The sequence below is a fragment of the Echiichthys vipera genome, assembly GCF_963691815.1.
Source record: "Echiichthys vipera genome assembly, chromosome: 3".
NCBI classification, from domain to species: domain Eukaryota; kingdom Metazoa; phylum Chordata; class Actinopteri; order Perciformes; family Trachinidae; genus Echiichthys; species Echiichthys vipera.
The window spans coordinates 35,583,792-35,727,970 of record NC_139828.1 but is presented as its reverse complement, the minus strand read 5'-3'; the positions used below and the strand labels follow the sequence as shown (position 1 = coordinate 35,727,970).

The window sequence follows — 144,179 nt, the reverse complement described above, 5'->3', positions numbered from 1 at the left end:
CTAAACCTCAAGGTGGACTAGCACTCCCTAGTTTCCGCCACTACTTTTGGGCTTGCAACATTAATAAACTTTTATATTGGCTCTGCAGTGAAGTGGCAGACGCCTGCCCGCAATGGGCTCATACTGAGATGGCATCTTCCTCCTGCTCTTTGCACTCTACGATTAGCTCACAGCTCCCCATGACTGCCCACAAGGTCTCAATCCAATCCGGTTGTCGTTAATGCCATCAAAATTTGGATCCAGTTCAGGAATCAGTATGGCTTGCAAAGGGCTTCGGTCCTTGCCCCAGTTTTGAATAATCATTTTTTCTCCCTTCCTACACCGATCCGACGATGGTCAGATAAGGGTCTCAAAACTCTTAAGGACCTATATGACAAACGGGTTTTTGCGTCCTTCGCTTCTATTTCGGACAAATACAGCCTGGCTAATAGGCTGGCTTTTTTTCAGTACCTTCAAATGAGACATTTTATCCAAAAGCAATTCCCTCATTTTCCGAACCGCCCCCCTGAAGCTGAGATTGACCAATTCCTGTCTATCAACGTACAACACAAACAACTGATATCTGTCATTTATGATAAGATTCCTCCTCTGAGCCAAGTCCCCACTGCCTCACCTAAAATGGCATGGGAAAAGGATTTGGGGGTAGACATAACTGATGACCTGAGGGACATTCTGAAACTGGTCCACTCATCTTCGATTTGTGCCAGACACTATTACAGTGGAAGGTGCTCCATAGAGCCCATTTCACCAACGCTAAATTGGCTAAGATGTACCCTAGCCACAGTAACGCTTGTAACCGCTGTAAGCAGTCCCAAGCCGACCATGCACACATGTTCTGGATGTGCCCGAAGCTTGCTGAATTTTGGTCCGATATATTTCAAACCCTCAAACACGCTCTTAACACAAATTTCGAGCCACCGTCTAAAAATATGCCCATTACTACACATCAAGTCGTTGCCTTTACCACCCTGCTCGCCAAACATAACATTTTCTTAAATGTAAACGTGTTTCTCCACCGACTGGATCCGTGAAATTTTACACTGTCTTCGGGTGGAGAGGTTGAGGTTTTCACAGACGGGATCTTTGGAGGCCGGCTTTATTAGTAATAGAATCACTTTTATTCCTGATGATGCTGAGGACACTTCCTAGTGCTGGAGGGAGAGGGAGAGAGAGACCCCCCCCCGTGATGGCCTGTCACTGAAGCAGTTGCCTATGTTCTTATAGTTTTTATACATGCACTTTTTAAAAAACACAAAAAAGTGTGTTTTATTTTTAATCATGATCCATGTGGTTGCTGATATTTTATATGTATGTATATATATATTTAGAATTTTTTGTATTCATCAAGTATTTCTCTCATCTCATCTCATCTTCAACCGCTTATCCAGGGTTCGGGTCGCTGGAGCGGCAGCTCTAGCAGGGGACCCCAAACTTCCCTTTCCCGGGCCACATTAATCCCAAGGCGTTCCCAGGCCAGTGTGGAGATCTCTCCACCTAGTCCTGGGTCTTCCCCGAGGCTTGTGGGGGCATCCTTACTAGATGCCCGAACCACCTCAACTGGCTCCTTTTAACGCAAAGGAGCAGCGGCTCTACTCAGAGTTCCTCACGGATGGCTGAACTTCTCACCTTATCTCTAAGAGAGACTCCAGCCACCCATTTCGGCCGCTTGTACCTGCGACCTCATTCTTTCAGTCATGACCCAGCTTTCATGACCATAGGTGAGGGTACAAACGAAGATTGAACGGTAGATCGAGAGCTTTGCCTTCCGGCTCAGCTCTCTTTTCCTCACATTGGTGCGGTAGAGCAACTGCTACGATTCTCCGGCCAAACTCATGCTCCATCGTCCCCTCATGCACCCTCGTGAACATGATCCCGAGGTACTTGAACTCCTTCACTTGAGGTAAGGACTCATTCCCCACCTGGAGTAAGCAATCCACCGGTTTCCTGCTGAGAGCCATGGCATCAGATTTAGAGGTGCTGATCCTCATCCCAGCCGTTTCACACTCGGCTGTGAACCGATCCAGTGAGTTCTGAAGGTCACTGAACGACGATGCCATCAGGACCACATCAGCTTAAAAAAGCAGAGACCAGAGATCCTCAGCCCACCGAACTGCAACCCCTCCCCACCACAACTCCGCCTAAATATCCTGTCCATGAAAATCACGAACAGGATTGGTGACAAAGCACACAAATCCGAATTACTGCCGAGGATCTGGACACAGCTCTTGCTTTGAGTGTACAGAGATTGGATTGCCCACAGAAGTGACCCCCTCACCCCATACTCCCGCAGCATCTCCCAAAGTATCTCCCAAGGGACCCAGTCATATGCCTTCTCCAGATCCACAAAGCACATGTAGACTGGATGGGCATACTCCCAGGCCCCCTCCTGGATCCTTGCAAGAGTGAAGAGCTGGTCCATTGTTCCACGTCCAGGACGGAATTCGCATTGTTCCTCTTCAGTCTGACGTTCGACTATAGGACGAACCCTCCTTCCCAAGCTTTGAGCATTTCTGGATGAATCTCATCAATCCCTGGGGCTTTGCCACTGTGGAGTTGTTTGACTACCTCAGTGACTTCCGCCAGAGATATTGACAATGATTCCCCATCAGCCTCTACATCTACAATTATCATCTTAGTGGGATTAAGGAGTTCCTCAAAGTGCTCCTTCCACCGCCAGATTACCTCATCAGCTGAGGTCACCAGCGTCCCGTCCTTACTGTAAACAGCTTGGACGTTTTCCCGTTTCCCCCTCCTGAGGTGTCAAATGGTTTTCCACAAGCACCTTGGTGCCGCCAGAAAGTCCTTCTCCATGACTTCTCCGAACTCCTCCCACACCCGCTGCTTTGCCTCTGACACAGCAGAGGCTGCAGCCCTTCTGGCCCATCGGTACCTTGCAACTGCCTCCGGAGTCTTCTGGGATAACAAACCCCGGAAGGCTTCCTTCTTCAGTTTGTAGGTGCAAATGGCACCCCAAAGATGATTGTTAATTTCTTGATTAACTCAAACTTTCAGTTTGATTAAAAGTAGGCCCAAAGCCTGCTGAAACAAAGGCCAACCATGCAACCTTCCCCCACAACAGGTCACACCCAGGTGTGAATCCCCCAAAGGACCTCCAAACTGTTCATTGGCTGATCTGACCTCTGGCGGTGACATCACCAGTGTCTATAAAGCTGTAGGACACGTCCTGCACTTTCTCTCTCTCCCGGATCTCTCTCCCGGATCTCTCTCTCTTGGTCTCTCTTCCTTGGAACTCAACTCGACGCTCTCTGCGGATCCAGGAGACCAGCTGCCCGCTGTCCCCTCCGCCCTGGACCTGGCCTATGGCGTAGGATCACCAGTAAAGGTTACCAACTCAACTGAGCAGAACAAAGAGCGATCTGAGTCCTCTTTTGTCTAAGAGCAACAATCAAGACAAGAACCTTTCTTCAACCAGCTTCCTTTCTTCAACCAGCCACTGGCATCAAGCAAAGCATCTTTCCGAACTCATGGACTGGTAACTAATCACCAACTGGGCATTACTACATGTTATAGGACTTTATGAACGGCTATATAGAATTGTAACTTTGTCATAACCTGAGGAGGAACTGAGATCTCCAGGCTGCAGGCCTTTGTGTAACTTAAATGTTCACACCTTCTATGCAGGGGTCCAAGCCACCACCTCTCCTCTTTGACACACACACACACACACACACACACACACACACACACACACACACACACACACACACACACACACACACACACACACACACACACACACACACACACACACACACACACACACACACACACACACACACACACACACACACACACACACACACACACACACACACACACACACACACACACACACACACAGTTAGCTTTAGTTAGTTTATTGTGTGTTTTATTTGTGCGTTTATTCATTTGTTAATAAATGTTTGTGTTTACCATATGTCTGTTTATTTAATATTACACAAAGATGAATGAGCCAGCCTCTACTAAGAAAATAACTTTTAAATCCTTCAACTAATTAAACTATTACATTTATCGGTGTTCAACCCTTAATTAGTAGTTTAATATATTTAATGAGACTTTAATATTAGTTGTCACTCCGTCTATGACGGTGGTGCCCAGAGGAACTCTGGTTTACCTAGAGTAATTTTTATTATTATTTTGGATAATTATTGGTGATAACTAATATTTACTTGATTAACGATAAGTTTATTGAGAAAACTCAATCTCATAATCTGAACGTGAGTCAAGGCCCTACATTTAATAGGTTCTCTGTGTGAAGTTTTTAATAAATTAAAGTTATTTTTTCGGAATTTTATTTTATTAATTTTCCTTATCAAATATTTCATTTGATAGTCACACTATTGATCCAATTAAACCTAAAGTACCTACATGTTACTAGTTTCCCTGTTGAGGTTATCATGCCTCTGTTCTTCCAATATTATGCAAAAGTATGAACTGTAGCGTATGCATATTGACTGGTATCGGCATAGATAGATACTTCTTTGTTTTTCATTAATTTACATGCTTCAGTTAGTGCTATTCATTCAGCAGCCTGTGCTGAATAATGTGATGGCAGTTGTTCTGCTTTTAGCACCGCCGTGTGAGTTACAACTGCATATCCTGTCAGGGTTTTACCTAGTTCATTCTTTTTAAAGGAACCATCTACAAATATCACTTCTCCTTTTTGTAATGGTTGGTCTCTCAGATCGGCTCTGCTTTTAGCTGCCTGTTCTGCTAGTTCCTGGCAATCATGTTGTATACCATCCTCTGGGAGGGGTAACAACGTAGCATATTCAGAGTTGTACATCTTTCAATGGTCAAATGGGGTTGCGACAGCAAAGTAGACATGCATGACAGATGTCTAGCTGGTGACAGGAATGTCATTTGTTATAGTAGTAGCACAGACACAGCATGTGGTACTTTCAAAACCAGTGGATGAAACAAAACTATTGTAGAGCTTGTTTCTACAGCCGTGGAGGCTGCTATGACTGCTCTTACACAGTGAGGCAGTGCACATGCTACACTGTCTAGTTTAGATGAAAAATATGCTATGGGTTTCAATTTGTCTCCATGTTGTTGTGCTAATACAGAGGTCATAAAATATTCTTTTCAATCTACCATTTTAACAAAAAGTTTACTATAATCTGGTAAGGCTAGTGCTGTGCTGGATACTAGACCTTGTTTTATTTTACAGAATGCTTCTTCAGCATCTGCATTCCAGCACAATGGGGATGTCATTTTTAGGTTTTCTTCATACATTAATTTGCTCTATGGTGCCATTATTTCTACATAATTAGGCACCCAAGTTTTATAATAATTTGCCAGTCCCAAAAATGACATCTGTTTTTTAGTCACAGGTTTGGCCGCTTGGAGGATTGCAGTTTTCCTATCCTCCACTATTGTTTGTCCGGCACCAAGACTTTGTCCCAAGTATTTTATCTGTTCTTTGCACATCTGAAGCTTGTTTTTGCTTGCTTTATGACCTTCCTCAGCTAAATATTTTAGGAGTGCTAACGTGTCTTTTTTACATGTCTCCATATCAGGGGAAGCTAGTAAAATATCATCTACATACAGGAGCACTTGGCTTCCACCTGGAGGTTGGAATTTAGCCATACTTGCACTCATCACTAGAGAGTAAATAGTTGGACTCTCACAATAGCCTTGGGGCAGTCTGGCATATGTGTATCTTTTCCCCCCAAAGGTGAAGGCGAACCAGAACTGACATTTTTTGTCTACTGGCACTGAAAAGAATGTGTGACTGATAGCTACTACAGTAAACACTTTTGCATCTGGTCTTAAAGTATTTAGCAGTGTATGAGGGTCAGGAACACAAAGAGCTCTTTGAACTACAGCATTATTTACTGCTTGTAAATCTTGCACTATGCCCCATCCTTCAGATGGTGCTTGCTTTTTTACTGGCAAAATAGGAGTGTTGCAGGGGGAGTCTTCACATTAAATTATTACTCCTGCAGCAATTAAATCCTCAATTACAGGTTTTATTCCCTCTTGTGCATCCTGTTTTAATGGATATTGTCTCACACAAAGTCTGTACTCAGTTTTAGGTGTCATTTGCACTGGTAATGCTCCTTTTACTAATCCCACATCAGTTGGTCCTTTAGACCATAATTTATCTGGAACATTTTTCAGCAGTTCTTCCTCATTTTCCGTTAACATAATGTTTCACTGAGCTCTTTGGTCCAAATGAGTACCTCCCTGCACTTGGACTGGACAAAACAGTGCTTTTCTGGTCAGAACTTTTTTTCGAGCTGTACCACGTGTTCACTGATGTGGCAACCCAGTCTGTTGCACTCTCCCCCATTTGCACTATTTTACCCATATCTTTCCATTGTTGCTTTTTACTTTTATACAGGGAGATGTGAGGTGGGGTCACACCTTGGACGTTTCATCAGACAAGGTTACACCCGCTACTGCTGTACTTTCTGTATCTCCATACAAATAAGTTACAGGGATTTTAGCAGGAGTGGCTTTCTCTAGCTTAGCTTCGTATTCTCTATCTGGTCCAGGTGTGGATTTGTACAAGAGAGTAATGTGTAGACCACTTTCTGTCATTTGATCTTCTGGTTTTGGAATTGTATTTCTGCCTTCAGCCATCAAGGCGGATGCTGTTTGGTGGGGAGGTTTGCTAGGCACGTCGAGGGTGTAATAGTAGTGCGGCTGTCCTGTCCCTTGGAGAACAAAAAGTCTCCATTCTTTAGTTCTGCTTTTCTTTTTACCACAATCTGTCCCTCAGGTGTAGGTATTAGTGCTAGTCATAACAACAACAAGCCGTCTCTGCCCAAAAGGTTGACTGGACATTCTGGAAACATTAAGATGGACAGCTGACAAGACAGTCCAGATTGATCTGGGTCTATTATCCACACCGGTTCTGTCTCTGGCACCTGAGTCAGCTTTCCACTGGCAGATCTCACAGTGACACTTGTTTTATTTGGTTTAAACCCTGGTATTGGTTCTCTGCAGGTAGTCCTGCAGGCACCTGTGTCACATAAAAAGGTAATGGGTTTAGCGTTCACATACAAAATGACATCTGGTTTTATACTATTCATAGAGAGCAGGTCCTGATAATTTAACAGGACTTCCCCTGTGTACCGGTCTGTTTTGCTCTCTGGTTCTGCTTTGTGGGGAGCTGCCTCAGCTGGTGTCTGTGTTAGTCATGCTGAAAAATGTTTCTTTTCTCGGCCATCTCTGGCTATGTGCCCCTCCTTTCCACATGACCAACAGCCCGAGGAATTTTGTCTGAAACCTCCTCCTCTCTGTCCTCTACGGTTTTGACCACGCCCTCTTGAACTCTTCTCTACCCCTACCCCTACCTTCTTGGTAGTAAATTTCCTCTTCCTTCACTTTCCTCATCCCTATGTCTCTCCTGCCTTCTTGTCACTGGCCCTGTCTCATCATCCTCCTTCCTATGAAACAGCACCTCTTTGGCTTTAGCTTTCTCTACACTTTCACGTATCTCTCTTTTACTTTTTTCTGTCTCCCTCTTCTCTTTTTTACGCCGCCTTCGTCCGATACTCTGTATCCTCGTACCCTTCTTGTTTCACCTTTTTTAGATTCTTTTTGGTCTTTGTTTTTATTGCATCTAGTAGTGCAGTTATTTTTTGTGTGTTGCTGGCCTTCAAATTTGTACTTTTTTATCCATTCATTGAGATGTTTAATTTTATCAGGTCCTGTTTTTCTATAAACTTCCAATCTTTACTTAACAGTTCGTCTTTTGGTTCGATTTTGCTTCCCCCTTTTTCCATTTTTTGAGATTTTGGCCCAGTCCTGTTTACACCTAGGGTGTTCTAAAAACTGGTTTTAATCAATAGGTCCGCTACTTGTAGTCCCACTGTTTTGCATGAGGTAAAATACCTAGTGGTATTTTGATCTCGGATCACACTCACAATCACACTTTTATTTACACAATTTTACCGGTTTTTACTTCTGAACTTTTACGACGTCTTTTACCGGACCCCACTTTTCCTTTTACACAGAGCTTTCGGGTCTCTGTCTCCCTGTGGGTTTTACGTCACAGGACCCCGCCGTCCTTTAAACTGAGTTTTTCAGACCTCTGTTGCCTCCGCAGGTTTTAAGTGATCGCTTTTACCTGATAGTGTCTAGAATTGTCAGGGTTTTCTACGCTCAATGACCCTAAGTCATTCGTCATCTTTTTAGGTGAAACTTCACTCACCACTGTTGTCTTTCCCCTTTACGGAATACCGTCAGCCGACTCACTCTGTGGAGTCTGCCGTGGCCACGGTCTTTCCTGGAGTCCTCCACACCCGCCGGAATCCTTCAGGCGTGTTGGTACCAAGTAAATGTCAGGTTCAAGCAACCTAAAACATCCAATACATGATACAAAGGGGAGCAAGACAAGAGGTTAGATTTTTTACTTGCAAGGAGAATGGACAGAGATGCGTTCAGTTACAATCTCCTACAGCTCTGAAGTGCACTCTGCCGAGCCCTCTCCTTTTATTTCCTTATGGTGGTCCCTAGTTACAATATTTAAGAGTTACAGCTCTAAGGGCGAGGGAGCACACAGCTGCAACTCTTCACACTTACACAACTTATTATCTTCAAGGGCACATGTTGCTCGTCCTTGAAACAGCATGTTCTGTCTTTAAACGGATGAGCAGTTTCTGTTTTTGCACAGATAGCTCTTTGTTGACTCATCAGCAGTTACGCTCTCTGATTTCTCCTTCCTACAAAACAACTCTGCACAAATAAGCTGTACACACACACCAAATAAGGTTAGTTTATATGTAAAGGCAATTGGAGTAAATATGAGATTACTTTATGTACAATTATTCTAACAATTTATGATTTTTTTTTTTTTTCTTTGATCAATTATAAAGTTTATTTCACATGTTATTTACTTACAATTTTATGCCAATTTTATTTATTTTTTTAACTTCTTATTTGGCAATATTTTGACCGTTACTTGTGGGCTAACAAGGTGGCTTCTCATCAGTTCCAGATACTGTGTACAGTCGGTGTATTTGTTGAATATGTGTTTTTCTTGTATGACAATAAAGCTACTATCAGTACCTCAAGACAGATGTCTACTGGAAAAAGTACTGACATAGAAAATATAAAAACACAATAAAAACATTAATACAATTATAATTGCTGTGTGTACCACTTATATTTGCTCATAATGTGTTTTATCCCAAACCAATATTGAATAATTATAATCAATTCACACAGTACTAGGCCTGAGACTAACAATAAGCACCTGTGTGTCCCATTTAACTATAATAAAAAACATACATTCATAAGGCATATGTCTAAAAATAGACACTTTTGCCACTCATGCTAGGCTTAGGTGAACGGGGCAAATATGGTGCATTTAGTATTCAGTCAAACATTAAGCCAATTTTTAGAAATGTTGTGCAAATAACAAGAATCTCAATCTTTAACTAAACTATTCAACCAAATATGTGAGTAACATCAACTTACCATGTTTAGTTATGCTGTTATTACTATATCTGTGGGAGGAACCAGGTTCAAAAAAGCAATATTTATGATTTCTGCAAGATGGCTGTGTTTGGAGTGCTCCAGGCCACTGCTGATTGGTCAGCAATGACCATCTGTCAGTTAGCTTGATCTCCCCTGATTGTCTGAGAGAAACAACATCCACAACTCCAAATGGAAGGGTGGGGAGGGTATTTTGAACGTGTGTGGAAGTGACTGAATATGGTTACTTGCCCCCTGTGGTGGATATTAGAGCAAAAACAGCTGAATTTAGCTAGGGCAGCAAACAGTGAAACGACTGACCAACAAGCACACACAAGCACCGGAAATTACACAATACGCTCAGTACGTCCTCCTCAACACCAACACATCAGTGAGCAGCGGTTTCATGTTATGTTTTACCATCTTATTACTTACTGTCAACATAAACAGTATTTACAGTAACTGTGGCTAAATATTTGATTCAAGAAAAATTGTCTCCATCTGGTAACCCAAGCGACCGAACAAATCAACCTTATATGCAGGTTTAAAACATAAACCTGCATATAAGAATGAGCCTAAACATCAACAGTGACATGATACAATGAGTTACTGAAAACATAAAATCAGATTTAAGGTGAGAAATCAAATTATTTTTAAACCCATAAAATGAAGAAAGCCAACGGATGTGAATGGGTAACTGATTCCAGTTCGAGGGAGCCCTAAACATAAAAGCTTTTTTACCAGATAGTTTATTAGTGTATGGAACTGCAAAAAGTGATTGAGCAGAGGTTCAGAGTAAATACAAAGTAGATGTATAGGGAACAAAAAAATGTTTGAGGCAATAGGAATAGTCAAAATGAACATATTTAAACAAAAAAAAGTGTAAAAGTTATGTTGACGTCTTTTGTCCAAGCAAAGCCATCAGAGTCTGTAACAGAGTGCAGTGATGGGTAAAAAATGAACAACCCAAGATAAATTTACATAGCTTATTATGAATACTATTAAGCGGCTGGAGATCAATTTTGTAAGCAGTTTGATAAACAATGTCTGCATAGTCAATGATATGAAACAAGTCGATTTTTTACATTGGAGGTAAAGCAGTGGCTGGAACGAAACAAAATACCAAAACCAAAGTTAACTTTTTTAATAATGTAATATATGCGAGTCCAGAATCATTCAATACACCAAGATATTTATAAGTATCGATTTTCTGAAGGATTTTACCGTTACTGTAACTTAAAACCAAAGAGTTGGATTGGAATTTAGTATTTTGTCGTATACTTTTGTGTTTTTGATAGATTTAGGAGTAATTTGTTAGTTGATAACCAAGATTAGAAAATGTAAAAATCAGATTGCAATGATTGTTGAATTTGTTATATGGACAATTTGGAAACATAAATAATAGCATCATCTGTGTAAAGCTGAACAGAACATTCAGAAAAAATAAAGAGGGAGATCATTGATAAAAATGAAATCAAGAAGTGGTCCTAATGTAGACCCTTGCAGCACACCTCTCTGCTGAGTAAGTAGGTCGGATTTCAGCCTTATCAGCCTCTATAAGCAACACACTGTTTTCTATTGTGGAGAGAGGCATTAAATCAAAGTAAGGCATGATGGGAAATACAATTTAGCTTATCCAAAAGTAAATAAGGATCTACTGGATCAAAGACTTTGGTGAGATCAATAAAGATTGCACCTGTGCAGGAACAATAATCAGAAGCAGAGAAAACATTGCTGGTGAATTTTAGAAGAGCGGCAGAGGTGGAAGATTTTGATCTGAAGCCAAACTGATAGAGAAAGAATATTGGATTTCACAAGTAAATAGAGATAAATTGAACAGATCAACCAGTGGATAAACAAGAATATGTGATGCTAACTTGATAAACTTTGTTTCGGTTCTATCTAATCCAGGGCTACTGCTCTCTTTCAGATCATGAATGCCATTGGAAACATCAACAGGTGTTATTTTCTGAAAGCAGAAAGCACTTGGACAGGATGGAATTACATTTGAAATGTGTGTACTGTTCGAAATTAAATTAAAGTAGACAAAGGAAAAATGTTGATTGAATGCAGTAATGGATCATTCAAGATTTTACCAAAAACTCTTAATTGTGTCTGTGGCAAATCTGGGTCTGTGGCAGGATTGGCAGAAAAAAGGTTAATTTCTTTAACATTTTCCCCCTCGTTAGTATTAAAACACACGGTTCTTGGTACAATCCTTTCCCCATTCTCTGAGCTTTCCCATTTTCCAGTCAACATGAGGGTTATGTTGACACAGCCACAGATGTCCCAGGACCAGAGAATGAGAGGATTAGATAGACAAATTTTTTCCTGGTAGCAGTCAATTTTCATTTGGACTGGTTTGCTGATGTGTGTGATAGTGAAGAGCTCCTTATCATTCAGTGCCCTGGCTTTAATGGGTCTAGCTAGCGGTTCTGAAGGTCGTCGGGTAGGTCCAGGGGAACAAGGAGGTCCTGTATGGAAGCAGAGAGCCCCTTCAGAAACACGTCATAAAGCGCCATGTGATCATGCGGCGTAGTCGTACACGGAGCTGCTGTCCTGCTTTAAACTGGTCAGTTCTTGTGCCTTTTTTTTGCCTGCTGGAGGACACAGGGTCAAAAGTCTTAGTTAAGGCAGCTTGATAGTCTGTGAAAGTGGCGAGCCCCGCCTCCACTCAGCGGAAGCCCATGCCATAGCTCTATCAGCAAGGTAAGAAATTATGAATGCAATCTTGGACCGTTCAGCGGGGAATGCATGAGGCATGATGTCATAGGGAAAAAAACAGTCAATTAAAAATGCCTTGCACAAACCAGGAACTCCAGTGAATGGAGTCAGAGGTGCCCACTTGCATCCGGCTCCTGAGAGAGGTGAAGATGGGGCGGCAGCGGCAGTTGCAGTGGGAGGTTGGCCCGCCGAAACTGGTCGAGTAATCTGCCCGAGTTGGTCATGCAGCTGGGAAGAGAGGTGGCCCATGTTAGCTGCAATCACCGTCTGAAACTCCTCCTGTCGGGCAAGACACGATTCCTGGGCGCGCAGGATCCCGGTCAGTTGTATGCCTCTGCTGAGTCAATACTGGCCAGAGTATACTGTTAGGCCTAGGCAAAAGAGGACTCAAATGCAGTCAGGGTAAAATAAATGCAGGCTTTAATTCCTCGACAAGACTGTGGTAATGGCTAGAGGTATACGAACAGACAATATACTCTGGTACTGAGACAGGGGAAGAGGAGGACTATATACACATGAGGGAGGGTGACACAGGTGGAAACAATCAGGTAATCAGGGAACACAGCAGACCGGTGACACAGGAGGCAGGGCAAGTGACCTGAAACGAGAGGAAGATTACTTTTCAAAATAAAACGGGAATTTCACAAAAAACAAAACCCCAAGACAGGATACCTCTCAACGCGGTGTGACAATGACATATTTATGATTTACAGAGACCCAACAATTCCTCCATGAGCAGCAACATATTGCAATATAAGTAGTACATAATACTAATAATATTTATGTAGTGTTTACATTTTAGATTCTAAAAATACAACCTATAATAGTATATTATATTACAGCAATGAAAAACCTTTAACTTCTATTCACAATGATGGCTGTAGGGGAGGTCTTTATACGAAGAAATGTACACACAAATGTTCTATGACACAGACAGAGGTGAATGAGTAACTGAATGAGCAGGTAAACAGCTACAACACATAATAAACAGAACATTAGACACCATGTGGTCTTAAGCTACTCTATATGTAAAGTGTTTTGAGATAACTTTTGTTATGATTTGGCACTATAAATAAAATTGAATTGTGTTTTTGGGGATGGGGATGATGGTAGTGGATTTGATATATGTCTATATATGATATTATGTCTCTATGTTGTTCTGAGGATATGTGGGAAGAGGGTCTATTTGTTATCCGTGGGGAGAGGGTGTGTTATCTGTATATGATGGTCATGTATTGTGCCTTTTTAAATGTATGCTGCCATGAAATGAACCGACTTGTGTGAAAACGATTATCTCCTTGGGGGACATTGAAGAACCTAACCTATCTAAAGTGTTCTTCTCTCTGGTCAGACATTTAATTAGTCGCTGGAATTTGGGGAGTTCATGGCTGAGATTGCCTCTGTAAAAGTCACTAAGGACAATAACAAAAGGAGTCCAGATCAGTCAGCTTCACACAGCGTATCTGTCCAGCCAGCTGGTGTTGTGCGTGCTGCATATTGTGGTGGAATGTAAATACAAACCAGAATGAATGAAGCAAACTCACTGGGGAATAAAGGGGTTCACAGTTGATGATGTAGGTTTCCAGAGCAGGAGAACAATATTGTAGCATCATTGTTAGATCTTTTACCAGCCACCTTTTAGCAGGTGAGCAGACATTTGACAACAATTTCCAGAATGGGATGAGTATGGAGTATTGTCTGTTGGAATGTGGACTGCAGGAAGTCTAACGAACTGCTATGGCATAAGCTAATGGGGATCCTTTATTAAAACATAAAACATTTATGTAGAGAAAAACACAGGTGACAGTTTAAAATAAATACATATAATGATATAAGCAATCTATTCAATTATGACTTCATTCTCAAAATCTGTTGTTTTGTTATTAGGGCCGGAGCGCCGACTAAGTCGATGAGGACCCTATTGTAATTGGAATGATTATTATTATTATTATTATTGTGTTTCCTCCTCGTAACTCTCATTTTTGAGGGCCTAAACATGTATAACTTTTTGTGAAACTTTGCACACTGATCAGAAGTTGAGAAAAATGTGATGTTTTATAGTTCTCAGTCTTGGGAGTGGCAATTAGCTCGATAGTGCCCCCTTGAAAATTGAAAAAGCCCAGCCCCTCAATACGCTTTCACCAATACGCTTTTAAAAAAAAAACTTTGCTCTGTTCTTTAACCAATTCGTCCTAGAGTTAGAACTTCAAAGTTGGTCTGTACTCCTTCAGCATGGCTGAGGCTAAATTGAGGAGCATACGCGCTTTCACCAATCAGCCTGGCCGGCCACGCCATGAATCAGAAAGTGGTCTTTAACTGATTGTATGGTCTTGAAAATCATGACCATTCATTGTCCAATCTGTCCCAGGCATGATGAACTCTCGGCCTTAACACATCTATGTGACAATATTTATGTATTGTCATAGCGCCCCCTGCTAGTAACAGGAAATTGCATGTTTTATACTTTGATGTCCTCTGCCTGACTGGTTCATCGAGTAGCATCTAGCTGCAGCCCCGGAGCACAAGCCCCTCACTTGACACAAGCCCCTCACTTGACACAAGCCCCTGGCTTGACGGAAGTGACGTATACCAGAAATTACGCGGGAATTTCAGGATACTCACTTTCACTGCTTGGAAAATGATGGCGATAATGGAGACGTTTAAAAACAACGTAAGCTTTGCTAGGTTGATAATGTTGCTAACTACGCGCTAACTAGCAATCTTTGATAGGGAATTTGAATGTGGTGCTCCACCTCATCACATCCAGCAATACTAAATCAAGGTTGTCATGTTTTTTCTCCATGAGTATACGGAGAAAGTGGAGGGAGTTAAATATTAGTAACATCAGCTCAGACTTTTGTAACTCTGCTGCAGGAGAACCTTCTCCAAAAATGTAGAAAGTTTATTTTGACTTGCTGGAGAAACAGGGCTTTTATATTTCAGCAGGGTTATGTTAAACCACCTCATCTCCAATTCAACAAAACATTAAAAGTAGCTTTAGTTGCAAAGCCACTGCCTTAATAAATGACACGCAAACGGTTGTTTTGAAGATCAGATGTTTTATGTATTCAGTTATATTTGACCTTTCTAGAGGATGCATCTTTATTGGCAGTCAGGACTGTTGTGCTCTTGGACTGACTTTAAGTATTGTCTACAGCCAACTACTTTTATTTTGAAATTTCACGTCACCCTGTTATAAAGGGCTTTTTTTTTTTTTTTTAATAAAGTTGCATGTCATTTTTGTTTCCATTAAAAGTTTGCAGATGTTTGTCTTCACTATTTTTGTAATGTCACAATATTAAGGACTGTAAATTACCTGTAAGATACACTAACTGATGAATATACAGTAACTGTGTGTATGTGTGAAGGACTGAGACCTGACAGAGGGGAAATGTATGTACTTTTTCAATAAAGTAAAAAAACAACTTATTTTTTAAAAAAGGCCATCGATAAAATTATTTCAATAAAGTTAAGAAAAACTATTGCGTCACTTCCGTCGAGCCAGGGGCTTGTGTCAAGTCAGGGACTTGTGCTCCGGGGCTGCAGCTGGATAGTAAAACAACTTATTTTTGAAAAAAGGCCATCGATAAAATGATTTCAATAAAGTTAAAAAAAACAACTATTGCGTCACTTCCGTCGAGCCAGGGGCTTGTGTCAAGTCAGGGACTTGTGTCAAGTGAGGGGCTTGTGCTCCGGGGCTGCAGCTGGATAGTATTGGGTTCATCACATCCTCCTCAAAAGTGGTGATGAGAGCCTTAAGACCTGAATGATGCTTCATTGTGAACATGGGATGATGTCGTGTCACGGCACAGCTGTGGCGGCACGGCGAATTCCGATGGAATGCCATGACAGAAGACACTGCTGAAACTGCACACCAGGTGTTCAGATATTTTCCAAACTTCACATGTTTGATAAGACATCCGCCCTATACACGTATGTAGGACAATTTTGAATCATTGTCATATCACCCTCTACTGGCTACAGGAAGTTAAATTTTATATATTTTGATGTTCTTTTCCTAGCTGGTTGAAAACATCCACCTAAAATCCTGTCAGCACATACAGCTAGCACCTTCATGATGCTAGATAATGATGTTTTGTCCTTTTCATCAAATTCTGTTGTCGTGGCGACGATCCTTCCCCTTGAAAAAAGAAATGGTTGTAACTTCAACATACATTGTCCAATATTCCCCAAATTTCTCATGATTCATAACAGTCCAGGTCTTAGCACATCTGCATCTCAATATTTAGTCATAAGCATAGCACCCCCTACTGGCAACAGGAAAAATTACAAATATCAACCGATTTACATGAAACCTATTTTGTGGGTTCTACACTTGATGTAGGGAAACACAATGTATGTTTCGTCTATGTTGGGTAATAGCATGGCATCCATTTTGTCCCACCCGCCATAAACAGGAAGTCGCTGTAACTCTAGCATGAATTGCCCCAACTGCATCACATTTCAAGAGATGATTAGAGTCGAGACCTGAGGACAACTACATGCCAATAAGGAGTTTGACTTTTGCCCAAAAATCTTTATTTATTCATTAATATTAATATTTAAATATATTTGAATATTTATTAATATTATTTTGACCATTACATATCTTCAGTAATAACTATTGGTATCACAATTAGGTTGTATATGTTCTTCTGTCCACCAAAGGGCAATGTATCAATGCCATATTGTATTTCTCACACGGAAAAACAGTGTACAATATGCTGCAACTCCCAAAAAGTCTCTGGCCGTGGCACAGCAGCACCACTCTCTTTGCTCTTGTGGCATACAGATACATCAGTGGGTTGATATACCTATGATATGCCTTCGTATGCCTTAATGTGATTTGCATTTAGTACAGCTCATGTTCAGAGTGTGGTGGAAATTGTCTGTGTGTTTTATGATAAGAAAGGTTGGTTTATTGTTTGAAAAATGTAGTTATCTAGCAGCATGCATTGTCTAAATCCGACCAGCAGAGGGCGCACTCGCAACACTGTGTGTTCAGGGACAAGGGAAGTCTCGCGTGAATACGTTCAAAGAACAGCACTGGTTGCGTAGTTAACACTGGTTGCCTAGTTACCAGCGAGGAGAGTAAAACTTTGGGCCAGCCTGAAGAGCCCGGACTGCTCGTGCATAGTTCATAAAAAAAAATAAACACTTAGGTTAATTAGTCATAGATAAATAAACAAATTAATAACTAATTGAAATAGATACATAATTGATTTTGGTTATGTGACAATGTTGCATAGACCTGATTGCCTGACTGTGTACTGGAGAAACAAGTTGTTATTGAATGTACATGTTGAAACTGGTCTGAAATGCAACAGACAGTGTTTTTTCAGTGTTTTTCAACGCGCTTTTGAAATATTGTTCCGTTTATTCATCTCGGCAAAGCACTCTTTCTCCCTGTCATCCTCGTACACACACACACCTCACTGCAGCAAGCGTGCTGACGGTGACGGCGAGCGCAGCAGGTCCCTCCGGTCTGTTTTATCAGAGGTTCTAACTCAGTTTTGTCTTTTGGCAGTGAAATAAGTTGTGTATCTTCATCCACTGATTTTCTGTCCTATGCGCTGTTAGTGACACAGGCTGGCAACGGTACGGACACAAGTTATTACATAAATCATTTCAAGAATAGCTCAGTATGCTACGGAGGCTAGTCTGTGTGTGTGCGGTGAAGAGAGACGGAGGATGAACTCAGAACAGACAGCTGTAGCTGCTGATGGTGGGAGCAGAGAAGAAATTAGCAGTTTCATATTTCCTGACGCTGGTTTGTTTCTGTAAACAGCGCCTCTGCTAATAGAATGGTTTTAATCATAGACATATAAAGAGTAGATGCCGCATCGAACGTTGGGCCGCGAGAAATGCGGCCGCCATCTTGGATCGGTCCTTCTCCCAGATCAGTTCTATGAGTGACTCGTTGAGCCTCTGAGTTGAGCAGCAGAAGGAACAAGATACCAGAGCACTGTGCAGCGTATTCCTGCTCTAATCTAATATTACAATATTACAATTCATAATCAGTACGGTACAGTACAACTTTAAACAATTATACATAAATCCATGCATTTTTGAATGTTATAGTGAGTCCCTCAGGCTGTGGCAGGTAGATACATATTTAGCTGCCAGAGGAGCTGCTGTCCCTTATTATATTATTATTATCTCGTCACAGTAGAGGCGTGGAGATTAGCCTCTGTGGGAATCTTAGTTAATTTACCCCCCGGCCAGATGTGTGTGTGCAAGCCTGTGTGTGTGTGTGTGTGTGTGTGTGTGTGTGTGTGTGTGTGCCTGTGTAGATATGAAAGGAGAAGCAGGGAGGAGAGGGGTTGTCGTACATGTGGTCTAGTGTAAATGGTTGCACATTTCCAGCAGTAGGTCAGCGGAGGATGTGCTGTGGTTTCATGAGAGGAAGACACTTCAGAGACAGTTAATCTCAGGTCACCTCAGATATTCTCAGTTTTGTTTTTTTAAATATTGAACATGACATTGAGATGAATTATGAGATCATTTTTCATGTCATGTCACTTTTTTTTTAAAGTTTAGACTATCAAAGGAGAAGTGACAGAATCTGACCAACATCCTTTGCTGTGAAACTGTTTCATCAAACAGGAGCAACATGATGTGGGGTTTATTATAAAGAATGAATTAGAGATTTACGAGGCAAGCGTGACATGTATTTCCACTCTGTGCCCGATATTCTCACAGCTGAACTAAATGTTCCATACATTTTTACTTGGTTCTCCACATCTCCACTTAAAGCAGGACGAACGTCACATGTTTGTAAACCAGAACTGATGAGTCCAGGCTTTTTTAGTTCAGTTGTACCAGAGAAGTTGAAACAGTCTGAAAAGAAAAAATCATACATTTATTTAACTAAGGAAAAATCTTAAATCGTTTGTATAATTTAAAATGGATATTACTGAACTATGCCCCGTGTTTTTGTTTGCACATTAAATACAATTACTACATAATTAAAATATGTAATAAAGAAGACATTCACATAATTAGACCTTGCCTAAAAACAAAGGACAGAGTCATTTTAGATACTATACAAAGTACTCCTACAACATCACTTTCTTTACCAATTAGAGCTACACTCAAATTGGTAATTGTGCAAGAACAAAACAGTGTGAAAATGATCGATTTAACAAAATTTTATATATATTTTTATACCACACACACTCACTCAAATGTGGACCCTCCCTCTCCTCTCCACTACCACGACTATGCGACTGGCAGAGCATGGATCATTTCTGAATATTTATAAACATATAGGGTTCAGCTCTTGTTTTTTTTAGTGCTTTAAATGAAAGTGTGTCTGTTTGACTTGTATTTAGATGTGTCCAAAATGTCATCTCTCTCTCTGACCTAATTGTATTGATACTCTTGATTTATATGTATTTTAATTTTCTCTGAGTGTGTGTGTGTGTGTGTGTGTGTGCTTGCGTGTGTGTGTGTGTGTGTGTGTGTGTGAGAGAGAGAAAGAGAGAGAGAGAGTGAGTGAGAGAGAGATTTATGTATTCATGTATGAAATATAGCCTATTAATACTCTATAAATGATTTCTCTTGTTGTGTTTATATTTATAGTGTTTGCAAACACCTATCATACATCACATATATCATATATCAGAATATTCTGTTACTGTTAATCCCACTGTGAATATTAAAATACGCTGAACCGTGTCCTGTCCTTACACTGAGTGGAGCGGGCGACCGGGCCAAGATGGCGGCTCCACCGCTCGTCAGCGCCAATAGGCCCAACGTTCGATGAGGCGTCTACTCTTTATGTCTATGGTTTTAATCATGTGTACGGGAGAGCACAGGCCAAGTCTTAGTTTCTTTGTATTTTTATTAAATTATTGCTTTTGTTATTTAAAAAAAAAAAATAGGGTTTAAAATATAAAAAAAATATATATACTGCTTATCTGGGGTCGGGTCGCGGGGGCAGCAGCTCTAACAGGGGACCCCAAACTTCCCTTCCCTGTCCCTTTCCTTTGTAAGAGAATGTTGCCCAGATAATAAGCATCAGTTTTTTAATGCTGTGTTAAACCATGGACATAGAAAACATAATGAATGAATGAATGTAAACATTCCTGACCATTCCTGACTGATGCTAATGTCAACTACAGGAGCCCAGATGGACAATAATAGCCTGGCTAATGAGCTTGCGATTCACAACTTCACCAGGCGTGAAAAAAAGCCTCTGCATCTGAATTGAAAACAACGTCTACTAGCAAACACATTTACAAAAAAATATGTCCATAACAAGTTCAAATATTAAGGGCTGCCTAATATTTGTTCAAATATTATTGTTTTTTAATATTCCAATTAAATTTGAATGTCGAAGTTCGGAGTCAAAGCCCTTATGCCAATATCAACTAATAGACACATCACTACATACTGGTAACAGGAAATCAGACATATGACAAAATCAGATTAATCAGATTTACATGAAATTCTCAATATCGAAAGCACACTGCTGCATGTGCCAGTGACCAGCCACCTCCCCGACATGCACCGGGCGTGAGAGCCAGTTCATTGCTGCTTGCAGCTTTAATTATTATTATTATTATTTTTCCTCCTCTTATTCTGCATTTTTGAGGGCCTAAACATGTATAACTTTTTTTTTTAACTTTGCACACTGATCAGAAGTGGTGAAAAATTTGATATTTTATGGGTCTCATTCTTGGGCATGGCAAATTAGCTTGATAGCGCCCCCTTGAATATTGCCAAAGTCGAGCCCCTCAATGTGCTTTCACCTACATGTATTAAAATGGGAATGTGAAGAATGCAGAGGCACACAAAACATCCTTTTAGAGGTATACCCTAAGCACAATAGGAAGTCATGTCAAATTTTCTTTTTTTTCAAATCTGAAAATGAATCACATTTACATGAAATTCTCAATATCTTAAGCACACTGCCGTGAGTGCCGGCAACCAGCCACCTCCCCGACATACACCGGCTGCAGCTTTAATGTTGTAGGTACTTTAGGTTAATTGGATCAAAAGTGTGACTATCAAATGAAATATTTGAAAAAGAAAATTAATAAAGAAAATTACTAAAAATTAATAACTTTAATTAATTAAAAACTTCACACGGAGAACCAATTAAATGTAGGGCCTTGACTCACGTTCAGATTATGAGATTGAGTATTTTCAATAAACTTATCGTTAATCAAGTAGATATTAGCTATCACCAATAATTATCAAAGATAATAATAAAAATTACTCTAGTTAAACCAGAGTTCCTCGGGGCACCACCGTCATAGAGGGAGTGACAACTAATATAAAAGTCTCATTAAATATATTAAACTACTAATTAAGGGTTGACCACCGATAAATGTAATAGTTTAATCAGTTGAAGGATTTAAAAGTCATTTTCTTAGTAGAGGCTGGCTCATTCATCTTTGTGTAATATTAAATAAACAGACATATGGTAAACAAATATTTTTTAACAAATTAATAAATGCAACAAACTAAACACAATAAACTAACTAAAGCAAGTGTGTGTGTGTGTGTGTGTGTGTGTGTGTGTGTGTGCGTGCGTGCGTGCATGCGTGCGTGCGCGTGTGTGTGTGAATAAGACAAAGGGAGAGGGAGGAGAGGTGTTGGCTTGGACCCCTGCAGAAAAGATGTGAACATTAAAGTCACACAAAAGCCAGCAGGCTAAAGATCTCAGGAGTTCTTATTCAGGTTATAACAAAGTTACAGTTTTATGCTTAGCCGTTCATACAGTCTTATAACATGTAGTAATGCCCAGTTGGTGATTAGTTACCAGTCCATGAGATGGGAAAGATAAGTTGTGTTACTTCGAGTGGCTGGTCCTTGTGAAGGGAGCTGGTTGAAGAAAAGATTCTTGTTCTGGTTGTTTGCTCTTAGACAAAAGAGGAATCAGATCGCTCTTTGTTCTGCTCAGTTGAGTTGGTAACCGGTTGGTTAACCTGGTTGATGATCCTACTCCATACAGGCCATGTTCAGGGACTAGGGACAGCGGACAGCTGGTCCCTGGATCCAGCAGGAGAGCGTCGAGTTGAGTCCAAGAAAGAGTCCAAGAGAAAGAGACGGAGCAGGAGGTGTCCCACAGTTTTATAGATTCGCTGGTGATGTCATCACCAAAGGTCAGGTCAGCCAATGGACTGACAGTCTGGGGGTCCCTTGGAGAGTTCACACCTGGGTGTGACCTGTTGGGAGAGAGTTGCATTGCAGGCCTTTGTCTGTGACCATGCGCTCAGGGACTACCAGGCTTTTGGGTCTAGTCTTTTCCTTTGTCTGATCAGGCTGAGGCCTTCTTATAATCAAAATTAAAGTTCACCTTAATCCAGAAATGAACAATCCTCTTTGGGATGCCGGTTGCACCTACAATGTTATAAATGTTTTTCTTACAGTGGTCCTAAGACTTTGTTGTAGTTGACAGACCAGAAAATGGCCTTTTGGTTATTATTCTCGCTCTTTGCAGCAGTTTGCAGTTTTTCCTGTTTATTTCATCAAGCCTTAACATCGCTTCTTCTTTTTATTTATTTTCTATGGCAAAGTTAAGTTGTTGCTGTTAAGGTTGCATACTGCCCGTGCTGACAAGCCACGTAGTCTTCATTAGGACTGAATTTGTTCCTTCAAATGATCAATTTGTTAATAATTACTAAGCAAATTAAGTCAGTTCTTCATAAAAGTGCCAAATGTATCTCTGTTTGACAAATTATTCGAGGTAGAATATGAGGATGTGGACCCTTTCACATTTGCTGAAAGGGGTTCTCCATCACTGTATTAAAGTACCTATGATAGATAGGTACTTTATTGTCATTGTACAAAAACATACAAGGAAATTCAGGTGCACTCAATGACCGGGCTCAAATATATAAAATAAATAAATGCTTCCATTCCATGCACTCACTAGCATACACTCATGCACTCATTGCATGCAGTTAAAATGGGATAATTATTGCTTAGTTTATGTAGATTAATGCCCTGCATATGCCTTTTGATATTTGTTTGTTTATGTGTGAGCCTGTCTTCATGTATACTGTGTGTGTTAACAGGAATACTCCCTGCTGTATGAAGAGGCCAGTTTCTTCCAGCTGACTCCTTTGCAGGCTGAGCTTGAGCGCTGGAGGACTGAGCAGGAACGCAGGGGTGTGTGTCAGGGGTGTGAGTTTGTCGCCATTCATGTGGCTCCAGAGCTTGGTGAGAGGATCAGTGTGAGCGCCAACTGGGTCGTGATCGAGGAGGTTTTTCCTGAGGTCAGAGACAACATGTCCAATTCCCTAAACACCAGCTGGAACCAGGAATCCACACACATCATTCGCTTCCCGCTTAGCGGCTACTGCCACCTCAACTCTGTCCAGGTACAAAACACACTCTGGGTTCAAATTTTAAACACTTCAACACTAGTGTTTGTCAAGGATCAATAAGTAGTGTTTTCTCAGAATCAGGTTGACTGTCTGCATATTTTCGCAGCACAGCAGCCGTTTTGGTGGAAATTCTTGATATTGTTATCCCAAGGTTTATTATTGGTGCATGCTTATTCAGCATTTCCAACCTAAGTTATCCCTAGGTTTATTCCTCAGAATTCTTTGGTACATTTTTCAGTCGCCCATAGATGCTGCATACTTATAGCTACAAAAACCATTCAGCTATCAAAATGTTAAGCTTTTTCAGCTTATTTATGCTCATCTTAAACTTTTTTCTGCCTTATATCTCAGCAAACTGCCACAAACCACAAAGTTAACATGTTTTGCTGGAATAAATCCTCAATTGGCTTCTTCCTTTTGGATTGCATTTGGTTATAAACTTGAATGGACTTTGCTATGAGAGCAGCTGATACTGGGGCCAGTAGGTAAGTCTTTCAAAACACTCTTTTAATAAACTCCGGGTACACTAACTATGTTGTTGGTGCTTCACTTTATGCGTAGGGCCTCTTTTCATGCTGCTGTAGAGCTTTGGTGTTATTTTGAGCTGTTTTAATGCCTTTATCGTACTGCCCCGTTCAGTGCTAGCCACGTCCGGTTGTTAGCAACTCTAGCGGATTTCTCCTTTAATAGTTACTACACAAAAAAAACTGTCTCGATGGCTTATTTGATGTATATAAGTGCAGAAAAAGACCATGAGATGATTTTGCGCCGGAATGACACTTTAAGTCATGTATATAGGTCCTAGTACTACTACTACTGATACTACGTCCACTACTTGTAACAGTACGCCATCTCCTGTGAGGGCCAGGAGAAACCCTTTAAACCCTAAATACTTTAATTTGTGTGTTGTGTGACCAACTCTGATTTCCCTGAACAGGGATAATTAGCTAGGGGCGGCTGTGGATCAGTGGGTCAACCTCTATTCGTGAGATCGGCAGTTCGATCCCCAGCTCCACCGGTCCACATGTCGAAGTGACCTTGGGCAAGACACTGAACCCTGCATGGGTGTGTAAATGTGTTGTGAATGGTTAGATTAGATGATATGTAAATGTCCACTGCCATATGGGTGAATGTCAAAAGTAGTGTGAAAGCTTCTTGAGTAGACAGAAGACTAGAAAGTCTAAGACCATTTGTATTGTAAAAAAATAAGTTGAATTTTAATACAAAATGTGTGTCACTGAGTGGAGAAGACTTGTTTGAAACGTGAACGGGTGGATGGTTAACCATGGGCTTTGATTTAGAACTATGCTTTCCTCTGACAGTCACACAGGAGGCCCGGGCTGCTCAGGGATTGCCGGGGGAGGGCTAGCAGAAGCTAACGCTACACTATGTGGCTTCGCACTGGCTAAAGTTATAGGTGACCGGGGGAGCGTACCTATGTGCCCCGGTTCTTTGTTCCCCGTTTTGTATGTGACCGGGGAACATAAGATCCTTTTTTAAAAAAGCTTGTCTTTTCACAAAAAGGGTCCTATGTTCTCCGGTCTGTTATTTTTTCCACAATCCATGCCGAATTCCACGGCAAATAGGCTTATGTGGACTCTAACCCTACCCCATAACCTTGACCGTAACCATAACCTCTAACCCTAACAAAATGCTAAATCAAATCAGCAGAGGCAGAGCCTTATGCGACCTAGGACCATTTTGGGGGGAAAAAAGAGTCTGAAGAGTCTGGTAATTTCTAACTCACCACTGTGTGTGTGTGTATTTGTCTAGTTTAGTTTTTAATTTAGACTAGATGCTTTAGCCTAATCATCTTTTATAAATGTAAACATTTATGATTATAACATGAATAAATAAATCATTGGAGAATCTTATTCTTATTTTCATAAAGTAAATTTCTTTTTCATCATAATTATTTCACAGAAAAAAACAAGGTAGCATTTGTTATCAGCAAAAATATTCTTAAATTGTTGGTACACGCTATTTAAGATTAAATCTGTGCGTACGCACATTTCATGCATGAGGTCCATTGTGTTGCTTTTAGCCCATTCAGTCCCATGTGTAACTAATGCAGTGAGTAACAATGGAGGGCACCGAGGTGGGAGCATTTTTAAACTTCAAAGTGCTCTACGAAATGTTGAACAAGCTCTACCTTATTTTCCAGGCCTTTCCTCCTCCACTGGACTAAATGTCAAAATGTCTTGCTCAAAGGCCCCTTTGGTTTGTGTGTGACTGCAGGTGTTGGAGCGGTTACAGCAGAGAGGATTCTGGATCACAGCTTCATGTGGGGGTGGAGTGGACTCTTCCCAGTTTAGTGAATACGTTCTACGCAGGGACGGTCGAGGCAGCAGACACCCCCCCACCATCATCCGAATAAAACAGGAACTCATGAACTGAACTCACGGAAGTCTCCCTTTTTGCACTCATATCAGCAAAAGATCTCTAACTGAGAAAGGATTCACTTCAGCATGAAAGAAGTAAACAAGCTTGGTAGACATGCACACAGATCTACTGTATTATACCGCAGTATGTTTTTAGGTGTCTTCTTGGATTCTTCACTTACAGTTGCCACATACATTTCAGATGGTATCATTACAGTAAATAAACAAATTCATGGGTGCAGGGATCGCTAGAATGATTTGCGAAGGAGATTTGAGCTTCACTAGCATTATCATTTCTATTGATAAGAAATGTAGGCCACTTAGGGATGTGCAGTATAGATACAATCTTTTATCACTGCATATGCCATTTTATATTGTGATCCATTTCCTGGAAATTAAATTAAGAGAGAGCATAACCAGATGCTAATGTATGTTTGTGGCTTATCCATCAAAATAAGTCGATGAAAAAATCAAGGTACAGATTGTTTGAATTTATTTGAATTGATTCTACCATAGAACAGTCCTGTACACACTGTCCTAATACCCAGCATATATTAGGGATATAAGGGAGAGATGTTTAAACTATATGGCACAATCTTTAACAGTTGACACATTTCTGCTGTTTAATGATATACTGTCATATTGCCCAACCCTACCATGCTGTCAGACCACATGCTTTGGCTGGAACATGTGCCATGTCCACATGGAATCAACCTTCACATCATGCTGAATGATACAAAAACCCAAATGGACTACTAAAACTAGTCACAGGATGTGGTTGGTGGCTACAGCTCATAATCTGACTACACAGTTTTCACAAACTTTATTGCTTCTAACAGTTTAAGGTATGGTGTTTTAAAATGTCAAAGAGCGTGTATGGCTATGTGAATTATGACTAACCATGATGTTACTGTCCCACTGATTGGGAGGGTTTTAGTTTTGGAAGACAATGACATAGTTTAGGGGGAATATGTACATTTTACAAGAATGTTTGACTGTTGTGTTCCCACAGAGCAAATCTGCTCAGCACCACCTTTAACTAATCATGGGCATCATGAAGCATTTTCTTTATTTTCTTTCTACTACTTCTTAGTTTAAAGAAAAGGGCTCAATGAATGGCAATTCAGTGTGTTTTCAACCCTTTGTTGAACAGAGAACTATAGCGTCATGTTAGTGGTCAAACAATTTGCATAAATTGATCGATGCAAAATCTCTGCCTCGATCATTCGTTTAACGTTGAAAACACACTTTTTGTTGATAACCTACTTTGTATGATCCTGATGTGGCTCTTTTTTTTACAGCAAGGAGATGAGTACATACATCTCCAGAATGAGTGATGTCACTGTAGCTGGTTTCTGATTGCAGCAATCTAAGGTGTTACAACCGTCCCCTGTTACAATTGTACCTGGTCACCCCTACTACCAAATTATTTTTCAAAGGTGGCAGTAATGTAGTACGCACTTATACAATCATATCCACCACAGTAGATATATCATCGTTAAGATGTTTGTGAATGTGACAAGAGAGGCTGAGCATAAATGCTGCTGTAATAGAAACACAACAGAAACCACAGGAGGGGTAACACTGGCTCACATTGATGACAGTACCTGGGGCAGATGCGAGTCTGAGGCTGATGTTGTTCCAGTGCTCTACTCATACGCTCGGACCGGAGAAGCAGATCTGTTCCTGTCGGAAGCAGTTAGCCGCTACGGGGATCGGCTACAGTTTCACGGTCCCACCTGTTTGGTCCAGTAGCGTAATCTTTTTTAACACTCAAGTGTGAAGTATTGTAAACAAACCCACATATTAGGATCCTCTTGTTGGCCAGGAATCAGCCAAACAAACACTTTTTTGGAGACATTTCTACCGACGTCCTAACTGAAGTGAACAGAGCAAACTGCAGAGCGTGCTGGCAGGTGAGAACACGGCATGGACGGACCTGAGGTGTAGAAGTATGACCATGTAGGGAAGTCCGGCATCATCTATGTAGATCAATTCACAAAATTTGAAGACATCAATCTGAGCACAGCTGACCAAGACGGTATATATATATATATATATTAGCTGATTACTCGATGGAATAAAGGTAGAATACTCGATTACAAAAAGATAGCTGCAGCCCTACCTCATATAGCTTAATGAGGCTTCATGTGCACATCACTTCCTTTAACGTGCAGGCTCCACATCAGCAGAATAAACTTTGCTTCTACAAACACATGTACTTTATTTGTGGTATAAATACTGTATATTTTCATGCAATGGTGTATAAGTTACAGTTACAAATAATGATGCATGAGCCTTTTTTGCATGTATAATGTATTATGTGATATTTACAGAGACCATCCTTTTCTTTAAGGTGGAGCAAACCTGACATGTTTGCATATGGTAAATAATACATTTAGAGCACAAGCAAAGTTCCCCATGGAAAAAAACTTGTTTCAGCCTTTATTTGATTTGTGGCATGCAATGTCTTTATTGTACAATTTCTTGCTGTTGAAAATAGATGCAAATCTGTACAGGAACAAATCCATTCAAAATTATATCTTTCTCAAATATGTTTTATAAGATGAGCAGGGGGCAGACCCGGCTGCAGAAAAACATTTGAGGGGGCATTACATTTTTTCAGGAGTTTGCATGTTCTCTCCGTGTCTGCCCGGTTTTCTCCGGGTACTCCGGTTTCCTCCCACAATCCAAAGACATGCACGTGTTAGGTTAAATGATTATTCTAAATTGCCCTTAGGAGTGAATGGCTGTCTGTCTCTGTTCGTCTCTATGTGCCCTGTGATAGACTGGTGTCCTGTCCAGGGTGTACCCCGCCTCACGCCCGATGTCAGCTGGGATCGGCTCCAGCCCCCCGCAACCCCGACCCCGGGATAAGCAGTTGAAGTTGAATGAATGAATTACATTTTTTCAGGGGGGCAAACTTTTTCAACCTACAATTGATTTGCTTCATGCTGAACAATGGCTCTGTGATCACTCCTACAATGCGGATAAATACTTTTCCTCATACTAAAAAGCAGCAGTTCATCCTAAAATGTAAAAAACAAACGAACAAAATAGTGCCGAGGTGTGTCCATTTATTCAACTCAAGCAGGTATTCAAGAAGACCAGCAACAACGATTGGTTGAATTGTATGATCGACAAACCAAGATAGGAATAATAGAGCGTCTGCGACTCCAATGTAAAAAACAAAACCCAAATAAAATAAACAGCTTCCAGTCCAGGGCTGACTCTGTGGGTGGACACGGCCCGCCCATGCCGCTGGGACTGGGGGGGTTAGCCCGTAAAGAAACATGGGACAGCAACTCCAGCCAGCATTGTTTAATATTGATATATGCTTTCTCTGTCTTGCACAATTATTGTGGGATTATTTCATGATAAATGAACAAGAACTCATGAATAAGGATTTTCATAGAAAAGGCATTACTTCCTCATGCTGTTGTGGGTCTGTGCAGTCTGGACAGTGAAACCATAACACAATAAGTGAACATTTTGGGATTTATGCTCATTTGTTTTCTTGCTACAGTGCCTATAGAAAGTCATAATACCCTTTTGAAGTCACTTTTTTTGTTTTACAGCCTGAAATGAAAATGCATAAAAAACTTTTTTTTCCAGCGTGATTTATACATTTTGCCTTTCAACATTCAACTGAAATAGTTTTTTTCAAGATTTCTGAAAATGAATATAAAAATGAAAAACTAGAATAGCAGGGTTGGAAAAGTGTCCCCAGATTTAATACTTTGTGGAGGCACCTTTTGCTTTAATTACAGCCATCAGTCTGTTTGGATCTGTCTCTACCAGCTTTATGCACCTAGATTGGGAAATATTTCCCCCTTCTTCCTGCAGAACTGTTGGAGTTCAGTCAAGTTCTGAGCGCTGATGGACTGCACTCTTCAAGTCCATCCACAGATGTTCTGTAGGATTCAGGTCAGGGCTCTGACTAGGCCACTCTAGGACATTCACCTTCCTGTCCTTTAGCCACTGTGTTGTTTTTATGGAGGTGTGTTTTGGGTTGTTGTCATGCTGGAAGGTGAACCACCTGCCCATTTTCAAGTGTCTAGCAGAGGGCCATACGTTTTCCTCAAGAATTGGCGGCATCCATTTTCCCTCATCTGACCATATCTAATCAAATCAATTATATGGCAAGTGCCTTACAGAAAATAATAGCAAAACAAAAAAAATTAAACAAAACATGAACAACAAAGAAACACAAACATCCCACCCCCAAAAATATACACACAGAGATACACAAAGACATACACATCTGAGTTGAGGAAGAATCTACCTTTGGGGGCCGCGCACAACAGGGACCACCCCAGCCCAGGCAGACAGGAGGCTCCACACCACGGTGTAGAGCTCTCAAGCCACCCAGGCCAGGGCTGTCCACGGGTCTTGAGAATCTTTTTGAAAAAATCAACACTCTCTGCGGCCCTGAGGTTCTCCAGCAGGCTGTTCCACAATCGGGGGCCATAATAACCGAATGCTGCCTCCTCATGTGTTTTGGTTCTTACTTGTGGTATGGTTAAAAGGCCAGCACCGGAGGACCTCAGGGTCCGCGAGGGTTGATAGGGTAAAAGTAATTTAAGACATTTAAAAACTAGTCAAATAACCTTAAAATCGATCTTGAAGCGCACAGGGAGCCAATGCAGCGATTTTAAAACTGGTGTAATGGGCTCCTCTCATCCTCGTCAGCACACGTGTGGCTGAGTTCTGTAGTAATTGTAAGTTGTACATGTAATAGGTCTGAGTCATCAGAAGCTGCAACGCCTCCTCCTCGGCCACTGCCTCAAAGAATATGAGTATTAATATGACTGGGAGTGAATTCATTTAGGCTAACATATTCTTCATGACACAGCCAGGTTTCAGTCAGACAGAGTAAATCAATATAGTTATCTGATATATGATCATTTACTAATATAGCTTTAGATGGCAGAGATCTGATGTTTAAAAGTCAAAATTTTATTTTCTAACTTTGTTGCATTATCGCGGATTTGGTGTTGATTTGTATCAAGTTTTGCTGTATAGCTCCTCTTCAGTTAATTTTTGATTTAGTTAATTTAGATGACCATGAGGCACACAGCGTTTGTATATGATACTGAGCTGGAAAGTGCTCCACAGGGAGCGCGGAGAGTTGTGTGACACTGCAACTCTGCTTCCTGTGCGTCTGTGGTAAGGGCAGCGCAAAGAGGTGTTTTAAACTGTGACTGCATCCTGATACCAACACTGGGTTATTGTCAGGAGGTGGTGGTGATGCAGGACTCGACAGTCAGGTCAATGTTGGCAGATAAAAGTAACTTGACCCCTCCTGGTTAGGGTGCAGGCCGTCATGTTTAAAAATCCGTAAAGTTGTCCACAAATGGAATACTTTTCCCCAGGCAGTATCCCTTAAGCCACAGGTGCAGCTGGCGGTGGGGGCTGGTCATGACGTCACCAAAACACAGCGGGGGAAGCGGGCTGGAAATAGTCAGTCGCTTCCCTGTATCTAGCAGGCGGTCCATCATGGACCTGAAGTCCTGCTTGAGGACCTAGGACTGGCGGTTCTTTAAATTGTTGGTTCCGGCCTTCAGGATCAGCATGGAGGCGATGCTGTGCTGTGACCACAGCTGGAGGACGGAGGACTCAACCTCCCTGACGTGACATGGAGGGGAGGGATCAGGTTGGACGAGAGGACCCCGGCTCCTGGGCTGCCGAGAGCCACGACCAGCTGGATGGACGGATCCCGGGGACTAGCTGGAACACACACCCAGTGGAGGGAAATCGTGCAGGCTTATAACGTCATACCTGTTATCCAGTGGTAGATCCAGAGGCAGAGGAGGGAGAGATCGGCATGCCCCAGTGCCCCTGTTCACCACTGACCAGGGTTCACTCGGCTTGAAAGGAGTTGAGCTCATCAGAACAGGAGCCACCCCGTCCTCCCTGATGGAGCACTGCCACTCCACGGGGCGAAGGCAGGAGGTGGAGGGTGCCAACGACTTGGGCTTGGCTTCCTGGTGGTGCCAGCAGGACTCGGCGAGTGCTGGTGCCGGAGATCTGGTGGTGATGGAGTCAGTCCACAGCAGGGTGGTGTTGTCCACGACCGTCATGGTCCGGTCACCAACGCCGGAAGCCCTAAGATGGGCGATGAGCGTCGCCTGGGTCGTGGCGACGGTGGAGAGATCCAGGAGGATTTTGTCCCTCTCCTTGAGGTCAGCCCTCAGGCCAGAGAAGCTCTCCTTGAGTTTTGAGAGGGTAGGGAGACAGGACTTGCACACCGCCATCATCTCTGCAGCCTGTGCTGGGGATTCGTCACCCCGGGACAGAGAACCACCACAGGGAGGTGAGTATAATTCCTTCTTCCCTCCTGGGCAGGCAGCCCACTTCAGTAGTCGCTTTTAGATCCCACGACAGAGTAAAAAAAGAAAAAAAAGGTTTGGGTTTTTTTAAATAAAAAGTGGCGCCTCGCTAGTGCGATTCGACGTCACGACGTTACAACTTCCGTGCTCTGCTTCTCTGAGGCAACCAAAGGCCCGATGGTTAAGAGCTTTGGGCCATGTTTTATAAAAAATAAATACAATAAAAGCTGGGCATGAGTGATCCCAAATATAAAAGGAGAAACTGTGTTAAAACCAATATTTTCTGGAGCCAAAGTGACAGGGAATCCAGTGACGCCGCACATGCGTTATGATGATCCTTTAATAGTCATACAACCTTTTGCCACATGGTATATGTTTTTTTACGATACAGTGTAACATTTTTTCAGAAAAGGCTTCTTTCTTGCCACCCTGACATACATGTAGAAGTTGTGAAATTGTTGACACATGCACAGATCAACCAACCTCTGCCATTAAGACTAGTAACTCCTTCAAGGTCACCATGGGCCTCTTGGTAGCTTCCCTGATCAATCTTTTCCTGGCTTGGTCATCCAGTTTGGAGGGGCGGCACGATCTAGGCAAGGTCTGGGTTGTGCCATATGCCTTCCACTTCTGGACAATACTCTTAACGGTACTCAGAGGGATAGTTAAAGCCTTTGAAATCGTTTTATATACTTAAGCCTGTGAATGTTCTCATTTGTCCAGGTCGTTATCTCCAAAGTAATTTCAGTCAAAACCAACTGGATTTGGTTATTTGTCTAGGAAGACGTTTCATCAGGTCATGTATGCAACTGACCAGGTTGGGACTGGTCTAACTATCTGGTGTGGAGATCCAGGTATTTAACCTTTAACAAGGCTGATGATGTCACTAGAACCCTTTGTGCTCCAAGTGCCAACGAACGTCGTTGGAGTGACAGTCGTTGGTAGGAAGTAGGTTTTGATTTCGTTAGTGTTCTTTGAGGTTAGATTGTTGAATCTCCCGGGAAGGGATGAAAGGGTAGTATTGTAAATTGGAGATAAGTGGTGTCTCAGACCTCCTCCGCTGTTTAGCGAGGGTTTCTCTACTTTTGCATAGATGGCTTCTTTCAAACCATCCGTCCTCTCTGTCCAGGAGGTGGACATTGTTGTCATCAAATGAGTGGGCTTCTTCCTTAAGATGTAAGTGGACAGCAGAGTCCAGGCCCCTAGGAGTTAGCTCGCCTGTGTTGGGCCATGTGTTTATGCAGTGGTTGTTTTGTTTCTCCAATGTAGAGAAAAGTAGAAAAAGAAGGTTATAGAGAGTCTACATGTCTAATCTCAACTCATCTTCAACTGCTTATCCGGGGTCAGGTTGCTGGGGCAGCAGCTCTAGCAGGGGACCCCAAACTTCCCTTTCCACATTAACCGGGGGGGTCCTGAGGCGTTCCCAGGCCAGTGTGGAGATCTCCACCTAGTCCTGGGTCTTCCCCGAGGCCTCCTCCCAGCTAGACATGCCTGGAACACCTCCCTAGGGAGGCACCCAGGGGGCAGCCTTACTAATTGCCCGAACCACCTCACTGGTTCCTTTCAACGCAAAGGAGCAGCGGCTCTACTCTGAGTTCCTCACGGATGGCTGAACTTCCCAACTTTCGTCCGCTTGTACCCGCGACCTCGTTCTTACGGTCATGACCCAGCTTTTCATGACCATAGGTGAGGGTAGGAACAAAGATTGACTGGCAGATCGAGAGCTTTGCCTCCTGGCTCAGCTCTCTTTTCGTCACAACGGTGCAGTAGAATGACTGCAACACCGCCCCCGCTGCTCCGATTCTCCAGTCAAACTCACGCTCCATAGTCCCCTCACTCGTGAACATGATCCCGAGGTACTTGAACTCCTTCACTTGGGGTAAGGACAACTACAAAAAGAAGGGGTCATTGACAAAATCACAATATTAATGGCTCTATCACAAGGACTCAAGTCCCTGCTTATTTGGACTCCCAAAATCCATATAGAAGGGGCCCTGCTCAGGCCCATTGTCAGCAGCATAAATTCGGTCGCCTACAACATCACCAAGCACATAGCCAACTTCCTTGTTCATCTGTATTCCAACCATGGAGGCTCTGGCCACAGTAAGAGAGTGGCTCACACAGTACAACTCCTTACACAACCGAACAAATCTCAAACCAGACCACATTTGCCAACTTCTGGATTTTTGCCTGAACACCACATATTTCAAGTTCAATAGCACTTTTTACAGACAAAAACATGGCTGTGCCATGGGTGCACCAGTATCCCCATCATCGGCCTTGTGAACGGTTAAATACCTGGATCTCCACACCAGATAGTTGGACCAGTCCCAGCCTGTTCCGATGCGTACATGAACTGATGAAGCCTCTTAGATGAGAGGTGAAACGTCTTCCTAGACAAATAACCAAGTCCAGTTGCTTTTGACTGAAAATGCTTTGGGGATAACAATGATGACTTGGACAAATGAGAACATTCACAGGCGTATTTGCATGTTGCTCTTATTCATTTTAACTTTCAATAATAAGCCCTCTCACTCAGTGTTACTCATATGCCCTCTCAAAAACAGCGTACATCCCAGTAGCATTAAGAAACATGAACAGACCACAGTAGAGCGCAGTTGAGTTGTTCGACTAAAGCTGCTAAAGCTTTTTTTTTTTTTACTCGTGCCCACCACGAGTCTCACTGAGGAGTACAAGTGCTCTAAAGTGAGACTCTTGATGTCATGCAGGGTGCATCTGTGGCTGGACGAAAGTAACATCACTCAGGGGGTTGAAGATCCCCCAGGGAAAGAGAGGGTGCTTGAGAGAGCAGAGACAAGGGCCTCGCATTGGCCAGTACTTCCTATGAAGTAACCAACGGAGAGCTTCAGCACCAACGTCACTGAGGCTGAGTGTACAAGCACAGAATGCCGGAAGAACCCTTCTAGTCACAGAGACCTCCCAAAGAAGAAAGATCAAATGGCACAGATCAGGCGTGAAGTGGCCCAAAGCTGTTGAGAAAAGAGAGTGACAAAAATCCTGGAGCAACAAGGGGCCACAGCAGAGAAAAAGCTGGAGAGGATGGGCCATATCATCTACCACTATGGAGAGGAATGATTTGGAGTGAACAGAAGGAGAAGTAATAAAACAACATCTGCACCAGCCAAAACTAGGAGGCAGCAAGAGATTGAACAACTGGTCAGAGAAAGAAGACAGCTGAGAAAGCAGTGGAAGAAGGTCTCTGATGCAGATAGAGAGGGTCTCATGCTACTGCAGGGAGACATCAACCCGGTTGGCAACCTTAAGAAGTGCAGAGAACTTGAGGAAACTTTGCAAGAAGAAGGAGCACGATTCTATAAAAACTCCTTCAAGTTTGTCAAAGACCTCTTTGCTTAGGAAAAATGTTTAAAAAAAGTGTTCTTTTCATGCATATAATCAAGAGTGTTTTGCTCCAAAGAGTTTGGTCCAAAGTATGTGCCTGCATGTCTGCACCAATTATATTAGACCCGTCCGGGGAAAGACTGATAAGACGTCACCTCCCTAGAAAAACTGTTTGAAGCTTGTTGAGCAAGACCACCTGTGGCATTGTGGAAATCTTGAGTGGAAGATAAAACATGTATATAACTGGTTAATGATTATTCATGTACTCTAATAAAAAGACACGGAGGGGGAGCGGACGGCAGAAGAGAATCTGCAGAGGGACAAGCCAGGCAGACCTCTCTTCTCCGTGTCGACACGTAAAAAGTCTCTGGTCTCTGACTTGGGTTGAAAGGGGTTACTTTTGTCTCCGAGTGTTGTTTTGTCAAGACAACAGAAAATATTATTGACATTTTGGTCCTTCGAGCCGGATCTCAACACTGCAGAAAAAAGGGTGACTGACGGGACGGCTGCAAAGACTGTGTACAGCGAAGTCTGGCGGAAAAACCTGCCGCTGGACAAAGACCACCTTTCAACGTGGCCAGACAGACCCCTCATCCATCCTTTAAACGCAGCAAACGAGGTCCGAGCCAGGAAAGGGGAGACATTCATCACGAAAAGGTCAGAGACTAAAGAGAACAGGGAGCAAGGGTCTCCACAGTTAGATATCTAAAAAAGTGTGCATGGTTGTAGATCTACAAAGTGTGTGTGTAAATGATTGTTGTATGAAAAGGAATTTGGTCTATTCAGCAGTATTTGGGCCTGAAACCTAACGGTGTAAACAGAAAGCCTATTTGCTAGCTGTAATAGATTAAATTGCATTAAGGACATTAGGTGAAGGGACTAGGGATCTAAAACGCAGATCTATTCCTGGGATAGAACCCCCAGACTGGGTCCGCAAGGAACAATAAGTTCTTTGTAGAAGCTTGACACAGTGGGAATTATCTGCGGTCCTTGAGAAATTTCCCTGAGTCCTGGATCACGCAGTAATGTGATGCAATGGGATAAACAGTTCATGTTGTAGTAAGCCAGCAATGCTGGAAGGAGACGCTAAGTTTATGGATGACCACTGTCCAGGGTCTGCAAAATATCTGAATAAATGGAAACAAAAATATGACTTTACAGGAGAATTACATCCCATGGACTGTCTCAAAGTAGTTCAAAGATTAGAAATAAAAGCAAGACAGAAAAACAAAAAGCAAAATGCAAACCCTACAAATGAATTGCATTTTGCTCGATATAGCAAGAAATTGCAAAAACAGAAAGCGGAAAGGATCAGAAAGTGAAGAAGAAGCATGACTAGAGAAAAAAGAAGAAGAAGAGCTCTTAAAGGAGTTAGATCTGAGAGAAGCAATTGGTAAGTATGATGAAAAAAAGATAACAGCAGAAACGCATGACCTATTAGAAGAGGCAGTAAAAGAATGGAATGAAACAGACCCAGACCCAGCTCGGCTAAAAATAGCCGACCTGTACCTCTGGAAGATGTAGACCCCGCAATACGACCCGAAATAACATTACTAATGAATGGTTTTCCTACTGTTTTTCTCTGCGATACTGGTGCAGAGAGGACAGTAGTAAAAAGTGCAAAGCATTTGAAAATTTCGTCCCAAACAATTAGAGTAAAATCAGCTAATGGAACGATCAAAAAAAACGCCGTCAGCCAGCCTGTACATCTGTGCCATGAGGACTTACCTGAAGATGCCGTAGATTTACAACTGGTTATCGCCCCTGACTGCCCACATAAATTACTGGGGAGAGATGCTTTGGTATGTTTGGAACTAGGGGTAATTCCTACATCTTCAGGACGACTTAAAGTGGCAAAAATGCCCTTAGTGGATACTATAATGGTGTATGAATCGATCTCTGCCCCACAATATTACTGGACATTGGACCTCCCAGAGGAGGGGCCAACAGCTGTTTCTAAGCAGCTCTTAAAAATGACAGAAGCTCGAGTAGAACCAAGGCATACAACTATGCCCCCTGGGGATCTACATGTGACATTACGTTACAAGTACTCCCCAGGGCCAGACCCACTATATGACAAAGCTGTGCAGAAATTAGGACCTCAAAAGTGTATATAACAAATGATGCATTATATTTAATGCAGGGAGCAAGCACACCACATGTGTCTTTGACTAAATCCTCAAAGCAAACATGGAAAAATTTGGATAATGAAGCAAGACGAGTAAAAGCAGCTCACATCTGGACAAATACAACCGATCCTAAAGTTCAATATAATAAGGATACGCAGTATTATCGTCAAAAACTACAGTGGGTGGTCACAACCACTCCAAACGTCCATTTGGACGAGCCAAACACATGAGAAGTAAAAGTGTTCTCTCTCACCACGGAAGAAGAACAAAGTCTAGCTTCATTACCAAAAGAATTATGGTCAGAAGGTCCATCTGATGTAGGATTAATAAAAGGTGTCCCACCAGTAGTAATTAAAGGGATAACAGAATATAGGCCAAAAGTTAAACAATATCCCCTAAAACCTGATGCAGAAGAAGGCATTGAGCCAGTAATTGAAGATCTAAAGAAAGCAGGAATTATAATTCCGTGCCCAGATTCACCCTGTAATACACCTATTTTTCCTGTCCAAAAGGCCGCACCATCAATTTCTTGGCGAATGATACAGGACCTAAGAGCAATTAATGCTGCAGTACAACAAAGGGCACCAAACGTCCCCAATCCACACACATTGCTTAATTCTATGGATCCAAATGCAAAGTATTTTTCGGTCATAGACCTAAGCAATGCGTTCTGGTCAATTCGCATTTACGTTTAAAAACAAAAGATATACGTTCACAAGGCTAGCACAAGGCTATTGTGAAAGTCCCACAATTTTTGCTGAAGCAATTGCCAATTGTCTAGCAGACTTCAATCCCCCTAGAGGGAGCCAAATCCTCTCATATGTAGATGATATCATAATAAACTCCACAACAAAAGAGGATTGTAAAGAAGACACGTAATCTTTACTCAAGTTTCTTGCAGAAACTGGCAACAAAGTGAGTAAAAGTAAATTACAATTGTGGAAACAAGAAGTGAAATACCTAGGTCACACGTTGACCCAAAATGGCAAAACAGTAAATCAAGAAAGAAAAACAGCCATTTTGTCTGCACCAAGACCAATAACAAAAAGGCACATGATGTCCTTCTTAGGACTTTGCAACTACTGCCGAACGTGGGTAATGGATTACGCAGAAGTAACAAGACCTCTGCTTGATCTCATTTACTCTACACCTATGGCACTAACAGATAAAATAATTTGGACAGAAACGGCAGAAAAAGCATTTTGTAACATAAAACAAATGCTGGCAGGAACAACAGTACTTGCCTTACCAAACTATGATTAACATTTTATCCAAACTGTGAACTGTAAAAATGGATTCATGACGTCAGTGTTATTACAATTACATGGGCAAAAGCACAAACCATTAGCCTACTATTCAACGCAACTGGACCCAGTGGCTAGAGCATCCCCGCCTTGTGTTCAGGCTGTGATCGCAGCAGCAATGGCTGTACAGGCCTCTGCGGAAGTAGTACTATTTCACCCAATAACACTACAAGTGCCACATGCAGTAGCAGCCCTGTTATTACAAACAAAAATGACCTTTCTATCACCTGCCAGACATCTGTCATGCATGACTACACTTCTGTCGCAACCACATCTCAATATAGAAAGGAGCACGACATTAAATCCAGCTACGCTGATACCAGTATCAATAGATGGCACTAAACATGATTGTCTGCATGAAACACAGTTAGTGTATAAACCACGTCCTGATTTATTAGACACACCCTTGACACATGGCCATATAGTATTTGTTGATGGTTCTGCATGTAAAAAAGCACAACAACTATAGATAAATGCCTAAAAACAGGGAAGTTACCATCTAATTTATCGGCACAGGCCGCTGAAATAGTAGCATTAACTGAAGCATGCAAATTATTTCAAAATAAGGATGTAACAATTTACACAGATAGCCAATTTGCATATGGAGCAGTACATCTATTTTGCCAACAGTGGAAACTTAGAGGTTTTAAAACGTCAACAGGGAAACCAATAACACATAAGTTATTACAAGAACTTTTAAAAGCTATAATGTTACCAAAATCTATTGCAGTGTGCAAGTGTGATGCCCACACAAGAGGAAAAGATATGGTTTCAATCGGCAATGCAATGGCAGACAAAGAAGCTAAATTAGCCGCACATCCTGTTTTGCATGTTTCAACTTCTCAAAATACACCAGTGACGTGTGACATATTACGAGAAAGACAACAACAAGCACCACAAATGGAGAAATCAATGTGGCAGAAAAAAGGAGCTACAAAAATAAATGATATTTATATTGGAACGATGGTAAACCCTGGTTACCTCGATCGCTGTTCAAATGGGCTTCAATAATGAGCCATGGGCGTTGCCATGCCTCAAATGGGGGGATGACAGACTTAGTGAACAGCTACTATACTACTTATGGGTTTAATACATATTCAAAAAAAATTTGTAATCACTGTTTAACATGCATTAAACATAACTCACAAGGACAACAACGTCCAAAACGAGGTGCATTTCCAAAACCAGAATATCCTTTTGAAGAAATACATATGGATTTCATAAAACTAAACAAAAGCAAAGGTGTAGAATACTGTTTGGTTATAATAGATGCCTTTTCCAAATGGGTGGAAATGTTTCCATGTGCTAACCCTGATGCCATCACAGTAGCGAAAGCTATATGTATATATGTATATTTGGGGCGGCAGTAGCTCAGTCCATAGGTGACTTGGCTGGGAACCGTAGGGTTGCTGGTTCAAGTCCCTGTGTGGACCATGTATGGAGCGTGGACTGGTGGCTGGAGATGTGACAGTTCATCTCCTGGGCACTGCCGAGGTGCTGTTGAGCAAGGCACCGAACCCCCAACTGCTCAGGGCGCTGGTCACTGGCAGCCCCCTCGCTCTAACATCTCTCCTTAATTGCATGCATAGGTCCTGTTTGTGCATGTGTGTATTTCGGGCCTGTGTGTGTAACATGTATAATAATAAGTGAAAAAATTCAATTTCCCCGTGCGGGATAAATAAAGTAATTCTTCTTCTTCTTCTAAAAGAATAGTCCCAACCTTTGGGATACCAAAAAGAATACGATCAGATAATGGCTCACATTTTGTAAACGAAATAATAAATAAAATAGGAAAAAAACTAAAAATAGACTTGAAATACCATAGTGCTTATCACCCGGCCTCAGCTGGACTTGTTGAGAGATTCAATGGCACAATTAAAAATAAGCTAACCAAATGCATGAACGAAAACTGGAAGACAATGGCCTGAATGTGTTGATTTAGTACAACTAAGTTTACACATTATGCCAACAGGCGGATGTAAATTGACTCCTTTTGAAACGCTGTATGGTAGACCATATTATTTACCTGACTTACATTTAAAAATAAAAGATGAGCCTGACTCTGAGAAGACATTGGCAGACTATATGAAACAAACGCTGAACCATAGAAAGTGTAAAGGAACCAATAATCTGCCTGATTTTCCTATATGCCCCCAGGAGGACAAAACTGTGACGCCTGGTGACCACGTGTTTGTGAAAGTGATAAAGAGGAAGTGCTGGTCCAGTCCAAGGTGGGAGGGGCCATTCCAAGTTATTCTCTCCACACCCACCGCTGTAAAGATCGCTGAGAGGTCCAGCTGGATACATCTCTCACATTGCAAAGTGAGGACACGTAGTGATCTCGTTCCAACCGCTGAGTAGGGGAAGTCTGATTACAAAGGGGTTTGGAAACGCCTAGGTCCATTCGTCTCAATGTCAGTGAAGAAATCAACGATCCTCTCAGTTTAGTGGAACGAGAGCATAAGTGTGAAACCATGCCAAAATACGATGGAAGATGGCTAGCCTCCAGGACTGCAGGTGGAACGATGGTCGCACTAATGATCTTTGCTGCTTTCGCCCCGTGGATGTGGACAACACTTCAAGACTCAAAGGATGAAGAAATGGTTCCAATGGTAAAAACTGTAATTGAAAACTGTGATGATTCATTTCTTCTCCGTAACAGTACTGGTATGATGAGGTCTGTAAATCTCAGATTACGTAGGAAATGTTATATCAACAGGAGAGCTTGGCCCTGTTAACTACACATGCACATAACGAAGGATCCACCACAGTAGACACACAGTTATACTGTGATAGCTTTGAGGAGTGTGCACTGGCTGACATAAAATACATTGTTTAAACTGATTACCTCTGAGTGAAAAGAAGTGTTATTTCCGAACCTGACGACTGTACTGAAAGCTCTACCAAGAGAATGGTATGTGTCTGATATGAGAATGAAATATAACTCTTCTGATAAACAGCAGGGAAATGTATGAAATATTATCATAAGTGTTCTTTTCATGCATATAATCAAGAGTGTTTTGCTCCAAAGAGTTTGGTCCAAAGTATGTGCCTGCATGTCTGCACCAATTATATTTGACCCGTCCGGGGAAAGACTGATAAGACGTCACCTCCCAGCTCCTGGGCCGAGTGCCGTATAAGCTCTGCAGGAAGGCACCGGATGTTCTCCACTAACTATGGAGACTCATGAAAGTATTCTGGCAGAAGGAAATATTACCTAAAGCGTGGCGAAGAGCTGGAGGTGTACTAATTATCAAGGAGAAGGATGCAGTAGACATCAGTCAATTCCGGCCAATCTACCTTCTTAATGTTAAAGGGAAAATCTTCTTCAGTGTGATCTCTGAGGCTTGCCACCTACCTGGAGAAGAATAAATATGTGACTGCATCCACACAGAAGGCTGGCATCCCTGAGTTCTCTGGTTGCCTGGAGCATACCAGTATGATCTGGTACCAGATCCAAGCGGCAAAGAAGGACAAAAGAGACCTTCATGTCACCTTCCTTGACCTGGCCAATGCCTTCGGATCAATTCCCCACAACCTGCTTTGGGAATCCTTCAACTTCTTCCACGTCCCATCATCCATCACTGTTCTAGTGAAAGCCTACTTCAAAGACCTGCAACTGTGCTTCAAAACAGCTGACTTCACACCATCATGGCAAGGCCTAGAGGTAGGCATAATGGCAGGCTGTACAGTGTCACACCTGGCCTTCACAATGGCCATGGAGGTCATAATCAGGGCCTCAAGATGGGTTGTGGGGGGTGAGTGAACTGAGAACGGGATCCGCCTCCCCCCTATCCGAGCATATATGGACGACATGACCACTCCGACCACTACTGCAGAAGGCACCAGGTGGCTACTTGGGAAACGGCAGGAGAACATAAAGTGGGCTCGGATGAAAATCAAGCCAAGCAAGTCACGTAGCATCTCTATAGTCAATGGAGAGCTTAAGGATGTGAAGTTTTGCATCAGTGACGACCCAATACCAACTGTGTCTGAGCAACTTGTCAAGAGCCTAGGTAGATGGCACAACGCAAGCCTTACAGACAAAGACCAAGTGCAGCAAATAAAGCAGGACCTCACCAACGGTCTGGAAAACATTAACAAGACCCTAAGGCCAGGAAAGCTCAAGCTCTGGTGCTTGCAACATTCGAGATAATTGGCAAGCTAACTAAAGTACAAACAAACTTTAAGAAGAAGAATTACTTTATTTATCCCGCAAGGGGAAATTGAATTTTTAATTCATTCATTCATTCATCTTCAACCGCTTATCCCGGGGTCGGGGTCGCGGGGGTGCTGGAGCCGATCCCAGCTAACATCGGGCGTAAGGCGGGGTACACCCTGGACAGGACGCCAGTCTATCACAGGGCACATAGAGACGTAAAGGGACAAACAACCATTCACACCTACGGGCAATTTTAGACTCATCAATTAACCTAACACCTTAATTTTTTAAATAAAAGGTTCATAAATATTATATATAACCAAAGCAATACATACTACTTACATGTGGCTGTGATGAGACATTTTTGTGTTGCTGTTAAAACGACATCGTCCAGTTATGTAGGCCTGGACTGCTAGACACGAGAGGGGTGAGTTAAACTAACATCACACAACAGCTGATGTCTCAAGATACATGGAGATATAACGTTAATCCAAACAACATGACACAACAGCACTATAATACTTAATAGTCTTATCTAGTTTCCTCGTCAGTGCTTTTGTTTTGAAAGGGACGGAGTGGAAGTGTCAGCAAATGTGTGTGAAGAAATAAAGTACACCATCCCGCTCAGTGAATCGAATTTTCTCTTATCTCTTATTTCTTATTCTACCCAAGTATAGGCGACTATAACCCTCGGTCACAATAGTGAATAACAAAAAATAATAATCCAGCTTTGGTCGAACAACTCCACTGCGGTCTGTTGATGTTTCTTAATGCTTTCAGGATGTACGCTGTAATACTTCTACTAGTGATCTGATTGGAGATGAAGCAGCCAATCTGAATTGAGCTTTTCTAGGTCTCTGATTGGTTGAAATTGTGGCACATTTGTAACGCTGTGCCAAGCTGACCGAGTGTACAGGCAAAGATGAACGTGCACAGAAGGGAGAGATTGAAGGAGCGCATGCAGCGGTCTGCACCACAGCAAGCAAGAGTTTTGAGAGGGCATATGAGTAAAACTGACTTATTATTGCACGTTAAAATTAATAAGAGCAAACATGCAAATACATTTATTTTATTTCTCTGTTCTCACATTGCTCCTTCCCAAATGTAGCACAAATATAACGCCATATTCTTATTGATTTTGTCTGTATTGTTCTAATCTTTATTGTAAAAACTCTGCCTTCATTTTCTTGTGTAATTTTCTTCCAGTGGTATTGAAAATGGCATTGAGTATTTTCCTGGGTATCTGTATCAACTTTGAAATTCGGGTATTGTGACAACCCTACTAGGCGAGTGATTACCTGTGGCCCTGCAGCAACAGGACCTGTCTAAAATTGTAGCAATGACTACACGCAACTCACACTTTCTAGTCTCTTAGATTCAGTTGCATTTCCTACCAACATACTATCCCAAGAGCCATGCTGCTTTTGTTGCTGAAAAATTACACAGTCATTGTCAGGATGTGACATCTTCTACTTCTTTTAATGGTCAAACAATAAACAAGCAGGATAGTGAACAACTCAACATTCAACTGAGAGCACGTATCTTCTATTCTCATGTGTTTAAACCCACTCAGGTTCATCAGCATCAAAACCCAAACTGATTGCTTTAGAGAGCAGCTGATTACCATCACTGTTCAGAACATACTCAAATTAAATAGTAGGTAATAAACACAAAGGATAGATAGAACCGAAACAAAGTACAAAACACAAAGATCTACTGCAGATTATTATTAGATTGACTAATCATTAACAGTGGAAGTTAGGGGAGTAAAAGCATGGCTTTGTACAGAGTGAGAGAGTGGCAAAGGAAGTGGTCCTGCTCCATACACACCAGCAGATCCCTCAGCGTGACTCGAGTCACTCTCGGAACACCCTGTCTGGGCAGCAGAGTCACCTGGCACACACAGCAAGTAAACTGAATATTCTGTATGAATATAAGAATGTTTTCATATATATTTGTATGTAATAATCTTCAGTGAGCAGGTCATGATCACAAAACACACTCCAACTGCTGAGAGGAGATCCTGACATGAACCTGCTGATCTTCTGGCCGGTGTTGCTTTATGACAGGAAATGTAGGAAATGGAAGAATTTGATAAATTTCTACACTTTTCAACTAGCCTGGCATCACCAGCACATACATATTAATCCAGGCCCTCTCACCTCATTTTTTATTTCGAAAGGGTGTTGTGAACTGTGCAGATGCCTCGACACAATTTCGACATTTTAGGAGCGAGACAGACAATAGAATAACAGAAGAATGATTCTTATTTGATCTAAGTTTTCTGAGCCTACTAAGCTGCTCTGCTCTGAGAACACCGGTTACCTTACAATGCTCCTCTGTCAGTCATCGCCAGGAGATAAATGATTGTTACTGGCTTCCCCAGGATCTGGCCGTCTGGAAATCTCTTTGATTTTAGGTGGCATGGGAGAGAGACCAGACATACCTCCCAGAGCAAATGAAACGTGAACTCAGATTTGTGTGGTTTCCAGGCAACATTTCAACATTAAATAATCCAATTCTGAACCACTGTTACAAGCCTGAATTTCACTTCTATCCTAACAAACCAAAGTTATTGCGACTGTGAATACATTAGACATTTTGAGTGTTCACTTAATCGTGGGAACAAAGTACTGTAGGTCAAACAAAGTCCACCCAGTCCTTGAAGTGAAATAATGTAAATACTACAATAAATCTGAAATGTAAAAACAGTAGGCCAATCCCCTGTTTCACTAGTTCTCTGCCTGAGCTACAAGAGTGATAAACGTTCCACAGATTTTCTGCTCCAAACACATTTGCCATCACTCTTCCATAGTTCCTGTCATGTTTCCCTTTTGGTATTAACATGTGGTCTGAGTGATCCGATCACAAGTGGACAGCTCTAACTACAGGTAAAAACACTCTCAGGACACTGAGGACGCATTGAGATCAGACGTCAAAAATCACATTTGGAGATGGTTCAGGCCATATGTGTCCACATTTTGATAGTAGTGAGAAAAGGTATGTGACCACATTAAGGACTACTCCTACCCAACTGAGGCCGTCTGTGTGAGAGGAAGTATATCCTCATTCACAGCTTTCTCCACAACTTCTGAGCCTGTAGCTCTGTGTATTTTGTCTGTTATTTTGTAAGTATTTCTCAAAATTTGTCAGTTGTGAGTTGCTGTTTAGCGACTGTCAAATCAAATCCAAAGAGGTTCAAACTTTTACTGAACATATAAACTCTGTGGACAGAAACATCAGGTTCACCAGAGAAGAAGTCAAGGACAATAGTTTGCCTTTTAAGACTGTGACATCCATATGGAGAATGACAGGAGCCTCCATATTTTGGTATACAGAAAACCCACTCACACAGATCAATATCTACTGTTTTACTCTCACCACCCCCTGGAACACAAGCTTGGAGTTATCAGAACACTGCAGCATAGAGCTGATAACGTACCCACCAGCTCACAGGCCCAAGGGGAAGAACGCAAGTACCTGAGAGGCACCCTCACAACTTGTGGATACCCCAGCTGGACCTTTGTGAAAACGGCGGCTGCTTCCAGAAAGAAAACCAAAGTGGTTGAGAAAGAAAACAAAAGAAACAACATAGTCATTCCGTATGTGGCTGGGGTATCAGAGAAACTCAGGAGGATCTTTAACAAACAGTGCATCCCTGTGTATTTCAAACCCAGTAACACACTCAGACAGAGACTTGTACATCCCAAGGACAGAACACCACACACCCACAAGAGCAATCTGGTTTATGCTGTCCAATGCAACGAGGAATGCAAAGATCTCTACATTGGAGAAACAAAACAACCACTGCATAAACGCATGGCCCAACACAGGAGAGCTAACTCCTCCGGCCTGGACTCCGCTGTCACCTTACATCTCAAGGAGAAAGCCCACTCCTTTGATGACAACAATGTCCACATCTTGGGGAGAGAGGAGAGATGGTTTGAAAGAGGAGTGAAAGAAGCCAGAGGAGGTCTGAAACCGCATTTATCTCCAATTCTCAATGCGGCCCTTTCATCCCTTCCCAGGAGATTTAACAATCTAACCTCAAAGAACAACTGTTCACAAATGGCCTCCTGTGACTCCAACGACTGTCGTTTAGGCTCAATAGAGCACTAATGAAGTCGAACCAACTTCCCACCAACGACTGCCACTCTAACGCCGGTCGTTGGCACTTGGAGCACAAAGGGCCCCAGTGACATCATCGGCTTTGTGAGAGGTTAAATACCTGGATCACCACACCAGTTAGTTGGACCAGTCCCAGCCTGGTCAGATGCGTACATGAACTGATGAAGCCTCTTGGATGAGAGGTGAAAGGTCTTCCTAGACAAATAACAAAGTCCAGTTGCTTTGAGGATTGTCTGTCACTCTTTGTCTCTATGTGCCCTGCGATAGACGGCCGTCCTGTCCAGGGTGTACCCCACCTCACGCCCAATGTCAGCTGGGATCGGCTCCAGCCCCCCCGTGACCCCAATAGGGACAAGCGGTCGAAGATGAATGAATGAAAGATGAATGTAACCGCATTGAATGTAAACAGGTGCTTTTCTGCTTTTGTCTTCAATAGAAGAAGAAGCGAGATGTCACACAGACCCACCTGGCTATAAGTCTGCTCCAAAGGTCTCTTTTTGCGTGGCCCGATGGCAGCCAGAGCTGTGAGGTTGGCCTCTCTTTGCTGCAGCTGAGCTTGTTCTATTTCTTGTAACTGAAAAGTGAATAGAGACAAAGGATTAATGAAATGTGGCGAATAAAGAGTCAAATTAACAAGCACTTCCAAAGATCACCAAGGACGCACTCACACTGTCTATCTTTACCGTGCCCCGTGCTTTAAGGTACTTGTCTCCCCCGCTCGTTTTTACTCACAATACATGGACCCCGGCGGAATGCTTCTTGCCTGTCTATACGCCATCACGCCGTTACACGTCACATGCATAGATTGACCTCATTGCAATGCGTCGCTTTGTTTACAAATCTTTCCATAGACCTTGGAGTTCTTGTGCGTCTTGTCCAAATGATTTTGTATATTTTTATCTGACCAAATCTGCAGAAAACACTCCACCTCCGCATCACACCAACGTGAACCCTTTGCCGCCATTGTTTAAAATGTCCGTGCATGGTCCCTCCTTCTTTTTTCTATGTCCGAACAGGCGCACATAAAAAGACGTCAGAACAGCATGGCACGGATGGACAGTGTGAGTGCGTGCTAAGGGTGTAGTCACAGTTGGCCCAGTTGATCCATCATCATCCTGGCCGGCCTGCACTCACACATAAACAGCATTAGAAACAAGGTTCATGAAATAGCAAAAATATTATTTTCTGATAACTTACACACACTAGTCATTTTAGAGATACATCTAGATTCGACTTTTGAGGAGGAGAACAAAATCCATCTGGAATTTTCCAACGTCACCTCAACTCAGGCGAAGTTCCTCACCCATCTTAAGGCTTCCGCTGGTGACCGTACCATGACGGCTGCCGACAACACCACAATGCCATGGAGTGGCTCCATCACCACCGGATCTCCGGCACAAGCACTCACTGAGTCCCGCTGGCACCACCACGGAGCCAAGCCCAAGTCATCGGCACCCTCCCCCTCCTGCCTTCTCCCCGCAGAGTCGCAGTGCTCCACCAGGGATAACGGAGCGGTGGCTCCGGGTCTGGTGAGCTTAACTCTACTCAAGCCGAGTGAACCCTGGTCAGTGGAGAACAGGGGCAGTGGGGCTCGCCGATCTCTCCCTCCTCCGCCTCCGGATCTACCACTGGATAACAGGTTTGACCTGCAGGATTTCCCCCCACTCGCTGCGCGCTCCAGCTCATCCCCGGGATCCGTCCATACAGCCATTCGTGGCTCTTGACGACCCAGGACCCGAGGTCCACTCGCCCAAACCAACCCCCCCCCCCCCCCCCCTAGGAGAAGCCGCAAGGCGGCGCATTCCCTTGCCTGACCATCGAGGTTGTTGGAACCTCGATGGTCAGGCACGTGAGGGTGCGCTGCTGCCAGACTTTCGGCCACCCTGGAGCCCGCGTCAGCGATGTTGAGTGCTCCGCCCTCCAGCTGTGTTCACAACACAGGTCGGCCTCTAGCTGGTGCTTTAAGCCAGCACCAACGACTTAAAGAAACACCAGTCCGAGGTCCTCAAGTAGGACTTCAGGTCCATGGTGGACCGCCTGCTAAACAAAGGGAAACGTCTGATTATCTCCAGCCTGCTTCCCCCGCCCCGTTTTGGTGACGTCATGTAAAGCCGCCTCCGCACCTGTGGCTTAAAGGATACTGCCTGGGTAAAAGTATTCCATTTGTGGACAACTTCACGGCCTTTTTTAAAAGACCCAGGCTTTTTAGACACGACGGCCTGCATCCTAACAAGGAGGGGTCAAGACTTTTATCTGCAAACATTGACCTGACTATGGAGTCTTGCACCACCACCACCTCCTGACACAAACCCAGTGTTGGGATCAGGATGCAGAGTCACAGTTTAACGCACCTCTCTGCGCTGCCCTTACCACAGACTCACAGCAAGCATAGCTGCAGTCTTACACACGTCTCCGCGCTCCCTGCGGATATCTTTATAGCTCAGTATCCTATACAAACGCTGTGTGCCTCATGATCATCTACATTAATTAAATCAAAAATGAACAGAAGAGGAGCTACACAGAAAAACTTAATACAAATCAACACCAAATCTGCGATAATGCAACAAAAACAGAAAATAACTAGAACTATACTACTGTAACTAGATTTAAGGAATCGATTCCATCTGCATTTAATTTAATGCCTTATCCTAATATTCCAGATTCCTGCACTAACGTTTGTCTCTCTGAAATTAATCACCTTGTTGACAGTGTTGCAGGCTCACTACGAACAACACTTGACTCTGTTGCTCCGTTAAAAAAGAAGATAATGAAACAGAGGAAGTTAGCTCCGTGGTATAACTCACAAACCTTTGAACTAAAACAAATATCGCGAAAATTGGAAAGTAAGTGGCATTCTACTAAATTGGTGGGATCTCGTTTAGTTTGGCAAGATAGTCTTAAAACATATAGAAAGGCCCTCCGAGATGCCAGAGCAGCCTATTCCTCATCTTTATTAGAGGAGAATAAGAACAATCCTAGATTTCTTTTTAGCACTGTAGCCAGGCTGACAGAGAGCCACAACTCTATTGAGCCATGTATTCCTGTAACCCTCAGTAATAACGACTTCATGACCTACGTAAAGGCAAAATTATAACTATTAGAGACAAAATCAACTCGCTTGGCACCAATTTTTCTTCAAACCCAGGAAAAGATTGTACGACCTGATATATTCTTGGACTGCTTTTCTACCGTTGACCATAGCAAATTAACCTCTACTATTTACACATCAAAGCCTCCTAGCCTCCTTGTCTCCTAGACTCTAGGTAACTTAAAGAAGTGTTACCTTAAGTTAGCCCTCCTGTATTAGATATGATTAACATGTCTTTATCAGCAGGTTATGTACCACAGTCTTTTAAAATAGCTGTAATTAAACCTCTTGGACCCGGTCTTGATCATGAGGTACTAGCCAACTATAGACCTATATCTAACCTTCCTTTTCTCTCTAAGATCCTCGAGAAATTAGTCGCCAATCAGCTGTGTCACTTTTTACAGAATAATGATTTATTTGGGGACTTCCAGTCAGGATTTAGAGCGAATCAAAGCACTGAGGGCGCACTCACACTGTCCTTCCGTACCGTGCCCAAACAGGTTTTACGGGTAAAGCCTAGTTCGTTTGACCAGTGTGAGTGCAACCGCTCCGCACCCAGCTGGCCGTCCACGGACTGTTTGAGAGAGGTGGGCATCATGATGACGTCAATCAATGCGTGTGACGTGTTACGGCGTGATGACGTATGGACAGGCAAGAAGCATTTGCGGGAGGCCCAGGCAGTGTGAGTACAAATTGGCTGGCCAGCTGGGGGAGAGGGAGGGGGGGACAAGTACCCTTAAGCCCAGGGCACAGTACGGGCGAACAATTTGTGTTCGCCCCGAGACAGCACTGGTAAAAATGACTAACGACCTTCTAATAGCTTCAGACAAAGGACTTGTCTCTGTACTTGTTCCACTAGATCTTAGTGCTGCATTTGACACTATTGACCACCGCACCCTGCTAAAGAGACTGGAGCATCTAATTGGCATTAAAGGAGCTGCACTGAGCTGGTTTAAGTCTTATTTATCAGATAGATCTCAGTTTGTACATGTTAACGACAAATCCTCAATACACACTAAAGTCAATCACGGAGTTCCTCAGGGTTTTTTCCTTGGACCGATTCTATTCACCTTATATATGCTTCCCTTAGGAACGCACTCCATAAATTTTCATTGTTATGCTGATGATACACAATTATATTTATCGATCAAACCAGAAGAAACAGATCAGTTAGATAAACTTCAAATGTGCATTAAGGAAATAAAAGGCTGGATGACCTGCAATTTTCTGATGTTAAACTCAGAAAAAACTGAAGTTATTGTACTTGGCCCCAAAGGCCTCCGAAACTCAAGAGCTAAAGATATTGTTACTCTGGCTGATGTTGTGTTGTCCTCCAGCACCACAGTAAGGAATCTGGGTGTTATTTTTGACCAGGATATGTCCTTCGATTCTCACATAAAATTAAAAAGGACTGCATATTTTATTATATATATATATATATATATATATATATATATATATATATAATATTGCCAAAATTAGGAACATTGTGTCTCAGAAAGATGCAGAAAAACTAGTCCATGCATTTGTTACTCCTAGGCTGGACTACGGCAACTCCTTATTATCAGGCTGCTCCAATAAGTCTGTTAAGAGTCGTCCAAAATCCTGCAGCTCGTGTACTGACTAAAACAAACCGAAGAGAACATATTTCTCCTGAAATAGCCTCTTTGCACTGGCTACCTGTAAAATCTAGAATAGAATTTAAAATCCTTCTCCTTACCTATAAAGCTCTTATTGGTCAGGCTCCGTCATATCCTAAAGAGCTCATAGTACCGTATTACCCGACGAGATCGCTGCGCTCTGAGAATGCAGGGCTACTTGTCGTTCCTAGAGTCTCCAAAAATAGAATGGGAGGCAGAGCCTTCAGCTACCAAGCTCCTCTCTTGTGGAACCAACTCCCAAGTGTTATTCAGGAGGCAGACACTGTCCCCATATTTAAGAGTAAACTTAAAACTTTCCTTTTTGATAAAGCTCACAGCTAGGGCTTACTAGCCCTCAGCTATGTTGTTATTTTTAAAGCTGAGTTTGTTCAACTTAATGATTCTGCTATAAGCCTAGTCTGCGGGGGGATAATACTTTTCCGAATACTCTGACCTTCTCTCCTCTCTGTCTGTGTCATTCATGTCTCATCAATGCATGTTACTAATTCAACTTCTTCCCCGGAGTTGTTTGTGCTTTGTCGTCTCGCAGGTCTCTGCTGATCGTGGTGGTGCCTGCTGCCGTGGTCCTGCATGACGCTTCCTGCTACTTCTATAACTATTAGTCATTTATACTGTCACTAGTCTTATAAATTATAATATTTGTAGCCATAAAAACACCATCAGTGGTATGTCTCGCTGTATCGTAGCTTCTATTGCCCCTACTCATCATTGATCATGTTCGTCAAAATTATTATCATTTTCATATTCTATCACCTTAGATGTGCTTGTTCCTACTATTCTGCTGTATTAACTGCCATAACATGAGTCATATTCACATTACTATAGATATTGTTGTAGTTACTGTTACTCTTTGGCTGCTTGCATCTCTGGAAGTGTGTCTGTCTCTCTGTCTTTTGTCGGTCTTTGTCTTTCTATCTTACTCTCTCCTTTTCTTCCTCCCCAACCGGTCAAGACAGATTGCCGTCCTCCACAGAGCTAGGTTTGTCCGACGTTCCTCCCTGTTATAGGGAAGGTTTTCGTTGCCACCGTACTCTACGGGGGAATTGTTGGGTCTATGCCTACTCTGTAAAGTGTCCTGAGATAACTTTTGTTATGATTTGGTACTATAAAGAAAATTGAATTTAATTGAATACATTCAATGATCTATTAGGTAGAAACACTAAATTTCTACAGAGGATGAGTGGATTAACAGAAATTGCTTATTATTCTAATAGCTATTTTATAGATAAAGTAGAAAAATTTAAAAAATAACATGCCAAATATAGATAACATATCTTACCTTTCATAAAAAAATGAAATTATGAGAGGAAAAAAAAAGTAAAATGAACTTTAGCAGAGTAAATATAAGTGAGGTATAGAAAAGGATAAGGACGTATAGAAATGAACCACCAGGTTTAAATAATTTTCCCCTGGGATATTAAAATATTTCTGATTCTGATTCAGGTGTTGACGGACTTGACGGGAAACTTCTTTAATTGGCTGCAGACTTGGTTGCCCCAGCTATTCGTCATAAACTTAAGTTTCAAAAATGTTCTTTCACATGAATGGAAAAGAGCCAAGATAATACCACTGCCAAACATTTTCTGGATCAAACAGGCATCCGATCAGTCTATTGCCCGTGTTTGGCTGAGATGGAATAGACACGGGTCGAGTCTCGCAACTTCTGATAATTTCACGCTTCAGGACCCCAAAAGTCACAACAAATAATAATATTTGATACTATACGTCTCGTTTGACGGATACACCACCCAAATATGTCGTTGTATGCGACCAGACAGACTGTAAAGAAGAAGAAGAAGAAGAATTCCTTTATTAGTCCCGCAACGGGGAAATTCAATTAAAGACCAGGGGTGGGTAAGTGGCGAAATTAGCATGCCGGCTATGCTAACCAGCTAACCAGTAAAGCCCAATCCGTGGAGTTCAAAGCCCTCTCTGTCGATCTCAAACGCTTTTCCACGCCACAGTGTCCGACCACACTCAGAAGATAGATATCACAATCAGAATCAGAAATACTTTAATAATCCCAGGGGGAAATTATTTTCGTTACAATACTCCAGATATAAAAACAGCAAATATTAGAAAAACAGAATATATACTATCAAGTTTAAATTAACAGAAATTAATATTTACACTAGTGAAATATATACAAGATCAAAATACCAGACTAATGTGCAAAAGAACAGACTGTCTGTGGTTGAGTCTAAATCACGGAGAAGGGGTAACAGGCTCTCCAAGGGATGCGTTCTATAGTTTAATGATCACAGGCAAAAAGATTTCCGGTGGCACTCTGTGGTGCATCTGGGTGCGAGGAGTCTTCTGCTGAAGGTACTCCTCTGCTGGGCCAGTGTGTCATTGAGAGGGTGGGAGACATTGACCCTTTACAATGCAGCCGTATATTGCTGAGTCATCAAAAAACTTATGAAGGTGGCAGGACTCAGTGTAATAGTTGAAGACAACAACAGTGTTGCTGTTTTTCCCCCAATATTTTTTATTTAATTATGCTATTTAATTATGCTATCCCTCCCAACAACCCATGTCAGACGTGGTCACAGTAGCCAACTAAGTAACTGAATAAAATACAACATGAGTAGATAGGTAAGGTACAATGAAACCAAATAAGGTAAAAATAAAATAATTCAAGAAACAGAAAAAAAAGGGGGGGGGGTCTCTTCTAAGCACTAGGAAGTGTCCTCAGCATCATCAGGAGAAACAGTAAGATTAAGTTAAGATTTCTCTAACCGTAGAAATATCAGCTATCCAACTATTATGAGTGGGCAGAGAAACATGGTTCAGATTTTTAGATTGAGGAATCCCAAAAAGAGGGGATTGGGTTCTGAAATTGTGTTAAGAGCCTGTTTAAGGGTTTGAAATATATCAGACCAAAATTCAGCAAGCTTCGGGCACGTCCAGAACATGTGTGCGTGGTCGGCTGGGGACTGCTTATAATGGTTACAAGCATCACTGTGACTAGGGTATATCTTGGGCTCTATGAAGTACCTTCCACTGTAATAGGCAGTCTGTGTCCTGCCAGTTTAAAAATGTCCCTCCACTGGACCTCAGTAAAGTCTACCCCCAAATCCTATTGTTCGTCCGACATAAAAACACCTTCGTCATATAAGTCATTAAGCGTTTTGAAGCCTTTATCTGATCGAAGCACTTTGCAAGCCACGTATACCACGCTAGTAGAGAGCCACGCTAAGCTGCTAGCTAAAGTAAGCAACCTGGAGTCCAGGAATAATATCCGGGTCAGTGGCCTACCTGAAGTAGTGAAGGGGCTGCGGCTGACAGCCTTCTTGCCAGAGCTCACCACACGCTATCCCGAGAAGCCGAAGCCAGGGCAGAAAGCACAGCCAGTCATTATCAGGCTGCACAGGTACCAGGTGAAGGAGAAAATCATAAGTGAAGCCCGCGCCAGGAGAGGCAAGCTACAGTACAGAGGCTCCCCCATTGCCATGTATGAGGACTACACACCAGAGGGGTTGGAACAACGCCAGAAATACCGAGAGGGGCTGTCGGAGCTTAACAATCTGGGCTTCAAACCTACGTTGCTATACACTGTCAGGCTTGTCATCGCAATGAAGGACGGAGGAAGGAAGAGGCTCTCTTCAGTCACTGAGGCTAAAGGCTTTAAAACATCCACTGGTACAGAGACCTGATGAACGCGGGAGGCTATTGATTTTACCACGGACCAGCCACTGTCATGCTATTTGGATAACCGTGAGTTGATGTGTTGCCAGCTGTATAGCTGTGCTTTAACCAGCCCCGGAGAGGTTGGAGTTTATTTTTGGACTGCTGCATTAGTAGTTACAGTCCTGACTAACTGCTGATATTCTAATTGTTCAATGACTCCTTTACTGAAGGCAGACTGCCAGCGATCTTGTTTGAAGCATCTATTTCATTGCTCCTGAAGAAAGACAGGGATCCTACCTCATGTGGCAGCTACAGACCAGTCTCACTTTTAAACATAGATTATAAGATCCTTGCTAAGGTCCTCACCCTCCGCCTCGAAAATGTAATGTCATCAATAATTTCACTAGACATGACAGACTTCACATTAGGGAGACATCTATAATTCAATACAAGAAGGCTGCTCAACATCATATTCTCACCTGGGTCTGACACTCCTGAGGTCATAGTGGCGCTAGATGCAGAGAAAGCCTTCGACCGGGTAGAGTGGGGCTTTCTATTTTTAATTTTGGAGAAATTTGGCTTTGACTCAAATTTTATTTCTTGGGTTAAGCTTCTGTATGTAACCCCCTCTGCTTCTGTAAACACAGGGTTTGTTCAGTATATTTCCCTCTCAAATGTGGGACCCATCAGGGCTGTCCGCTCTCCCCCTTGTTGTTCAACATAGCCATCGAGAAACCAGAATGAGTTTGAAGGCATCACTTGTTTTGGTCTAGTCCACAAACTTTCCTTATATGCTGATGACCTTCTCTTATTTATTTCAAACCCCAAAACATTTTATCCAAAAGGAATTTCCACATTTTCCGAACCGCCCCCCTGAAGCTGAGATGGACCAATTCCTGTCCCTCAAAGTACAACACAAACAACTGATGTCTGTCATTTATAATAAGATTGCTCCTCTGAGCCCAGTCCCCACTGTATTGCCTAAAAATGCATAGGAAAAGGATTTGGGGGTAGACATTACTAAGGTCCAGTGGAGGGACATTTTAAAACTGGTCCACTCATACTCGATTTGTGCCAGGAACAGCCTTTTTCAGTGGAGTTGCTTCATAGAGCCCATTTCACCAATGCTGAATTGGCTAAGATATACCCTAGTCACAGTGATATTTGTAACAAGCAAAGATGTTCTAGACGTGCCCGAAGCTTGCTGAGTATTGGTCCGATATATTTCAAACCCTCAAACAGGCTCTTAACACAAATTTGGAACCTAATCCCCTGACTGCTCTTTTTGGGCTCCCTCCGTCTAAATTCTGCCCATTACTACGCAACGTGTCGTGGCCTTTACCACCCTGCTCGCCAGGCATCACTTTCTCCTTAATCTCTTTTTCTTGAATAACTTTATTTATTTTTAGTTTTTACTCAATTTGATCTCATTGTACCTTAGTTAAATACTTATGTTATATGTGATGTAATTACTTAGTTGATTACTGTGACCATGTCTGACATGGGTTGTTAGGAGGGATGGTGGGATTTGTGGTGGGGTTTTTTGTTTTTGTTCCTTTTTTTTAAATTTAAGGCAGACGCATCAATACACTGTATAACTGTTAAACTTGCTCTTGTTTAATTGTCTACAAAATTCAATAAAAAAGTGTGTGTGTGTTTGGGGGGGGGGCTAAAATTGCAAAGTTTGCAGATGATTCAACAATAAACACATCTGCTCTTACAACCAATACGTTGGATACGGTTCTAAATATCGAGTTATGATCAGTATTTAATGGGTATAAAGAAATAAACTGGTTCTGGATATATCAAAGACTAATAGCATGGTACTTGGCTTAGTACCAGTTAAACCTTATAAATGACCAAGGCACTTCAACAAAAACCTTTATTTGGTGCAAAAACAATTCAACATTTCTTAGGGCTATAGGATAAAAAAATTAATAGGAAGTGTAGAGGCCCTAGCTTTGAATGACTTCAGCACATCTGCGCCCACAGTACATCACTAGTTTCTCACACTGATCCGTTTGATCTTGGTCCATTGTTCTTGAGTCTCTTCCACAGTTCAGTAACTGTAGTGGGTTTCTCAGACATTACTTTGTTGCCAAAGATTTTCCAGAGATTGTCTATGGGGTATAGATCTGGACCCTGGGCTGGCCATTTCATTGTTTCAATATCCTTTCAATCCTTTCAATATCCTGCAATAGACAATTGCAGTAAAAGTATTGCATGTTGCTAAAGGAGGTTCACATAAACATTTGCATTCACCCTGTCACAAGAGGCCCAACTCTGCTGCAAAAAACATCCCCCAAACCATGATACTACTGACACCACCTACTCCAAATTTAAGTGACTTCTTTACACACTTTGGGTTTAGTGTTTCCACAGTCCTACACCCGACATAATGTTTCCATCAGACCCAAATAAATTGAAAGCAGTCTCATCACTGAAGTGCACTCTGCACCAGTTCTCCTCTGTCCACACAACATGGAGAGGTTTGGTCACGATAGAGTGGGTTGTAGTCAAGATTGTCTTGAACGGCGAGACACTGCGTGCAGAGACATATCCTTGCCCTGTTCAGCACTGAACTGGCGAGCATATCCAGTTGCAGTGTTGAACCAATACCCCATTGAGAGTCTTTTCATATTCCTTTGCTCTCGTGCACTTGTTTTACATGGACGATTGGCCTTTTTCAGGGACTTAAATTAATCTGTGTCCTTGTAAAGTTTCAATATTCTTGAAATCACAGACTTGGAATGCCCAACCTCTCTCTGATGGCTGAGAGGGTCATCCCTTTGGCCTTCATCTGGACATCCTGCTGTCTCAGGGTTTTAGTCACCTTAGAACAGCTTGCCATCTTGCAAAGTAACCAGCTCCGCGCACAACTGCGGCCAGCGGGCCGTCCACGGCCCGCTTGAAAGAGGTGGGCTTTAGCGGAGCCGTTTGCACATGTACGAGCACGAGCGTGCGCACGTGTACGAGCACGAGCCCTACGGCAGTAGCGTTATGTCCGCCTGTTCGGACATGTAAATAGAAGGACGGACCATGCGCGGACATTTAACAACAACAACAATGGCGGTGAAAGGTTCATGTTGGTGTGATGCGGAGGTGGAGTGTCTACTGCAGATTTGGTCGGATGAAAATATTCAAAAACAGTCGACAAGACGCACAAAAACTCTGAGGTCTGTGGAAAGATTTGTAAACAAAGCCACACACACGCGATGCGTGTGACGTGTTATGGCGTGATGGCGTATGGACAGCAAGAAGCATTGGCCGGCCCTGGCAGTGTGAGTACAAACGGGGCTGGGGCGCGGGGGGGAGAGGGAGGGGGGACAAGTACCCTAAAGTCCGGGTCGCGGTACGGAAGGAAAGTGTGAGTATGCCCTAAATTGTCACCAGGTGCCAGATTAACACCAATACCTAGGAGGGATCAGAAAATGTTCTCCCTTATTTAGCTCACTGTCCTTATCCCAAAATAGAAGTTTTTGTTGAAGTGCCTTGATTATTTTAAACCACATGCTAATATAGCAGTGGTATAGCCACAGCTGATATCCTGTCAAATTATGAACGATTAAAAATAACAGTATTTCAGAATAAATCAAGAATCACTTTGTTTTTCTAATTTTGATCTCCACTGTATACACATATTTAATGGTGTAAATATATGATAATGTAAAGTGGGGGAAGTATTCTATAATTCTCATTCTCATCTTTATCAAGATGGCACCCTGCTAGTGGCAGCCTATCGTAGCAGCTCCCGGTACTTTGTAGTTTTCATTAGGTTTTTATCGTGTTTTTAGCGTATTTCTTTATTTATTATCTGTACCCTGCGCTGTGGATACACACTGTCCACACATCAAGATGTTTATCCAATGGTTTGGATATCTCTTAGTTAGTTTTTTCATGCTTTGGTCTCTCCTGGTGACTGGAAGCTGTGCCTGCCATACAGCCGGCATTGTTTACAGTCGCGACCAGCTGATCGCCCTGGGGCCCCAAACCCCCTTCGTCGGGGAGAGACCTACAGTACCGAAGGAGCTAAGGAGGAGACGGCGAGGCTGCAGAGCAGGAGCTAAACGGAGGAGGAGGTTTAAACCCTGCATCCCGGCAGTTATTACTGGAAACGTAAGGTCCCTGGCAAATAAGATGGACGAACTGGAAGCGCTCGTCAGGACGCAGCGGGAATACAGAGAGTCCAGTATCATGTGTTTCACGGAAATGTGACATACCGGACTCAAACGCCACCATCTCGCGGTGGTGTCTCTGTCGGCTTCCATATTATTTGCCACAGAAGTTTACCAGCGCCATCGCCATTACTGTTTACATTCCGCTGTCTGGAAATGCCGACACAGCGTGTGACGTCATCAGCGCTGCGACTGTGGCACTACAGACGAAACACCCAGGAGCATTCGTCATCATCACAGGTGACTTCAACCACGTCTCTTTCTCATCCACACTCCCAACGTTTCACCAGTTTATCAAATGCACAACAAGGGACAATAAAACCATAGATCTGCTGTATGCAAACGTTAAAGAGGCATACAGCTCCACTGCCCTCCCTCCCCTGGGAAGGTCAGACCACAACCTCGTCCTGCTCTCCCCATCATACATTCAGCAGCAACCAGTGACAGTAAGAACTGTGAGGAAATGGTCTCCTGAGGCCATGGAGTCACCGCAGGGTGCCCTAGAAGCCACTGACTGGGATGCACTTTACAAACCACACGGCGAGGACATTGATGGCATCACTGATTGCGTCTCTGATTACATTGGTCTCTGCATAGACAACACCATCCCCAGTAAAGAGGTCCGCTGTTACCCAAATAACAAACCATGGGGTTACCAGCGACCTGAAGGCCCTAATCAACGAGAAAAAGAGGGCTGTCAGGTCAGGGGACCGTGCAGAGCTCAAGCGTGTTCAGAGAGAACTCAAACACAGCATCAGGGAGAGTAAGGAAAACTACAGGAGAAAACTGGAATCCAAACTGGAAAACAATAACACCAGGGATGTATGAGAGGGGGATGAGTGAGATCACTGGCTTCCAGAGGAGGGGAGGAACAGCTGAGGGAAATGAACAACGTGCGAACGAGTTGAACCTGTTTTTCATCAGGTTTGACCCCAGCTCCCCCTGCAGCCCCCCTGCTGCTCCTCCGAGCAACTACCTCTTGTCACAACCCCTCCACAGCTCCACACCAGCCCCACAACCCCACCCCAACCACCGCAGCAGACACCAGGTTCCACCACCTCCCTTGGTGGGACGGACATAAACATTGTGGACTCCTACAAGTACCTGGGTGTGGTGCTGGACAATAAACTGGAGTGGACCACAAACACACAGGCAGTCTACAATAAGGGCCTGAGCCGGCTTTACTTCCTGGGGAGGCTCAGGTCCTTCAATGTCTGCAACCGGATGCTTCAGATGTTTTATCAGTCTGTTGTCGCGAGCACCATCTTCTTCGCTGTGGTGTCCTGGGGTGCGGGCATCAAAGCAAAAGATGCGAAAACACTGAACAAACTCATAAAGAAGGCAGGGTCTGTTGTTGGCTCTAAGCTTGTCACCCTGGAGGAGGTTGTGGAGCACAGGATGCTGGCAAAACTGCTGGTGATCATGGACAATGTCTCCCCTCCATGAATCCCTGGACAAGCTTCAGAGCAGCTTCAGCAGCAGACTTATCCAACCTCGCTGCCTTAAAGAACGGCACAGGAAATCATTCCAACCTGCTGCCATCAGACTGTACAACGCTGCACAGCAACGCTGAGCGACGCTCATGGAATAAACTCACCGAAGTGACCTATCACTGAAATGCACCTTTCTCTCTCTTGCACATTAAGATCCACATAGCATATTGTAATATAGTGTATCTGCAATACTGTACTTTTTATTTTATTGTTGTTCATATTTTGTATTTTATATTTTATCTTATTTTTAGTACTTCTGATTGCTTTGTACCGCTGCTTAGATGACCTAATTTCCCCTCAGTGATAAATAAAGTTATCTATCAATCTATCGATCTATCTATCTAAGCACTATGCTTCCGCCTGTCCCTACTCGAATGCATACTTTTTGTTTTTGTTTGACAAAATCAATCAGAAATTATTTCATCTGGGAGTCACGTGACGTAGTTGACGTGAATGGCTGCTTGAAGTATAGCTGCACCCATCCCCGAATGATATTAACTTTGAAACTTGGCAAAGAGTCCAACTTTATTTGACTCATCATGTGAAGCGTTGACGTTATATTGCAACAATGCCCAACACTTCCAGAAACACCACTCATCCCCCGAGATTTGGCTCCATTGGAGCGAAGGCTAACGAAGTGGCTAATGCTAAGCAAGCTAATCTGAAGAAACCGCAGTCTTATGACGAGCCTGGCGGCGATGAACCATCCCTGGTAATGTAACCAAAGAGTTTGCTAAGCTCCCTACACTAGTCCTCTAAAAGTCAGATGACGACAAGAGGCTGGAGGCTATCTGGGTGACAACATGTGCTACAGATAGCAAACTAGCTAAAAAATTACAAGCCCCATTTCTCAAGTCGAGAGCCGTCAGGCCTTCCACTAGAAGGCTAATAGGAGTCAGCAGGCTAACCCTCCAGCCTCAGTTACAGAGGTGGAGGCTCTCCATCAAAAAACTGGACGACATTGAGAATGAGGGAGCCAAGGAATAATTTACAGTTCATCGGGTTTCCAGAGGGCAGCGAGGACGGAGACACCATATCATTCCTTATCAAAGTTTTACCGGGGATCCTGAACATCGCCTTCTCCATGGGAATGGAAATCGGCAGAGCGCAAAGGATTGGAGGATCACGTAAGAGCTCATGATGGGTAAAGTTACCTGGAAGGAGCATTGTTTAATGGTTTTCGCCAACTATTCCAAATTGGTTAATGAGAAGCTCATAAAGTTCAACGAGTGTAAGAAGATGCTCCATGCGAAACATGCAAGATTTTTTCTTGACTACCCGGCAGTGCTCACAGCGAGATCCGCACAAGGCCCCCACTGATTTGACAACCACAAAAAGACCCTGGCTTAAATTCATTCCCTTGAATAACTAGACGTTACTGCGAATGGATTAAGTGTATTCAGCACCACTGTATCACTGCCTTAAATTGCGAGGAACTGAACCCCTTTCTGATTCTTTTTCTGTTTATCTGACCCCCGGAGTGTGTGAGGGTAAAGAGGAACGCACAAAATGGTCCAGTTTGAATCAGTTTGTTTGAATATAAGTGGATAATATTACTGAAGGTTTACACACTATATGGACTAGTGGCAGGTTGTCCGATCTTTTTTATTTTTAATAAAACTTAACTGACTTAAATGACTTGATTCACAAAGAGGTTTTCTTTGTTTCTCCTCAAGAGAGGACTGAGCCTTTCAGTTCATCATCATTATCATTCGCTCGGACACACATGACCACAGGTGCATGCATGCACTTGACTATATATTTATTTTTTTCAGTTTTCCTGACAAACGGACAATTTTATTTGGACATTAACAATATCAACGAACATTTGCGGGCTATAGGGACGAGTTCACCACATAGCTCGTTTTCCTGAATAGATTTATTTCTGGTGTCTCATTCGCTGGTATCAGCCGTGGGAGCAAGTTACATTGGTAATATAATTATTTCAGATCATAGCCCAATATTTCTCAAGATTCTGTCCTTCAAGATGCCTGCTAGGTCTACCAGGTGATTAAATTCTAGCCTTGTATTAGATGATACCTTTAAGGAATACCTTAGATCACAAATTAACCTCTATAGAGACCAATACACCAATGGCTCCATCAGCAGGGGTAGCATGAGAGGCTTTGAAAGCCTTTTTGAGAGGCCACATAATTCAACACTTGTCATTCAGGAAGAAGGAAAACAATGCAAAGCTTCAGGAGCTGGAAAAACAGATCATAACTGCAGAATCAAACTTAAAAAAAATATGTCCTCTGAAAATCTTGCCAGGCTGACTAGACTAGTATTCAATTATGACCCAGTGGGCGGAATTCTCTCTCTTCCGGGCAAGGCAGAAATATTTTGAGGAAGGTGACAAGGCTTGTACATTACTTGCCAGGAACATGAAACAAAAAATAAAAGTGATGAGTACGATTCCCGCTATTAAGGAGGGACCATGGATGTGTCCTGACTGATCCCAACATGATTTTCAGGCAGAGAAAGGTGTGAACTATATTAAAATCCTTTACTATGTCAATAACAGGGGTCAGACAGTGGAATGAACTAAACGGAGAGGTAAAAAAAACTGCAAAGGGTTGGCAGACACTGTGTTGAGACGGTATGGGAGACAAAACAAAAACCACTTGTACCCAAACAATAGCTGACACTGAAAAGCACAGTACCAGGCAAAGGTAGTAAGTGCATAAGTAGGGTTGTTATCTTTTTTTTTAGTTTTGTTTTGGCCTTCTTCTGTTTTACCATTTTACTCTTTTCTTTTTTCCTTTTTTTATATATAACATGTAACAAGAATGTGCAGCTGAAAGACGGTACTATGGAAAGCTGGTACATTGTAAGAGATCACAGAGACACTACTGAAGAACTAAGCTGGGTCCTGTAAATTGAGACACCAAGGAGAATCAATTGGTCCACGATGGAGCTACTAAGATGGTCATTGAATGTGATTGACAGAATGTTCTCAACAAGGCGCCGAGGTTCTGGTGAACCTGCATGCCCGGACGGGACCTTTCTGGCCGGATACATCCTGGATGGATGGGAAAAGTGGAGAGTCGTGTGCCCTGCCACACTGGATGTGAAGAATGTTGAGGTTGTGTACATATTCACGTTCATGACAAGTGGAACGCTTGCCTTGGAATGGGGAATGTTCATGCAACACCGGAAGCTAAGAAAGATCGCCGCGGAACAGACCAGTGTGAGGGAAGACAATGCCACAGCTCAGAGTGCTGTGGTCGAGATGCGCTCTGACAACTCAGCAATCCTCGAGTATGTGGCCAGGATGCAAGCGGATCTAGCCACAACTCGGAAGGATATGGCGAAGCTAAGCGAAGACGAAGCTGCAGAAGAAAGGGATGGCTAAAAGAAAATACATGAAAGGCAACAAGACAGGACTGTTGCTCACTCACGATGGACTAATATGGACACTGTGTCTGTTTATCTGCCTAGAGCTAGACAGCAGCTCTTACTACTACCTGCTGTTGAAAAATGTTTTGTCAAAGGACATAACTATTTTTTATTTATATATATAGTTATATATAAACTCACTGGCCACTTTATTAGATACAGCTTGCTGGTACCGGGTTGGACCCCCTTTTGTCTGAGATGATTCAGGCTTTATGACATGGCGCGTTATCCTGCTGGAAGTAGCCATCAGAAGATGGGTACACTGTGGTCATAAAGGGATGGACATGGTTAGCAACAATACTCAGGTAGGCTGTGGCATTGACACGATGCTCAATTTGGTACTAATGGACCCAAAGTGTGCCAAGAAAATATCCCCCACAACATTACACCACCAGCCTGAACCGTTGATACAAGGCAGGATGGATCCATGCTTTCATGTTGTTGACGCCAAATTCTGAGACTCATCAGACTAGGCAACGTTTTTTCAATCTTCTATTGTCCAGTTTTGGTGAGCCTGTGCGAATTGTAGCCTCAGTTTCCTGTTTGCTGACAGGAGTGGCACCCGGTGCGGACTTCTGCTGCTGTAGCCCATCCGCCTCAAGGTTCGACGTATTGTGTGTTCAGAGTTGCTCTTCTGCATACCTCAGTTGTAACGAGTGGTTATTTGAGTTACCTTCCTGTCAGCTCGAACCAGTCCGGCCATTCTCCTCTGACCTCTGGCATCAACAAGGCCTTTTTTCCTATTTTTTTTTATCATTTTATAAAATGTGTATATAGTTTAGTTTTTGTTTAAGGTCGCACGATGTCTTCCTTTCATTTGTGTACTTTTTATGATATGTGTGTATGTTCAAATTTTCTGAAAAAACAATAAACTGTTAATCATAAAAAAGAAATGATTTAATCTGTTTTATCTTTGTGTTTTTATCTTTTTTTCTGTCACAGTATGTTGAGTGTTTAAGATAAGAATAAGAGAATAAAAAATCAATCAATCAAAGTCCTCTCTACTGGCATGCGTCAATGTATAAAGTTGGCAGTTTGTGGGTCGGTCGGTCGGGTTCAGTGTTACGGACTTTGTTAATCCCTAGGCTTCCCTCTGAGCTCTTATCCATGCTGTTATTTTGTATTTTATTTTTCTTACCATGATTAACATGTTAGATTTAGTAGTGTAAAAATTAAAGCCCAAAATCAAAATTTCCTTCATTATGGTTTTGTGAAACTTAATTCTTAGAAAATCCTTTCTTTGTGAAGATTATAAGACTTTGAGATGATGTTGATTCAACTGTATGATGCTTTTTGAGGCTGCCGTTTGTGTTGTTGCTTTATAAAGTACATACACACAGGTGTTTAGAATATTTTGTCCACCCTATTTACACCAACAACGGTAGGCTATATAGCAATAGGATAACATACGGCATCAGTTAGGCAAATGTGTCTACAGCTATAGCATTTATACTGTGATAGCTCACCCTTTAACATCTTAGTGTGGACAGTGTTGGAAACCACTAGGCAGTTCTGCTTTATGGCAATACAATAGATGTATATGATTGCTGCATCAATGTGATGAAGTATTCTTATTATTATTATTATACACAGACTGTATGGTTGAGTTGAATCACACACACACCTCTTTGGCTCTTTGCTTGAGTTGCTGACACTGTGGATCATCAGTGTGTGAGCGACTCTGTGATCACAGACGTGTTGAGTTAGTAGGCAGAACTGACTTAAATAATATAATAGGCAATACAATAGTCATAGTGGTCTCATATAAAATGCTTGTGTGAACTATTACCTTCTTAAAAACAAACTTCACATCATGAAAACATACTAATCTTGGTTTTTATACATCAAAGAGTACAGAAAATGTCCGAAAAGGGTGACCTCACTTACTCTGGCCAAACGTAGCATTCCCTCTCTCTCGTCGTCATCTTTCCTCTTCTTCTTCAAACTCTCTACTTCCTCCAGGAAGCGAAACTGGGAGCGCACATCACTCACTTTGGCATGCCACAGGTCCCCCTGTGCCACACAAACACACATTTTAAAGGCGGTGCAATGACCTGGTGTAAACAGCACGCTGAACTTCTGGAATTTTCTATTCTATTAGCCTTAGTCTGTGTGGTATTTTGGTGGCTAGCAGAGTGCACGGTACACAGGCTCATTCAAATAAAGTATCACAAAGAGAGTTGTTGTGGAAAATTGATCAAAATTTTGGGCTGAGAACTAGGGCTGCAGCTTTCGATTATTTTAGTAATAGAGTATTCTATCGATTATTCAGTCAATTAATGAGATAAGACGTGGTTGTTAAAGCAAAGTTCTATACACAACAGAGAAAATAAGACAGGTTTGGTAAGTAACTGGATTCCTTTAAAAAAACATTTTTATTTGCCATAATTAACGTTATTATTGGCGCAGACATACGTCTAAACTGGATATCACATCAATCAGACCAAAATTCAGCAAGCTTGCACGGGCACCTCCAGATCATGTGTGCGTGGTCGGCCGGGGACTGCTTACAAGCATCACTGTGTCTAGGGTATATCTTAGCCAATTTAGCATTGGTGACATGGGCTCTATGAAGAACCTTCCACTGTAATAGGCTGTGCCTGGCAAAAATCGAGGATGAGTGGACCAGTTTTAGAATATCCCTACACTGGACCTCAGTAATTTCTACCCATAAATAATTTTCCCATGCATTTTTAGGCAATACAGTGGGGACTGGGCTCGGAAGAGCAATCTTATTAAAAATGGTAGATATCAGTCGTTTGTGTTGTACGTTGAGGAACTGGAACTGTTTCATCTCAGCTTCAGGGGGGGCGGCTTGGAAAATGTGGAAATTGCTTTTGGATAAAATGGCTCATTTGAAGGTACCTCTGCAATTTCGCCAACCTAGCCCGTTCAGCCTTTCTCATTTGAGAAAAACTAGGATATCACTTGTCTCCGAGTAGCTCTAAGCGCTTCCGACAGAGTGCCACTCATTGAACTTTATGCAAGAGCGGATTTGAGTTGCAACAAAATCTTTGAACCTACTATCCGACAGTAAGCCTCTCTCCTTTTCTTCCTCCCCAACCAGTCAAGACAGATGGCCGTCCTCCATAGAGCTGGGTCGATCCGACGTTCCTGCCTGTTATAGGGAAGGTTTTCTTGCCACCGTACTCTACGGGGGAATTGTTGGGTCTATGCCTACTCTTTAAAGTGTCCTGAGATAACTTTTGTTATGATTTGGCACTATAAATAAACTTGAATTGAATTGAATTGAATTAAGTGTGAGCTGAACCACAATGGTGAATGTGGAATTGTATCCCGTGGAAAACTAATGTCCAATATTGTGATAATATTTTTATAGTTTTGTCCATATTTAGCTTTTAAAATAAACTTTTCGGATGTTAAGCTTTTTTATACTGTTGCTCATATGTGATGTCATCATCAGGGCAGTTGTCACACAACTCGACCGGGAACCATAGGGTCGTCGGTTCGAGTCCATGTATGGACCAAGAATAGAGATGCCAGTTCCCCTCCTGGGCACTGCAGAGGTGCCTTTGAGCATTCAGCGTTTTTATACTTTTGCACATATTCAGCTTTTTAATATTCTTTTAAAAAATTCAGCTTTTTTAAAATTTTTGCAAGCATTAAGCTTTTTTTCATCGTAGCTATAGCATTAAAGCATTTCTACGCATTTTCCACAGGAAATGCATTTTCTAGTTCTCCATTGTAACTTGAGGCTCGGTGCAAAATTTAAAGTAAGTCGGACATTATTTGGCAAACTCCTCCTAAGCCAAGAGTCCCATCAGCACAAAATCTTGCACACAATCTTTCTACCCAACGATCAAAAGTTATAGTTGAAAGACTTCCTGTGCATTGTAGTCAAAACGGAAAGAAGTGTTGTGTTAATTTGCTAACAAGAAACTATGTCATAATAACATGACAAACAGCTTGATATACTGTAACCTCAGCCTGCAGTACCTTCAGGGCTGGCTTGCGGTGTTCTGCCATCACTGTGAGCTTCTCCAGCAGCCCACGAAGACACTCTTGTGTGGCATGAGAGACCAGAGCTACGACCTCTGGACCGACATCCGTCACTCCTAGTGCCTGTCCTAACACAGGAGACATAAAACATGTGGCAGAAGTATCACAAGAGGAGTCAAGCACATTACAGCTAAGCTTGTCCAGTTAAAAATTGTTTTAAAAAAGTAAATGGTAGTCTAGACATAACGCGATTATATTGCTCTCTGTACGTCCACAGCAGTCCATTTCTTAGCTACTGTGTCCATACTTCTGCTATAGTGTATTTATAGTGACGTTTCGAGTTTTTGCTTAAAGAGCTCAAATTGAAATTCCGGAATAAAATCATCCCAGAGTCTTTTTCAGCAAATACACATCAAATAAGCCATCAAGACAACTATTAATGAAGATATCCCGATGAGTTGCTAACAGTCACTAACCAAATTCCAACCAAATTCAGCTAAAACACTGATTAGCTTGGGGCATCACAGTGAAGGCATTAACACAACTTTTCTAACCACTAATACTGCTCATGATAACACCAAACCTCTGCAGTAGCATAAGAGTCCTCACACATTAACTGAAGCACCAACAACTTAGTTAGTGTACCCGGAGTTTATTAAAAGGGTGTTTTGAAAGACTTACCAACTAGCCCAGGTACCAGCTCCTCTCATAGTAAAGTCCATTCAAGTGAATTACCAAATGCAATGCAATTTATGTGTAAGGACTCTGGTCATGCTACTGCAGAGGTTTGGTGTTATTTTGAGCAGTATTAGTGGTTAAAACGCTGTTTTAATACGCTCACTGCCCCAAGCTAATCAATGTTAGCCGCATTCGGCTGTTAGACTGTCCTGGAAATCTCCGTTAATAGTTATTAAATTAAAAAAATTGTCTTGGTGGAAAAAAGACCCTGGGATGATTTTACGCCGGAATTTCAAGGCTTTAATTTAATAAATATATGTTGATGGAAGTTTTATATAGCATGCAGACTCTATTTTCCGGTCGTACCTACTATTTATCATCTGGACATGCATGATTTTGTTAACCTTAATAAATGTACTCTGGTACTGTTTCCAAAAACAAGAGTTCCTAATGAAAAAAATTGTATTGGACCTATATTGGGTGTGTCTTTGTAAGAGAAGAGTAATTTGGTGTCATGCTGTCTGCTTGTGACTATTAAACTACTTTGTCTAATATGGAAGAAGAGCCGGCTTTAATACTGATGTAATTAAAGCTTCATGGTCAAAATGGTAAATGAGTATGGCAGTATGGCTCTTGTACCTGTACAAAGGATTCGGCTGAGCACTGGGTTAGGTGAGAGGAAGGGCTGATCGTTGCATGACTGCACCACAGAGCCAACCACGCTGGTTAGGATTCGTGCATTCTCCTCTCTCAGGTTGACCCCAGCCATGGAGGCTACATCATTAATGTCATCATCTTCTCTGGGAAACACTCACAAATAACTAAGCCAGCTTTGCACTTTGACAGAACGTTAGTGAGATTTACTTGTTCCACTTGAAACCACAATTACATTTGAGTGTAAAGATACCAACTGTAAGTATTACTTGTAAGATCCTGAACTGTCCTTGGATGTGTATTTGGTAGAATGAGGTGGATCCTGAGTGAAAGGCTGCTTCATTAAAAAAGTTCCTATTAAAAACAAAAACATACAAAGTTATTTGGAGAGTAGCATTTCATTTAGCTAAGTCTTTGTCCCAGTTCATGGATGTAGTTGAGTCTGTACACCAGTGCTCAGTTTCTAAAAAACAAACCCCGCTTTAGAGATTCTGTCTGCTGACTTTGTGTAACTGCAGGTCACCATGAAGGGCTCACTTAGACATCATCCACATCTTACACTCAGGGCTGTATCTGGTAACATCTACACCTGCTGTTAATAAGCAATATTGTGTGCAATTCTGCCTCCATTCTAATTGAATCTCAATATGCAAATGAGATGGTGAGAGGTGGTGGACATGATGTAGGCTGATCTGATAACATACTGATTGCAATGTTATCTTTGTGCATTTACACCTGCACTGACATATGTTTTCCTGAATTACCAGGTGGATCTAAAAGGGTTATTTTCACTTGGGGTGGGGGAAAAAAAGACACAATAATCCCGTAATAGTTGCAATTATAGCCGCAAGCGGCGATGAACGGGCCCTCGCCCTTCCAAGCGACCACATGTCGGGGCTGCAGCGTGAAGCGAGAAGGGAGAAAAAAAGGGAAGGGGGCAAAAAACACAATGTTTTGTTACTCAACCAGGTGGCGCTAAGCAGTTGGGGATGGAGGCATTCAGGGGCAGTCCCTCAACACACATGAATTTTGGAGCGAATCAGACAATGCATGAAGGACATATGACAAGTTAATGGTTCATCCACCAGGGGGCAGTAAGAGTGTAACCAAACACGGCCTGGTGCATTCAGGGACGGGCAGTCATCACACGTGAAGTTTTGAGTATATCGGACAACGTTGATGTAAAAAATGGCACTTCCCCGTTTCCATAAGGGGGCCACTTAAGCCAGATCACCTTCGACCATATGGAGGCATGGGGGGGGGGGGCTCTTATGTATATTCATTTCAAAGCAGTTTGGATGAAGTATGTGGGAGAGAGCTGTTTGAATATGCATGGCGATGGATCCGAAATGGCCGCCATGCTGTTTGACCTACAGACATGCAGAGTACAACAACAGATCAGCATGGTCTCTGGATGATCTGTTAAAAAAAGTGGAGTGGAGTGGATAAAATCCCTAGTACTGGTTAGTTAAAACACAACATGTGGTAATTATGCCAAAATGACAGGTCAAAATCAAAATGGGCGACTTCCTGTTTAGAGTAATCTATTGGTGCCGGAGACATTTTCGCACAGGTGTACCGATTTTCATGCTCCTAGTCCAAAAAATGCCTTATGGGGAGGGGTATGTAAAAGCGCTAAAGAGGCAGTTTGCCACATCCATGGGTGTCTATCAGATCAAATACCTTGCCACCCTTTAGCTGTGTATCAATTTTCATGATGATACGAGTTCATTTATGACATCAAAAAGTCAAACAAATTTTCTTGGCGAGGAATTCTGTCGCCTATCTAACGCCATTACTCATAACAGTATTCTTAATGTAGCTTCACCAACTTGTTTTGCATGTCTTAGAAGTGGAATGAAGTTGATGGGGTCAAATATGTATTTTTAATACATTTTAGTTCACTTCCTGTTTCCAACAGGGGGCGCTATGAGTGAAGTGGGATATCCATCATCCACGCCCTTTGACCTACAGACTTGAAGAGCACAACTTAAACTCAGTGAAGCCTGTGAATGACCGGTAGCAAATTTGAAGTTGAGCGGGTGAAATCTGTGGGAGGAGTTCTTTCTGAGTAGAATAAATTAAAAACAAAATGGCTTGATTCCTTTTGGGTTGAGGTCATGATGGCAACAGACTTTTTTGCATATCTGGGTATGATACATTTGTGTACCGATTTTCATGTGTGAAAGCGGCGATAGGAGAAAAAAACAGGAAGGAGGCAAAAAATGCAATATTTCGTTTGGCCACATTGCGGCGGAAAGCAGTTGTGGGTGTGTGTGTTCAGGGGCGGTCCCTCATCACACACGTAAATTTTGTTGTGAATCGGACAAAACATGGAGGAGATATGATAAGTTGATGGTTCATCCACCAGGGGGCAGTCACAAGGTGTTCTGTTGTGTTCAGGGTCACACGTGAAGTTTGGAGCGAATTAAACTATGTCAATGTAAAATATGGCACTTACTGTTTCCAAAAGGAGGGCAACATGAGCGAGATATATAGAGGGGTTGAGGTAGTCATGCTTAGCCTCTATCTTAATTTTCATGATGACACAAGTTCATTAAAGACATTAAAAAGTCAAACTTAATTTCTTGGCAAGGAATTGTGTCGCAACATGGACGCTATTACTCGTAGCTTTACAGCATTCAAAATGTAGCTTCATCAACTTGTGTTGCATGTCTTAGAAGTGGAATGAAGTTGATTGCGTCAAGTATGTAATTTTAAGAAGTTTTAGTTCACTTACTGTTACCACCGGGGGGCGCTGAGTAAAGTGGGATATTAATACATCGGGCAAATAAGGCATAGCAATCATCATGTCCAGCAAGTATGAAGTAATTTGGTTTAAGCATGTGGGCGTGAGAGCCACTCGTATCTAAATAGTGAGCAAGAAAGTTTGTTGAGCTGTAGCAGCCCCACCCTTTGACCTACAGACGTGCAGAGCACAACTTTAGCTCAGCTCAGTCTGTAAATGACCTGTAGCAAATTTGAAGTTGAGCGGGTGAAATCTATGGGAGGAGTCCGTTTTGGGCAGAATAAATTAAAAACAAAATGGCTGACTTCCTGTTGGGTTGAGGTCATGATGGCTAGAGGCTTTTTTGCATATGATGATGGGGCGAGGAATTGTGTCGTCACACGAATGCCATTACTCAGAGCTTTACAGAATTCATAACGTAGCTACACCAACTTGTTTTGCATGTCTTAGAAGTGGAATGAAATTGTTGGGGTCAAGTTTGTTTTTTTAAGAAATATTAGTTCCCATTCTTTTACCACTGGGGTGCGCTTTGAGTAAAGTGGGATATTAAAGGTGGTGAAATCGCTGGTGAAAATGATTAAAAACAATTATTAAAATTAATAACAAAATGGCCGACTTCCTGTTGGGTGGAAGTCATGATGGCAAGAGACCTGAAGAGTAAGGAAAAATAATAATAATAATAAACAGCACGATTTCAATAGCGCTTTCACTGGGCGACTTGCAGTCGCCACTCGGGACCTAGTTATAATAATAGTAATAATAATAAACAGCCCAATTTCAATAGGGCTTTCGCTGGGCGACTTCCAGTTGCTGCTCAGGACCTAATTAAGGCTGCAAGCAGCGCTGAACGGGCCCTCGCAACCGATGCATGTTGGGGAGGTGGCTGGTCACTGCACTCGCAGCAGTGTGCTTTAGATATTGAGAATTCCATGTAAATCTGATTAAATTTGGTCACACAGGTCTGATTTCCTGTTGCCAGTAGGTGGCGGCGTATCTGTTGGACGATATTGTCACGTAGTTTTCCTCAGGCCTCGACACTCATCATTTCTGGGAAATGTGGTGCAGTTGGGAAAATGTATGCTACACTAAGAGCGACTTCCTGTTTATGGCGGGTGTCACAAAATGGCTGTCATGCCATTACCCAACATACACAAAACATGCATCATGTTGCTCTACATCAAGTGTGGAACCCACAATATAAGTTTCATGTAAATCGGTTAATTATGTCATTTTTCCCGTTGCCAGTAGGGGGCGCTGTGTCTGTTAATCGATATTGCCATGTAGTTGTCCTCAGGGCTTGACTCTAATCATCTCTGGGAAATGTGATGCAGTTTGGGCAATTTATGCTAAAGTTAGAACGACTTCCTGTTTATAGCGGGCAGCACAAAATGGCTGCCATGCCATTCTCTAACAAACAAAACATGCATCGTGGTTCCATACATCAAGTGTAGAACCCACAATGTAAGTTTCATGTAAATCAGTAGATATTTGTCATTTTTCCCATCGCCCGTACGGGGCTCTATAAATATGATTCAAAATAAACCTACATATCTGTACAGAGCAGCTTTCTTATTAACCATGTGAAGTTTGGAAAAGATCTGAACACCTGGTGTGCAGTTCCAGCAGTGTCTATTGTCATGGCGTTTCATCAAAATTCACCGTACCACCACAGCTGTGCCATTAAACAGCATCGTCCCATGTTCACAGTGAAGCATCATTCACATCTTAAGGCTCTCATCACCACTTTTGAGGAGGATGTGATGAACTAGTTAGGCTGAGGACATCAAAGTGTAAAACACGTAGTTTCCCATCACCAGCAGGGGGCACTATGACTAAGTGAAAATTGTCACATTGATGTGTTCAGGCCGAGAGTCCAGTCATGCCTGAGAAGTTTGGGACAGATTGGACAATGAATGCTCATTTCAAAGAGCACTTTCTGGTTTATGGTGTGGGGGCGAAATTTGAGGCCCTGCCACAGCCAAGCCTATGATGAAAAAGCGCATGCTCCGCAATTTAGCATCGCCCATGTCTTGAAGGTGACAGACCAAGTACAGACCAACTTTCAAGGCATTCCTTTGAAATTTCTAAGAGGAGTTTGTTTAGTTATAGAGCAAAGTTTTTGAAAAAAACATCAAAAAGTGTCCAGAAATGACATGATCAAATCAAAATGGTGAACTTCCTGTTGGGTTTAGGGCAATCCTCCAAGAGGATATTTTGTGTGTCTCTGCATTCTTCACATGCCTACACAATTTTCATACATGTAGGTGAGAGAGCATTGAGGGGCTCGACTTTGGCAATATTCAAGGGGGCGCTATCAAGCTAATTTGCCACGCCCTAGACTGAGACCCATAAAAAATCAAAATTTGATATGATCAATGTGCAAAGTTTCTAGCAGTATGAGTCAATATTGAGGTGTAGGTTTGTTCAGGACATGACTCTGTCCAATGTGCACCAAATTTCTCATGCATGACCAATGTATGCTGAAATTACAGCTACCTCCTATTTCCTAACTATTGCAAAAGGGCTAATTTTGACACCAAGCTATGGCGACACGGAGTAAAAAATTGAAAAAGTGCAGAGTATCGCTTTGTCAGACCTGTCTTAAGATGATATTGGCTGATTTTGAAGTCATTCATGTTACATCCCTGGGAGGTGATCATTGAAGTAAGACACGTGCAAATGTGGGAAAATGGGCATAACATTTAAAATGGCCGACTTCCTCTTTACTTAAGCATATCGCTCCAAGAGACTTTTTTGTACGTCCCAATACGTTATATATGCCTGCCGGTTTTCAGAATTTTACCTCAATCAATGTTGAGGGGCTGTAACTTAGTGTATGCCAATAGGGGGTGCTATCACTATGAGTCAATATTGAGATGTAAGTGTGTTCAGACCAGGATTTTTGTCATGTTTGAGAAAGTTTGGGCTAATTGGACAATGCATGTCCATGTTACAGCTACTTTCTGTTTATAGCAAAAGGCCGAACTTTGACGGCATGCTACAGCTATACGAAGCAAAAAATAGAAAAAGCACAGAGTATCGTTTGATCAGACATGCTTTTAGATGATACTGACCTATTTTGAAGTCGACCTTGTTAAATCCCTAGGAGGAGTTTGTCAAAGTAAGACACGTGCAAATGTGCAAAAATGGCCATACAATTCAAAATGACTTAAGCATATCGCTCAAAGAGGCTATTTTTTTAATGTCTCGATGAGTTATATGCCTACCGGTTTTTAGAAATTTATGTCAATCCTGGGGGCGGGGCTGTAATTTAGAGGCTGCCAGCAGGGGGCGTTATCATTGTGAGTCAATATTGTCATGCAAGTGTCCTCAGGCCTGAACTCTTGTCATGCATTAAAATTTTGGTGCAGATTGGGCAATGTTTGTTGAAATTACAACAACTTCCTGTTTCTTAATTTTGGTGCCAAGCCACGCCCACACACTGCAGTGAAAACTCAGTTTTCAAGTTTTAAGTATCATTTGGTCAGACATTTCTTAAGATGGTGCTGACTGATTTTGAAGTCGATCGTGTTTAATCTGTAGGAGGATTTCGTTAAAGTATGATACGTGCAAATCTCAAAATGTCAAAAAATCGCCACAAAATCCAAAATGGCCGACTTCCTGTTGGGTTGAGGTCATGATGGCTAGAGGGTTGAGGTCATGATGGCTAGAAGCTTTTTTGTATATCTGGGTATGATACATATGTGTACCGATTTTCATTTCACAGATTTCTAAAGGTTTTAGGGGGCGCTATTCTGCCATTTTGCAGACTATGTGCAACAACTCAAAAATATCGAATTTCGTATTTGGCCAGAGGGAGATGCAAAGTTAGACAACTTTTCCAGTTTGGGAAAGGGACAAAATTGGGGCAATATAAACATTTGGTAATCAACCACAATGACATGTCAAAATCAAAATGGCCAATTTCCTGTTTGGAGTAGACCATTGATACCAGAGGCATTTTTGTTTGTCTGGTAAACTTATACCGGTGTACTGATTTTCATGCACTTAGTCCAAAAAAAGCCCTGTGGGGAGGGTTATTTTAATTATTAAAGGGGACACTTTAGAGGCATTTGCCACACCAATGGGTGTCGCCCCTATCAGATCAAAGACCTTGCCACCCTTGACCCGTGTATCAATTTTCCTGATAATACGAGTTCAAAAACTCAAATGTATTTTATAGGCGAGATATGTGTCGCCCCACGACATCATTACTCATAGCTTTACAGCAATCAAAATGTAATTTCACCAACTTGTTCTGCATGTCTTAGAAGTGGAATGAAGTTGGTGGGGTCAAGTATGTATTTTTAAGAAATTTTAGTTCACTTCCTGTTACCACCGAGGGGGGCTATGAGTAAAGTGGGATATTAATACATTGGGAGAATCAGGGCGGAGCCATTATCATGTCCAGTTTGAAAATGATTGGATCAAGTATGTGGGCGTGAGAGCCACTCGTGTGTAGATGGAGAGCAACAAAAGTTTGTTGAGCTCCACCAGCCACGCCCTTTGACCTACAGACTTGAAGAGCACAACTTAAACTCAGTGCAGCCTGTGGATGACCTGTAGCAAATTTGAAGTTGAGCGGGTGAAATCTGTGGGAAGAGTTCGCTCTGAGCAGAATAAATTAAAAACAAAATGGTCATGATGGCAACAGACTTTTTTGCATATCTGGATATGATACAAATCCACCGAAAAAAATCTAATTGCTGATGCAGCAGAAGGGATATGCAAAGCTAGAGAACTTTTTCAGTTTAGGAAATTGGGGAATGAAGAGTGAGGAATAATAATAATAATAATGATAGTAATAATAATGATAATAATAATAATAAACCGCACAATGTCAATAGGGCTTTCGCTGCGCGACTTGAAGTCGCCGCTTGGTGCCCTTATATTATCTTCTTTGATTGTGATTGTTCACAAATGCCCAAAATATATTTTAATGCCTCATCAATAACATTGTACTGCCGCATAGCAAAAGGCTTAACTTGACAGTGAGGGCACAGTGCAGCATCCAGACAGCATGACACACTAGTTTTTTATGTACAAAAAGGAATTTTGGATTAAATAATTTCATAATTACCTGACACAAATACTGTGAACGACATCCCCCAAAGACTTCAGCAACATTAACAAAGTGTGAGTCCTTACTAACATGACCAACACAGACAGCACACTGCAGCACTACAAAACTAACCAAGCAAACTCTGGTCAGGCAAATAAAATAACTTGGGGTAAGCCATCAAGTCTCTAGCCCTTCCCTTCAAGTCTCAAGTAGGATTCTGGCACTGCATGTGTGGCAACAAGCAGTGGCATTAAATTCTGTCCAAATGTATCGTTTGTGCTATCTAAATGTTGTAAATGAAGTATCAACCAACCAACTTGATTAAGACCTTTGTCTCTGACCTTAAATTAAGTCCAAAGTTACTGTAGTGAGAATCCAGCCATCCCTACAATTCGGATGATGTACCCCATTTTGCACATTTAAATTAGATAGAAGACGGTGGAAAAGCTGAGTTTTAATCTTCAACATTAAGGAAAACAGTTGCAGCCTGCATACACCTTTGGCCTCTGCAGGTCAGCTACGCCCTGGTAGGTTGCCAGGTTTGTCATCACCCAACCATGTTTCAAGAACAAAACCTAACTTCTCAATACCTAACAAAAAGCAAATACTTAATTGAAAAAGTCACGTGCTTTCTTCTCTGAAGTTCCCCAGGGTGTGAGGCGCCGGGCGGGTGTCGGGATACTCACAAACCCCCAGCTGAGAGCTGCTATGTTGGAGTTCACCCCGGTGGACGAGAGGGTAGCCTCCTTACGCCTGCGGGTGGTAGGGGGGAAAACTCTGACTGTTGTTTGTGCATATGCACCAAACAGCAGTTCAGAGTATTCGGCCTTCGTGGCGACCCTGAACGGAGTCCTGCATGGGGCTCCAGTAGGGGACTCAATAGTTCTGCTGGGAGACTTCAACGCCCACGCTGGCAATGATGGAGACACCTGGAGAGGCGTGATTGGGAGGAATGGTCTCCCTGATCTAAACCCGAGTGGTCGTCAGTTATTAGACTTCTGTACTAGTCACGGATTGTCTATAACTAACACCATGTTCGAACATAAGGATGCTCTTAAGTGTACGTGGTACCAGAGCACCCTACACTTTAGTAGGTGTCTTCAGGACCACATCATGGTGTGACACACTGACATTCGGAAAGTGGAGACAACAGCAGCAAAGCTGTAGCAGCTGGTAAATACAACGTGATATCAGTATTGTATATCAGTCATCGGTCACGGAAAAACAAATATCAGTCAAAACTTGCTTAACAAATATTGATGAAAGGCTTGGCTTGACATTGAATTGCCATTCACGAATATTAATCAAGCAAGTTTTGAAGTCCTGAAATTTGCACGTCTGACTCAAGTCACAGGACTTAAGTCCCCCACCTGTGGTCCACAATCTGTTTCATTTCAAAAGACCCACTGCTGTACATTGTTGTGGATATTCAAGAGTATTAGTTGGTATTAAGACCAACAAAACACAATGGCCCTCATTTATCAAACGAACATATGGCAGAAAAACGTGGCTATGACCATTTCCACGCAAACTTCGGCATTTATCAATTTGGACGTGAGTGGGATCTACGATCAAATCTCACATCAGATCTGAGATTGTGTACGCAAATTTGAGCCTGTGGATTTGCGGTGCAACACAGCAAAATCTGGCTGAAAATAATTAACAAACCTCAGCTGTCATTAAGCATAAGCAGTCACATATTAAGAACAGATCAAAACGGATTCTTAAAACGAATTTTGAAAAAAAATTGTGGTTGGAGCAATTGATTATACCCATGTGCGTCTGAAGGCACCATCGATGAATGATTACGCATTCATCAATAGCAAAAACTACCACTCGATAAATGTACAGGTGATTTGTGATGCCAAGCTATCGCTTTTAAACGTGGTGGCAAGGTGGCCAGGGGGGTACACACGATTCTTTTATATTTCAAAACAGCTCGGCTCCAGCCCCCGCGACCCCGACAGGGACAAGCGGTTGAAGATAGATGAATGAATGAATTTGTTGGCGCACGGCTGCAGGAAGGCGCACTGAGGGCCAAAGTCATCTCCTCGGTAAGTGGCTACCCTCGATAAATTGCATTAAATCAAACAAGGTATCAGATGATTAACATTTTGGTATGGTTCTTCTAGGTGACAAAGGTTATCCTCTAACGGAATACCTAATAACCCAACAAACCCCGATACAGAGCAGGAGCACAGGTTCAACAGTGCGCACACACGCACACGGGTCACAGTGGAGCGCTGCTTCGGGTTGACTGCCTCCGTTATTCTTTTCCATACATCGTTTTAATGGGACCCTTTTATTCCACTCTTAAGACTGCCAAAAAGCACATCTTTATTTTGCTCCATCTCGGATGTCAAGATGCCGATCTCTGTGTCGGAAAAGTTGCTTTTCGTACCAGTGTTTCTTCCCTCCATGTTTGACCTCAGTTGCCGAGGCCTCCGAAGCAGGAATATTTAAGGGCGTAACATGTTAATGACGGTCGAATTCAGCCGGCGCATTTATCAAGGCCCGCTCATTCGTACGCTGAAATTGGTCAGATACGAAAGTTTCATAAATCACACGTGTGTCCTGTCGTACGACCAACTCTGCGCTCAGATCTGAGCCCTTTTCACGCAAGATTGATAAATGAGGGCCATTCAGTCAATGATGTTGGGCACATTACACTTTAAATACTTATACACACTAACTGTAGAATGCTTCCAATTTAACGTAATAAAATGTCCTCCTCTTTTTCCTGATGGTCAGTGACCCTCATGGTGACCACTTAGCTGATGTGATGTTATGTTCCATACTTCATTTCACTGGACTAAGGACAGGGATGAATGGTTAACTGAAATGAGAGCCTAAACATTTTGCTTTTTTTCTATGTATTCCATCAAGAAATGCTTTTTTAACAGTAAATTGATTCTGAATTCAAGAATCACAATCAGTTCATGACATTCCTAAACATTCTTCCCCTAACAGTTACCTGTGAAGAGTTTTCCCGACTGGACGACTGTGTGTTTGAGGGAGGGTCTGCTGCTCTTACATATGTAACTTTTGGACTGGGCTAATGTCGTAAACCCAGGTCTCAGAGTCACTCCTCGAGGCTGCTGGTGGTTAACCTGCATTTTTAAGAGCAATCATTAAGATTAGATTTAGATTGTTCTAGATGTGTTACAGTATTACACATACAGTACCTATAGAAAGTCATGATACCCTTTTGAAATAGTCACTTTTTTGTTTTACAGCCTGAAATGATAATGCATGAAAAAATACATTTTTCCAGCGTGACTTACACATTCCGCCTTACAACATTCAAGTACATTTTTTTTTCAGAATTTCTGAAAATTAATTAAAAATGAAAAGCTAGAATAGCAGGGTTGGAAAAGTGAATAACCATTATAAACATTCTCAGATAGAACCAATCACCTTTCAGATTACACACCAAGTAAATTGGCCTCCATCTGAAATAAATGGTGGTGTTTTTGATTTTACTTCAGAATAAAATCAGCTGTTATTTGAATATGCCACTCCTAGTAGTGCATGGTGTGGGAAATAACCAGGGTTTTCCTTCTTTCTTTGTAAGTGTTTCTTAGTCTATGATGTAAATCCTTGGTTTCTGTATGTTGATTAACATAACAGTTAAGCTGTGAATGAGTGCTGGGGTATTGCAGAGAGAAGTCACATGGGGACTACTTGGAGGCAGAGAACATTTTGGACCCTGTTGGGGAGCGTCTCTCCTGTATGCATACAGCTTAGTAAAGACATGATTTGAGAAACACTGAGGACTCCAGAGAATTTATTTCACAATTGTAACACAAAGAATTCACCATGGTTGGAAAGATGCTTTCAAAAGAGCTCTGGGATAAAGTTGTGAATAGCACAAGTTAGGATCAGGATCTAAAAAGATTTCAAAGGCTTTACCTATCCCTCTGAGTACTGTTCAGAGTATTGTCTAGAAGTGGAAGTCATATGGCCCCAACCAGACCTAGCCTGGATCGGGCTGCCCCTCCAAACTGGATGACCAGGCCATGAAAAGATTGATCCGGGAAGCTACCAAGAGGCCCATGGTGACCTTGAAGGAGTTACAAGTCTTAATGGTAGAGGTTGGTTGATCTGTGCATGTGACAACAATTTCAGTTCAACATGTATGGCAGGGTGGCAAGAAAGAAGCCATTTCTGAAAAAAATGTCACACTGAGCCTGGTTAAAAAAAAAAACGTAGCGAAGATTCTGATGTCATCTGGCAAAGGTTATATGGTCAGATGAGACCAAAATGGATCTTTTTGGGCTGAACTCCAAGTGCTATGTTCGGCGGAAAACACCACCCAAAACCCACCATACCTACCTTGTTTAGCTTTAGTTTGTGTGTTTCGTTTGTGCATTTATTCATTTGTTAATAAATGTGTGTTTACAATATGTCTGTTTATTTAATATTACACAAAGATGAATATGCCAGCCTCTTCTAAGAAAAGAACTTCCACTTAGTAAACTATTACATTTATCCGTGTTCAACCCTTAATTAGTAGTTAAATATATTTAATGAGACTTTTATATTAGTTGTCACTCCATCTGTGACGGAGGTGCCCCTGAGGAACTCTGGTATAACTAGAGTAATTTGTCTCATTATTTTTAATATTTATTGGTGATAGCTTATAGTTGATTAACGATAAGTTTATTGAGAATACTCAATCTCAATCTTACCGGAGTCAAGGCCCTACATTTAATTGGTTCTCCATGTGAAGTATTTAATAAATTAAAGTTATTCATTTTTATTTATTTTTATTTATCAATTTTCTTTATAAATATTCAATTTTATAGTCACACTTTTGATCAATTAACCTAGAGTACCTACAAGTCTAAAATTGTAATCACAGAAATGAATATTTACAGTAGTGAAGTAATTATATGATCAAAGATTGTCTGTGGTTGAGTCTGAATTACAGAGAGGAGTTGACAGACTCTCCAAGAGATGCATTGTAAAGTTTAATGACCACAGGCAGGAAAGATTTCCTGTGGCGCTCTGTGGAGCATCTGGGTGTGAGGAGTCTTCTGCTGAAGGTGCTCCTCTGCTGGGCCAGTGTGTCATAGAGAGGGTGGGAGACATTGTCCATGATAGACTGGAGCCTGGAAAGCATCCTCCTCTCTGCCACTGCCGTCAGGGTGTCCAGCTCCTCCCCCACGACATCAATGGCCAGCCTGATCAGTTTGTTCAGTCTGTTGGTGTCTGCAACCTTCAGCCCACTGCCCCACCATGTGAGAAAAAAAGATCGCACTGGCCACAACAGACTCAAAACATCCTTAGCATCGTCCAGCAGATGTTAAAGGACCTCAGCCTCCTCAGGAAGAAGAGTCGACTTTGGCCCTTTTTGTAGACAGCCTCTGCATTTCTAGTCCAGTTCAAAGTATTTTTGAAGAACACCACCAGGTACTTATACACCTCTACAGTGTCCACAGGGACCCCCTGGAGAAAAGAGGGGTCACAGGTGTTTTAACCCTCTTCAGATCCACTACGAGCTCCTTTGTTTTAGTCACGTTGAGCTGAAGATGATTCAGCTCACTCCAAATGACAAAGTTGCCCACAACAGTCCTGTATTCACTTTCATCCCCCCTTCCAATGCAGCCAACTATTGCAGAGTCATCAGAAAACTTCTGAAGGTGGCAGGACTCATTGCAATAGTTGAAGTCTGACGTAAAGAGGGTGAAGAGAAAGGGAGAGAGGACAGTCCCCTGTGGGGCCCCAGTGTTGCTGACCACCCTGTCAGGCACACAGTTCTTTAGGTGTACATACTGTGGTCTGCCCATCAGGTAATCCACAATCCAGGACACCATGGGGGCCACCACCTGCATCGCAGCCATCTTCTCATCCAGTAGAGCTGGACGGATGGTGTTGAATACACTGGAGAAGTCAAAGAACATGACTCTCACAGTGCTCACAGGCTTTTCAAGCTGACTGTAGACTCTGTTCAGCAGGTAGGTAATGCAGTCCTCAACTTCCAGGCGGGGCTGGTAAGCGAACTGTAGCGGATAAGTGAAGGGCTTGAACATAAACCTTAGCTGCTCCAGGACGAGTCTCTCCATGGTCTTCATGATGTGGGACATCAGGGCGATGAGTCTGTAGTCCTGAGGGCGACTGGGACGTGGCGTCTTTGGCACAGGCACGAGGCATGATGTCTTCCACAGCACAGGGACTTTCTGGAGGTGCAGGCTCAGGCTGAAGACCTGACTCAGTACTCCACACAGTTGGGGGGCACAGGCTTTAAGCACCCTGGGAAATACACCATCGGGGCCTGTAGCTTTGCCAGAGTTGACCTTTGTCAACTATCTTATCACCAGGTCAGACATGAAGGACACTGTAGAGGTGTCCGTCGGGGGAGGGCTGAGGTCGTCAGGTTGTGGAGGACATGATGGAACAGGGGGAGGGGTGGACTAGGTAGGTGTGAAGTGAGGTGGTGGGGGCAGACAAAGGGTCTGTAAGGAGGAGGAGTAGGGCGAGTTCAAGTGCCATTAGTTGAGGGGCCGGCAGCAGCAGAGTTCTGTGGGGGATGGGCTGCAATATCGAACCTATTGAAAAATAGGTTCAGTTCATTGGCCTGGTTCACACGGTGCTCCAACCCCGTGCTACCAACCTTCTGGAATACGGTGATGGTTCACATGCCATTCCACACATCCCTCATGTTGTTTCGCTGGAGTTTGTTCTCCAGCTTTCTCCTATAATTGTCTTTAGGGCCTCCCTGATTTTAATTTTGAGAACCCCTTGCATTCTCCTCACCTCATCACGGTTGCCATCTCTGAATGCTTTCTTCTTTTCATTCAGGATGGCCTTAATGTCCTTGGTGATGTTGGTGTAACAGGTTACAGTCCGAGCTGGGACATTGCAGTGCACACAAAAATGTATATATTTATGTCTGTGATGCACTAAGTGAGCCCATCAATGTCCTCCCCGTGCGGCTCACAAGGTGCAGGCCAGTCAGTCACTTCAAAGCAGCCCTGCAGTGTAGGCCTCCTCAGACCACCTCCTCACAGTCCTTGTGGTTGTAGGCTTACTCTTTACCAGAGGCACATAGCAGGGTTTGAGGTGAACCAGGTTATGATCTGACCTGTCCAGAGGGAAGAGATGTATGCATCCTTAATGTTAGCATACATCAGGTCCAGAGTCCTCTCTGATGGGACGGCTCACGTACTGTTGGAAGGTCGGCAGAACTCTATCCAAGGTGATGTGATTAAAGTCTCCTGACATGATGATGAGGGCACTGGGGTGTTGAGTCTGGAGTCTGGAGATGGTGGTGTGTATGATGCTGGAGACGGATGTCGGGTTGCAGAGCTGTTCTTTGACGGTGATATGATCAGGATTACACCATTTGCTGTTTACTAGAACGGCAAGCCCCCTCCTTTCCTCTTACCGCTCTCGGTGCAGTCCTGGTCAGCCCAAAGGTGTGGTAGCCATCAAAACACATCAGACTGCACTCGCGGGTCAGGACGAGACAGTCCGCGTAAGCGCCGTCAGTTCATCCAGAGAGCGTACATTTCCCATAACAACAGAGGGGAGAAACGGCTTAAATCTTCTCCTCTCCATAAGCCCGTCCCGTCTAGACACTCCTCTATTGCCGCGGCATTGCTTCCCAACTCTGCATCCCCTATGTGTTTTTCTCCAGAGTACGGGTGGAATATCAGCTGGTCTGGCCGCTATGGCATCAGCTGTTCTCCGAAGTAAACAAAGGAAGTGTGATCCGGTGGCATTGATAAAAACAACATGAAAAGAAACATGAACATTATCGAAAGTAACCACATTGTAGAGGGCAGAACTTCAAAAAAGTTAGGGTGAAAACCCAAAACGAACAAAGGAGAATAAAAGTTGAGAAAGTTTTAAAAAAGCGAACTCAAAGACTGAGGCTGTAACAGGCAGCATATAACTTACGTGCATGCCAGTATTTGAGAATATGACTGATCTTGTACATATATTTCATTCCATATTTAAAGGGGACTGCCTCTACCAGCCTGTGTGGTGTGTGTACCGTAGACAACCTTTTTCTTCAGAAAAATACTTTGAAAATAAAACCACAGAGAAAAGCCAACCTTGTCTGCTCTAATCTTTGTTGACTTTTTCCACAACAGTGCAGAGGTTGGGACAATTTACGAGCATCAGTCTAGTCTAGATCTACTTTCCAAGGAAAGAGTCCTGAGATAACTTTTGTATGATTTAAACTATAAATAAAACTGAATTAAACTGAGCACAAATTAATCATGCAACCCTACCATATAGCCTACACATGCAGATCAATCTGCATTCTCCAGGACAGAGCTAGCTGGGGAAACCAGGTTTCTAATTCAAACTCTCAAAAACATTCAAAAACACAAATTACATGTTTCTCACATGCATTGATGATTACATATTTTTCTCTTGTAAAATGTCCATTAGACAGCCAGACATTTCTTTACCTGCTGGTTGGTGTTGAGGTTTTGTCTTGTGTTAGTGCTGGACTGCCTCTCGTCGGAAGACAGAGTGATGAGGCTGCAGGTAGAAGTTGAAGCCTGTTGAATGAATAACTGGGGGTCTGCAGTAAGGTGACGCACTGCAGGTAGACTTTTCTGGTAGCAATGACAAAAAGATGAGTGGAAAGAGGTCATATCATAAGCCATATTCTAGAATTCCTTTTATTATACTACTATTTTTATACGAGCTACCTAAAATTCATTTAATTTCATGTATTCACCAAAACAATTTGAGGATCTCTGGTAAAACCAGTCAGTAAAAGTAAAGGAAAAATGGAAAAATGGAAAAGTAGAAAGTCATAGCTAAACACATTCCAAATAACAACTAAGCTCAAAATATGATTTTTGACTTACGTATTGACTTAATATCTAGTAGTCCTTTAATATTGGATATCTGCCGATAATGAGTATGATCTGATAAAGCTGGATCAATATTGCAAAACCTAGCACCAAAATAAAACCCAGCAATAATCTCTAGTGTATTCCACCTCCAGAATGCAAAAATCAAGAAAGAACAGTAGTGATGGGTAAATTAAGTTTCATTAAACTATATGAAGCATTTTCTTTATTTTCTGAGTCCACTAGATGGCACTCTCTGTTCTAGAAAGGGTTGAAAACACACTGAATCACCATTCACTAAGCCATTTTCTTTAAACCAAGAGCTCCATCTAGTCAGCTCAGAAAATAAAGAAAATGCTTCATGAGGCTTCCTGAAGCACCCAACCATTCTTGCATTGCCAGACCTATCTCCACAGCATTGCGTCAGTGTGTATGGTCTGGCTACACTCTGGCTTCTTCGTATTTCTGTAAACCAATCACAATCATCTTGGGCGGAACGAACCAGACAGTGCCCTTGGATAAACATATAACGGAATAGGGCTGACATCTGTTTTATCCCAGCACTGTACTTTTGGTAAGCCAGACTGATCTGGGAGTGACCATTTACAGGACCCTGTGCTTTAAAATAAGTCTAAAACCCCGAACAAGATGACACCAGCCTGTTCAGCGATCAGTCTTCCATGGGTGCTCTGTTTAAAGTGAAATTCCTTACTTAAAATCCTTCCCAGGGCCTTTTTCGGCGAATACACTCATCAAATAAGTCATCGAGAATTTTTTTTGTGAAACACTTATTAAAGGAGATATCCCGTAAAGTCGCTAACAGCGGAAGGCGGCTAAAACACTGATTAGCTTGAGGTTTGTTAAAATGAGTGCTGTAACGGCCAGGTTGGCTTCTTACCTGCGGTCCGTTGCTGCATGCTCCCTCTCTCTCTCTCTTTCACACAAACCGTACTGCAAGCGGGATGACAGCCTCTCAACACACTTTTAAAGGGCCCAGAATTTATAAGGTGGCGTGTTTTCTTTCATCTTGCTTGTACATAAGTTGACATTGTGAATCATACAGGCCACCTTAAATCCAACTATAACTATTCTGTATTTTTTACTTTGAGAAAGAGCGGTGCGCTGCTGTATCACGGATCAGCTAATCACCAATGATCGAAACCCATTCAGAGCAATACGTCACCTCCGGAGTCTCCTAAATCCCTCTGGGGCCTTTTTTGTAAAGGAAACATGGCAAGTGAACAGCCATTTGAGAGGGAGTGGACAAACTTTCAGAGTGACCAAATTTTTCCCTAATGGAATCGTAAGACTCATTTAGTCAGTTAGTGAGAGTCATCCATGCCTTCATTACATCTCAATTGGACTACTGCAACACTCTCTTCGCCGGCATTGATCAATCACAGCTCTACCTTCTGCAGTTGGTTCAGAATTCAGCCTCCTACCCTGTACAAAAAAATACGAGCACATCACCCCGGTCCTCGCATTGCTCCACTGGCTCTCCATCCGCTACCACATAGATTTTAAACTTCTACTGACTATTTATGAATCCCTTCATGGTCTGGTCCCCTTGTACCTGTCTGATCTTCTCCAGCACCCCACTCCCTTCAGAGCACTACGGTCAGCTGACCAACTGTTGTTGGAAGTGCCCAGGACCAGGCTAACAACGTGGGGGGACCGAGCATTTGCAAGAGCAGCTCCCAGACTCTGGAACAGCCTCCCCCTCCACATCAGTGCTGCCTAGTCACTAAATATTTTTAAAGACCAACCTTTTTTCACTTACCTTCGATTATCCGCAAAGCAATTTCAGTCAAAAACAACTGGACTGGTTGTTTGTCTAGGAAGACGTTTCACCTCTCATCCAAGAGGCTTCATCAGTTCATGTACGCATCTGACCAGGCTGGGACTGGTCCAACTAACTGGTGTGGAGATCCAGGTATTTAACCTCTCACAAGGCCGATGATGTCACTGACACCCTTTGTGCTCCAAGTGCCCACGCCCGTCGTTAGAGTGACAGTCGTTGGTGGGCAGTTGGTTTCGGCTTCGTTAGTGCTCTATTGAGTCTGAACGACAGTCGTTGGGGTCACCCGGGCCATGTGTGAACAGTTGTCCTTTGAGGTTAGATTAGATCTCCTGGGAAGGGATGAAAGGGCGGCATTGTAAATTGGAGATAAGTGGTGTCTCAGACCCCCTCCTCTGTTTAGCGATGGTTTCTCCACTTTTACATAGATGGCTACTTTTACTCCTCTTTCAAACCACCTCTCCTCTCTGTCCAAGATTTGGACATTGCTGTCATCAAAGGAGTGGGCTTTCTCCTTGAGGTGTAAGTGGACAGCGGAGTCCAGGCCTGAGGAGTTAGCTCTCCTGTGTTGGGCCATGCGTTTATGCAGTGGTTGTTTAGTTTCTCCATTGTAAAGATCTTTGCATTCCTCGTTGCATTGGACAGCATAAACCAGGTTGCAGGCCTGGACTCCGCTGTCCACTTACACCTCAAGGAGAAAGCCCACTCCTTTGATGACAGCAATGTCCAAATCTTGGACAGAGAGGACAGATGGTTTGAAAGAGGAGTAAAAGAAGCCATCTATGTAAAAGTGGAGAAACCATCGCTAAACAGAGGAGGGGGTCTGAGACACCACTTATCTCCAATTTACAATGCTGCCCTTTCATCCCTTCCCAGGAGATTCAACAATCTAACCTCAAAGGACAACTGTTCACACATGGCCCAAGTGACCCCAACGACTGTCGTTCAGACTCAATAGAGCACTAACGAAGTCGAAACCAACTGCCCACCAACGACTGTCACTCTAACGACGGGCGTGGGCACTTGGAGCACAAAGGGTGTCAGTGACATCATCGGCCTTGTGAGAGGTTAAATACCTGGATCTCCACACCAGTTAGTTGGACCAGTCCCAGCCTGGTCAGATGCGTACATGAACTGATGAAGCCTCTTGGATGAGAGGTGAAACGTCTTCCTAGACAAACAACCAGTCCAGTTGTTTTTGACTGAAATTGCTTTGCGGATAACGATGACCTGGACGAATGAGAACATTCACAGGCTTATTACCTTCGATTAGTGTCTCCTTTTTATGGAGGTAGAATTGTCCCAAAAAGATTAATACATATCTAAATGATATATATAAATTTGCATAGATTAATGAATAAACTAATACAAATGTACAAATAGAAAAACGTGACATACAAATAAATAATTTGTAAAAATAAACGTATTTGTAAAAATATTTTTGAGATTTGAAATTAAATGTGCTTGCATTTGTATTTGGATTCTGCATTTGTCACGGATCGCTTTTTTGCTTTTCTCTCATTGACGTAATTTTAAGACGTTCCTACCGCAGATCGAGATCCACAAATAAATGTTGCTGGATTTGAATGTGATGGGAACGCTCCCTCCCTGTTCAACCAGCAGGGGCACTGTTGGGAAGCTCGCTCGGTGCATTTCCAGGTTATCAGTGGTGAGCTGAGCCACTTCTGGTAATAACGCTAGCTTACCTGCTACTGACAGAGCGTCCAGCACGTTTATTTATACAAATTAGTTTATTTGTATGTAACGTTTTTATATTTGTATATTTGTACAAGTTTATTTATAAATCTATGCATATTTATATATATCATTTAGATACATGTTTATCTTTTTGAGACAAAACACGTTTATTTATACACATTAGTTTTTTTTGTATGTAACGTTTTTCTATTTGTATATTTGTATTAGTTTATTTATTAATCTATGCATATTTATACATATCATTTAGATGTTTTCTAGCATTTTGGTGCAGCTCAGCCGTCTGTAAATGTGCTATATAAATAAAATTTGACTTAGCTACTTGATCCAAATACTAAAGCTCCTGAATCCAAAACTAAATTGATCCGATTAAATTATTGTTATGCCATGAATGGAACTGGGAAAATGCTATTCCTAAAAACTGATGTTTAGTCACTGTGAGACTTTACAGGAAACTGATGTTTAGTCACTGTGAGACTTTACAGGACCTGCAGACATCCAAGCATGTAAGCATAATGGGCCTCATTTAACAATCTTACGTGAAAACGGGCGCAGATCTGAGCACAGAATTGGTCGTACGGCAGGACACACGTGTGATTTATGAAACATTGGTATCTGACCAATCTCAGCATACGAATGAGCGGGCCTTGATAAATGCGGCGGCTGAATTCGATCGTCATTAACATGTTACGCCCTTAAATATTCCTGGTTCAGAGGCCTCGCCCATTGAGGTCAAACATGTAGAGGAGAAACGCTGGTACGAAAAGCAACTTTTCCGACACAGAGTCGGCAGCTTGACATCCGAGATGGAGCAGAATAAAGGCGTGCTTTTTGGCAGTCTTAAGGGTGGAATAAAAGGGGCCTGTAAAAACGCTGTATGGAAAAGAATAACGGAGGCAGTCAACCCGAAGCAGCGCTCCACTGTGACCCGTGTGCATGTGTGCGCACTGCTGAACCTGCGCTCCTGCTCTGTAGCGGGGATTGCCAGCAGGGTTATTAGGTATTCCGCTAGAGGATAACCTTTATCACCTAGAAGAACCATACCAAGATGTTAATCATCTGATACCTTGTTTGATTTAATGCAATTTATAGAGGGTAGCCACTAACCGAGGAGATGACTTTGGCTCTGCAGTTCGCTTTCCCTTTCATTCATTCATCTTCAACCGCTTGTCCCTGTCGGGGTCGCGGGGGGCTGGAGCCGAGCTGTTTTGAAATATAAAAGAATCGTGTGTGTCCCCCTGGCCACCTGGCCACCACATTAAAAAGCGATAGCTTGGCATCACAAATCACCTGTACATTTATCAAGTGGTAGTTTTGGCGATTGATGAATGCGTAATCATTCATGGATGGTGCCTTCAGACGCACATGGGTACAATCAATCGCTCCAACCACAATTTTATTATTTTTATTCGTTTTAAGAATCCGTTTGGATCTGTTCTTAATATGTGACTACTTATGCTTAATGACAGCTGAGGTTTGTTCATTATTTTCAGCCAGATTTTGCTGTGCTGCACCGCAAATACATCTCATCTCATCTCATCTTCATCCGCTTATCCGGGGTCGGGTCGCGGGGGCAGCAGATTTAGCAGGGGACCCCAAACTTCCCTTTCCCGGGCCACATTAACCAGCTCTAACTGGGGGATCCCGAGGCGTTCCCAGGCCAGCGTGGAGATATAATCTCTCCACCTAGTCCTGAGTCTTCCCCGAGGCCTCCTCCCAGCTGGACGTGCCTGGAACACCTCCCTAGGGAGGCGCCCAGGGGGCATCCTTACTAGATGCCCGAACCACCTCAACTGGCTCCTTTCAACGCAAAGGAGCAGCGGCTCTACTCCGAGTTCCTCACGGATGACTGAACTTCTCACCCTGTCTCTAAGGGAGACTCCAGCCACCCTCCTGAGAAAAATTTTGGCCGCTTGTACCCGCGACCTCATTCTTTCGGTCATGACACCGCAAATACACAGGAAATTTGCGTACACGATCTCAGACCTAACGTGAGATTTGATCGTAGATCCTGCTCACGTCAGAATTGATAAATACCGAAGTTTGCCTGGAAATGGTCGTACACACGTTTTTCTGCCGTACGTTCGTTTGATAAATGAGGGTCAATGTGTTGTTGAATATCTGGTCACCTTGAGGAAAGGCACCAAGGTGGGCTGTGGTGTTGACTTCAACTCATGATAGAGCTTTTCTGTAAACTCCTCTGCTTCGATCTTCCCTTCCTGCAGGATTAAAAGCAAAAATACACGTAATACATTTTTAGGTTACCTGGAACATTATGTTCAAAACAAAAGAAAATAAGCTGCTATGTTAATATTGAAAATACCCAATGAATGTCAAGCAACTAAACATAGGTTATCTGATAGAAATAGGGAATTGACTACATAGTCTTGACTCAAAGTCTACTAACTAGCATTTTTAATAAGCCTTAATCAATTCTTTCGACAAAAGTAGATCAAGTAGTACTAGTTCTCAGTAAGGAATTTGTAGTGCAGTTTAAATCAATAAGACGATTAGAGGATTTAAGACATTGTAAAACTATTCAAACATTACATTGAAATCTTTTTACACATTTTAGACGTTAGAAGATTTTCCTTTTCTATAACTCTACTAAGTGAAACCAACTCCTGTGATGAAGAGTAGAGACGTACCAGCAGACTCTTGACCAGTCCCCGAACATTGTTAGCCATGCTGGCAGACTTGGAGTCACTGGAGGCCAGCTTTATCAGAGTCACCAGAAAGTTCTTGCACTTCTTCACACTATCCAGGGTCGCCTATTGATGAAATCTCAGGTAACAACCACTCTTGATGATTTTAACTTATTCTTGTCCCTCGTTTTCAACTGATGGTCTGAAATGGTCTTGTTATCTTGAAAAATCACTTGTAAAAACGATACCCGATGTTTCCCCTAGCATTATATTAGGGGGGTGCGTCACCCCCCCCCAACGGCTGCCCCGTCCCACTTGAACGGCAAGTAAATTTTATGTAATTGTATTTTCTAAATAGAAACAAGAGTCATTTAAGGATCCCTTTCCTATGGAACAACTCTATTATTATTATTATTATTACTATACTATTATTTAGTTTGAGAAGTTTATTTACTCCTACAAAAAACAACTAAAACAGAATTAAACAAACTAGAATGCTTTATTTATTTAAATGTGCTTGAAACGTGAAGTGATTTTTGATTTAACTTTGGATTGTTTCTGTTAGAGAACATTATTTGGACCTTTTGGACAATTATTTAAAAAACATTTTCTGATGCCGAGTGTAGCTCATTGTGCAATACACTGATTTAAACTGAGTTTGCATCGTGGCTGTGATTATTGCTTGTAAAATTGTTATCCTTCTGTCTGGTGATGTGTAACACTTTTTAACACTGATTCATTTATCACTGTGGGGATCGACCTTTAATACAAACCTAACCATTTAAATTGTCTGATTAAACACTGACTGGCACACTAAGAAAAACACATTCAGGCAATCCGCTACAATGTGTTGAAAACAAATGAAAACCAGGATTCCTTTAATTTATTTGTCATTGTAACTCAGAGCTGCTTATATCAAATTAAAATATGTCAACCCACTGTGCCTTGAAGCATATACTCATGCCCAGTGAGTAGCATCCGAAATCCAGATATACAGTGCATCCGGAAAGTATTCACATCGTTTCACTTTTTCCACATTTTATTACGTTACAGCCTTATTCCGAATTGTATTAAATTAATCTCTGTCCTCAAAATTCTACACATAATGCCCCATTATGACCACATGAAAAAAGTTTTCTTGAGAGTTCTGAAAATTTATTAAAATTAAAAAACAAAAAAATCACATTTACGTAAGTATTCACAGCCTTTACCATGAAGCTCAAAATTGAGCTCAGGTGCATCCTGTTTCCACTGATCATCCTTGAGATGTTTCTACAGCTTAAATGGAGTCCACCTGTGGTAAATCCAGTTGATTGGACATGATTTGGAAGGGCGAACACCTGTCTATATAAGGTCCCACAGTTGACTGCATGTCAGAGCGCAAACACCAAGCATGAAGTCGAAGGAATTGTCTGTAGACCTCAGAGACAAAATTGTCTCGAGGTACAAATCTGGGGAAGGATACAGAAAAATATCTGCTGCTTTGAATGTCCCAATGAGCACAGTGGCCTCCATCATTCGTAATTGGAAGAAGTTTGGAACCACCAGGGCTCTTCCTAGAGCTGGCCGGCCGTCGTCGGGGGAGAAGGGCGTTGGTCAGGGAAGTGACCAAGAACCCGATGGTCACTCTGTCAGAGCTCCAGCGTTCCTCCGTGGAGAGAGAACCTTGCAGAAGGACAACCATCTCTGCAGCAATCCACCAATCAGGCCTGTATGGCAGAGTGGCAAGGCAAAAGCCACTCCTTAGTAAAAGGCACAAGGCAGCCCGTCTGGAATTTGCCAAAAGGCACCTGAAGGACTCTCAGACCATGAGAAACAAAATTATCTGGTCTGATGAGACAAAGATTGAACGCTTTAGTGTGAATGCCAGGCGTCATGTTTGGAGGAAACCAGGCACTGCTCATCACGAGGCCAATACCATCCCTACAGTCAAGCATGGTGGTGGCAGCATCATGCTATGGGGATGTTTTTCAGCAGCAGGAACTGGCAGACTAGTAAGGATAGAGGGAAAAATGAATTCAGCAATGTACAGAGACATCCTGGATGAAAATCTGCTCCAGAGTGCTCTTGACCTCAGACTAGGTAGAATTTTGAAGACAGAGATTAATTTAATACAATTTGGAATAAGGCTGTAATGTAATAAAATGTGGAAAAAGTGAAACGCTGTGAATACTTTCCGGATGCACTGTATCCAGTAATAAAGAGTATGGGCAAACCCGTCACATGATGCCATGGAGCCCAAAGACTTCTTTCCATTGCCTTGGCGAAAGAAATCTCTGTAAATCCATGAATACATTTTTTTTCAAGCAGAACAACCCCCATGAGATGACTTGTGTGAATATCAGTATTTGATCCATTTGGTTCAATTACATTTTGGTGGGCCGCACAATTAAATCATCTAATCCCCATTCAACTAAGCTGTAGTGCTAAAACAGAAGGAGCTGACTCAGCGCAAGTTTCAAGTGCACCTGAACCTTTTTGACTTCATGTGCCACTGAGCAACCTTCATAGGAATGCGGTTAAATGTTCGTGAAAGGTGGTCAGCATGTAAAACAAGTGCACCTCAGCCCAAATAAATTATGGGGTTCAGTGGTTTGAACACAACAGTGAGTAAAATCCAAACGGCGGATGCAGGTTAGACTCACCTGACTAATCCTGGCTGGTGGCTCCTCCCTTTCAGACACAGCACTGAGGGTCTGGACAACTGGTTTGGTAGCTACACCAGTCACCTGAACAACACAATATTATATATCATCCCACAATATATCAACAGCAGCAGATAAAACTGATTAACACTAAGGCAACAGGCATGGATTCACTGGTGACAGTAACTGCTAAATTATGCAAATAGGACTCATTCGAGTTGTGTGGTTTTGTTGTGTAGGAGAAGCAAGATGGATTTACGACCAGTTGGAACTCTGACAGCTTGACTTGAGTCCCACTTGAACTCCACAAGTCAGTTTAATCGGTAAATGGGTACCTACTTCAAACAAAGGAATTGGTGTAAGTTTCAATTCTGGTATGGGTTAAACCACTGCACCCTGATACCCACATCATTAGCAACCTAATGATCTTGAGTCAGTAGAGTTCCCGTTGTGACGTAAGGAATGCCTTTATTTTGTAGTAACCGGATGTGACATCAGTACCTGTGTTGGTTAGAAAGATGCCCAGGAATGGCTACTCCTGCTTTACAGCTTAAGCAACGTTGGAAGCAAACCAGGTTAACACTTTTGTGTATTGCATGGCCTGCCAGGAGAAACGGTGGATTCCTGCATCACTGCTCTATATGGATTAGCTTAACACTGCATCTGTGGACTGTTACAAAACAAGCTAATCCACGACAGGTAAGTGGTCAGGCTAAGAAACATCTCATTGTCAGAAAAGCTATAGCTAGACAGAAAACTAACCCTTGAAACTGCTATAACAAAGACAAAGCAGTCTGAAGAAGTTAGATGACAGCAGTCAGACTTAAGAGGAGAAAATGGCAGTGCTAGGCAAGTGCTCTAATGTTGATGCTGTGCATGCTAAAAGCTACAGAAAACCAAAATATCCCTCAAAGCCTCAGTCACAAGCACAAATATCAGGCAAAGGTAAACTTAATATATATGACCACAGCCATGTTCAAAGGCTTGCTATAGAAAATGCCCTCGCATGATAAATTGGAATGCCCTGCTAAAGACACTTTGTGTCACAACTGTGGCAAAAAGGGACATCATGGCAAAGTGTGCAGAAATGGTGCAGGAAGACGAGAGCTTTTTCCTGAGAGCTGTGGATGCTGGAAAAGACCCATCTTTCGTCCTGAATATTCCCAAAAGTCTTTTTTTACATTTTGAGCAGTTATTTACTGATAATATAATAAAAACACAAAACATTATGTTGATAAAATAATATATTTATTTCTAGACTATATGTGTTTAGCTTGTACCTCTTTTATATTGTCTTTAATTGTTCTTATTGTTTGTTTAATGCAACATAAGAAGTTGCACAATTTCGTTGTATGCAAAACAAAGATATAAAGGCTATTCTATTCTAGATAACAACCAACACCCTCAGTCACAGAATTGTGGTCTATGTGACCCTCTGCCAATACTCCACCATTTAGTGACTGCATTTTCTGAGTTGAATTTGTCATTAGGACATTGTACCAGTAAGTTAAAGTATCAGGAGTTTTATAAACTGAAATAACGATAATACACATATTTAGAGCTGGCTATCTCTAAAGCTAACAGACTGCCATTAAAAGCAATTATTAACAGCCCTGCTAACGTAAACTTTGACAGTCTACCTGTTGTGTTGATGGTGGATAACTTGATCATTTGCTTTTGCCACCATAACCAGAAAAGTCAAGTATGATAACCAACAATCTTGGTGTGGTGAGTATACAGTTTAGGTGTGTTGTTACCTTGTTTCCACAGTATAATTTTTCATGACTGCTTATGTTAGCCAACTAGCAGACAATGCACTCAGACCGCCCCTCTTTTGGCTTCAGCCAGCTCAACATCTTCTCTGGTCGTGCACCACAGCACAGTGACAGCAGGGAGTAATACAGTATGGTGACGGTTTGAGCGGCGAGCAGTTTGAGCGGCGAGCAGTTCAGGCAGCGCTTGCGTCTTACTGGACAACACAAACACGAGCGTATAGAGTGCAGCAACCAATTAAATGAAGCTCAGTCCTTTTTCCACTTATTCCATCGACTGCAAATCTTTTTGATCCATCTTATTGATCCTCCCGATGACAATTAATTACGTCCCTGGGACGACGTTAATTTTAATCCCTGAGCCATAAAGATTATTTATGTAGTAAAAGACTAGCACACTGCACTGTTTGGAAGGCCTGCCATAGAACAGCTTCCACTTATGTGCATGGTTGACAGCATCACCATGGAATCAGTGAAACAACAGTATCCGAAGCTGTGTAACAGCTTGGGTCTTGTTCTGAGACTATACTCAATTAAATTAAAGCCAGAGGCTGTGCCCTTCTCTCTTCACACACCATGCAGAGTCCCTCTGCCGCTTATGGGAAAAGTGAAGTAGAAGATAGAACATATGGAGGAGATGGGCGTAATCACCAAGATTGAGGAGCTGACTGATTGGTGTGCCGGGATGGTGGTGTTCCCGAAAAAAAGCAGGTGATGTTCGCATTTGTGTGGATTTCACAATGATGAATGAATCAGTATGCATAGAAAAGTTTACCTTGCCTTCTGTAGAGCACACTCTTCATCACGCCTTTTTGAGCACTTTCAACACACACACACACACACACACACACACACACACACACACACACACACACACACACACACACACACACACACACACACACACACACACACACACACACACACACACACACACACACACACACACACACACACACACACACACACACACACACACACACACACACACACACTTCCTTTTGGGTTGCACTGCATTATATTCAGAGCTCTGCGTGTCTTCTCTCCTTTGTTTCAAACTGAGAGCCAGGGTTGTAACAAATGGAGGGATACTCCCAAATCCTGGTAGTATGGTTGTTTGGTGGGCTTCAGCTGTGGTCTGTTGTGGTGAGTACCAAAAGCTGATGTTGTCACTGCAGCGTGAGGAAAGCATTTGTTTGGGAAGAGGCTTTCACATCTCTGGGGAAATGTGTATTGGGTCAGTGTGTGATGAGGTTGTTGGCTCAGGAGTTGGTGTTAACCTGCCTGCATTTTTTTACCTCAATCTGTTTCATAGCACCACAATGATTAAGTTAGTGGAGCTACTTTCCCGGTAGGCATAAGAACGGCCTCCACATGTGAGCTCGTTGTTTATTGTTTTAGTTTGTTATTTTTGTGCACTAGCGTGGCCACAGCAAGTTTTGATTTGGGTACATATCTGTGACTGTCCAGGTGGGTCACTATTTTCATAGTTTCCTGGCCGAGTCATTGGGCTCTGTGTTTTTCCATTTTTCCACCAATGCTAGTGCATGAAGACTAGGGTTGAGAGAGTCTGTGCCAGACAACTCGTTATCCGGCTGCTTTTCCCCTGCGCAACATAACAACTAAGTCAGTGTTGAAAGCTTTGACACAGTTCATGTCTGTTTTGAAGTATTCCCAGGGTTGTTCAAAGCGATCAAGGAACCAATTTTACATCAGGGATGTTTGCAGATACGATGGGAAAGCTTCATATTAAACCCATCCAGTAAACTGCTTATCACTCAGAGAGTCAGGGGGCCATTGAACATTTTCATCAAACTCTCAAGTCACTTTTGCGCTCATATTGTACTGAGTTGAGTCGTGACTGGGAGGAAGGGCTGCCATGGCTAATGCTGGTGGCTCGTGAGGGCACACAAGAGAGCACGGGTTTTAGCCCAAATTACCTTGTGTTTGGTCACACAGTTCGTGGTCCTTTGGCTGTGTTACAGTCTGATTGGAAGAAATCTCCTCCAGAAGAAGAACTAACAGATTATGTAAATGGGCTCAAGAGACGGTTGTATGAGTCGGTAAAGATGGCAAAACTAAATTCAGAAAAGGCTCAAGGCAAGTTGAAGCGACTGTATGATCGACGGGTTGAAGTGCGTGTCTTTTGCCCGGGGATCAGGTCCTGACCAACCTCCCAGTTGTGGGATCTCCTTTTCAGGCTAGGTTTGGGGGGCCTTATTCTGTTGTTCGACAGGTTACAGATCTAAATTATCAGATTTCCACTCCTGACAGACAGAGGACTACACAAGTGTGTCATGTTAATATGTTGAAACCCCATTTTCCACGTGCTGGTGGGGGGGAAGTGAAGCCAGTGGCTTTGGTGTCTTCAGTAGGGGGTGTGGTCTCTCCATCTTTGGATGGTGGAGAGAAAATTGAGAGTCCAGATGTTGGTGTGTTGCAGGGCAGGCTTAAAAACTCAAGAGTCCCTGAGAAATCTGGATAGATTGGTGGGACATTTGCCAGCAGCACAGGGGAAGGAGCTGTCTGATCTCATTTTGTCATTTCATGTTTTGTTCTCAGACACTCCCACGAGGACTCACCTCATAGAACATGATATTGAGGTGGGCGATGCCGCACCGATTCATCAGAGGTTTTACCGTTTCCCTCAGGAGAAACAAACTCAGCTGGAGGCAGAGGTGAACCACATGTTAGAACACAAGATTGCTGAGAAGTCCTGCTCTAGCTGGGCTTCCCTGTGTGTGCTGGTTACTAAACCTGACAAAACTTTCAGGCTTTGTACTGATTTCGGTAAAGTGAATAACGTCACAAAGCCAAATTTTTATCCACTTCCTCGTATGGAGGATTGTGTTGATCAGGTGGGCACTGCAAAATGTGTCAGAAAATTTGATCTCTTAAAGGGATATTGGCAGGTGCCATTGTCAAATCGTGCTCAAGAAATTGCTGCGTTTATAACACCCTCAGGCCTGTACTCGTACACTGTCATGCCGTGTGGCTTAAGAAATGCTCCTGCAATCTTTCAGCTGCTTATGAACCAAGTGGTAGCAGGTTTAAAGGGGTGTGCAGTATATTTAGATGATGTTGTCATCTACAGTGAAACCTGGGCAGAGCATGTTGATCAGACTCGTGCTTTGTTTGAGCAGCTGGCTTGGGCCAACCTGACCATTAACTTGGCAAAGTGTGAGTTTGCCCCAGGTACAGTGACTTATTTGGGAAAGGTCATTGGCCAGGGTCAGGTGCGTCCTGTAAGAGCTAAAGTCATGGCCATTAATCAGTTTCCAACTCCCACCACTAAGAAAGAGCTGATGCGGTTTCTGGGTACGGTGGGTTACTACCGAGGATTTTGCAAGAATTTCTCTACTGTAGTTGCACCTCTTACCAACCTCCTGAGTTCGAAGGTTAAATTTGACTGGTCTTCTCAGTGTCAACTTGCTTTTGTGAATGTTAAAAATCTAATTTCCTCTGCTCCTGTCTTGGCAGCTCCCCGTTTAGGTGATCCCTTCCACCTTCAGGTCAATGCCAGTAATTTGGGGGCTGGAGCAGCACTTCGGCAGGCTGGTCCTGGTGGTATTGACCATCCAGTTGGGTTTTTCTCCAGAAAATTCAACTCTTATCAGTTGAATTACTCTATTGTTGAAAAAGAGGCCCTGGCCCTCATTTGGGCCCTACAACATCTTGAAGTGTATGTTGGTGGAGGTAGAACCCTGGTACTGTATACTGATCACAACCCGCTAACGTTCCTGCCCTCATTACAAAATCCAAATCAACGTTTGATGAGGTGGTGCTTGTTTTTACAGCCCTTTAACCTTGATATTCATTATATCAAAGGGTCAGAGAATATCGTTGCTGATGCCCTGTCACGTGCTCTGTCTTAAGGGAACAGTGTCTATTTATTCTTTCAGCTGAGCCTCTCTCCCCACTCTTAATTTGCTTCTTGCTGACTGCTGCTATGGCCTACAACCTGCTGTAGTGCTTGTTCTCTTATATACATATAAACATACACATGCACACACACACCTGCATCCACACACACACACACACACTTCTCTCCTTTGTTTCAACCTGAGAGCCAGGTTTGTAACAGACTGCATATTTTCATCTGCGTAATATTGCCAAAATTAGGAACATTGTGTCTCAGAAAGATGCAGAAAAAATAGTCCATGCATTGTTACTTTCAGGCTGGACTATTGCAACGCCTTATTATCAGGCTGCTCCAATAAGTCTGTTAAGAGTCTCTAGTTGGTCCAAAATGCTGCAGCTCGTTTATTAACTAAAACAAATCGAGGAGAACATATTTCTCCTGTATTAGCTCCTTTGCACTGGCTACCTGTAAAATCTAGAATGGAATTTAAAATCCTTCTTCCTCCTTACCTACAAAGCTCTTATTGGTCAGGCTCTGTCGTATCTTAAAGAGCTCATAGTACCGTATTACCTGACTAGATCGCTGCACTCTGAGAATGCAGGTCTGCTTGTCATTCCTACAGTCCCCAAAGGTAGAATAGGAGGCAGAGCCTTCAGCTACCAAGCTCCTCTCCTCTGGAACCAACTCTCAAGTGTTATTCGAGAGGCAGACACCGTCCCCATATTTAAGAGTAAACTTAAAACTTTCCTCCGTTATTCCGTTATTGGCATTCAATTTCTCTTAGAGCCTGCATGTACGGGGCTTAAGCTGATTCTGTTATGCTTAATTTTGCTGCTATAGGCCTAGTCTGCCGGGGGATAATACTGTTCCTGATACTCTGAGCTTCTCTCTTCTCTGTTTGTATCATTCATGTCTCATCAATGCATGTTACTTATTCAACTTCTTCCCCGGATTTGTTTTTGCTTTGTCGTTTCACAGGTCTCTGCTGATCGTAGTGGTGCCTGCTGCCGTGGTCCTGCATGACGCTTCCTGCTACTATTATCACTATTAGTCATATATACTATCATTAGTCTTATAAACTATTAAATTTGTAGCCATAAAAACACCATCAGTAGTATGTTTGCTGTATCGCAGCTTTTATTACCACTACTTATCATTTATCTTGTTTACCACCATAATTATTATCATTTTCATATTATATCACCTTAGCTGTGCTTGTTTCTTACTATTCTGCTATATAACTGCCATAACATATAAGTCATATTCACATTAATATAGATATTATTAAAGTTACTGTTACTTTTGTGGTTGCTTGCATCTCTGGAAGTGTGTCTCTGTCTGTCTGTCTTTGTGTCTGTCTTTGTCTCTCTGTCCATCTGTTTGTCTTTTCTCTCTTTCCCTCTCTTTTTCTTCCTCCCCAACCGGTCAAGACAGATGGCCGTCCTCCACAGAGCTGGGTCTGTTCCAAGTTCCTGCCTATTATAGGGAAGGTTTTCATTGATACACTGTACTCTACGGGGGAATTGTTGGGTCTATGTAAATCATAAATAAGTCATAGAGTGTGGTCTATACCTCTGTAACGTGTCCTGAGATAACTTTTGTTATGGTTTGGCACTATAAATAAAATTTAATTTAGAAATTTACACCAGCTAATTAAATAGCCACACTTGCACCATGACTTGTAATATAGCCTACTATCGATGGCACATACACTAATTGCTAATCTGGAGCACCGGGAGGATTTGGGCCATGAGGGTCAGTGTTTTACAGTCTATGGGCACGGTACTGTGTTGAATATCAGTTTAAATCATGTATCATAAATGCTGGCTGCCTGCATTTGACTCCCAGAGCGGTAGTTGCTATTTCGGTATACGTCAGCCAGATGAGAACCCCCACCCCCCACACCAACCCCCCCCCCCCCCCCCCAATGTCAAATCAATGCCAATTATTGGCAAAAATAACAATAACAACAACATTAGATCAGCTGCCCCGCTCTGCATGATAAGCATGATAAATGGGCCGTGGCAGGTTTTTCACAGGTCAGCTTGCCAACATCGCCGCATCACTGGTGACAGACAGGACAGACCCGTTGACAGGCACTCTCGCCCAGTAGAGAAAGAAGGCATAGCAAGTGCTAAGTCCGCTGCCTGAGGAGAGGGGTGCTTTAAGCTCAGGACCAGAGCCGCAAGCCACTTTCACCCAAGCCAACCTAGAGCCGGTCGTGGCACAGAGTTATGGAAAATGTGCCAGCCAACACCTGTGAGATAAGGGGATCATTCCACCCCTGGAAGCTGTCCCTGGGACCCATTTAGTTGAATCCTCCATCAGACTGTGCAGACTGACACCCATTGAGAAGGGTACAAATATTTTCAGTGACAAGTTGCATTTGACCATGTTAATGTGGTCGACATTATCACTCAAAGTCTTTTTTTCGCATTTTCTGCTTGCCAGATAGTCTATATGGAAAAGAAGCATAGTTGAATCTTCATATTGAACAGCCAAATCTGAATTGAATAAAAAAAAAAATCTGATTCAGGTAAAGTACAGCCCTATATTATCAGTATTTATGGCAGGTGAGGTGAGTAAGGCAGTATAAAGTGCTCACTTCATAACCTGCTGCCAGTGTCTGTTAAGAGAAAAGCACTTTTTGTACCTTTATCACAGCTGCCTTCTGAACTGTTGCTGGTTGGAAACTTGGAGGGGCTGCCATCCTGATCACTGTCACCTTCTCATTACTTTTATTTCCAGCTGCTGCAGATACCTGAATCCCAGACAAGACAGCTAGTTCAAAACACTGGTATGAGGATGGCACTACATTTGTCCACTTCAGTATCAAATTAAATTAATTCAGCAGCACACAGACCTGTGAGACCACTTTTCTAGGCCCTTGATCACTGGGGCCTCTTGGTCCCTGCTGAGCCTGTGCCAAAGCTTGCTGGGATACCAGCATAAGATGGCCACTGTCACTGCGGATTAACATCATACCTGCCACAATTAGAGTCCAAAGTCACTTACTGTAATAAACTGTTTTGTCCTGAAAAGAGAGGGCGCTGGGTAAAGTACTTTATATGTGTACATGCAAAGTAACAGTGGTCAAATGTAAGCACGAGTGATATGAACACAAATGAGAACACCCCCAATCAGGACTAGAATATAAAGCACAAACTGCATGTTGCAGCTCACCTGGTGGGATCTGGATATTGGCTGGGAGCTGTGGGGAAGCAGTCTGTGGCAGCCGAGTGGCCACAGTAACTGTCTGTGGAGCTGCTGCCCTGGGGACAGCTATGACCACTGTCCTTCCTGGGGTTGTGCCTTGGGTCATGGAGGTTATCTGGCTGAAAGCTGGTTTTGTTACCTGTGGTTGGACGTTAGCTCGTACTGGGGTGGCCACCTTTGCTACCATCATGACAGAGGGAGAGGAAGTAAGACGCCCTGGGACTGTGGCTGTAGAGGAGGATGGTTGGTGGCCAGAGGGGAGGATTTTGGGTTGGGTAGAGACCCCTGAAGGAGTGGGCACAGGCTGAACAGCAATCAGGGCTCCACATTTGGCTGAGTTTGGCCCATTTGGCTTCTGGGCTTCAATAACCACTTTGTTTGTGGCCATAATTATCTCTAAATAAAAAACAATATCATTTTATATTATCCATAATTCCAAAATATGAAATGCAAAAGCAAAAGTTTTGTTTTTGTTTGTTTGTGCTGTGACGTTATGATAGATTAATCCAAGCTAAAACTTCTTAACACTTAAAGCTAAAACAAAGCTCTAACAGTCAGTTCAGTTCAGTGTCATAGAAGAAAATACTCAGGAATTTAACCACTTTAGTTGTGTGGTTCAAAACTGTGCCACAGGGTTTACATAAATGTTGTTGATAGAAGACTAAAGGTAACATTAACTAGATTACTGACTATGCTTGTTAAGTTTAACCCTTTATGGGACAAGTAACCCTATTCAGTCACTTCCACACGTTCAAAATAACCTCTTTTTTCTCTCAGCCAATCCGGGGAGATCAAGCTAACTGACAGATGGTCATTGGTTTCTGACCAATCCGCAGTGGCCTGGGGCACTCCAAACACAGTCATCTTGCAGAAATCATAAATATTGCTTTTTTGAACCTGGCTCCTCTCACGGATCTAGTAATAACAGCATAACTAAACATGGTAAGTTGATGTAACTCACATATTATTTGGTTGAATAATTTAGTTAAAGATTGAGATTCTTGGTATTTGGATAGCATTTCTAAAAATTAGCTTAATGTTTGACTACTTCCTCTCCTGGAACCATCACCTTATTGTGGTGGAGAGGTTTGTGTGTCCCTGTGAACCTGAGGGCTGTGTTGTCTGGAGCCTAGTGCTCCTGGTAGGGTCTCCCATGGCAAAGTGGTCTCAGGCGAGGGGCCGGACTAAGGATAGTTCACAAAGACTCAATGGACAAACAAGGAAGAGGAAGAGAGACCCTGCCCGGAGGAAGCCCGGGGCCCCCATCTGTAGCCAGGCCCAGACGGAGGGCTCGCCAGAAAGCGCCTGGTGGCCAGGTTTGCCCGAAAAAGCGGCGTGGCACCTCCTTCCTCTCCATCCTGTGGGCACACCACTCGCAGGAGGAACCACTTGGGTCGGGTGCGCTGCTGCACGGGTGGCAGTGAAGGTGAGGGGCCTCGACGGACCAGACACGGGCAGCAGAGGCTGGCTCTTTGGACGTGGAATGTCACCTCTCTGTCGGGGAAGGAGCCAGAGCTTGTGCGGGAGGTGGAGTGCTACCAGATAGATCTGGTGGGGCTTACCTCCACACACAGTCTCGGTTCTGGAACCGTATTCCTGGATAGGGGTTGGACCCTATTCTTCTCTGGAGTTGCCCAGGGTGTGAGGTGAGCGCCGCGGTGTTGGAGTTCACCCCGGTGGACGAGAGGGTCGCCTCCTTACGCCTGCGGGTGGTAGGGGGGAAAACTCTGACTGTTGTTTGTGCATATGCACCGAACAGCAGTCCAGAGTATTCGGCCTTCTTGGAGACCCTGAATGGAGTCCTGCATGGGGCTCCGGTAGGGGACTCCATAGTTCTGCTGGGAGACTTCAACGCCCACGTGGGCAATGATGGAGACACCTGGAGAGGCGTGATTGGGAGGAACAGCCTCCCTAATCTAAATCCGAGTGGTTGTCAGTTATTAGACTTCTGTGCTAGTCACGGATTATCTATAACCAACACCATGTTCAAAAATAAGGATGCTCATAAGTGTACATGGTACCAGAGCACCCTAGGCCAAAGGTCGATGATCGATTTTGTAATCGCATTATCTGATCTGAGGCCGTATGTTTTGGAGACTCGAGTGAAGAGAGGGGCAGAGCTGTCAACTGATCACCATCTGGTGATGAGTTGGATCAGAGGATGGGGGAAGATTCTGGAAAGACCAGGTAAACCCAAACGAGTAGTGTGGGTGAAGTGGGAACGTCTGGAGGAGGCCCTTTTCCCGAGAGATCTTCAACTCACTACTCCGGCGGAGTTTTTCTGGCATCCCTGTGGAGGTTGGGGGCGTTGAACCGGAGTGGGCAATGTTCAAAGCTTCCATTGCTGAAGCTGCAGCGGTGAGCTGTGGCCTCAAGGTCTTAGGTGCCTCAAGGGGCGGTAACCCTCGAACACCGTGGTGGACACCGGTGGTCAGGGAAGCTGTCCGACTGAAGAAGGAGGCCTTTCGGGATATGTTATCCCGGAAGACTCCGGAGGCAGTTGCAAGGTACCGACAGGCCAGAAGGGCTGCAGCCTCTGCTGTGTCAGAGGCAAGGCAGCGGGTGTGGGAGGAGTTCGAAGAAGTCATGGAGAAGGACTTTCAGGTGGCACCAAGGTGCTTCTGGAAAACCATTCTACATCTCAGGAGGGGGAAACGGGGAACCGTCCAAGCTGTTTACAGTAAGGATGGGACGCTGGTGACCTCAGCCGATGAGGTAATCGGGCGGTGGAAGGAGCACTTTGAGGAACTCCTTAATCCGACTAACACGCCCTCTTTTGTAGAGGCAGAGCTGGAGGCTGATGGGGAATCATTGTCAATATCCCTGGCGGAAGTCACTGAAGTAGTCAAACAACTCCACTGTGGCAAAGCCCCAGGGGTTGATGAGATTCATCCAGAAATGCTAAAAGCTTTGGGTTTGGAGGGGCTGTCTTGGTTGACACGTCTCTTCAACATTGTGTGGAAGTCTGGGACAGTGCCAAGGGAGTGGCAGACCGGGGTGGTGGTTCCCCTGTTTAAAAAGGGGGACCAGAGGGTGTGTGCCAATTACAGGGGTATCACACTACTCAGCCTCCCTGGTAAAGTCTACTCCAAGGTGCTGGAAAGGATGGTTCTTCCTATAGTCGAACCTCAGATTGAAGAGGAACAATGTGGATTCCGTCCTGGACGTGGAACAACAGACCAGCTCTTCATTCTCGCAAGGATCCTGGAGGGGGCCTGGGAGTATGCTCATCCAGTCTACATGTGTTTTGTGGATTTGGAGAAGGCATATGACCGGGTCCCTCGGGATATACTGTGGGAGGTGCTGCAGGAGTATGGGGTGAGGGGGTCACTTCTGTGGGCCATCCAATCTCTGTACACCCAAAGCGAGAGCTGTGTCCGGATCCTCTGCAATAAGTCTGATTCGTTCCAGGTGGGGGCTGGCCTCTGCCAGGGGTGCGCTTTGTCACCAATCCTGTTCGTGATTTTCATGGACAGAATATCGAGGCGTAGTCGTGGTGGGGAGGGGTTGCAGTTCGGTGGGCTTAGGATCTCGTCTCTGCTTTTTGCAGATGATGTGGTCCCGATTGCATCGTCGTTCAGTGACCTTCAGCACTCACTGGATCGGTTCGCAGCCGAGTGTGAAATGGCTGGGATGAGGATCAGCACCTCTAAATCTGAGGCCATGGCTCTCAGCAGGAAACCGGTGGATTGCTTACTCCAGGTAGGGAATGAGTCCTTACCCCAAGTTAAGGAGTTCAAGTACCACGGGATCATGTTCACGAGTGAGGGGACGATGGAGCGTGAGTTTGGCCGGAGAATCGGAGCAGCGGGGGCAGTTAGAGCTGGTTAATGTGGCCCGGGAAAGGGAAGTTTGGGGTCCCCTGCTAAAGCTGCTGCCCCCGCGACCCGACACCGGATAAGCGGATGAAGATGAGATGAGATGTTTGACTATAGACTAAATGCACCATATTTGATCATGCCCCGTTCACCTAAGACTAGCATGAGTGGCACAAGTGTCTATTTTTAGACATATGCCTTATGAATGTATGTTTTTTATTATAGTTAAATGGAATACACAGGTGCTTATTGTAAGTCTGAGGCCTAGTACTGTGTGAATTGATTTTAATTATTCAATTTTGGTTTAGGATAAAACACAATTATGAGCAAATATAAGTGGTACACACAGTAATTATAATTGTATTTTCTATGTCAGTACTTTTTCCAGTAGAGACATTTCTGTCTTGAGGTACTGATACTGGCTTGACTGTCATACAAGAAAAGCACATATTCAACAAATACACATACTGTACACAGTATCTGGAACCGATAACAAGCCCACTTGTTAGCCCACAAGTAACGGTCAAAATATTGCCAAATAAGAAGTAAAAAAAAAAATTGTCATAAAATTGTAAATAAATAACATGTGAAACAAACTTTATAATTGATCAAAGACAAATTAAATGAATCAAAAATACTTGATGAATACAAATAATTCTAAAGAACAAATAAAATATCAGCAGCCAAAGGGATCATGGTTAAAAATAAAACACATTTTGTTTTGTTTTTTAAAAAGTGCATGTATAAAAACTATAAGAACATAGGCATCTTAGGCAACTGCTTCATGGTACTCTTCAGTGACAGGCCATCATCACCAAGAGCCGTGCTGTCACGCCTATACATTATCCAGGCATCAGTGAGGCTGACATCAATGGCGAATGCAAAGAGCTGCATGTACCATCTCTTGGCTCTCAAGGGAGTGCATAAGAGGGGACCGGCATGTCACACTTGTCAATCCCTCCCATGCTTATGTTATAGCTCTTGGTGAGATATGGACAGCTCACTTGTTCCTTTATCTTGGTGTCACTGCAGTACCTGTAGACCAGGGGTCCGTTTCACAAAGCAGGTTCAACAAACTGAGTCTAACCCTGAACTCTAAGTTGATCTACTCTGAGATAGGAAACTCTGAGTTTTTGGTTTCAGAACAGCTGATTTTGCGTTAGGTTGATCAACTCAGAGTAGTTTGACCTGGAGTTAAGCGTGTGCACCACAAGTAAAAAAAGACAGCATCAATGGAGCCCTGATTCTACGAGTCACCATGGCAACAGGGAAGGGGAGGGCTACGCGACCCCTGGAATTGGAAATATTAATGCGCTCATACTGTGGCAATCACAATAATATCACAGGGAAAACTGCTTGAGTGGTAGTCTAGTCTATGTTTATTTCATTTAAGTGCGACCCGGCGGGGCAGAACCGCACTTGGCAGCAACTTAAGATGAAACATAAAAACATTGTTCAAACAGGTAAAACAATCGGCACAATCTCATGGTGACGCCTCATTTTGAGCATGTTTTACATTGTAAAGTAAATATTACCATAAGTGGCTGTTTTATATGTTGCATAAAAAACTTCCATTTGCAAAAAATGCAGCGCAACACACAATATCTGCTGGGATATGAGAGCATGACTTTGGTTGTTAATGTTGGAAATGTAAGGACGGATGAGGTTGTGTATGTAAATGGTGGGATGTGATGAAACAGTGTTGTGCGTTTTCAGCACCCCTGCTGTGAAATGCAGCCCCTCGCATTATAGGTGATATTCTGGATCAGAAGGCTGTTGTTTCCACCTATAGGAGTAGTTTATATACCCGTAACCCAATTAAAAGCACACACTTTTGAACCTATGAATTGCAAGAAAAGCTGGGATTATATTTAGGAAACGCTAAGTCAAATACATTCAACTTGCTCAAAAGATCCATTTCATTCATTTTGTAATTATGGCTGCAGTATATTTCCACAGAACATACTTTAAAAAAAAAAAAAAAAAATGTGTTTTATTTTTAACCATTATCCTCATGGCTGCTGATATTTTGTTTGTTTCACATATTATTTATTTACAAATTCTATGCCAATTTTATAATGTAATTACTTCTTATTTAGCAATATTTTGACTCTTACTTCTGTAAAGTGTGCTTGTTATCGATTCCAGAAACTGTTCCGAACTGATTATGTGTATATGTATTCTTTGAATATGTTTTTCTTGTATGAACAGTCAAGCCAGTATCAGTACCTCAAGACAGAGATGTCTCTAAATAAATGTTCCTTGCAGTTTGTGTGTTCCTTGCAGTTTCTCATATTTTTTTAAATTCACTGTCATTTGTTTTACCCGAGATAGGCAAGTGCTCATATACAGTAACTTCACTGACCTTGATTTGCAATGCCAAGATTGATCATTTTTAACAAAACAAATGTCCTGCAACACTCGCCATTAGCTCTCTGAGATTAAAATTTAGAATTTCCAAAGATTTCAATGAGTGCCCTTTAAAGGGTTAACATGAACCTTACAGGTCAAATATAAAGTTAGCTAGCCAAATAAGTCTGAACAAGCGGAAAGATTTTAAGTTAACGTTCATATAACATTTGATTTCCGTTTCTTTGTTCTTTGTTTTGTTTGGTAACTACCGTTATTGATTAATTTTAGCTTTAGACCGATGCCAAGTTTCACACAGCGGTAAGCTATTTTTTACATCCGAACATTAACGTCATTTCGCTGCCAGACTTTAATTGGAGAAACAAACTTTACTTGTGAACAAAAGTTAATCGTTACCGAATAGACCTGAGGAGAAAAGCTCACCTGTTTGGCGTTTTTGTGGCTGCGGGAGGGCAGCGTGCTCCTGAACTCATGTCGCGCTCATTCTGGAACTATGCTGCATTTGTGGCACACGGGGAAGATGGACGCACCACGATTAGATACGGCTGGATTGTATTTATTACAATACCCAGTGGTGGAAGATTTACTCCCATACCTAGCAATACCGCATTGTAGAAATACTCCGTTACAAGGAGGCTAAATGTCCTGAGTTAAAATTTTCTACTCAAGTAAAATTACAAAAGTATTAGCGTCACTGTAATTTCAGAATTATATATAGGCTACTGTACACAGGCTACATAATACATTACTGGATTATAGTTTTGATGTGATGCATTAATGTGTGTATCACTTTAATGTTGCAGCTGTATAAAGGCAAAGCTTTATGTATAGGCTTTATGTATTAGTAGTTTGAAAATGTGTATTATTAAACTAAATCAGTAGCATCTAAAAGAAATCGAATATCGTGGAAAAAGTTAATTTCTTTCTCGTAGGTTAATTAAAAAAGTGAACTTTTTTATATATTCTAGATACCTTACAAATTAGGTAAAATATTTAATTATAATCTTTTCATGATTAGGGCTTAAGCATACAGCTCATGAAAGAAACAAGTATGTTCATTTATGCACTCAATATTTTGTATTTTGTAGGAATGACTGCATCAAAGCCTGTGGCTCTGCTGAGCAGTTATGGAAGCCCAGGCCGCTTTGATAGCAGCCTTCAGCTCGTCTGGATTGTTGGTCTGTTGTCTCTCATCTTCCTCTTGTTCAGGTCAGGTGTGTTGACCAATCAAGCACAGTTATACCATGGTCAGCCAACCCGTTACTAGTAGTTTTTTCACTGTGGGCAGGAGCCAAGTCCTGCTGGAAAAGGAAATCAGCATCTCCATAAAGCTTGACAGCAGACGGAAGAATGAAGTGCTCTAAAATGCTCTTATATCTTGTGGTAGACGGCTGCTTTGACTTTGGACTTGATAAAACATAGTTGACAGCAGATGGACCCCAAAACGTCACAGACTGTGGAACTTTGCACTTGACTTCAAGAAATTTGGATTCCTCTCCCTTCCTTTCATCTCTTCCTCCAGACTCTTGGACCTTGATTCACAAAAGAAATACAAAATTGACATTCCTCTGAAAAGAGGACTTTGGACCACTGAGCATCGGTCCAGTTGTTTTTCTCCTGAGCCCAGCTAAGATTCTTCTGTTGTCTCTGGTTGAGGAGTGGCTGGGTACTAGGAATGCCACACCTGTAGCCCATTTCCTGGACACGTCTGTGCGTGGTGGCTCTTTAAAAAACACTGACAGCCTCAGTCTTTGTGACGCTCCCACGACTTCTTGAATCGTAATCTTCTGAGGGCTGCCGTTGTCCTGTGCACTTTTTCCTACCACACTTTTCCCTTCCAGTCAACTTTCCATGAATATGCTTTTGATACACTTTGACTCTGTCACCCTCCTTGTAGAGGCTGTCTATGACTGTCTTCTGGACAACTGTCAAGTCAGCAGTCTTCTCCATGATAGTGGTTGTGTACTGAACCAGACCACAGACTGTATAATGAATATCATTATAATATAATCATTATAAAGTCTATGAATCAGACTGATAGATGTGTACATAAAAAGTGATTTAAATGAAAAATAAGATTTTGAGATACGTTTTTCTCTCTTTGAAAGGGTTGAGAATGTGAGAAGTTATTTTAAAAAAAAAAACTGTGATACAATGTACAAATTCAAAGTCCAGTGGAACACAGTCATATAATCTATGTGAATGAGACTCACTGTGGCTGAATGATGACTGTAACCAAATGAAGTCAGGGTTATCTACAGCAGGACTTCATGTGAAGGAGTGTCTTTGTTAGAGCATGCACTCCTGTTTACAGTATAGAGGATAACTTAAACTGGCATTTAAAGTAAACCCACATCACTTAGACAGACTACAAAGCCACAGACATTAAGCCAAGCATACTATGGGATTCTGTTAATAAGGTCAAGCCTGGGAAGAAAGGCCATAATGTGGAACATGGCATGTGTCCAAATAATTAAGATACCACAAAATGTTTTAAAATGAATCTCAGAAGATTGTAACAAATTTAAAAAATGGACATTTTCATAATAAATGAGTATTACATCTTGGAATATTTACTTTTAAAAGGACTTGTACTCTTTTTGGCTCAGTTTATTCAGTTACCATCATTTTTTGTAACCCGATTCCTGCTGCAGAGGAACTTTTAAGCATGATAATTATGGAAAAGGATCTTTTGGAAACTATTTTTAGTAGTCTTTCAATTTTTAACTGACTTTTTTATGCCAGTGAACATATGTTTTCAATCAATTCAGTCCATTCAGCTTTGGACACAAGGAAAATTCTCTTCTCAGGACCAAACAGCAAACCCCTTTACATAATTAGTTTCATAACCCCTCTGACATTTGTCATTGTCATACAAAATTAGTCAGATATGATGCATGTTTCCTAGTGAACCTAAATTGTTTGAAACTCAAAATCAAATCCTAAAACATATAACCTATCATAATCTTATTTCTGTTTCTGTTATTTGCATCTAGAGGGGGAATGTCTCCACAGACACAGATATTGGAATACTCAGCAAAGAGGCAATAAAGTGCTTTCATTAGTGGGTCATATGATCAGTCCCCATTGTTTTAACTCACTCTGTGATTGATAGGAACTTAGACAAATAGAGGAAAATGTTACAGATATATATTTAACTCATGATAGCATTAATGCCAGTGGACCCAGCTCAGTTTTAGAGCTACATGATGAAGATGTTGGTTCCAAACGTGAAGGAAGCTAAACAACGCTCCAAAGTTGGGCTAAATATCGGCAAGGGCAAACCTGACACGGCCATTTTCAAAGGGGTCCTTTGACCTCTAACCTTAAGATATCTGAATGAAAATGACTGTAAAGCTGGGACTCTTGTGGATTGAATGAGTCCAGGTGTCTCCATGTCCCCATTGGAAACATTTCATTGTAGAGATAGCATTTTCTGTCTAAACTGAGCTGTTGTGACCTCTGGATGGATTTCCTATGAATACTGACTAAAGGGCGCTTCTGAGCACTTTACACAAGCGCTCGCCATCCAATCACCAAAAAATGCAATTCTTATAGAAATCTCGAAAGGTCAAAAGTTTTTGATACAGAATCATAACATGGCTTTTTCTATGGTGTGGTGTTCCTCGATTTCTGGGTGCCTTAATGTGGGATTTGGAAGATTTTTTGACCATTTTTTACCAATTCTCCAGTGGTAATAAAAATAGTCAGATTTAGCACCAAATCTGTGTAATAAATGGTATCAACCCAAAAATTGCTGGGCAGCTGATAATGTTCTTCATGTACACAAATTATTGCAATTTATTAAAACATTTCAGACTGTTCTGAGCAAATTCATCTTCAGGTTCCAGCTTTCAGATGATGTCCACTACTTCTATGTAATGTCTACTGTTGACCTGTGGTCCTCCTAAACATCGCAGAAAAACATGAATGAGGCATCAAGGGTCAAATTCAATTTAAAACCATTAAACAAAAAAACAAGCAATACCAATTCTTTAATAGAATAACTCAATATCCAAGTTGATCCCAAAGTGTAGTATTTAATACAGGTCATTAATTACAAGAGCTCAAGTCTCTCTGATGAAGTATAGGGGTTCACAAGAACTTTGAGAGAGAAAGATAGGGAGAAGAAACAGTGGACTGAAGGTTGAAATGGAGGAAAACATCCAACAGAACAGACGCTCAACTGACATCAAACCTTTGTGCTCAAAAGCATTCAGGTCAACTGGTATTACAGAAATAACCAAGCTGCTTAGTTCCCCTTGGTGAGTGCTTATCATTGACCATGTTAGCACTGAGGTACTGTTACACTTAGATCTATTTAACTTGAACTGATTTAATCACTTCTGTTTGGTTACAAGAAAACTCCACAGGGTACCTTCTACAGCACCTGCTGGGTCAAACTGAATAATAGGTCATAGGTTTTGTGAACTCACACTAGGTGACTGTGGAATTAGAACACATTTAATAGTTGAAAGAAAGTTGAAACAAAAGTTAAATGACAATGTGATGATAGTTTGTGGTTATTGTCAATGAAATGTTATTTCTTCACCTTCATCCCCCCCACAGTCCTTGGTGAATCTCTCAGCAATACTTACAGATGTTTTAAAACTTTGATTGTTGCTGATTAAATCATTAAATCAAATAACACTGGAGGTCAAGTTTTCTTTAGACAACATGGCATTGGTTGCATTATGGGAGATGGAGGAACTTGACTTGATACATACGATCGACTAAAAATCGGGATACCTCAGCCTCTGATCTTTCAGTTTTAACAATTCTTTTTTAAATCTGTCTCTAATGAAATCTCTGACGTTATGGATGTGCAACACACCAACACTGAAATACCCCTTTAACACAACACTGACTTCTCAAACTCCTGTGTTTCTGTGTTTTCTCATTGAACTAGTTGTTGTTAGAACTGTATTCAACTGTTTCCTCTACCTCAGTCCTCCTAGCAGGTGTAAGACTAAGTCCTCATCTTCGGCCAGAGAGAGACCAGTATCCAGGGCTGTGTGCTCATCATTCTGCTGCTTTACTTTCACCCTCTTCCTCACTGTGAGCTCCTTCTCTTCCTCATTGTCACTTTCACTGCTGTGCTGTCGTTTGGCTTTAACTATCTGATCTTCCCCCTCTTCCTCAGAGTGCAGTTTGTCAGGGTCTGGCAGGGTGGAGGGGTCAAACTCTTCTTCACTGTGATTGGTCAGGTATGCCACTAACTCATCCTCCTCCTCGTCAGATTTCTGTCCGTGCTGCTTGCTGGCCTCCTTCCTGGCTGCCTTGGCCTTAAGCCTCTTCTCTCTGTGTTTGGTTTTCACTTTGCGGCTGTACTCTTGCTTGTCATACTCCTGGTCCTCACGTCTAAGCCTCTCCCTGGCTTTCTCCATGTTAATGCCTGAAACCCCCTCCTCTTCGTCATCCTCTTCACCAGTCATGGCCCGTTGGACTGGAGGCCACAGCTGTACAGCCTTTCCTTCTTCGCTGAAAGCCACTTTGGTGTTGAGTTGGAAGTTTCTCTTCAGGGCCTTTTTGGCTTCTTTGAACTTTGTCTCTTTTTCCATTTTCTTTTTGGAGCCCTCGGCAGGTTCCTCAGAACTCTCATCTTCTGCCAGATTGAAGATATCCTTTCTTTTGACAGTCAGCAGGTCCAAGTCTCTTAGATCACCATCACTATCGTTGTCATCTGCACCCAGAAGTAGGACCTTGCACTGATCCACCTCTCCTTCATTACCAGTTTCCTCATCATCACCTGAACCTTCTGACTCTGAGCTCTGAGTTTCCTCATGACAAACGTTTCCTTTCAGCCTGGCCTTAAAGGTCTTCAGCTCTTCCTCTTCTTCAGACTGCTCTTCCTCTCTGTGTCCTCCTTTCACTGCTCTTTGTGCCTGTGCTTTACTTAAGAAGCGCACCCTTGGAGCCAAAGCGAGGCCTAGAGAAACAGCATATTTGTGAATCTGGAGCTTAAAGACATCGAACACCTCTTTGTTCTTCATCAGGTAGACGGAGCGCAGGTAGGACACAAAACACCTCTGGGCTCTCTCCTTCTGCTCCTTCTCCTGGGCCAGGAAGGCCTCCAGCTTCTGCTGAACACTCTGCACTTTGTCAGGGTTCACCTGGAATCAATCAGAAAACAAAGTCAATAAACACAGGTGTCTACTGCTCTGTTGTTGTTCTAACGCACACTTAAATCTATAGCGCTATTCATCAATAAGATGTGACACAAGATAATGATGATGGCGCATACAGGAGGACTTAACTTGGAACATTAACACCACAACCACCACTGTGTGTGTGTGCGTGTGTGCGTGTGTGCGTGTGTGCGTGCGTGCGTGCGTGCGTGTTGGTGTGTAAGCTTGTCATTTTAAATGTGTCTTTTAAAAGTTGAGTCTATTCTATTTGATGCTTTTAATGTTAAATTATTTCTGCACTTTTAAGGGATTGTACTGTAAATTTCGTTGTACTGGTACAATGACAATAAAGACAATTCTAGATTCTAGATAAGACTTTATTGTCATCCATCTATATACTTTAGTGCAATACAGTACACAAGGCCAAACTGTGTTTCCCTGGTCCAGTTGCAAAACAAAAGAATGAATGAAAACAAAAATAGGTACAGCCTCAGAGGTAGAGCGGGTTGTCCTCTATTTGAGAGATCACGGTTCAATCCCCAGCTCCTCCGGGCCGCATGTCCTTGGGCAAGACCCTGAACTCCGAATTGCTCCTTGTGCTGCACATGGGTATGTTAATGTGGTGTGAATGGTTATATTAGATTAGTAGTGTCCACTGCCATCAGTGTGAATGTCTTTGTGAATGGGTGAATGTGACAAGTAGTGTGAAAGTGCGCTATATAAGTACAAGTCAGTGACGATTGCACTGAGACTGCAAGGGAAGCTCAGCTTTCCATAAAATGTCACCAAAAAAAAAAAAGTGTACATTTCATTCACTCTAGAAAGTCAATATTGATTCTAGAAAGCCTTCATCTTTTGTTTCACTGTTCTGTCTCTCTGCAGTTTCTTTCCCCAACGAGCAGTGGCAGCTGCGGAGCTTCTCCCCCCGTCACTCACACCCACAGGCGGTCACACTTCACAGTAGCCTGCCACGGCAGCTCCATCTGGGCCAAAGCCGCTTAAACAGCCTAGCTCTGCTGGCCATTACTGGTCAAGTTCCTGGAAAACACGCCTAGTTGGTACGACAAGGTCACAGATCATTTTCTTGCCTGTGAATGTTCTCATTCATCCCCGTCATAGTCATCGTTATCCCCAAAGCAATTCCAGTCAAAAGCAACTGGACTTGGTTATTTGTCTAGGACGTTTCAACTCTCATCCAAGAGGCTTCATCAGTTCATGTACGCATCTGACCAGTCTGGGACTGGTCCAACTATCTGGTGTGGAGATCCAAGTACTTAACCTTTCACAAGGCCAATGATGTCACTAGAACCCTTTGTGCTCCAAGTGCCAACAACCGTCGTTGGAGTGACAGTCGTTGGTGGGAAGTAGGTATCGACTTTGTTAGATTGTTAAATCTCCTGGTAAGGGATGACAGGGCAGCATTGTATATTGTAAATAAGTGGTGTTTCAGACCCTCCTCCTCTGTTTAGCGATGGTTTCTCTACTTTTGCATAGATGGCTTCTTTTACTCCTCTTTCAAACCATCTGTCCTCTCTGTCCAGGATGTGGACATTGTTGTCATCAAAGGAGTGGGCTTTCTCCTTGAGATGTAAGTGGACAGCAGAGTCCAGGCCTGAGGAGTTAGCTCTCAAGTGTTGGGCCATGCGTTAATGCAGTAGTTGTTTTGTTTTTCCAATGTGGAGATCTTTGCATTCCTCGTTGCATTGGACAGCATAAACCAGATTGCTATTGGGGGTGTGGTGTTCCGTCCTTGGGATGTACTATGTTGTAAATTTACAAGCACATTTATGATGTAGGCCGAAAAAATTAGCTTCCCCTCCTTGAAAGACCAGCAGCCGCCACTGGTACAAGTCCATTTACAGACATGTACTGAAATGATAGAAACATATAAAAAATTGGATGGGCATGAGTAGTTAAGTTAAGTTCAAAGATTGAGAGACCACATCCATTCCTTGAGGGCCAATCAAGTACTCGTTTTCCAAATCTATAGAACGCAACACATTTTCCTGCAGGAATGCACAGCAATACAGCCTACAAACACCTAATGCTCATTCTCAATCAAGACAGTCACAGTTACCCTTTAAGGATTGATATTTTCACAACCACTGCCTCAAATCATTGTTTCCTTCCAAAAACCTAATTAAATCCTTGTGATGGCAGGTATCAGCAGCTGCTGCTTTGACACAACGCTCAGTTTTTGTACGCGGTACCCAGCTGTACCGTTACCATTACAGTTTCATGTTTTATTAGTATCTGTACTTTATGAACTTAGTGCGACAGCGGAGCAGCGTGTCTGTGTGCAGCTTCTCTCTGCTTCATCCCTGCCTGCAGCCAGAGTGGGCCTGATTTCATACTGACAGTCACAGAGTGAGACAGACATGAGTGCTTCTGCCAACTGTCCTAGGATTATTTATAAGACGACGTACGGAGCGAAAATATAGCTGACAGTGTCAAGCCCACCGACACCACAGAGCCAGTCTGTAAACGATGCTTTAAATTGATACAGACCAAGGTAGCAAACAGGACCAACCTGGAGAAACATGGACAGACATGCAGACTTCTTCAAAAAGTTCAGAGAGCTGCAGGTTAGAGATAGATAACATAAATATCCCCTGGATGTAACGTTAAGTCAAGCGAGTGTTTATTTTGTGACAAGTCAAGTCAATTTTAATTTATATAGTAGGGGTGGAACGGTTTATTAAAAAGATCTGTCCCATTCGGTACGCATGTCACGTTTCGGTACACGTGTGTACTGTTCGGTTTATGAGGTGCAACGAGCGTAAGCCTTCATGACCACTGTCCTTTCTCATATCCATCTCAGCGCTACGTCTCAGCGCGTCAAATCCCAGCATGTATGGCAGGCCGAATGTGCCACAATTCGTGCGTGACTTTGCGCGTCCCGCAAACATGGCCACAGCGCTACGTACGCTCCCGCTACGCTCTTCTTCGTGAGTTTCTGAATCCTCTTGGCAGCAGGCACATTTACAAACGGCTGAGCCGCTCCAAAGTTCTTCACAAGAAAGTGATTTAGTGCAGTAAACATAGGAATGACAAGAGTGTTATAATAATGCAAAAGAGAGAAAATTTAAAAAGGTAACCAGGGGACACTAAGCGCTGGCAAGTGAAAAAGGTGGATCATGGATCTTAGCCTGGGCAGCACAGATGTGGAGGCTGTTCCAGAGTCTGGGAGCTACTGCAAATACTCTGTCCCCCCTGGTTGTTAGCATGGTCCTGGGCACTCCCAACAGTCGGTCAGCTGACCGTAATGCTTGGAAGGGAGTGGGGAGTTGGAAAAGATCAGACAGGTGCAAGGGGACCAGACCATGGAGGGATTTATAAATAGCCAGTAGAAGTTTAAAATCAATGTGGAGACTTCCGATTTGGCAGAGATAGACTAGACACGGGTCATGGTCACAGTTACCAAGTGAAGGACAAAATCTCTTCAGAGCTTTATTTCATTTCATTTTTAGTTTTTCACCTACCGCCACTGAAGTGTTCTTGCTTTCTGTTGCTCACTTTTTTTTGCTTTGATTTTGATTTTGCTGAGGCCTGACATTTGTCATGCATTGATGTGTAGTTGTGGCATACGTTAATACAGCCTATGCGCTTTAATCCTAAGGCATCTTGGTGCCCTCTGCTGGCTAATTTACTTTACATGGTGTCTGCTGTCTGTTTGGGTTTTTCTTATTTATTTACTTATTTTTTCCTCTTTTCTTATGGTAACTTAAAAGGTCAAACACTGTTTGAGACCCCAGGAACTCAGTTTAGCTCTCTATAAATATATATATATATATATATATATATATACAGTATATATATATATATATATATATATATATATATATATATATATAGATATATATATATATATATATATAGAGATATATATATATATATATATATATATATATATATATAGATATATATATACAGTATATACAGTGGGTACGGAAAGTATTCAGACCCCCTTAAATTTTTTACTCTTTGTTAAATTGCAGCCATGTGCTAAAATCATTTAAGTTCATTTTTTTTCCTTTTAATGTACACACAGCACCCCATATTGACAGAAAAACGCAGAATTGTAGACATTTTTACAGATTTATTAAAAAAGAAAAACTGAAATATCACATGGACATAAGTATTCAGACCCTTTGCTGTGACACTTGTATATTTACCTCAGGTACTGTCCATTTCTTCTGATCATCCATGAGATGGTTCTACACCTTCATTGGAGTCCAGCTGTGTTTAATTCTAATGATTGGACTTGATTAAGGAAGCCACACACCTGTCTATATAAGACCTTACAGCTCACAGTGCATGTCAGAGCAGATGAGAATCATGAGGTCGAAGGAACTGCCTGAAGAGCTCAGAGACAGAATTGTGGCAAGGCACAGATCTGGCCATGGATACAAAAAAATTTCTGCTGCACTTAAAGTTCCCAAGAGCACAGTGGCCTCCATAATCCTTAAATGGAAGACGTATGGGATGACAAGAACTCTTCCAAGAGCTGGCCGTCCAACCAAACTGAGCAATCGGGGGAGAAGAGCCTTGGTGAGAGAGGTAAAGAAGAACCCAAAGATCACAGTGGCTGAACTCCAGAGATGCAGTGAGGAGATGGGAGAAAGTTCAAGAAAGTCAACCATCACTGCAGCCCTCCACCAGTCAGGGCTTTATGGCAGAGTGGCCCGACGGAAGCCTCTCCTCAGAGTAAGACACATGAAAGCCCGCATAGAATTTGCCAAAAAACACATGAAGGACTCCCAGACTATGATAAATAAGATTCTCTGGTCTGATGAGACAAAGATAGAACTTTTTGGCCTTAATTCTAAGCGGTATGTGTGGAGAAAACCAGGCACCGCTCATCACCTGCCCAACACCATCCCTACAGTCAAGTGTGGTGGTGGGAGCATCATGCTGTGGGGGTGTTTTGCAGCTGCAGGGACAGGACGACTGGTTGCAATTGAAGGAAAGATGAATGCGGCCAAGTACAGAGATATCCTGGACGAAAACCTTTTCCAGAGTGCTATGGACCTCAGACTGGGCCGACGGTTCACCTTCCAACAAGACAATGACCCTAAGCACACAGCTAAAATGACGAAGGAGTGGCTTCGGAACAACTCTGTGACTGTTCTTGAATGGCCCAGCCAGAGCCCTGACTTGAACCCAATTGAGCATCTCTGGAGAGACCTCAAAATGGCTGTCCACCAACGTTCACCATCCAACCTGACAGAACTGGAGAGGATCTGCAAGGAGGAATGGCAGAGGATCCCCAAATCCAGGTGTGAAAAACTAGTTGCATCATTCCCAAGAAGACTCACGGCTGTATTAGCTCAAAAGGGTGCTTCCACTCAATACTGAGCAAAGGGTCTGAATACTTATGTCCATGTGATATTTCAGTTTTTCTTTTTTAATAAATCTGTAAAAATGTCTACAATTCTGTGTTTTTCTGTCAATATGGGGTGCCGTGTGTACATTAATGAGGAAAAAAACTGAACTTAAATGATTTTAGCACATGGCTGCAATTTAACAAAGAGTAAAAAATTTAAGGGGGTCTGAATACTTTCCGTACCCACTGTGTATATATATATATATATATATATATATATATATATATATATATAGATATAGATATATATATAGATATATCAATATATATCTCTCTATATATATCTATATATATATATATATATACATCAAAATTATAAATATAAATATATATAAATTAAATCAGCTTTATTTATGTTACTTTTTTTGTCAAGACCAAAAGGAGAAACTACAAGAAGGCTGAAGAGCTGCATGTTAGTTGCAAGCTGGAAAGCTCAGATGTTTTCTTCTATGGGAGTAGCCCTCAGATTGGTCACATATGTTATTGTTTTGTTTCCTTTTATGTTGTTTCGTTTTGTTTTGTGTGTGTTTGGGAGGGGGTTTTGTGTTTTTTTATTTTATACCCTTGTCCCCACTCTCTTCCTCTACTACTACTACAGAATACTTCAGGTCATGCAGTGTCATTCTGACTTATTATCATTGTTCCTATGGCTAATGCTGTAAAGACAGGTACTGGAATGCGTCTTATTTCCTGGAATACTAAGGGAATGAACAACACGATCAAAATCTGTAAGGTCTTGACACAGTTACAGCAACTTCAGGGGAATGTGATGTTTCTGCAGGAAACATCTCAAATCAGCTGACACCTCACGTATTAAGAGGGCGTGGATGAGCCACTTATTCCATTCCAAATTTACAGATAGAGTTAGAGGGGCAGCTATCATCATTCATAAAAGGGTCCTGTTTGAGCCAACAAATTTAATCCTAGCTGGTGACGACCACTATGTCATAGTTTCGGGCACACTTCAGAACACACCAGTGGTCCACTTGGGTCGATGAACAGTTTTTCACAAGGCTATTTGCAAAATTTCCAAACGCCGACAGTCACATTATCATAGGTGGGGACTTCAATCTAGTGCAGGATGTGACTCTCCACAAAGCTCTCCCTACAAAAATTAGACTATCCAAATCAACAAAAACATATGCATCACAGTTGAGATTTTCCCCATGTACACCACATTATTTTTACTCGATAAAAACCTCATCTGTGTGAATGCATGTGAATATCACCCAATAGTCACTTCTGACCATGCTCCTACCACAGTTGACAGTTTTCCAAGTGATACAATGCCACGTTCACCATGGAGTTTCAGCTCACACTTGCTGTCGGATAGCAAGTTTAAAGATTTTGTTGTGACTCAAATCTGCTCTTAAATAGAGTTTAATGACACCCCTGATGTCAGCAGTGGCCCTCTGAGGTCGACGCCTGCGATTGCGCGTCCTAGTGATGTTTTTTCACTGTATCACTTTGCAGATGAAACTCTCTTTCTTTATTTGTATGTGATTTTTATACTGAATGTAACTGTGGAATCCGTTTCTGTCTGCCACCAGGAACTCATCTGTCCTGTGTTCCTGGTCCTGTGTCTGCACCACAGCCGTCACCACCTCACCAGCACATGGCACAGCTGAATATACGAAGCCTAAAAACATGCACATTACGTTAATATTGTAAATTGTGTATTTTTTGTACATAAATATTTAATTTCGAATAGAATTATTTGTATTGCTATTTTTCTTCATTTGCACACATCCCATGAAGCTAGATATGTAGTAAGAAGTACCATTTCATCTGGTAAAAATAGAGTGAGAGACAAGAGAACACTTTTTCTCAAAAAGCGATATTGCCAAAACTCCATTTAAGACATTCATTCACTATTTTATTCATATATATATAATAGTGGATAAAACACTAATTTTGTGAACCTAAGACTTTGGCAAACTCATTTCAAGCACCAAAACACTTCGTCCACATGTGTAAAGGTATGTTTTCATAAGATATGAAGAATTTAAATTGAATTTTTAAGCATTTGGGCCAAATAATCTCTTTACACATTGCTCTAGGACAAATGTGGGCCTCGCTGCATTTGTTCTGAACATTTCCATATAAAACACTTGGGTATTATGTTATATGCAAGTACCCTTAAAAGGGGAATTTACAAAAGTATGCAAAATCCAGAAAATAGCCGTAGACCTCAGAGGGTTAAAGCTACTATTTGGGGACAAGTGATATCCTATATTTCTCCAATGAGAAGGGCTTAACATGCTAGGCTGGTCGAAATTTCAGAGGAACTGTTAAAACTCGATGGAACTTACGCCGCCTTTCCATCCCCCTCCTTCTATAAGAAACGGCTACAACTGCATTCAGAACACAGCCTAATGACACATGTAGTGGAGAGACAGATGCGATAATTCAAACAAAGCTTTTTTGAGCAGGGAGATAAGACAGGGAGACTCTTGGCACAGCAGGCCCGGGCAGCTAGCGCTTCTAGACTGATTTCCAAAATTCAACTACTTGACGGTAGCCACTCTTCTGATCCAGTGATTATCAAATTGTCATTTCTGCTTTTTTATACTAAAAAGATCAGAAAGCTGCCCAGCTGTGACAACCCTAGCAGAAGGATTAGAATATACAACTTTTTAGCATTTTAATAAAATTTGTACAGAATTAAAATATTTCCAAGACTTTCCACAGATATCCCTATTCCAAGTGATCAAACGCCTTTTTTCCGCATCAAGAAATAGGAGTCCATCTGGCAAGCCTGTCTTTAGGGATCAGCTGTGACATGTAAAAGCTGGTGGACGTTGTCTGATGCCAACCGATACTGGTTGATAAACTTCCCTACAATTTTGTCCAGATGCATGGCAATAACTTTGGAGTAAATTTTGTTTCTGTGTTTATTAACAATATAGGGTAACTTGCACATTTCTGGGGATCTTTGCCAGGTTTATGAAGCACTGAGATAAGTGCTGTATTAAGATCTTTGCAGAAATAGCCCCTTCTTTTAGCGGAGTTAAAGTGTCTAACCATGTCGGACCTATAATATTTCATAACTCTAAATATAACTCAGCAGGTTCCCATCGATTCCTGGGGAGTGCCCCCTATTGGTTAATTGACCTGTTGTCTGTAGTTCATCTAAAGTTATTGGGGCATCCAGCTCCTTAGATTCATTGTCAGATAGTGTTGGTTAGTTCAGCTTGTCACAAAATGAATTAAATAATTCTGGTGAAAGTCTGTCCTCTGAGGAGTATAGATTCTCGAAAAATAAACATATCATTAATATCTGCTGTTTTGGTGACCAGTCCCTTCACCGGGTAGTTAATAGATGGAATGTTGTCAACGTTAAAGCAAGGAGATGACTTGGCTTGCCATCAGTATAGTATCTATGTTTGGTGGTGAGCGGCATAAATTCAACCTTCAACTCGGTTCAACTCGACCGCAGCAGAAGGGGTGCATTTGATTTCAGCAGAGGGTGAATATTTTTGTAACAGGCTATTTTTTATTTTATTGGAGGTTAAAGTTTATGAATAATTAGGGGCGCAGCCTTGAGTGATAACTAGCCTCTGGCCCTCACTTCTCCTCAGAGGCTAGTTGTCAGGATTAGCATGCTAAATCCGTCATCTTCACCTGGACTGCAGTCATTCGTGTGGTGGTGTTACCATAACTGACAAGATGATTTGCTCCTTGATCAACTGTACAAACAGATGGTTTAAGAACACACCGTGTTAACGTTAGTTCTGTTACTCTAATTCAATAGCCACACTTGCACCATGACTTGCAGTACAGCCGGCTATCTATGACACATACACTAGATGCTAATCTGGAGCAACAGGCGGATTTGGGCTGTGATGGTCTGTGTAACTTTATTTCATATCATAGACAGTGTAGTCTTGAATTTACAGGAAAATAAGTTGATGTTTCAATATTCTGTTTGTATGTGTGCAGTGTTTTGCTGGACAGACAACGAGCGAGCAGCGCGTATTCGGCTTAACCAGATCTTGTGCCAACGTGTACAGCTGGTAATCAAAGTGTTTTAGCCAACAGACGTTTGTTACAAAGTCTGAGACTTTCACAATAGCACTGTGATAAAAAGTAATAGAGTGGTAAGAAGTCCTAGTGAAGGATTGATAAGTAGACTATAATAAATGATGAAGTGCCTTTTCCGGGGGGCTATGCGCACTATTGGTCAGTATATGATATGATAGTACCGGCAAGAAATCAAAACTACTGCCGTCCCTGCTGTCACTTTTCACGGCCCTATTCTAAACAGAACTGATTTGTCCACTTCAAAGTCCACAACAGATTCCCACTGGGCTAAAATCAAATCCCAACTTTACAATAATAACATAACAAGCTGCATAACATGTCAGTCAGCTCGTTTGGGTCAACGCATATATCTGCAAAGCTTCAAAACGGAGAGGAGGAGAAAAAAGGCACAGAGAAAAAGATCTCTATTCAGAGCCGGTTCACAGCGCCGTCCTTAATTTGCAGTCAAGACTCTGCATTATGTAATTATTGTCTGAAATTCCATTATTGGAACAACAGTAGTAATAACATAATCCTACCAGTATATGATTCTTACTAGTCAGCTAACATCACAGCAGATATTGTCAATCAAATCGTTTCTCACTGACCTTTGAACATTTGGAAGTTGTAGTGCTGCTCACAGCTCTGACAAATTACATTTAAAAAAGATTTAAAAGCAACGCTCTCTTATAGTGGATTATATTTTCTAATGTACAATATAGTTACCATAATCCCTATATGCACTTTATGAATGTCTGTTTACTTTCCTGTGTCTTCGGTATTAAACAGTGTTGAACATGAATTCTATATTGCAATCCAATTTAACATTACCTACAGCCTAAAAATGACCGCAGAGAGGAGCTGGACTGTTTCCATGGTTCTGCTCACTGAGTCTTTGCTGTGATGCTGTGGATGTATGAGCTCTCACCTGGATCTTATTGATGGGAACCTTCTTCTCCTGCAGCTGGCTGACCATGCCCTTCTCCTCTGAGGGGAGCAGCAGGAGTAGGGCCTCTCCTCCCTCCTTGTACCTGGCGGTCCGGCCCACCCTGTGGATGTAGGTGTCTGCATCCTCGGGACAGTCAAACTGCAGCACCCAGTGGACGGCAGGGAAGTCCAGGCCTCTGGCGGCTATGTCAGTGGCAAAGAGCACAGCATTCTGCTTTCTGAGGAAGTCATTGTAGACCTCCACTCTCTTCATCTGCTGCTGCTTGCCATGCAAAGCCAGGACCGGCATGCCGGGTCTGAGACGGCAGAGGACCCGGAACAGGTACTGCACCTCCTTGCAGCAGGCAAAGAAGACAATGACTTTCTTCTTCAGGTGGCTCTTGATGAAGGAGTAGAGCATGTTGACCTTCTGGTGGAGCTCACACACCACGTAGCTCTGCTCCAGGGTGGCCGGCGTGCTGAACTTGGCCTTCTCATGAACCCACACATACTCTGGGTCTTTGAGGCTGAGCCGGGCCAGGTCTTTGATCGACTTGGTCTGCGTGGCGGAGAACAGGAGCGTCTGCCGGGACTTAGAAAGGTTCTCCAAAATGGCGTTGAGTGTGTCGGCGAAACCCATGTCCAGAATGCGGTCCGCCTCGTCCAGAACTAGCATGTGGAGGTTGGAGGCGTGGAAAGTGGCCGTCTCGTCCATGTGCTGGAGCAGCCGACCCGGGGTGCATATGACGATGTTGGTGCGGTGGATCCTCTCAGACTCGCTTTTGAGGTCCTTCCCGCCAATGATGAGTCCCGCGGAGAACTCGTGGTTCTTGCCCACCTTGCGGAGGACTTCGAAGGTCTGGTAGGCGAGCTCTCTGGTGGGGGATATGATGAGAGCACCGAGGCCGTCCATGGATGTCCACTGCTGGCGGTACAGACACTCCAGTACCGGTATGAGGAAGGCTAAAGTCTTCCCAGAGCCAGTCTTTGCCGCGCCGAGGACATCTTTACCGAGCAAAGCGAAGCCGATAGTCTGTCTCTGGATCTCTGTGGGCTGCCTGTACTGAAGCCCCTGTAAACCTAATAAGGTCTTCTTCGAAATGGGGAAGTCTGAGAACTTGACAGCCTCTTTTGCGTTTATGTCTTCGTACCTGCTAACAAGCCTGTCGATGTACTCCCTCTCCACCTGCCACTCGGGCTTCTTCACTTTCTCTCGCTTCACTTGAGCTTTCGTCTTGTTATATTTTTTCTTCCATTTCTCGAAGTTTTTGACGGGGTCGACACCGTCTAAAATCTTCAAGGGGTTAGCTTTCTTTGAGCCTTCTTTCTCCATGATTCCAGACGAACAGAGCTAGAAAAGAGAGTTAAGAAACACTGGTAAACAGCGTGGAGAAGACAGCTATTCGTCGCATGTAGCTCGACGTCATCATCACGCGACAGTTTAGACCCTTTTGTCCTCAGACTTGCCTGTCAGGCAGCACTTTTTGCCGAACTCAAAGCTGCTACTACTACTACTTACCACTACTCATTGTGTCACTTTTCTGAAAATATCAATATACAATTAAAAACCTGAAATGATCAGAAATGTCAAGCATATCAAATTAATGTAATTGTCAAAAAAAAAAATTTTATGTATATGATTTTTAAGGATAATACATTAATATGATGAATATCACTCCGCTAAAAAAGAAATTCACTAAACAATGGATTACATTGCCTAAATATAGTATATTAATACATTTTTTAATATATATATACATTGCTATAAGCATAGTTCATTTAATTCCTATTTCATTCATTCACAGATAGGAACATGGAGCACAGATGACCAAATGGACCCTTCTACAAGAAGTCAATATTTAGAGGGGTCTGACTACCTGGGAGGCTCAACTCTGGGTAACAAAATCGCTTGGAGCAGCCCTGACATGTCGAAGGCAAATATTAGTGGCAGATTGCTAAAAATGAATAAAATACATATAGAAATAGAAATACAAGTGACTGCATATTTTGCCTTCTTAATAAAATAGTATGAATAACATGCAACTTCTCCTGAGGCTCACAGTTATGGGGCGCCAACTGTAAAGTGGCGCATGCTGAAATAAACAGCACCATTTCGCCACAGTTAGCGACTAAACAACATTAAGCAAAGTGATGGGAATTTTGAAAAGTCACTTTTGACCAGATTTACAGCAATATTTGTGAACGCTATCATCTTCCTGCTCCACCGTGCCTGTGCCCACCTGGACAGACCGGGAACCACAGTGAGAATCTTGTTCGTGGACTTCTCCAGTGCCTTCAATACCGTCCGGCCTGCTCTGCTGGGACGTAAACTGACGGCAATGCAGGTGGACCCTCCCCTGGTTTCCTGGATTACGGATTACTTAACGGGTCGACTACAGTATGTCAGACTGCAGGACGGAGTGTCTGACACTTTAGTCAGCAGCACTGGAGCTCCACAGGGAACTGTTCTTTCCCCCTTTCTGTTCACCCTGTACACCTCAGACTTTCAGCTCCTCTCTTAGTCCTGCCACAGAAGTTTGCTGACGATTCTGCAATTGTTGGCTGTGTCAGTGAGGGGAAGGAGGAGGAGTACAGGGGTGTTGTGGACGATTGGTGTGCAGCTAATCACCTGATTCTAAACGCCACCAAGACTAAGGAGCAAATAGTGGATTTCTGCAGGAGTAAATCTGCCCCCACACCAAACTTCAAGGATTGTCCAGGATTACAAATACCTTGGAGTATACCTGGATAACAAACTGGACTGGTCCAAGAACACTGAGGCTGTTTACAAGAAGGGCCAGAGTCGTCTCTATTTCCTGAGGAGGCTCCGGTCATTCGATGTATGTAACACCATGCTGAGGATGTTCTACCAGTCAGTGGTAGCCAGTGCCATCTTCTTTGCTGTTGTGTGCTGGGGCAGCAGACTGAGGGTAGCAGACGCCAAGAGAATCAGTAAGATCATCAGGAAGGCTGGGGGGTCAAACTGGACTCTTTGGTGGTGGTGTCTGAGAGGAGGATGCTGTCTAAAGTGCACAGAATCCTGGACAACAACTCTCACCCTCTCCACCAGCTGTTGACCTCCAGCAGAAGCACCTTCAGACCTACAGACTCATTCTCCCCCGGTAACACTGAACGCCGGAGGAAGTCCTTTCTTCCAGTGGCCATCAAACTCTATAATTAGTCTCCCCCCCGGTCAGGTAAGGAACAGTGGTGACACTGTATCCTGAGAAAATGTCTCTTTGTCACTTTGTCACTTTATAACACCACTGCATCACTTTATTTAGTTGTATTGTAACTTACTTCAGTCAGAATGCTGCTACACTTTACTGTGGTTTACTGTAACTAACTTACTTCAGTAAGAAAGGCTGCTACACTTCACTTTACTTTACTGTAACTAACTTACTTCAGTAAGAAAGGCTGCTACACTTTACTGTACTTTACTGTAACTAACTTAATATCAGTAAGAAAGGCTGCTACACTTCACTGTACTTTACTGTAACTTACTTCAGTAAGAAAGGCCGCTATACTTCCCTGTACTTTACTGTAACTTAGTTCTGTAGGAAATGCTGCTACATTTTTAACACTGTTTCAATTATCGCTCCTTATCACTTATTTAGTTTGTACTTATTTCATTTCAATATGCTGCTAAACTACACAGTGCGTATTGTTGTATATTGTATATACCTACGCTTAACCACAATGTCTGTTGCACTCTGTCACATTTAGTTATTGTTTGATTTATTTTATGTTAGCTTTATTTTATTTGATTTTGTTAGCTTATTGTCACTCTGATCCTTTCCCATCTTTGTATTGAAACTGTTGCACAATAATGTCCCTCGGGATAAATAAAGCTTCTAAAAAAGCTAAAATCTTTGTGAAATTTACTTTTCTAGTAGAAATATAAAGTCATTGTTAATTCTAAATATTACATGTTAAATCTACACATTACATGTTAAATAGAAATACTAAATATTAACTCTAAATACTAAATGTTAAACCTAAATGCTAAAAATGACATCTAGATACTAAATGTTTAATCTAAATATAGTCCAGTCATTTTATAAAAATAAAAAAAAGGTTGAACAAATGTCAACAGAAGCAAACTTAACTGATTTCTATCCTCAATATGTTCTGAGTAAAGGGAAAAAACCCTGTCGAATCCCGATAGGAGAACGTTTCTAAAAAGACCCAAATACACCCTATTCATTCACCTATTAATTATTTTTCTCAGGAGAATGGGGGGGGGGGGGGGGGGTGACGGGGTGACCTTTGAGGATATTGAGGATACAAAATTAGTTGAGTGTGCTTCTGTTGCAATTTGTTCAATGTTGACCCCTATTTTGGCTTAAAATGACTGGACTAATATTAAACATTAATCTAAAAAATTTATCCAAACATTAAATGTAAATCTAAATGATAAATATTAAATGATAAATGTCACAGGTAAAACTAAATATTTAGCGAATATACAAATTGGCACTGCTCTGCTCCTAACTGGAGTCATTTAGAGGCGGATCTTCGACTACTGGCAAAGCATAAGGAAACACACTGCACAGTAGTGATGATGGTGAAATCACTCATCAGTCTCATGAACCAGTGAACCTTATTTTTAGTGAATCTTTATTAAATCAGTTTGATACAAATAAGGAACAACACACAAACAGTCACTGATACATAAAAAACTGAAATCAGCAGACAGTTTCGAATATATACATTAAACATAGAGCATTAAACATAGAGCATAACTGAAACGTTTTAGCAGCTTTCTTTTTTATTTAGTCAATGATAACCCTGCCGTGCTAAAAATCCTAAAAAATCCTGCTATAAAATATAGAACTGCTCCAATACAGTGTAGACCACCCTTGGTCCTGAAGCTATAATGTCAAATCTTGGAAAACCAAGCAGAAATAGAGGGAAAACACAGACACAAGCGAAGTTAACTGACTTCAGGGCGCAAAGCATGGAAAACCAAGCTAGCAGAGAGGGTAACATTAGCACGGAGGCTCCTGAAGAAAGCGGCAGCGAGCTAACAGGAGCTAAATCAGAGATACTGGCAGCAATACACAGCTTGAAGTCTGAGTTCTCAACCGGACTTGATGGGATCCTGCACACAATGGAAGAAAACAGGAAAGAACTGTCCGACTGTACCAAAAGGATAACGCAAGCAGAGGTGCGTTTATCAACCGTGGAGGATGAACATGCCAAGCCACAAGAAGCGACTAAAGCACTGAAGAAAAGAAACAAAGTTCTGGAGGATATGGTTGTACATATGGAAACGAGGTCGCGCCTGAATAACCGGAGGCTGGTGAATTTGCTTCGAGGGGGCAGAGGACCTGGACCCTTGCTTATTCCCGGAGAGACAACGAAACTCCACCGAGAACGTTGATAATGAGATACCTGAACTACAAGTGTTAGAAGTGATCAAATCGGCTAAGGTAAAGGATATCCTCTACAAAAATCAACAGGTGCGCTTTTACAACGACCTCGCCACAGAAGTGCACAAACAATGGAGGCAGTATGACTCGGTGCGCCAACAGCTGCGGAGCCTGGGCTTCAGACACGGCATAATACCCCCGGCCAAACTGGTGACAACTTACAGGGAACAAACACGCACATTTAACAGCAACTGGACTTTAAGCTGAATGTTTGTGTTGACATCCCTGCAGATTTGAGGTTGATCATACGGTAAGAGGGATTGTGCAACAACAGACTGTGAAACAATATGAATTTGTGGTACTAAAACGGGGATACAATAAAACGTGAAAAGTAAAGTAAAATATTCTTTATTAACGTAGCAGGACTGGTCGCGATCTTGGTTTGGACCTCTCAAAAATCAATGAACAGCTCCTTCGTCTTGGAGGTGTTGAGCTGTAGGTGGTTAGTGTGGAACCAGAGAGCAAAGTCCCCCACCAGACTCTGATACTCCTCCTCTCTGTCACCCCGATACATCCCACGATGGCTGTGTTATCGGCATACTTCTGTATGTGACACAGCTCCGAGTTGTAACAGAAGTCAGAGGTGTACAGGGTGAAGAGAAGAGGGGCCTCCGGTGCTGCTGACCACAGTGTCAGGCGTGATGTCCTTCAGCCTGACGTACTGTGGCCTGTCAGTGAGGTGTCTCTGACCCAGACCAACAGATAAGGGTCCAATCCCATCCTGTTCGGTTTGTCCTGAAGTATAGGGGGCTGGATGGTATTAAAGGCACTGGAGAATTTCAAGAAGAGAATCCTGGCTGTGCCGCTTCCTTTATCCAGATGGGAGTGGCATCGGTGCAGCATGTAGAGGATGGCATCCTCCACACCAACATCTGGCTGGTACGCAAACTGCAGGCGGTCCTGGGTGTGTTGTACCTGGGGTGTGAGGGGGCTGAGGAAGAGCCGCTCCGAAGTCTTCATCAGGTGTGAAGTGAGTGTCACAGGTCGGAAGTCATTCAGCTCGCTGGGCCAGACAACTCTTGTGCACAGAATAGTTGAGCTGGTAGAACAATGCATACAACAGGTAGATTCGTTTATGCTCAGGGCAGCAGATCAAATCCCTGAGCTATCACAAGTGCCGCCTTCATTGTGGGCCGCCCATAAGTACGATGTGGGGCTCATAAGGGGCCCTGCACCACTGATAATCTACCCAAACTCTGATCGTAGGCCATGCCTCAAGCAATATCCACTAAAGCAAGAAGCTATAGATGGTATACAACCAGTGAATGAATCCCTTTTAAAATTAGGCATTATTGTGACATGTGATGATTCCCCTGTGCGCACACCTATTTTCCCTGTTAAAAAGATTTGTGATAAAGGCAAGCCGACTGAATGGAGATTTGTGCAGGATTTACAAGCAGTAATGCTGTGTCAACAGAGCCCTTAGCGAAGACCTAAGCAGCCTGCAACTGCTGACGGGGTCGGCTCTCCTACATTATGTAGACGATTTGATGGTTTGTAGCCCCTCAGAGGAGGTTTGCAAAATTGACACAGTAGCGCTACTTAAACATTTAGCAGAAAACGGACATAAGGCTAGCCTACAAAAAATTAAATTTGCTTAGAAACAGATTCTCTTTTTGGGACATGTGATCACAGGAGAGGGCAAATCCCAAAACCCAAACGTTATGCAGTTATTCAATCTGTGGCGAAACCTCACAAAAAGTCACAAAGAAGCAGATGATGAGTTTTTTAGGTATGATATCACACTTCAGACATCTCTCTCATCTCATCTCATCTTCATCCGCTTATACGGGGTTGGGTCGCGGGGGCAGCAGCTTTAGCGGGGGACCCCAAACTTCCCTTTCCCGGGCCACATTAACCAGCTCTAACTGGGGGATCCCGAGGCGTTCCCAGGCCAGTGTGGAGATATAATCTCTCCACCTAGTCCTGGGTCTTCCCTGAGGCCTCCTCCCAGCTGGACGTGCCTGGAACACCTCCCTAGGGAGGCGCCCAGGGGGCATCCTTACTAGATGCCCGAACCACCTCAACTGGCTCCTTTCAACGCTAAGGAGCAGCGGCTCTACTCCAAGTTCCTCACGGATGGCTGAACTTCTCACCCTATCTCTAAGGGAGACTCCAGCCACCCTCCTGAGAAAACCCATTTCGGCCGCTTGTACCCGCGACCTCGTTCTTTCGGTCATGACCCAGACAGTGTATCCCAAATTACTCAGAAAGAGAGGCACCCCTCTCTTCCATGGTCCATGGTAAAACTCTTACCCCTCACTCAGCTGCTCTCTGCAGACAAGGACCTTGACCCGTATGCTGATCTCCCACACTTCCATCTCTCGCCAATACCCAGGAGCCGACACGTGGACAAGCTCTGGTGCCACGTTCAGAGTTTGGACTGGGCCTGACAGCAAACCTTGTTTGCCACGGGCTCACTTCCATACGTACGCTAAGCTATCTCATGGAAAAGACCACATTGGCAAATGAGGGATGTCTACTGCTATTAATGCAAATTGGTACACCATATGGTTTTCAACTGTTGCTGCTGACTTTTGTAGAACAATGTAACAAAGATAACTGCTGAATGTATGCAATAGAGAATGATATATTGATTAAAGTCAACAATGATCTCATCCAAACGATATGTTTTGCAAGACAAAAGGCTGAGGGCGTATGTACAGTGTGGTTATATGATATCTTAGATTCTAACACAGACTTTCCACATTGGTGTGGAAAACCACAGGCCTGTCAGGAGAGTCCTGCCTATGGTGGCGATATTGATTGGAGAAGCATGTGTCAAAAAGTTCATCAGCGCATCAACCAGACACCACTTACAACAGTGAAACCCAAGGTCATTAACAAAACACTTGACTCACATCCCCTGATCATTCATAGACAAGCCCAGCACCGCAGGCAAGTAGGGGTGGGGGCAGGGATCTTCAGGTTTAAATGCCCAAGAAAAATATGTAGGAAAGATATGTGTAAAGCATATACACTATGACTTAGTAAGCCATTATTTGGCCATGGGTCAGCAGTAGAACCAAGTGTTCTAACGCAATGTCCAACAAATAACACCTGTTTGGTAACTCTAAGTCCAATCTATGATAGCAGCTAGGCTTACCCATTCTGGTGCGAGGAGCCTACCGGTTGTATCACAGAACCCGCCCACCCAACTGAAATGGACTGGCAGCCTGCATGCGGAGCAGGCCTGGTAATAAAGGGTCTCCCAACACGTATGCCAGTCTATGAAGATCACAATAATGCAATGACAATCATGACATCATTTGCTAACAAAAGAAACATTTCAAATAGTTGGATATGCCAATGCATGCCCGCTAATGCTCCTATGTTTACCCCAATCCCCTTCACAGGAGCAGACTGGAGTGTAATTGGGTGGCCTATCATATCTGATCAACTCATAGGGAACGATATAGACTGTTATACTCCTCCATCCAATCCTGAGCATAATAATACCAGCATACGGCGTATATAGGAGTCAAAAGGAAATAGTTGCATTGTCCACAGTATTAGAAAGACACATGAATAACACATCAATAGCTCTTTCTGCCATGCAAAATTAAATGAGTGAAATTAGACATATGGTGCTACAAAATAGAATGGCCTTGGACCTGATTTTAGCCTCACAAGGCGGGGTATGTAAAATTATTTCAGAAGAATGTTGTTCTGTTGTGTCAGATGCTTCCTCAGTAGTGCATGATATAATGTCGGAAACAGCAAGGTGAATTAAAGAATTACATGAAGATCATGGTTGGAATCCTTTTCGGGGAATGCAGACATGGGCGGAATCATGGGGAGCTTCTGTTATCGAATGGGTAGTGTGGAAAGTAGTTGGAATAATTTTGGTTATGATTGTCATCGTCATAATTGTAACCCTTTTCAAGGTTTGTGCTAAAAAAAAATGCTACGATTTTTATATCTGTTTCAGACACAGACAAACCTGAATTGTATCCGATTCCAGACTGGGTTCTTCCTTATCCAGACAGCCTTGATAGTGAGGTCTAGCTTGAAAATTATGTATAATCCAACAAAATATCATTTTGGTTTGGGATGGTAATAAGACAATACAAGTACTTTTGGATAGAGTTAATGATGTGATGTTCTGAATCTTGGTGAATTTACATCATGGATGTGTTGCTCTAAAGGTCTTATGAATTGTATTGTGGGTGTTTGCTTAGCTATTTGATTAAGTTCACAAGTTTGTCAGAGAATGACAAAAAGGGTGAAATGTGATAGACATTTGCAATATTCATAAGCCCTGCTTTCTTGTTATTGTAAACCTGTTGTTCTAAACTTGTTTTGCTGAATCATTACTGTCCTTTGCATAGACGGATTACCGCATGGGCAAAGTGGGCGTGTGCCCAGGGACCCAGAGCCAATAGGGGCCCTGGGCATTCAGAGGTTTTTTTTGTTTTTTTTGGTAAAATTTAAAAAAGAAAATATTGGAATGAATGTTGTTTTGAAAATGTACTATGATAATAAAATCATCTGAAAGTTTTAGAAATTATACGATTAAATCAGTAATGTGTGATGACTCAATGACGCACTGGCTTGAGGCATTTCAAGTGTCTGAGGTTCGGTTTCGTCTGCAGCTCTTTAGACCGGCACTGCCTCCGTGTCCGTGTCTGCTGCTGTGGTGGTTGCTTCCGCTGCTGCCCATTTTGTGCCGACTGCCGCGGCCGCTTTCCCCAGGCTCTCCTCCTGCTGCTGCTGCTCCTTGAAAAAGATGCGGGCATGTATCCCAGCCAGGTCGAGGAGGATGTTATAAAAGACCGCCACTGGCCGGCCATCTTCTGTACCGCCTTTGACAGAGTAGCCTACCCCTTTCGCATCTTGTCCGGGTTGTCCTCGTCGTACTTGGTGTTGTTATAGCACATCACAGTTTCTGGTGTTGCCTTCGCCCCACTAAAGGTGTCCACACCAGTGCGCAAGGTTCTCAGGATGCAGACAGTCTTCCTCGGCTTTCCCTTCTACACAGAGTCGCATTATTTCAGCACCGAACTGTTCCGGTCGCCGTTTCCAGGAGGGGAACTCCTGTTTTTGTTTGCCCATGGTGCCAACCAGGCGATATAATACAGCTATATAATAATTAACTTACAAGTAAATTCACAAAGAGGCACAGCTGGAGACCGCTAACAAAGTTAGAGACAAGAGAGACAGTGAAAGCAGCAAACCGCATGAAACATGTGACAATGAAACCGAAGTGAAGTGATGTGCGGTCAGTTTGACCGCTTATGGCCGAAATATGTAAAACATCTCATATTTTCTTTACCTTTTGTGTAATTTATATAAAATAAATAAATATAATAAAAACGATTCTCAATTAAAATACAGGCACGGCCAGCTGGGAGGAGGCCTCGGGGAAGACCCAGGACTAGGTGGAGAGATTATATCTCCACACTGGCCTGGGAACGCCTCGGGATCCCCCAGTTAGAGCTGGTTAATGTGGCCCAGGAAAGGGAAGTTTGGGGTCCCCTGCTAAAGCTGCTGCCCCCGCGACCCGACCCCGGATAAGCGGATGAAGATGAGATGAGATGAGATGAGATTAAAATAGAGACACTTTTAGAAAAAGCCTTTATTGTTTGCATTTTGTTATTTACATCACAGACTGATTATTTAATTGCGATAATATTCAAAGTTATTATTATTATTATTGTTTCTCAAAACAAACACACAGCAAGTATAACGGTACTGTGCTCTATTCTTCGTGCTTTAGCAATATATTTGTTGTGGCAACACAACCGCTCCGTTGTGTGACAGCGGAGCGGAGGGTCAGCAGCTGGATTTTGCATGCATGGTCAGTATTATTAGTGGGTGTCTGTGGTTTATTACTTTTGCTGACCTTATTACATTTGCTGGCGTCACAGCGCCTTTGCGTGCATGCGCACTGTTTGCATGTGTTGGCAGGGGGCCTTGGTGAGTTTGTGTCCAGGGCCTGTAGTCAAGATAATCCGTCTATAATCCTTTGCTCTTTAAACATGTTTGTCTCAATTGAACTGAGAAAACCCAAATGGACTGGCTAAGGTAAACAGGGGCTCAGGCAGCTTTGAACAAAGTTTGCCCCTGCGCAAATAACTGAACGTTGCCCGTGCGTCATTCCACGTCTACTGCACATGGAAGCTGTGTATTAAAAGGCCTGCTTAACTTCAAGAAATTGTCAGACTCTGAAACCAGCCTTGTGGATGACTCTGATCCTACTCAGCAGAATAGTATTGCATGACTCTGTCCGTTTAATTGTCAGCCCATTTGTTGGCCTGTATAATTGTTGACTGAACCTATTCCTTATTAAATCATTTTAAAACTCAGTCGACTTATACGTTTATTTCTCACCAGGGAAGCGTTCATGAAATTTCGACCACAGAGAGGAGGATTACTTTTCAAAATAAAACATGAATTTCACAAGACAAAAAAACCAAGACAGGACACCTCTCACGGTACTCACGGTGTGACAAAACCTCAGTACATGACTCAAATTAACTTTTGCATCAATAATTTTACGTTTTGATTCATTGCAGTGGAATCACGTGGAGGCCAACAGTCACTATTGTGATCTAATATCATGTTGAATTCCCCCCATTACTGTATCTGAATTTGCAACGTTATTAAGATTATTTTGTATAACTTCTCTATGTCATTCTCATGGTTAGAGTTATAGCTATATATGTTAATAACTATCAAAGTAAAGTTTTCAATGCTTAACACTTGAAGTTTAAAATTACCTGATGTATCACTTAAGGCCCCTACGCATGATACGCGGTAAAAACACTTTGTGCCGGCCTTTCCATTCATTTCCTACGGAAGAAGCGGTTGCGTCCAATGTACTGTAGCAGCAGCACCCAATGTAGCGACGTGTACCGCTCACATTTGCCTCTTTGCTTATCTTGGCATGTGCCCAAGATGTTTGTTATTGGCAGGGGCGTAGCCATCATTTGTTCAGAGGTCTATTGAGCAGTAGCTCAGTCCATAGGTGACTTGGCTGGGAACCGGAGGGTCGCCGGGTTTGAGTACCTGTGTGGACCTTAAATGGAGCGTGGACTGATGGCTGGAGAGGTGCCAGTTCATCTCCTGGGCACTGCCGAGGTGCTGTTGTGCAAGGCACCGAACCCCCAACTGCTCAGGCGCCGGTCACTGGCAGCCCCCTCGCTCTAACATCTCTCCATTAATTGCATGTATGTAGGTCCGTGCATGTGTGTGTATTTCGGGCCTGTGTATGTGTAACATGAATAACAATAATAGAGTGAAAAAATTGAATAATATGAATAAAGGAATTTTTCTTCTTCTTCTCTGCCAACTACAGGCTTAAAGCATCTCAAAACTTGTGGGACATCTCAGTGACACTCACATTTTAACATTAACATCAACAGTCACAACAGCCTGTTATATATGTAATTATTATTTATCTTCTTATCAATATCAATATGTTAATATATTGTAGCGTCACTGGGTTTGGTAGATGAGACTTTGTTAACCTGTGAAAAAAAATTAAAAAATACAAAATTAATGTTGAATGTCCGACAGTGTTTTTGCTGGAGTAGTAGCAGAGGGTTGTTTGCACACTGTTAGTTAGGGGGCAGTTGTACTTTATCTCGGCCTTATTGCACATGGTTCACTTTAATAATTATATAGGGTGGGGTGTTGTTCTGTTCATTCCTCGGGGTGAGGAACTTTGTAAGTAATGATACTCGCCTCTGGGAGCCACCATCTTGTCAAACTTTAACTCCGCCTCATTTCCTCTTACCAAAAAAGGGCATTGATGTGACGTTGGGGGTGTGGAGATACTTCAATCTTGCTGAAGTATACCTGTATACTGAATTAGCAACATTAGCACCACCGCCTGGAAGCTAGGCTAACCAAAACGTAACTAGATAAATGGGAATGGGAGTCAATGTTGAGATTTTTTTCCGGGATCAGGGGGGAACAGGAGGCCTTTTTAAAATTTCCTGTGTCTCTAGCGGAGATTACACCGGCATTTATAATCTATGATTTAAATTGATATTCAACACAGTACCATGCTCGTGGACTGTAAAACACCGCCCCTTACGGCCCCAATCCTCCCAGTGCTCCAGATTAGCATCTAGTGTATGTGCCATCGATAGTAGGCTGTATTGCAACTCATTGTGCAAGTGCGGCTATCTAATCAAATCAAATCAAAATTTATTTATATGGCACTTTTCATACTTTTTACAGTAGCACAAGGTGTCTAACAGAAAATAAAAGCAAAACAAAACACAAAACAAAACATGAACAACAAAGAAACACCATAAAAACCCAGACCTCCTACCCCCAAAAATATACACATAGAGATACACAAAGACATACACACTCACACACACACACATAGCCATACACACACCCACACACATACACTAGCTGTTGCTGAGGAGACATGGCTGGGTACTGAGATCTGAGGTGAGGAAGAATCTACCTTTGGGGGCCACACACACCGAGAGGAATCATGGTCCATGGCTGCAGGGGGCGCCGCCACATGGACCACCCCAGCCCAGGCAGACAGGAGGTTCCACACCTGTAGAGCTCTCAAGCCACCCGGGCCAGGGCTGTCCACTGGACAGCACCCCCATCAGTGGACCAGAGACAACTCCCGGTGTAGTCGGCCCCCTGGAGGAAACACTGAAAAACAGAGGGGCTAAAACAGTCAAATAAGATAAAAAAGGTATAGAAGCTAAAGACTGAGGAAATAAAAACAGTCAAAACAGTAAAATAAGATAAAAAAGAATAGATACTATGAGGGAATAAAAACAGTCAAAACAGTAAAGTAAGATAAAAAGTAGAAGCTAAAAACTGAGGAAATAAAAAACAGTCAAAACTGTAAAATAAGATAAAAAAGAATAGAAACTATGAGGGAATAAAAACAGCCAAAACAGTCAAATAAGATATAAGGAATAGAAGCTAAAAAATAATTAAAAATATAAGAAGCATAAAAGGAATTATAAAGAATCATACAGATCAGTTAAAAGCCTGATTAAAAAGGTGGGTCTTGGGCCTCTTTTTACAAACATTCACACATCAACATTCTCTGAGGTTCTCCAGCAGGCTGTTCCACAATAGGGGGCCATAATAACTGAATGCCGCCTCCCCATTTGTTTTGGTTATTACTTGTAGTATGGTTAAAAGGCCAGCACTGGAGTACCACAGGGTCTGCGAGGGTCGATAGGGTTAAAGTATTGCAGATACATAAGAAGGCCTAAGACCATTAAGACATTTAAAAACTACTAAAAGAACCTTAAAATCGATCCTGAAGCGCTTAGAAAGCCAATACAGCGATTTTAAAACTGGCGTGATGTGCTCCCGCCCTCTGGTGCTTGTCAGCGCGCGTGCGGCGGAGTTCTGTAGTAATTGTAAGTTGTACATGTTCTTTTTGGGAAGACCAGAGAGCAGGGCATTACACCCCTACATTAGTTCTCGAGAACGTGTTCCCGACTATGCCCGAGCACCAAGCACAAGTCAGTCTTCAAAATGGTTTTGAACGAAGCAGTATCAAAAGGTAGTTAGTAAATTGAGTAAATGTTGTCCTGAGACCCGGCTCATTTATGTCCTTTATAATGGACATTCTGTTCACCTGCATCTTCCTTAAGTATTTGAAGTTACCCTACCAACCCCTATAGTGTTCTGTAGAGGACATCCTGGGCTTTCCAGTGATGTATCATGTTGTGGGATTGCATGCTGGGAACTTTACTTTCTTCCTCTATCAAGATGGCCGCCATACCAACAACCCCATTTTATGGAAAGAGGAGAGGTAAGTCTAATATTCTTTATTTATTGCTATTTTTATCATGATAATTATATGTATTCTTGTTCATAAACATGTTAATAACAAGATTTTGACATCTCAAAACAGTTTCATTATTTCTGTTTTGAAATAACAGTCATTTAATGAATGTCAACTGTAGTGGACACCAGGACCATTTTAATGTATTTAATGACTGCACATTGTTGTAGGAGAAAGAAGTGAAGCAGAGAGGATTCTATACCGGATAGTTGAGGGAGATTCAGATTTGGAGCTTTCAGATGAGGAAAAGGATAAGGAGGATGAGTATCAGCCTGTGATAGGAGAAGATGATGATGGAGAAGGAGAGGAAGAAGATGCAGGAGAATCTGAGACAGAGTCAGAGGCAGAGAGGGAGCCGGAGAGTTGTCGTGCTCTGTGGACCAGGAATAACTTGTATGTTTTATTTAGTTTCAGGCTAATGTATTCAATTTTATTATCATGTTAGATTATTGTATTGTGCTATACGTAAATGCTGTTAAAATATGCAAGTTACCTAAAAATACGCTTATAAAGATGGTCAATAGGGAGTCATATCACATCCATGACACTGAAATTACTGCATTAATCCAAATGGATGTGAAACAAATTAACTGCTACTCCTTTTATTAATTTGAATTTATTTGTGTTTTTTTTCCATCCATCATAACAGATTCACACCTGTGCTACCTGCCAATCAAGATGACCCCAAAATCTGTGAATACTGGAGTCCAATCCAGTACTTTTCACAGTACATAGATGACACAATCTTTGAGGATCTGGCAGCTTTTACAAATCAAAGACAGCTGCAAACTACAGGAGTGTCACTGAATGCTACTGCCCAAGAAATCAAGATTTTCTTTGGCATATCAGTACACATGGCTTGCCTTGGCTATCCCAGAGTCAAAATGTTTTGGGCTAAAAAAACTAAAGTGTCAGATATTAGCAGGAAAATGACAAGGGATAGGTTCTACAAGCTGAGGAGCTCACTCAAGATTGTCAATGACCTGGATGTAACTGAAGAGGCAAAGGAGTCAGACATTCTTTGGAGAGTCAGACCATTGCTTGACCGTGTGAGGCAAGGTTGTCTCAGCCTTCCAAGGTGTGACAAGGTGTGCATTGATGAGCAAATCATCCCGTTCACAGGCCGCTGCCCAGTCAGGCAGTGTGTGCCAGGAAAGCCAAACCCTACTGGGCTAAAGGTTTTTGTGCTTGCCTCCCCAAACGGTCTGGTCCTGGATTTCAAAGTCTATCAGGGCAAGTACACTTTCATGGGCCAAAGACTGGGAGTTGGAGCTGCAGCTGTCTTGTGAATGGTTGAGTCAGTTCCTACAGGAACTTATGTGTTCTTTGATCGATATTTCACAACTATCGATCTCATGGACGCTTTGCTCTCAAAGGGTCTTCCAGCAACTGGAACGATTATGAAGAACCGGGTTCCAAAGCAATGCCAGCTGCCAGAAGATAAGAAGCTGAGAAAAGAAGGGAGGGGTTCTTCAGTGACGGCGGTCCGGAAGAGGCCTGAGCTTGCAGTGACAAAATGGTTTGACAACAAACCCGTTCTGATGGCCTCCACTGCCTATGGAAAAGATCCAGAGGATATCTGTAGCAGATGGTCCAACAAAGACAAAGGTCATGTCCAGGTGAGACGGCCAGCAGTCATCAGTGAGTATAATGACAACATGGGTGGCGTAGACCTCTGTGACCGAATGCTGAGCTTCTACCGCATGTCAACCAGGACCAAGAAGTGGACGTCACGTGTGATGACACATTTCTTTGATGTTGCCATCACCAACGCTTGGATCCAGTACAAGTCTGACAGCAAAGCGCTGAATCGACCAGCTAAGAACACACAGCAGTACCTGGACTTCAAGTTGCCCCTGGCTGAAGAGCTGCTGAATAGATCTTCATTTAATGACAGCAGTGAAGATAGTGAGGAAGAGTATCAGCCACCAAAATATAATGAGAATCCCACAACCAGAGCCATCT

General features: G+C 42.6%; 2 protein-coding genes across 2 annotated transcripts; both read right to left on the bottom strand.

Moving 5' to 3' along the window:
- Positions 1–44,945: 44,945 nt before the first annotated feature.
- LOC310945413 (transcription initiation factor TFIID subunit 4-like) lies at positions 44,946–104,725 on the bottom strand (the record flags this gene model as incomplete). The annotated part of the gene is made up of 16 exons (XM_083911494.1): positions 44,946–45,080; positions 47,782–47,889; positions 66,386–66,442; positions 66,649–66,774; positions 68,719–68,849; positions 70,039–70,199; positions 70,323–70,407; positions 80,839–80,974; positions 86,291–86,440; positions 92,327–92,416; positions 92,846–92,968; positions 95,488–95,571; positions 99,842–99,925; positions 103,775–103,882; positions 103,985–104,106; positions 104,305–104,725. 16 exons carry the CDS (start codon positions 104,723–104,725, stop codon positions 44,946–44,948), a joined length of 2,121 nt encoding a protein of 706 aa, XP_083767620.1.
- A 9,826-nt stretch (positions 104,726–114,551) lies between these two features.
- ddx10 (DEAD (Asp-Glu-Ala-Asp) box polypeptide 10) lies at positions 114,552–128,387 on the bottom strand. Its single transcript, XM_083911550.1, has 2 exons — positions 126,991–128,387; positions 114,552–116,638 (listed from the first exon to the last, which is right to left on the bottom strand). Exons 1-2 carry the CDS (start codon positions 128,320–128,322, stop codon positions 115,466–115,468), a joined length of 2,505 nt encoding a protein of 834 aa, XP_083767676.1. The 5' UTR covers positions 128,323–128,387; the 3' UTR covers positions 114,552–115,465.
- Between the last annotated feature and the right edge of the window lie 15,792 nt (positions 128,388–144,179).

Excerpts from the sequence above, each read along its gene's own strand:
- ddx10 (XM_083911550.1), bottom strand. The coding sequence starts at position 128,322 with ATGGAGAAAGAAGGCTCAAAGAAAGCTAACCCCTTGAAGATTTTAGAC. Across the intron at positions 116,639-126,990 it reads TTCCCATCAATAAGATCCAG|GTGAACCCTGACAAAGTGCA; the intron begins GTGAGAGCTCAT and ends GATTGATTCCAG.